General features: G+C 35.9%; 1 protein-coding gene across 1 annotated transcript; it reads left to right on the top strand.

The window, feature by feature from the left end:
- The first annotated feature begins 2,816 nt into the window (after positions 1–2,816).
- MMP16 (matrix metallopeptidase 16 (membrane-inserted)) lies at positions 2,817–95,146 on the top strand. The gene is made up of 9 exons (XM_009701887.1): positions 2,817–2,974; positions 10,918–11,040; positions 22,343–22,647; positions 45,081–45,242; positions 48,184–48,401; positions 74,315–74,453; positions 83,459–83,609; positions 87,957–88,072; positions 91,024–95,146. The coding sequence occupies exons 1-9, from the start codon at positions 2,871–2,873 to the stop codon at positions 91,356–91,358; spliced, it is 1,653 nt and encodes a 550-aa protein (XP_009700189.1). The 5' UTR covers positions 2,817–2,870; the 3' UTR covers positions 91,359–95,146.
- The last annotated feature ends 11,378 nt before the right edge of the window (positions 95,147–106,524 follow it).

Raw genomic sequence — 106,524 nt, 5'->3', positions numbered from 1 at the left:
GACATTGCCGGGTCATGCTGAGGTTCTTATCAGCCAGCACCAAGTCCTTCTCTTCAGGGCTGCTCTCAATCCATTCTCCACCCAGCCTGTATTTGTGCTTGGGATTTCCCCAACCCATGTGCAGGGCCTTGCACTTGGCCTTGTTGAACTTCATGAGATTCGCACAGGCCCACCTCTCAAGCCTGTCCAGGTCCCTCTGGCAGGCATCCCTGCCCTCCAGCGTGTCAACTGCACCACACCGCTCGGTGTCATCAGCAAACTTGCTGATGGTGCACTCAATCCCACTGTCCATGTCGCCAACAAAGATGTTAAACAGCGCCGGTCCCAAAACAGACCCCTGAGGTACGCCACTCATCATTGATCTTGACTTGGACATTGAGTCATTGACCACAACTCTTTGAGTGCAATCACCCAGCCAATTCCTTATTCACTGAGTGGTCCATCTGTCAAATCCATGTCTCTCCAATTTAGAGAGAAGGATGTGCTGCAGGACAGTGTCAAATGCTTTGCACAAATCCAGTTAGATGACATCAGTTGCCTTTCACTTATCCACCAGTACTGGATAACCCCATCATAGAAGGCCACCAAATTTGTCAGGCACAATTTGCCCTTAGTGAAGCCATGTTGGCTGTCACCAATCACCTCCTTATTTTCCACTGGCCCTTTCAAACACCGGCCCTTTCAAACCCTTCCCTTTGACCAGGAGGACTGATGAAAAACCACCTGCATTCCAGAGTCCCTTACTGCCCCACTCCCAGCGCTCTGTAATAAATCCTTCTTGATATTCCTCAGACTGCTTTTGACTGTCATTGGTGCCCACATGAAACAACAGCAGCAACAGATAATAGTCAGTGGACTGTATGAGGCTTGGTAATCTCTTGGTGATATCCTTGACAAAAAAAAATTGTTTATGGGATGACCCAAATCTAGCATGAACTTGGTGTTCACAAGTTCACCCTTGAAGCTGAAAAGTCAGAAGTATGTAAAGTTGGAAGTAGAGGCCAATCGTAGCAATTCATTTATACTGGAAGTAAGAGCGTCTTCCTATCTATTAAACAAAATTTTGTTCTAATTCTGAATGATTCCTGTATATAGAGATAGTGTGAAGGTGAAAAGGTTAGGCTGGGTTTTAATCCTGACTGTACTGTTGTGTGGAGCTTACAAACGTTGTTGAGATTGTGTCTGAACTGCACTATGGGAAGTTAAACCTGTTTAAATGAGAAATATCTGAACTCATAACCTCAAGATTTCTCCTATCTTTAGTGCCAGTTTGATCTTTTATTTACATTGAGGCAATATTCACCTATAATACACGTTCTATGTTAGTAAAGTGAACCATAGCAATAGATTCGTTCATTTTGAGGTTCTTCAGTGAGTCCATAGAAGAGGAGTGCACTGCCAACATGTTAACCTGCTACAGAACTGAATCACGTGGACTCTGCAAGCTAAACTTAAGGCTGAAAATTGCAGACTACACAGTTTGGTGTCAGGCTGTGTATAAACAGTGTGTACAAAGAGATAAAAAACCCGGAAGGGTTGTATGAGGCAGACAGAGCCCACAACACACTGTAAGGCGAGAGTGGGTGGGTAGCATTCATTAATGTAATGATTCAGAATCCGTGAACTGGGAAATGATACCCTTGAAAGAGATGGCTGAACGAATTTTTAAAATTTGTTTATCTGTTCATTTTTATTTTTTTTAAGAACAGAAGATCAGATTTATGGGGTCACATGTACTTTGTTACTAGGGAGAGTGAAGCCGCAGCAACACAATTTAACTGTGTCTTGTAGACTGGCAATACATGTACCTTTCACTCTATTGAGTAGTTCCAGTCCTTAGATGAGAAACTAAGACATTTTTAGAGATGTACCCATGCTCTCATTGCCTCAAAAGACTTGCACTGTGCTTTGTATAGGCAAGATTTTGAGAATGCTTAGAAACGTTAAGATAACCGCAGCTACTTGCTTATGAAATATTGCCTCAAGAGGACAGCATGTTTCAGAGGGTTTTTCCAGGTCTTCTTAAGATATTGGCTTTAATCCATAAAGCTTTCAGTTACTTGAACCATGCCTTCTCCCTCTCACTTCTACACAATTAAGAGCATAAACAGTTGGCATTAAATCCATCTTAATTTAAAAAGGAATATCCTCTTATCAGGGAGTTTCCTGTAAGTGGGGACAGACTCTACTGCTTTACTGTCTCCCGGTCACCTGCTTTGCCTATAAGTATGCGATTTTTATGTTCTCAGAAAGCTGAATGTCTCCCCACCCTCTCTTTCATGTTCTTTGAGAGATGATAACAATATAGTATAACTGTGTGAGAGCTATTGCGGATTTACTATTGTAGTTGCTGAATACTACCATGTACCCTGTTGACAGTCAATTATATGTCGCATATATTGTAGATTTTATATTTTATATCTGATTTAAAAATTTCTTGAAGTGCCTAGAGCCAGGGTTAGGTGCTTAAGTTCTAGCTTCAAATAAATGAATACATCAAATAAATAATTGAAGCAAGCATTTTCACATAATAAAGAGAGCTGGTTCCTGGGTAGAAAACGCTGTAAGTCTTAAAACAGCAAAATCTTTAATAAAGGAGATGAAATAGAAGGCCCAAAGAAGTTCTTCTCTGAAAAAAAACACACCACCAAAAAAAAAAACCCCACAAACAAAAAAACCCAAACAACAAAAACCAGACCCCAAACTAACAGGGTTTATGCTTGGTGAATTAGAAGTTTCATTATATATGGTACAAAACTGATTACTAGGGAGGATTTTATTTACCTTTAATTTCTATTTAATAGCCACTGCACTTGTCATTGCAGGTATGGTTACAAAAGTATGGCTACCTTCCACCAACTGACCCCCGAATGTCGGTGTTGCGCTCTGCAGAAACCATGCAATCAGCTATAGCTGCCATGCAGCAGTTCTATGGCATTAATATGACAGGAAAAGTGGACAGGAACACAATTGAGTAAGTAACCAGTACTGAACTGCTCTTGACTTTTCTGTTTCAAGCAGGGTAAAATAGAACTGGAAAGGTTTTATAACACATGAAGCAGGGTGACTGGGATATCCAAATAGTGTTGCAGCTTCAGATGGGGAGTTAAAATGTTTCCCTCTTTCCTTGCCTTCTTTTTTTATCTTCTGTATTTCATGGTAGCAGGTAGTCACCTGCCTAACTGCGGTCTGCCTTTGGGCATGTGATTGTAAGGAAAATGATTCAGGGTTGTCTAAAGAAAGGGCCGAAATGTTATCAATGTGGAAGTGTAGAAACTTACTGAAAATTGGCAAGAATTCATGAAATGTTTCACAGTGGAAAGAGTCTTTTCTTACTGGAAATCTTTAGTATAAATTTCCTTATCCTCAATGAAAAATATTCTAGCACACTCCACTGGCTCATTCATTTAATGGTTTCCAGTAACAAAAGGCCAGGTGTGGTCATTTTAGCATGCAGTACAATTGGATTAGTTTTGCATGCCGCTTGTAATTCTGAAGTTGTGTAAGGCCAGCAGTGTCCGATTTTACTGACAGACTGAATACCGAGAAACTTTGTGAAACAGAGCTATTAGAAGACACCTCCAAACAAGTATATACTATGCCAAATTTTTTAAATGTGCCAGGAAAATTTAAAAAAAAAAAAGACTATTAGTTCACAATTAAGAAAATGTATCTGGGATTAAGATTTCAAGTGCTTGTTGGACTCATTCCAGTTAAAATGCAATAAAGATTATCTTGTGATTTTAGAAAAAGTTACTTTGCTTGAAAAGCAAGCAATGCCAAAGTAGTACTGTCACTACATATCCAACATTTACTTTATTGAAATATGTTTCTACTACTTCTCTAAACTGCCTTTTAGTGGGGAAAAAAAAATCCTCCTTCATTTCCCGATTACCAGCCCCAACACGATGTGTCATCTTTCGTTACTCTTTTTTGCTAAAGTAGTTGTCATGAATGATTTTTCTATCATTTAGAGTTCAGGGAAGAGACTACCCAAAATGCTGGCAGGATTGGAAAAATCATTTTATTCCACTGGCACATGCATTATTGCATTGAAAAGCAATAAAGGAAAGCAGATTTTAGGGCTGCCCTAAGGGGAGGTGAGTTGATCACACATCCCTCAGTTTAGGAATTTAAAGGACCTTAGAACACGCAGTGCAATAGCAGTAAATGCCTTGTGAGAGAACCATACTCAAAAGTATGTTTATGATCCAATCTGCAGCGTGGAGAGACTAGACTCTTTTTACAGCTTCAGTGATTGATCCTTGAGGGGAGAGTGCTGCTATACCAGTCGCTAGTAGCCTTTTAAAGACACATTAGTGGCAGCTTTGTAAGAGGCAATATATTTCACTAAAAGGAAAATAGTCTGTTCACATTTGGCAGTACAGAGAAGATAGAAAGTAGTAACCTAAGGAAAAGCAGAGACCGTCTCTTAGAGTATCAGCTAGCGAGTTGGAAAAAACCAAACCAAAACAAAACTTTAATTGCAAAGGGAAGTGGCTTATGTTTGGTAAATTGGGCTTGTTGGCTAGCATGTCAGCAAGGTTGTTTCCACTACTTCTGCTATGTAAGAGACAAAGGAATCCATCTGTGCAGCAGTCCAAAACATTAATTTTACAATCTGGTGGATATTGAGTCTTCCAAATGTTTTGGATACATGATTTTCTTCAACACAGAAAGCTATATTAAAGCACGGCAAATCTTAGGTACATATAACTCATGCTGGATGAATTCTGCATTTACTTACACGTTTGGAGGTGCATTAACTTGAGTCAAGTTGGGAACAGAACTGATTCTTAAAGACTTGGCACATTTGCATTGGTGTTGAGTAAAAAACCAAGCTCATTAAAATAAACTGTGGCCTCAAGTTACCATCAATTAACACCACTGAATATTCTTGGGAGATATGACTACATAACAAAGGATAAATATTTTTTTTTCAATTGTTCATTTATGGTAGTATTTTGTAAATGTTTGAAATAATTTTCCCTTCCATATACACAGAAAGTATATTTACTCTCTTTTGACTGGAAATATGTGACGGTTTACCATTTGTTTCTCTGTGATGAATATGTTTTAATCATAGACAATGCTGGGATTACAAGATAAAGAGTACAGCAGGAACCTCATAAAAAGAATATATTCTCATCTTGTGCTTGAGGATTTGCCTGCTTCTCTAGCATGTCTTGAGAAGACAATAAGATGTGCCTCTTCATCTTCAGAAGGACAAACAATTAAGAGAAGTTATAGTAGTAACTTGACAGGAACCAACTTTGGGGATATTAACAGACAAATAATGTTCTGCAGCATCATCATCAAAAGTCTCCTGGGGGGATTTTGTTGCTCTGAGAAAAAGATAATCCCTCAATGCATATTTTGGTATGCATAAATATGAACAGTGTTCATCTTCCCCCTACCACACACCATTCAATTATTTTTGCTATATTTAATTTGTTTGCTGGGGATAAGGAAGAGTGAGTGGTAGGAAGAAACATCATTATAAAGCATAAAAATATGAGGGACATTTTGAATACAAGTATCATGACAATGGCAAACTGAATGAAAATACTGTCTGACATTTTCATGGGATGCCACAGTGTTTTCTGATTCATTTACATATTACCAAACACAGTCAATGATTCATTAAAAAGGAGACTTCTGATAATGGATCCAGTGTTGGCATTCTGGTCTTTCACATCCCTAAACCAAACATACTAAGGAGAAAAAGACTAGATGTTGTCTTTTCTTAAAACTGCTATACAAGTTATTTCCAAAACCTGTTTTGCCGTTTCAAGGGGTACATTACGAACGTCTTGGTATACAGATAGAATGGTTGTGCATAGGATGCTGACCAAATCTATGCAAGAGTAGCAAAACATTCATTTTATTTTAATGTCATCCTTTATAAATAAATGGCAAATGTGCTTATTTTAATGCTCAGATGAGCTTCTAACCAAGTTCAAGTTTCATAATTAAGATGTAATCATATTTATGTGTGATCTCAGCTGTTTATATATTAATTATCAGTCACAGAGTAAGAGTGAATGGTGAACTGTTGAAATTGACTCAGTGGTCTGTTTTATTAGTAAATGTTTTTGTAGAAAAGCTATACATAAGGTCTTGTACCCTCAGCAAACATTTAACGAGAAGCTTTACAAACAAATCGTCATCATTAACGGGGCTGAAATACAATATTTTACATCACTCTTTGACTGCTTCCTGTTACTTAAAGGGTTGTCAGTAAAGTCCTGTAATACCAGAGCACAGTAGGGAAGAGTAAGGATGTTTAGAAAACATGTCTATCTCTCCTCACAAGAAGTTTAAGGGTATGATTCAGTAGTTTTCTGAAATAAATGTCTATAGTTTTTCCAGTCACTAAATCAAGTTGCACTAAGTCAAGTTGGACTCTCCCTTTTATTTTCCTTTTTTGCTATAACTCTCCCAAATAAACCCCAAATCCCTACAATAACAACAAAATAATTATACCACCTAAGCAGCAGTTTTCATTAGGGATAAATGAGGGGGAGTGTTTAACCGAACGTAGGGTTTTTTAACGTTTTGATTCCGCGTTAGACCAAAACTTTTTCCTGAAGTCTTAAGAAAGTGAAGAGACAGAAAGAGATCCTTCCTCTTAACCCTCAAAAACCAAAATATTGTTAGGCAACTGGCTAGAGTTATGAGAAGTTCAATTTCAGCTTGCTCTTTGCTGGAAGAGCATTACAGTTTTGCTGCACTTTTTATTTTAATCTTTTCAGATTTTCTGCGAGTCTAAACTTTTAATTCTCTAGACTTATATAGCTCCTCAAGATTCAGACTAATGGGGCTAAGAGAGGAATTTGATGTGACATAGTCTACAGATAGAGTACCTTAATCACAAGTAAGCATCCTTATTGCATACTGATAAAATATTAATTTTGAGGGGCTGCTGTATAAAATATTTCTACAAGTTCAGAAAAAAAACAGATGAAAGAGAGGCAAAATGATTATCAGTATGCACCTTTCTAAAATTAAAAACAATTATTTCAAAAAAAATAAATTCTAACAAGCAATCAAGAACATGGGAGACGTTAATCATGTTATGTTAAAAGCAGCTATATATAGAAATGCTTTGTTTGACAATTCCTCCCCAAGATGGAAGACCATATTACACACTAAGTATCCCCAAATGTCATGAGCATTAATGATTACTACTGACAGAAGTCTTTCTCCTGCTCAGTGTGAGAACAATTACTGTTAAAAAAATATTTTTAACGTATTTTTTAAAAAAAGGAAAATTATGTGCCAGAAATTGTTAACATTTTACCTCATTTCTGTGCTAGAAAATATTGAACTCCAATAATAACCATGCAAAAATTTGTTTAAAATTCTGACTGCTAAACTTAGCTCAGCTGAGATCTAGGTGGTAGATTTGGTGATAGTTCAACTCCTCAGCTGCAAATTGCATCTTTCCTTAGATTTTACATGAAGATAATTTCCTGACCATTTGTGCAAAAGCTTCCATTTGATTTACATTGGGATTTATATTGTGTGTGAAGCACAGTCCCAGTCCTCACGGAAGACCAGTAAGAACATTACTGGGGCAGACAGCATGACAACATGAAATGTCTACTGCCCATCCAAACTGATAAGGATACAAGCATAATGTTCTTGATAGGTACATACCACTTCAAAATCAATGTAAGAGCAAAGTGTGACTGTTCGAATTTCATAATGTGTTGTTTTGGGCTTTGTTTTATTTTGCTAAAAATGGATTGTCAGTAGTTCTAGTAAGATAATATAATGTTGAATTTTGAATCCATGCTACCTACTGTTCTTGGCTTTTTATATTAAATCTTAAGTGTAACACATTTTATGCTAACATTTTTTTCTGTAAGAGTATGGAACCTTTGACATAACTTGAGAGATTTTTTTCAATAACAGCTTTAAAGATCAATTTTTAAATTCACAACTTGGAATATTTACACTTAACTGCCCCTGGCTTGCCAGTGAGCAAACCCTGTTATTAAAATGGATCTCCATCAGTTAAGCTAAATAATTTAAATTTTTTGGGGGTGGAGGTCTGATTCAATTGATTTAAAGTAATTGTCTTTGAAACAATACAACTCTAAGTGATATATTATGTATTTCATACAGGACCTTGGCTTTTTTGTACAGTATTTCTAGCAAAATATAGGAGTTATTTGTTTTTGCTTTACTCCTTACTTCTTTCTTTTGATGTAGTGATGTCACCTTAAGGTGAGAACACTGATCTTTTGTTATGTATATGTCTTTTTCTGCAATGTGTGTATGCAGTTTCAACAGCATAATTTAAAAATACTCTGTCATTAAAATACATGATAACTGAATGCTAATCTAACATGCACTCTGCAAAAGTATTACTGACAATGTGTCTAAAAGTTTTCTGAGGTCTGAGCCAATTTAGTCTCATTTTCTGAAGTGTAAATACGATACCATTTTCCTAAGAAGAATAGAACTGCCCTTTGCTCTGTAACTAAGATCTGCTTCTTTCCTTCATTTTCTTTTATTATTAGAGCAAGTTAAACTTTTCAGTAATATTTCATCCCAGAAATTGCTAAAGTCTGCTTTGTTGAATTGACACTTCTTTTAAAAAAAACAGATGAACCTGAAGTAAAGTTGCAAGGTGTTTCAGCAAATACTGGTGGGGTAAAGTTTTACAGATTTTTGCAGCATTGTCTTTGCAGACACTAGGGCAAGAAGGTTGCCTTCCTTGCAAATACAAATAATAGTCAGCTGTTTTATGTGCCATGCGTGCTTTGTAATTATTCTGACCAGAAATTAGAGCAAATCATTCTGTGTTTCTTATTTGAAACAGGTAACTATGAACTCAGTCTCTTCAGTTCAAGCAGTCAAATTCATAAGTTTAGGCTTCCCCACTTGCACTACTTGATGGATGTGTCACCCACCAAAGTTTTTTCAGGCACTTCTATGGTTTTTATCAGTGCTGGAGGGGTGCAGTGCCGTTTTGGTACTATCAGTAAAATTTTGTATTTTCCCACAGGCTGATGAGCTTAACTCCCACTTATGCATTTAAACAATAGTTTGCTATATATCCATAACTGCAGCATATAAGAAGTGCTATAAGTCTGGCTGTACTTTTAAACCTCTTCACACAGGTTTATGAAAATGAGTGGGGCTGATTTTGACTGGATTAGCCCATCTCTAAAAATTAATTCGGTGTGCAGTATGGTTTGTCTTGTATTAGGAGGTGTAAAACTTACAATGCACATCTCATTCCTTGAGTTGAAATCATTGAAAAATCAATGATTTCATTTTAGAAGGGTCTGTAGTGATAGGACAAGGGGTAATGGCTTTAAACTGGAAGAGGGGAGGTTTAGGTTAGATACTAGGAAGAAATTGTTCACGATGAGGGTGGTGAGGCAGTGTCACAGGTTGCCCAGAGAAGCTGTGGATGCCCCATCCCTGGAAGTGTTGAAGGCCAGGTTGGATGGGGCTTTGAGCAACCTGGTCTGGTGGAAGTTATCTCTTCCCTGGCAGGGGATTTGAAATCAGATGGTCTTTAAGGTCCCTTCCAACCCAAACCATTCTATGATTCTGTGGTTCTGTGATTCGTTAAACCGTGTATTTTTTTTATACACACACACACTACTCCTTTATACTGCAAATATTCCGTGTTTTCTTTTGGACAAAACAAGATGATTTTCTTCATTTTGCATACATTGAACTAAGAATATCTACTGAAAAAGATGAAAGATGGTTGGCTGGTTGTATTTTTTTGAGATTTTGTTACCTGCGCATGTTTTAAAAGCAGTCTATGTTCTGAGATGACACTTCAAATTACTTTTCTGTCATTCAGTCATAAATACATACAGCTGCTGTGTGTATATTTATTTATGAAACAATGCTTAAATGCCCATTTCATGGTCACAAATTCATTCATGTCAGTGTGAATATTGGGTATGACTACTCTTGAAATAAATACCGTCAGAAAACTATAGCTTTTGCTTCAGTAATTATTTGGCATGATAGAAGTAAAGTCAAATGAACTGGAACAGTAATAGAGGAGATTTGTCTTTTACATATGCAGTGAATGTCTTTAATCTTACTATCTTCCTGATGGTAAATTATCCTGCAGCTATTTACATCATATAAAATAATAATTTCTGTTGAGTTTTTTTCACTTTTACTCAAAATAAACAAACCCTTATACAATTGTGAAACGGTTCAATGATATTGCTGTTGAACTCATGCTTTTGAATTAGATATCATCCTAATTTTGACATATTTGGAATGCTGACAAATTTGAAGTTTTTGAACTATTGGAAAATATTGAAATATTGAAGGCCACTGTAAAAATCGAGCACTTCTGTGGAAAGCCTGGTGCTGCTGCAATGGTCATTTTTGTTTGTGATTTAGACCTTTTCAGCTTGATTTTGTGCAGAGAATTAAATACTCTTATGCAGAATTCTTGAGCTAAATATCTCCGCTAGGAGCTTACAGTTGCAATGAGCTACTCTTTGTGTGGAAAGAGAGTAAGATAGAAGTATGATAATAGTATCATAAAGTTAACAGTTTCAGTATCTTGAATTAAAAAAAATTCTGGCAGTTGAATGGGCTCTTTGATTAAAAGAACTCGAGGCTTGTTTAAATATCATAGCATAGCAGTTATGAAGTCCTTGTTCAGAGGTTGTAGCAAAAGAAAACTAGGAAAAATGACAGCAAAGAAATTAATTTCTGAATGTCACGGGATGCAGTGAAGTTCCACAAACTATACATCTGGTAACAAGATAGCTGTTTCTTTTGTTAGTCATTGTTGCATGCAGACACAAAATTGATAATACTGTAACTTTGAAAAGATGTTAAGGTTTTATTAGTTGGGTGCAGTGGTTATGATTTTTCTTTCAGGTTGCTTTAACTATGTGGTGCTGTTTCTTGCAGCTGGATGAAGAAACCTCGATGTGGTGTGCCTGACCAAACAAGGGGTAGCTCCAAATTTAACATTCGTCGGAAACGCTATGCGTTAACAGGACAGAAATGGCAACACAAACATATCACTTACAGGTACAAAAGATATTCATATAGATATATAAATGTCACTAGTAGTGCTGACTTTTAATTTAAACTAAATATAAATTTCTGACATATTTTTTAGTATTTTGAGAAGTTTTGGATTGGATCTGATTTGGATAACTGTCGGATAAGTGTGTATGTGCTACATAAGAACCAAATTATTTTCTTGGATTCAAATTGCATGCATTTAGTAACCGGTAAATTCTCTGAAGCTTTCAACATTGATTTAACACCCAATATGTCCTTAAACTTACCTTTCAACCCTCTTGGCAACTTCTTAGGGAATATTGCTCTGAAACTAGGAGCGCTGTAATGAAACTCAGATCTCTAATTTAGGTATGTAAAACAGGTTATTGAAATGAGTCAGTCTCTGCAAAATGTAGGTGCCTACAGGTCTGTTTTAAGTACAAATGAATTTGATTATAATTTGGTGAGTCACTGTCCCAGCCTTCTCCTGCCTACAGGATGATGGGCATAGAGGTATGTGTGGGGGTGTACATCTGCATAACCCTTTGTGTCTGCCGTGTAGTTTACACAGTATGTTGCCTACTGTCAAAACTGATCTTTGCAAGGGAAGTTAGATGCAAACTGTGTACTTGCTAGAGCTCTGTCAACCAAAGAAAGTGTCGTGTATATAATATAAAATCTGTAATTTGTCAGCAAACCAAGGACTCCACTACAGCCTGTTTGAAAATTTAGATGGCCTTGTTGGGATTCCTGTAATATCTAACAAGGGCAAGTTCTGAGGGATAAAATAGTTTTCAGATTCATTAACTGGTGCCATTATTCATGAACCCATATAAGTATTAAACTTTAAGTTTATAAGCTCTAATGGTCATATAGACTGTTCTTCATACCACAGTGAAGATACAGTTTTGTTAGTAACTCTGTGTCAATACTATGGCTTATATCTGAGTTGGAGAATTCTATTTTAAGACAGTACACAGCGATGTAACTTCAAGCAATAGAGAACTGACTGCCCTGAGATTAGTATGTTGCATTGGCTGGAGTCCTTATTATTAATGTAAATGTAATGCATAGTTAGTTAGAATAAGAATGCCCACCTACAGCACTTTACATTTATCTGCATTTTAAATTTAAATGTAGTGTGTGTGCACACATATGACAAGGCATGCATGGTCACCTGCAAATAAGTGTGTTTTTCTATCACTGTGATTTGTACAGAGTCTGATTCTTTATTTCATTACAGGATTTTTTCACAACAATGTAAATCCTACCACTTGTATATCTTCTGTACTATCACCCAAGGCATTAATCATAATAACAAATGAGGGTGCCCTGTATTAAACTATGTGGCAACTATCTAGTAATCTTTCTCACTTTGAAGAATTTATAGCAATTCTTTACCTCCTGCTTTCCCTTTTGTAAAATGTTAACTCTCTCACTTTGACAAGACCTCCAGTCAACCAGAGCTTTGAAGTGAATAAGCCTATAATATTTTTTGTGATGAATTATGGACCAAAGACATTTAAAGTAGAAAACCCAAATTTTATTAGAATAAAAAATACAATAGTAATCTTTCTGAATTAAAAAAATAACTCAAAGCAAATAAGGACAACAAAAACATAAATAAAATTCTGTACACGCTTCTCCTGACCTGCTTTGTTCCCAGCAATTCCCTGCTTACAGGCTTAATACCAGTCAACTGGATTTTAAGTTTTTTTGTTCCCTAAACTTTTGATCATATCTGTAGCATCACTTGTCTGTTCCATTTTTCTCAGTGCCACTTCTCAGTCTTTTTATAACCTTCAGGTTTCCAACTTCGTTCTGTGTCTTCCTGGCCAGTTGAACCTTGTAGTCTGGTGTGCCTGCTAAGCAAGCTTAGTAATTCCTCCAAACAAAGAGCGATTTCTCCCTCATTTCAGTGTCTGCTACCTCTTCCACTTTTCTGGAAACCAAAACCAAAACCCCACAAAAAACACCCTCAAAACCAAGCCTGCCGGCCTCCCCCCCCGAACAGAAACACAGAATAAACAATAAAAAAGATGCCATCCATCACAGTTATCATAGGACTGTACTCACCAGCTTTTCTGAACAGGAAGAGTAATAGCAAAAAAAAATATTTTGTGGACATACCCACTATGTTAAAAAAAGACCAACAGATGAGCAGACCTTAACAGGAGTTAATGGCTTTTCCTAAAATATTTGGTGATTTTTTTTGCCAAGGGTTTTGATTGGAGTAGAGTAGGCAAGCTTTTAAAAATTACTTCTTTGTTGCTTATTTCAAGAAAATATTTAGTACTGTAGATTTATAAACTCTTGATGGACTCTGTGAAATCTGCAGATGTGGAGTTCTTTTTTAAATGCATCAAATAGGTGCAATTCCAGTGCTGAGGGGAGCCCTTTGAAAAAGACCAACAGCTACATTTACCACTCTCTGTCTGGCTACTTGGTCTTACAGTATATGCTCAGAGGCTCTATTTAGATGAAATTATTATAACTTCAGGCAGAACATCAAGACATTATTAACAGAAAAATAGAATTAAAATCACATATAAATGAATTTAAAACTGTGTTTACTTATATTTTTCCTCTAGCATTTTCTATCTGTCACTTAATTTTTTCCCCAAGAATTGCTCCGGGAATCTGTTCAATTTAAATTAATTGACGTTTTTCAGAATATAATTCCTCTTAGATGTCCCAGTAATCATGACTAAGAGGATCAAAATGGATACACATTTGACTTACAATTTATTTTCCATATTTTCAATTTGTAATTTTTCAAGGTGAAACAGTTCTGCAAAATTTCAAGATGGAGCTTCAAAGAAATGACTTACTAGTATAATTTACTTTAATTATGTCCTTTTAGCCACATATTACATTTTCGTCTTAGGTGATAATTACTCCTAGAAAACAATGTGTGTGTGGACAGCATCAAAATGCAAATTTCCACTATTGGGAACATCAGCATGGAATGGGCATTTTGCTGCATTACTTATACTTTCTCTCCCTCAGGGAATGCAGCTTTCCACTCATTTGAACTGGTGAATAAGATGTTTGCTAAAATTCCTGTTTCTAATGAAGTTACACAGCAATATTACTTACTGTATGGTTTCTGCCTGGTATAGTTCATGCCAGTATACCTTGTAGACATTATTAGTACTTATGTTATATACTAATATGACTTTTACAAAGAGAGAAACAGAAAGTGATTATTTGAAATTTTTTGACCAGCCAGAGTATGGGAGTGATGGAAAACATCTAGAGTATATGAAAATTATAGCCCCATTACAGAACAGACTACGAAGATCTTAATGATATGGTCTTGATTCTTCCTTAGTGTTTTAGACCATATCGGGTTACACAACAATCTCTGATCATTATATAGAGTCATAGAAGAAATCTATTAAACCTATGAAGCGATTTTAAAAAATTTTTTAAATTTTTTTAAGGAGGTATTTACAAAGACACTTATGGTTCTTTCTCAAAAAACAATCGCCTTCTCTTTTGCTAGGGAAGTAAATCATCCAGTACTTTAAAGAAGGAGCAACAATGTGAATGAATAAAGCAACCAGCTTTGTGAAAATAGAACATGTTTATATGTACTTTTTGGACAGAGAATTAATGAATATAAAGTCCTCCTCATCAGAATTCTGGGCATACTATTCATAATTTTAACTCCAGCAGTCAGTCATTGGCCAATTGCTTAGAATATTCAGTCTGCAGAACACTTTTACAAATAAAATTTGAGAACACTCTCTAAAAAGCCAAGCTTTACCTTGAATTACAACCATTACTTAGAAATCATAACAATTTAAAATGAAACGATAATTTAAAAGCTTTTCTGCTTTATTTTGCTGTCTTGAGGAAAAAAAAAACAATTTGATTGTTCAACAATATGTAATAATTTAATTGATGGAGAAAACTTAACTGTAGATGGTCAGTAACTTCATCCAACTATAAATAATTTAATCTTTTTCTTGACTTCAGTGGACACTGGATCTAACACTGGGTTAGTGTCTTTTTTCTTTCCTAATAAGTTGGATTCATCCTGGATTTCAGCTCTCCAAAAAACAACAGATTTGGACATGTCTAACTTTATGCTGTCCAGATAAATGAATTAATGCTAGTGGGGAGCTTCAGTATGTGATGAAAAGTCCTATCTTGCCTGTTAACAATAGACTAAGTTATTTCTATGGTCTGAATGATCCACGTTCTGTGGAATATGGAAACAGAGTTTTTCTTGGATGTTTAAAAGCCACACTGAAGAGTAAGAGAATACTGGATTAAGAAAAACTTATAAAACTTTGTTGATTGAAAGTAGCAACAAGATTTTTTTTAATGTGAGTGTACTGCTAAAGAGGAATATTTAGAAAATATTTCCTAAATCAAGGAATTACATACCTTATTAATTATACTTGTCACAAAGTCAGTATATGTTGAATCTCCTTGGTTTTATTTTGCTAATGAATGAAAAAAAGGTCAGCTCTGTGTCCATATTGAAATGACAACACAAGCTTTGCATTGTGATGACATTCACAGTGCATTATTTTTGAATTATACTGTTTCAGCATCAAGACATGATCCTGTTGTCTTTCCATTAGAAATTAAAAGCAGAAATAAGGGGAAATTATTTTTTTTTTCACAGATGCTGAGAACCTCCTAACTTTAACAAATTTGTGATTAACTGAAATGTCTGAAAACTTTCCTTCAATAGGCTAGCAATATTCTGTGTATTATTTCAGTTGTACCTGACTAGTATATTTTGAAACATGCCAGAAGCATTTACAGGATTGAGCTGCACTTTGATATAGTTTTTTCCACATGTACATCTAAGGCATACAAGACCTTAAGGCAGTGGAAATACTTCACTATATGCTCTAGAATCCTGCCCTACCATTTTAAGTCAGTAACAAAGTTTGTTACTGTATCACAGAGCATACAGTAGTATAGAAAATGCACCCAGATTCATATTGAGAAGTGATACCCCCAGACGTAAAACATTCTGGGTGGCATGGTGAAGAAGTTTTCAGCGTTCTCTGATAACAGAGGTTTTCAAAATGACCTACCCATGAGTTCTTAGCATTCCTACTTACATGTTTTGCTGGAACTCTGATGATTTACAGCTGCAAATCTAGAAAAATAGTAATTTGTACTAGAGAGACTACTTGTTTTCTACAATAAAATTCTCATAACCTGTTAGACTACCTTAAGGACTAATGAGACAGGGATGCTATGATTTCTGACTAAGCATTAGCTTTTTGTAGTAAGCATGGATGCAGAATTAGATGCTAATTAAGGCTCTATTAAACATTCTTGTGTCATTGTAATGTCATCTCCTACCAGCTTTCAATCAGAAATACCATAAAAAATGCAATTCTAGTCAACCTGATGGTACACAGGAAAGTTGCTAGTATCTATCTACCTGTTATCTGCTAGTGCCATTATAGGCAATGTTTAAGAATGTGAATAAAATGGAATATTTCAGTTCCTGAGGGTTGATTTAAGCATATTTATCCCTCTGTTAAAGCTTAGTCCTTTCCCAAAAAAGGTAATGCTTGCCCTTTTCTTAAAGAACGATGTTAGCAGTATTGTATACCTTAGCATTTCTAACCTCTGAATGGAAGGAGGGAGGACACGTGAAATATACCTAACAAAAGCAGATTAAATTACACTGTGGTGATTCTAAAATTTATGCAATGAAAAAAGTCTGGATAACTGTAATTGTGAGAGAGGATTCCTATGTAACAATCAACTAAGCCAATTAGTTATGCTTTTCCACAGTGTAATTAACAAAAAATGCTCTTCGCTATATGTTTTTTTAGTGTCAATCTTTTTCATATAAAATTTGAATATTGTAGAATATCAGTTCTCATTTCTTTAATACTTACCTACTTCAGCAATCCTGAAATAATTAAATATGTGAATATCAATATACTACAATTGTAAATATTTATGTTGCATTTTATTAATTTTAAATTACTTAGTAGTAAATTAGGACATGGTATTACTTAGAGTATCTTTCTTATAAAAGCATTTATCTGTCAAGGGATTTGCTAATCTTGGTTTTATATCTTGGAAATCTCATCTTTGTCACTTTTCATCTCCTTTTAATGAATTATGGGGAAAATATTATCCACGAAACCGAAGAGGCAAGAGAATTAGAAATTTTTTCCAACATGGCAGCAGTAGGTTGGCTTTTAATGTGGTCAGAGAACAAGAAAATCAAAAGCAATCGTTCTGACTTGGGTTTAATCAGCTGAAGCAGGAGCTACCTGAGAAACATTCTTAGGTTACAGCTACAGAGTTAGCAAAGTGAGACTGGAAAAAAGTTGAAGCTAAGAAAACCCACATCAGTGAAAGATTAATGAAACAACTTGATAGAAAGTATCTCTAGAGAAATGACCGCACAAAATGAAGTATACCTTCAACCAGACGTAATCTATTAATTTCAAGAAAAGTAACAGTGGGATTAAAAAAAACCCAAACAACCAAAACCAAAGAAAAGCTTTGGTTCAGTTTAGGTTTGACCCTCAGCAACAGCAATGAGAAGGTAGTTTCAACAAGTTTTTCAGGATTAAACTATGTTTCAATTAATTTTATCTTAACTGTTTCATATCAAATACAGATCTATAATTGACCTACTTCAAACAGATTACTGACTGCATCTTTTTATCTACTCAGTTGAATTTCTTACTCTTTTATCTTCTGTGTCCTTTCTTTCTCTAGAATGGGGGTTCCAATTTGTGACTTTGCTCCAAGAAAATCTTGGAATGTTTGAGAGAAATGACATTGTAGAAATATTTTTCATTATTTATATTTAAATGATATATTTATGTTCTAAAAAAAATAAAAGATCATCTTGCATCATTATAATTATCTAATAATTCTAAAAGCACTTGTTGGTATCCAGTCTAATCAGCAGAACAGGGTAACAAGATATTGTTAATCTTGTACTCTGGATTTAATGCACAAATTAGCATAGAACCAATTCAAAAACAGTATTTACTATATGCAGTGGAGAATAGAAGTTTCAAAGTCTACAAGCCATGAAGAAGTCTGTCACTGAATTATTACAACTCTTGTGGAGGCCATTACTGCTAAGGTAAGCAGTAATAATAAGCTTTATGCATTTCAAGCTTTGTCTAGCCTTTGCTGAACTGCCTCTTGGGTCTAGCTTGGGTCAGAAGAGTTGATTTTATATACAGAATTATAGCAATTTATGTGAACAATGTAACGAGCGGTTCTAATGACAATTCAGGAAGGAAAAAAAGAAACAGTGAAATTTAATGGCAAATATGTGCTACTTAATGTTGTATTTAAATTTCAGAAGACTGATTTTACACACCCAAGTGAGGTATATCCTGAAAGCCTTGCAAGGCTACTAGAGCTGTGGCAGCCAAAAATGTGTCACTGAAACATCGTTAATTTTTTGGAGGATATTTTAGGGAAGGAAGGGGAGGGGAAGGAAAACCCAAAGCTTTTCTAAAATCAACAGGACTCAGGATTTCAGAATAACAGTCTCAAAAACAAGACTTTTCAGGCATCTGTAGAAATAGTAAATCAGTGTGAAAAGTGCATATCACTGATGAAATCTTACTCTTCTTGTGCCAGACATGGATTTAAAAGCCGTAATGCCTAAAGCAACTATCAAGGTGAAAACCATGTTTGCATCAAACAGCAATAATAACCACTAAATACAGTATTCAGTTGGTACATAGCTGTGGTTGTCTAAGAATAACAGCTTTCAAAATTCATACAAAGCATCACTCCGTTTCTTAGTTTGTAAAAAATGACATCGAAGTAAATGTTTCGACTTACAGAACATCTTTTGCTTACTAAAATACTTTTGCTTTGGAAGGAATTGGAAGCATGTTCTTCAGCCTCTTTATAAAGTTGCACTGATGATCTGGTCAAGGTCAGCATTGGATCTTTCTCTCTATTGAACATCTTTTCTGTGAAATTATCACTAAACTTGGAGGTTAGGAAAGCAATACTTAGGTAATACTGTTTTCTTATTGTGATGGCCTTTGTCTTGCTGTGCTGCCAGCTTGCTAGAGGAGTGATTCTGAGTTGGCATGTCCTCCACTTATTTTATTTGAGCTCCGTTATCAGGACATATTGAGTGTAAGATACTCAGTTCCTCTTTTTTCTGTTACCAGTGACAGTTACTGTTGTCTCCAAGATATAGAGCCGAATGTAATAGGAAAGGGTTCATATAAGACTTTATTTGCAGTGATATGTCTAAACTGAAGACTTTTAAGAGACGAGTCCTAGAATCTCTGGTAGTTGATACATTGTCTGTATGGTTTGATCTTCTTATTGTACTTCCCCTTTGGAGATTATATGATGAACACTATGAAAGAAATGCAAAATAACTTGGATTTCATATTGTCTATATTGATGAATTATTCTAGGAGATCCCAGCTAGACAATTTCAACTTTCATGTTACACAGTATTGGAATTTGCCCTTTTAGGATAGAACATGGCTTGTGTTAAACACGTTAAAATGGACAATAATTTTCTGGAAATACTCTTATATTGGAATAACTACTAATTTGTTTAATTCCTTTTAGAAGCTACATTTTTCACTATAATCTCACCCTCTCCAGAAGGTTGTTTTGGAAGCCAGAAATCTGTCTTGTTTTAATACAGAATGTATGCTTTGAAAAATTTTTCTTCTTGACAATGAATTGTGAGATGTCGGATGCTATTTCAAAAGTAATTCTATAGCTGAATCCCCTAGAAAATGTCTCGCATCATAGGTAATCACCACTAGTTAATGTGTGCGAAACTAGCACAATAGCTCAATTCTTCATTTGTAATCAATAACTAAAGATTCTGTGCACTGAAAAGGCAAGAAAGTGTAAAGTGATAAGGTTTAAAATGTGAGTCAAACACTTTTAGACCAAGTAATTAATCAATTTACCACCAATACAAAATTCCAATTTGTTTTTATCCAGTTTCTTTTGCTCTGTTTAAATAACCCCAAAGTGTGACTTTGACCCGTTACTAAGATTCCTAAACACAGAACAATGAAAAAATAATAAACTGTATCTTTCAGATGAACCTTTCCTACATCAAAATATCACTTTTGCTAGACAGATTCTGTTTTCTGTGAAAGCCTGTTGATTCATTTGCCTGTTGATTCATTGGCTTTGTAAGTGGTATTCTTAGCATAGCAACAGGTTAACTACTTTCAAGTTTTTGGTAGTGGCAGTGTAAGTGTGCCTTTGTGAGGTGTTTTGATTCAGTGGCACATGACACTCTGGGTGTAAAATACTATGTGTTCTCAAGGGGCACAGGCTAAGTAGTTTACAAATTTACTAACTAAAACATCTCAAAAAAGTAATTCACAAAGGAGGAAACTTTCAGAGAGGGCTTCTTCAGGCACTGATAGTTGGTCTGGTGCATCCAATATTTTTTTAATCACCTGAAAATCAACACAACACTGATCATAAAATTACTGATGGGTAATTAACTATGAAGAAAGGGCATCATACAAAGCAATTTGAATCACATGACATTTACATCGTATAGGCTAGGGCTATACCTACAGATCAGAGGACTTTTTCTCTCTGACAGCAAGATCCATACAACAGTACTTTGTAGTTCTGACAGTCAGTTTTAAAAGAACATTGCAAAATTGGAGTGAGTTCAGTAAAAATCACAGAAAATATTTAATAGACTGGAGAAATTGTCTTATCCTAAGAGATTTAAAGAGTTCAAACTTTTAATTTCAAAGAGACAACAAAAAGCTAGTAAATTTACAGTGCAGAAATATCTTTTAAATGTCTTTTTTTAAGGGGAAAAAATGTTCTTAAAGCTCACGTATGTGAAAGAGAAAGGCAGAACAAGAACCAATGTTACAAGCTAGACAAATAGAATAGGCACAAGTATGCAATGACTGGTTAAATCATCTTTGGAACAAAAGGTCAAGGGAAACAGTGGATTCTCTACAGTACCCTATCTTCTAATCTGTCTTGATATCTCTTTGGAACAAAAATACCGACTAAAAAGAAAGAATGCTTTGGTTAGACTAGCATTATTGGACTCAATACATGAATATTTTTGAGTGGAAGTCAAAATAGGTAATTTTATGTTTTCTACATGAACCTATAAACAAAATATTATATATTTGAAGTCAAATCTATAAAATTAGACTTGAAGGATTTATTTCCATTTATATAAACAATACCATATAATCGAGCATATTTAATGCACCAAACAAATCAATCATTCCAGGTTTATTCGGGAAAATATTTTTGTTCTCCATTAACACGCCATGCTATGAAACTTACATAAATCTTACATATACTCTGGAACTACGTAATTTCTGAAATTTGGCCTGGATATTCAGTCAAGCACATGTCAGATGAACAAAGAGCATCTGATTGCAACAGTTGCAGAACAGACACAAACCTAACAGACTTTTTGCTGGCCATATGAATCAAATGAAAATGATGGAGGAAATCAGATAGCTCTGAAATTGATTATTGCCGTTCTGTTCTTGAACCCAATAATAAAAATAAATAAAGATTTTTTAAAAAAGATGATTCCACTATAATTTACTAGTAACTGGCTCTGAACTCAACTGTAATTCTAATGGGTTTTTTTGCCTTTCTCTTGTATGTGTCATTTGAAAAAGTAGTGGAGATTGACATTTCTTTTTAAATATATATTTTTGAAATAACAAATAATTGTCATCTATAAAATGATTTCTCTGATGAATTCTACAGCTTTATGCAAGATTTATAGAAGTAATCAGATCGTAAATGGGTATCTTAGTCTGTACTGAAATAAAAAGGCTTTGTTTCTGATAAGGAATTATCTATCCAGCTACAAATGCAACAAGAACTGTTTTTAAGGCTTTGTGAATACTGGTTGGTGGTCACAGTATGGAGCTCTGCTATTGTTAATGGATTCACTAAGACCTTAAAAATTCAGTTTACTGGAAACATTATTCTTTTGATCAGAAATGACAAGCTCTTCTTTAGCTGTGATGGATTCTAATTGTGGTCCAGGAGGTAAACAGTCAGTGGTTGATTAATCTGGTTATCCCACTGTTAAGAATTTTTCATTTTAAATATTTTTAATCTTCTAAAACTAAGATTTTTGTACTGCTGAGAGTAACCTAGCTAACATATAATATGTTCAAGCATAAAGGGCTAAACAGTTTGTTTAAAAATACTCTTTTTAAAGGATATAATGCCAGACTAACATATTTTATTACAAACACAGTGTTTTTAATAATGAGGGAGAAATGGATATAAGCAGTGTCACTTACCACTGTCAAATTTAATCTATTTAATGTTTCTCTGTTTCTTTCAGCATAAAGAACGTCACTCCAAAAGTAGGTGATGCTGAAACTCGTAAAGCCATTCGCCGTGCCTTCGATGTGTGGCAGAATGTAACTCCTCTAACATTTGAAGAAGTTCCTTATATTGAATTAGAAAATGGCAAGAGAGATGTGGATATTACAATCATTTTTGCATCAGGTTTTCATGGAGACAGCTCTCCCTTTGATGGGGAGGGAGGATTTTTGGCTCATGCATATTTCCCTGGGCCAGGAATTGGAGGAGACACTCATTTTGACTCAGATGAGCCATGGACTTTGGGAAATCCTAATCATGATGGTAAGAGAAGATCTTGGTTTATACAAAATAAATAAATGGCATGAATTTTAATCTAACAAACAGAACTATTTCCATGCTTCCCTGCCCCTAAAGTCACATAGTTTTCTTTCCTAAGTTCACATTACTTTAGAAATATCTTCAGTTGATTGGTCTGTTGTTAGAATCTGAGGCAGAAAAGTTTCGGTCTAAATGTAAGTTACAGTATGAAAATGTGTTTCTCTTGAAAAACATTGAATTCTTGTTAGGAACCTTTGTGTTCATTCAAACATTGTACTGTTGAATGTTTACAGAAACTACTTTTATATTGCAATTTTTTGCCATATAGATCTTATTTAGGTTTAGGGAAAATGTGGAATGTTCTTTAGTAGTGGTATAAGAGAGGTTAAGAACAACTGAGACTACACACCAATACAGTGGATACCAATGGACCTAAAACCTAGTCTTCAGTTTTTCTTTATGGTGATACCGTGGCAGCAGTTAAAGTCAGCTCTTAAAGATGCCGTTCCAAGAACAGAGTTAGTGTTTCCCCATAACTTTTGGAATTGTTAATTCCAACAATAATTCCAACAATAATTCCAGTTTACCTAAGTTGTACATTCCCTGTAGTCAAATAAGTGACTGCATAGTGCAGTTGACATACCTAAAATTTACCAAATCAAGGTTAAAGATAATCTTTACAGTTACTTTTCACAGAACTATAATCTGGCCCTTGCTGAGCTCCAAGTTCATGTGACTAAATTACTGCCATTATCCTAATTTACTGCCATTAAACCTAATTTAAAGCTAGCCTTTCCATCTCTGCAGAACAGTATCGAAGAAGAGGTTTTGTGTAGACATATTCTGTGTTTGACACTTTGATGCTTTGACAGGTTTTGGTTCCAAGCATCCTGAGTTGTCCTAGTATATATCTGTAGGCCAGTTACACAGAGTTTGAGAGAGTCTCTTCAGCAAACAATGATGCACAAAATAGGATGCACAGATACACAAAGAGGATGTTTCTGGCATACAAAAGACAATAAAGGTGACAAGAAGTGCAGAACTGTTGTATTTCAATGATACTCTGAATTTGTGAATAATGAAAGGCTTTATCTAATTCCTTTCCTTTCCCTTTCTCACCTGAGATCTTCCAAGTAAAATTCAGAGCTTTTGATGTAGCAGTATTTGTAGCCTGGAGTTTCCAATGAAGCTTTAAGTTAATATTTCAGGAGTATAACTATGGTATTGTGACTGTTCTAATGGTGCAATACTTCTGCTGTGCCAGGGTCAGTGAAGCAAGAGCTGTGTGCTGCACTGTGAAAGCCTGTAGTAGCAGGATGGGTTCAAGAAGCTTGTTTCTTGTGGACCAAGCCCTTTTACTGAAGCAAAATCTGTGGTATTGCACTGCTCATACTTGCCCCCTTTACAAGTTTAGCTCAAAGAAACAAGTGGGAATCTTCTGTTTGTGCAGTTCAGGTACACAGTCAGTCACAGCATTGTGAGTCTAAATTAAAGTGTTTTTATGGGCCTCAGTGGGAGACCAACACTGCACGTAATGTTCTGTGGTTTTGGAGCTATTACTTGAAGCACTGAGGAAAATCTACAGGCATGTGCACACTGAAGTCAAGGTGCCAATTTAAAATGTGGTAACTCTTTTGGAGCAGTCCCACATATAGATACTTTTAGTTTGTATGAAACTGTACAAACTTCTGGCTATCTCCTTCTTCTTCAACTTAAATAATTTTCAGACTGCAAATGCCTTTATATGCCTTTTTTGTGGTTGAATTTTATAGAGTTGAGTTTTGTAGAGTTCAAAAGCTGTTTCTTATATTAATGAATTTTAAGATATTTTGAAGGAAAATAAATCAAGTGAAAGTAAAATGATATTATCACTAAAATATGCTTTTATGTATCTTAGAATATTGAACTTTTATAGTAAAAAGGGTTTGCTGTCTGTATCATGAAGGTTTAATAGGTATCACTGGAAATTTATTCTGCAAATTTAATAACTTATGTACTTTGGTGTGCTCATATATACTTCTTTGAGGGAAACATTCCTGTTAGAATGGAGTAGTCAAGGTAGAAAACTCAGAATATTTTATGAATGGAAAATTTGTGCAACATACATGACAATTAAATATCTTACCAACGCAAATTTTCTGCAGAATTTTGGCAACCTCTAGTTTCATTGTTGAGAAGGTATGAACCCTGGATCTTAGGTCATAGCTACTGTCAAAGTAAAGCCTTATGTCATTGTAACTCTAGAAATAGCAACGTATGTGCAGTTGATCTGTATATGCAGAGTACCTATTTGTCTGATTGGTGACTTCCAGTTATCAGATAGGCCAAGTTCTGCTGATGATCTTACTGCATTAGCTTATGTCTAGGAATCCTGAAGGAACGTCTAGATTTTTTTTAGTGAGTAGGAAAAATTTCCAAGTGGAAAAAGAAGAAAAGCATGCCATTTGAGATTGACAGGAAGAAAAGACTTACAGCTCTCTTAGACTCCCTATCATCTTGAGCTCAGCCTCAGAGCACTGAAAAGCAGAAGGTTGAAAAATATATTCATGATCTTAGCTATGAGTCATTTTTCCCAGGTGCGTGTCATTTTTTTTAAGGTTCATTGCTCCAGTAGTCCAATAGTCATCTTCATGTAGTGTTATTTAAAATCCAATAGAAGGGGGAAAAGATTTAGTGATCTTTTTTAAACTTTATTTTTAAATTAACTCTTGTCTTGAAGGGCTGATTTTCTCTGATTCCTATTCTATTATTGCACAGTGATTTGAAAACAACTTGGTTATTTAGCAGCAAAAATACAAATATAAGATCCTCTTGAAAAGTACTATCCTCATTCTCCACTTTGTACTGTTCTTCTAATGAAAATGATTTGCATGCTGTCTACCTCGGCAAAGACAAGTAACTTCTTGAATTATTTTCATCAACTGTTGTCCCTTTTAAAATAATTTTCATTCCAGATGAGGAATCATATACAAATTCACTATTCCGAGTACAGTTAATTCCTAATGTAATTTGTCTGGACTAGTTAATTGCAGTGTATTCATACTTTTGGTATGGGGTTTGGTTTTTGCCTTTTTTTTATCACGTTTGCTTGATTTTCTTGTGTTTTGCTTGGTTTTAATAATGTTCAAGACTAAAAGGACAGTTCTGATGACAGAAATACATCATCTTCACAGTGCGGTGCTGCTTTCCTTTGTTCTCCCATCAGTGCTATGTTTTTGTAGATCACAGACCTATCTTATCAATCATGTTCTGGAGAAGAGATTTGTGCTTTGACTCCTCCCTCATTCTGAAGACTGAATAAGGCTCTTGTAGGAGTGAAGACTGATGGGCTTGTCGCTCAGTAAAATACCTCTAGTCATATAATTTAACACTTGCAGGCTTTCTAAAATGATGTATTTCTTTGCTTTCATAATAGCCTGTAAGCAGAGTACACCTGGTACCTTTTACTTCAGCTAAGCTGTAGAGATCTTTTCTCTGAATTTCCTCCCATAGTGCTGCAGGTGGTGCCAGAAGAATTGGCAAAGAAAGAAAGACAAGAAACTTGCTATCACAGGGGAGCAGTGGAAACAAGGACAGAATTTCTTTTGCTAAGGAAGGAGGGATACACTAGGGGATAAAAAGTGTTTGGGTTTTTTTGCAAGGTAGGGAAATGGTAGTCTTCCAGTTCTTTGGACAAAGGATTTGTATGCATTGGACTGTAGCCTTTCTTCAGTCATAGAAGCATAGAATCATAGAATGTTTTGGGATGGAAGAGACCTTAAAGATCATCTAGTTCCACCCCCTGTGCCCTGGGCAGGGATACCTTCCACTAGACCAGGTTACTCAAAGCCGCATCCAACCTGGCCTCATCCAACTTCCAGAGATGGGGCATCCGCAGCTTCTCTGGGAAACCTATTCCAGTGCCTCACCACCCTCACAGTGAAAAATTTATTCCTTGTACCTAATTGAAATCTACCCTCTTCCAGTTTAAAGCCATTACCACTTGTCCTATCACTCCATGCCCTTGTAAAAGGTCCCTCCCCAGTTTTCTTGTAGGCCACCTTTAGGTACTGGAAGGCTACTCCTAAGGTCTCCCCGGAGCCTTCTCTTCTCCAGGCTGAACAGCCCCAACTCTCTCAGCCTGTACTCATAGCAGAGGTGTTCCAGCCCTCAGATCATCTTTGTGGCCTCCTCTGGGCTCACTCCAACAGGTCCATGTCCTTCTTGTGCTGAGGACCCCAGAGCTGAAGGCAGTACTGCTGGGGGGGTCTCACCAGAACAGAGCAGAGGGGCAGAATCCCCTCCCTTGACCTGCTGGTCACACTGCTTGTGATGCAGCCCAGGATATGTTTGGATTTCTGGACTGCAAGCGCACATTGCCAGGTCATGTTGAGCTTCTCGTCAACTAGCACCCCCAAGTCCTTCTCCTCAGGGCTGCTCTCAGCCAATTCTCCACCCAGCCTGTATTTGTGCTTGGAATTGCCCTGACCCATGTGCAGGACCCTGTGACACCACAAATGGGGATTCACAGTCAGCTTTCATCTTTCATGTTCCACTTGTTCTTTTAGGACCTCTACTTTACAAGTTGTTCTGTGGGAGTAGGTCTTTTCACCTACAGTAAACTCCATTTCCTTTACTGTCTGCCTAATCAGGCTTTAGTGTGAAATGAGAGCCTTAGGTTTGTAAGCTATTTGGGCCAGGATGGTTTCTTCATGCATCTTATGAAGTACCTTGTGCTTCTAGGCAGTCTCAGTTAAAACTCAGATTATTCTGGTAACACTTGGCAGCTATGGTAGAAGTAGAGGATGGAGGAAACAAACATTGAAGGTGAAACACTGTTGAGGAATAACAAATCAGAAAGAATAGGAATATCACAGGAAAACATTTCATGTTATGTATGCTTAGAGATGTAAAAAGAGAAAAGAATAAAGAGGAGTTCAAAATCAAATCATTTAAGTAACTATCTGAAAACCCAGCACTTATTAAGAAAAACTTTAAATCCTTATTTCTTCTAAACTTAAGTGCTGGAAAGAAAAAGAAGTGGAGACAAAAAAGGAAAGGAAGAAATCTTAATATACCAGTCATGAGGCTAGGGAGAGATTTCATTGTTCCCATGACTCCAGTCCATTTAGGTGATATATCTCACCTCATTTTTTGAATGAAAAATTTATGGACAATGAATAATGTATCTAAATCCAGAAAAGTACAATGACTTCTTGCTAAGAGTGGCAATATTTTGGAGATATTGTACTGTCAAAATCCTCAACAAAAATCTTTTTCAAAGTTTTTTTTCAATTGCAGTATTTCAAGTCACTGTGATGAAATTCAAAGTCACTGCCAGGGAGCGGCAGGGGTAGGACTGTCTCTGTAGTAAATTTTCTAGTAACTAGCAGAAAAAAACTATCCTATTCCCTGTCTCCCTGTACCAAAACTGAAAGTGGTGTTCTTATTAGCCTTAACAAGGCTCTCCCCCATATTATCTTCATCTGTCCATTATTAAATCAGCAGCATTGAGATTTTTTGATGCACTGCAATGTAATTAGAGGTTGAAGCATCAGATCCTAATAGAACAAGCAGTGTGCTAGATTTCCGGAAGATCTGCTTCATTATGAAGTCATTAAGCCTCAAAGCCCATAGTCTCCTCCTCCCCTATCCTCCCAAGTTACTGCAGCATGATGGGCCATACACATTCACAAGGTCTTATAGATAAGATGCTTTCCCTTTTATAAGACTGGCAATTATTTGTTTCTACTTATATTCTCCATATTTTGTTCTAACTTTGAGCAGCAGTCTTTCGAAAGCTGTTGATAATGTCTGCTCGGCATAAAAGTTTGCTATGGTAAAAAATGGAAGGTGTATTTTTACAATGACTCAATTAGGAATAGGACTTAGCTTGCAACTCAGCCTTGGTAATAGCATATAGTAATAAAACTATAAAAAATTTCAGTAGGCCAGTTTTCCTATGTGTACTTCAGGAAATGCAAAGTAAAAGTCAAAACATATTGTATGCAGTATTCACTAGATTTTGTTTCATTGCCTCATTTCTGTAACTGGCAGCTGCCTATGATCCCATAACAGAACTTTGAGAAAGAGAGGAGGCAACATTTGATCTAAGAGCTGCTGAATGCAGCCTACAGAGTGGGGACTGCTTCTGAAGTGATGAAATAGATATATGTCCCTAATTATAGGATCATTAGCTGCTGAATTTTGGAGGGCAAATGTTTTTTGTTTGGTTGTTTTTTTGTTTGTTTGGCTCGGGTTTTTTGAGGAATCCCTTGCAAAGCTTTGGAGAGGACAAGAACTATTCTCAGTTTAGTTTGTAGTTTTCTCAGTAATTTAAAAGCGGACTGTTTCAAAACCTAAATGAATCTCAGATCCTTCACCATTTCTGAAGTAAGACCCAAGAAAGGGACAGATGAAGAGCCTGAAAAGAGTCTTCTGAACAGTGACTTTAGAGAAAGCTGTCTCATCTTCAGAAATCTGTGTATCTTTACTAGTTCAGTTGTCAAACCCCAAGGGCGATTTCCTGGATCAAGTTTGTGTAACATTCTGATATTCCTTGGCAACCCCAACCCATCAAAGCCAGGTTCCTTAACCAGTGACTGTGCTCAGAAGTTTCATTTTGGCAGATAGTGGCAGGGAAAGAAAGAAAGGACCGTGATGAGTATTGCAGTTAATAGTCACTGCTACCTGCATGTTGAATGAAACACAGACTATTCCTATCAGTTGATAATAATGACTGAGATGTATCTGTTCTTCTTCCTCACTGTTGCCTTACATATTTTCCATCAATCTCTTTTCCCTGGATTTATTGCATGAAATATTATAAACATAATTCCTATTAAACATAAGAAAGCTCTCAAATGGAATCCTAAAAGTTATGGCAGAGGAAGCAGAAAGGAAGACATTCAGAGACGGGGCCATCATGGATGAAGATATATACACTGTGTTCTAATAGACAGCAAAATCCATTACTAATACATATCATTATATATTTTATGGCTTCTTAATTTATGTATCTCCTTTCTTCACCTGAGAGTGTATGAAAACATTTTTACTACCTGTCACAAGGTAAACATCTCTAACTTAAGGCATAAATTCTTGCCTGTGTTTCAAAAATTGCATTGGTTTATCAAAATTGATTTCACACTTATTTGGCTACATGCACTTAAGTTAGTTTAAACCTTCTTTAAAGCAGTTATTTTTTTCTGGGAAATTACTTAAACAGGCCTCTAAGCCTATTTAAGGGAGTGTTAAACCAGTTTGAATGGAGAGTGCACTACTTTTAACTAGATTAATTTAAGATTGACCTACTTACACAAGTGCAGCTTTTTAAAGCAGAACAAGATTTAGAAGTAGCTCTTGGGGAAAACAAGGATTTCTTGGGAGCTTAGATTTCAAGCACATTAGACATGATGCTTAATGTACCAATTACTGGCTAAAATCTGACCACAGAACTGTGTCTTCCAGTGGCAGAAAATATTTGGCAAAAACTAAGTTTAAGTTCTCCTTAGATAAACACAGTAGATCAGTAATAGTAGTTTGATACTCTGATCTTCATATTCATATCTGCAGGAGAAATAGAAATCCAAGTAAAATGCATGATTTTTTTACCTCTATAGCAAATCTATCAAGGCAGCTACTGTACCATACTGAAATTCTGCAGAAACCAGTTCTTTCGTCAAAGAATATACAGTAAATAATAGCAAGTGAAACTCCATTACAGAAGTAATAGATGTTCTTACTGTACAGTTACATTTGAATGTAAGGAGGATACTGCTGCAGAGTGCTCACATTCATGAGGAATGTTTGTAACTTGTCTATACATGAAACTGTCTTATTGGGAAAACAAAACCAAAACTTCAAGAATTCAGTAATTTTTTTGTTAAGTCTCCAGCAGTCAAAAAATTATTCAAGTTTTGCAGGGAATAAAAAGAAAAAACCAAACCTGTCACTTTGTACCATGCTGTTTGTAGATTGCCAACTAAAAGCGTCTTGAACCTGATGCAAATACAGTATCTAGTGTAATGTACTTGGACTCTAGTTAGTGCATGGATTCTGCTGTGGGCATTGTGTTGGCAGCCAAGAAAAATTTATGAAAATCCTGATCTCTGAACTGCATAGATCAACTTGTAGTAAATTTCTTTTGGCTGCCAGTGTGGTTGACACAGTGTGGGAGATATATGCTGCTGGAAATATGAACCAGTAGAGTTGTGAAAACTAAGTCTCCCAAGGGAGCTCTGTGTCTCCAACCATGCTCATGTCATATGCTACGGTTAGGTATAAAGCAAGCCGAGCATTTCAGATTAAAGGAAGTTCTGTACTACAATATTACCATGACTTTAATTTCATAAAGCATAGTGCTCTTACTTAATAGTTTATTTATTTTTAATAAGCTCTTCTCAATATCGAATTTGATCTGTAACCAAGCAGTGTGACCTTGCAGTTGTCACATGCTTGTTTTCTAGTTCTGTGCTAGGATAAATATGTAAAAGATTAATATATTCTTTGAATTTGTATTGTGTTATACTTGTGTATATACTTTTAAACACAGAATTGCCAGCATGGGTTCAGATCAAAGGTTATCATACAAAATACCCTATCTCCAGTTATGGCTATTAACAGATACCTAGGGAAGAGAATAAGAGCAAGGCAAACATATGGCAACAAAACCCTAGCATATTCCCTCTTAGCTTCCAGCAATCTGTGGCTCATTGAATTTCTGAGCCACAGGCCATATTTTTGTGTTTAATAGCCTTTGAGGGATTTCCTTTCATGAATTGGTGTAATCTCTTTTTGAACTCATGTAAGCATTTGGTATCCACAACATCCTCTGGCAATATGTTCTATAGTTTGAGCAGATGTGAAAAACTACCTCTTTTTTAGTTTTAAATTTGCCATTGATAAATTCACTTCAGGTAGACTGGTGCTCGTATTGTGAGGAAGTAATTTCCTAATTGTTTTATCTATGCCATTTGTAATTTTATGGACCTCTGTCGTGTCTTATTTCCAGCATAAAGAGACGTAGCCTGTTGAGTTACAGCTTCCATTTTAAACTGAACCTGTATGAGTGCAAAATGGGAGAACTAGCAGTGTTATAAAAGATGGCAAAACCCAACTATTACATTTATAACATTGCACAATGATGAAGATGCCAGGATAATATTTAAAAGAACTTTGCAAGTTGCAGACAAATAGAATAAGGGTGGATTCTTTTCATTTAACAGTTCCCTCTGAAATCAAATTTAATTCAGCAGTCAACTAACACAGATAATATTTTCTATTGCTAAACCTCAAGGCTTCCAGTATTTAAAAAACAAACCAGTCTTTCCCCATTAGTAAGTGCCTGTTGTGCTGATAGAACTTAAGAGGATAACCTGTCCTCAAACTTCCCAAACTTTCCACGGATTATACTTACTTGGTGTGCATATGCTCACCTGTTCCATACCCAATCACCTCAAGATCTTACATAAAACAATAACTCTGAAATATTCAGTGTCTGTTGCAAAAGATCCCTTTCAGTTATTGAAGAGATGGAAAATGATTAAAAAATAAATCATAAATGGCCCTGGCTGGCTTGTGAGGACTCAGTCTTTGGACATAGGGCTATACAGATAGGAGAAGAGGAGCTGTCTGCTAGACCCCCTTTACTGACTAGAAGCCAGATGACAGAAAATAGTAACTGTTGGCAAGGTCATGACCTCATTTTTATTGTTTTGGGGGAGTTTTTTTGCTTTCATGGAGCACCCTTTTGGCTTTGAGAAAAGCACTTCATTTACATGTCATTAAAAGGGAAATCTGTTAAACACTGGTAGCCAGCGAAAACAGTCTTGTGAATGAATCCAGCCCCATGTTCTAGACGTGTGTTTAGCTGGCTGTTTTTGATACATCCTGGGGGCTATCAGTGTGCAATATCATGCTCTCAGCTTCCTTCTTGGCCTAAAATTGCCAAGTGCACTATTATGCAAACTGAAAGAGAGGCTGAGAAATATGTCAAGAAGATAGATTTTGTATTATTCTTAATTAAAACAATGGAAATGTAGACTGTTACGCACATCTTACATTATGCTTTTTGTACCTATAGAAGCAAGGTGATATTTCCACTGTGGCTTAATTGCCAGACAGAAATGGTCATGATGCAGGTCACAAACCAAAAAAGGCAGTGTAACCTGAGCCACTAAATTGCATATTGCTTCCATCACGACATAGGTAAACATAGGTCATTGCAAGCCTATGTGGAGTACTTAGGGAAGTTGCAAACTCGGTTATCCATTCAAACTGCAACTGGAGATTATTTCCCACATACCAGGGCCAGTGCAACAAACTGCTTGCATTTGCCATCTGCCTCAGTTTGCAATCAGCCAGCCTATCTTAAACTGCTAATGAAAAGTGTTAAAATGAAGCTGGCTGACTTTGCATGGAAATAAATGAGGAAAGTTCACGTTGTTACATCAGCTTTACTGCCAAGGAAACATCTAGCTGAAAGGCAGACTGGATCCTTGCAGACAATTTTGGCAATGATTGCACCTACATTCACAGAAAAAGAACTGTTTGTTTGGATTTTTTTTCAGAGATGTCTTTGTCTCAAACAACTGTTCATAGAAGTTTATCTTCCCAAACTGGATTTGTTTGATCAGACACTCATGTTAGAATATTAAGAGTATTGAGCTAATATGGGGAAATCTAGTTGAAAAATGTTTGTTGAAATTATTATTAAGTTGAAACTAACAAAGTTGGTGCTTTTTTTGTTCTGGTTTTAGGGTTGTTTATTTTGTTTGTGTTTGGTTTTGGTTTTGGTTTTGGTTTTGTTTCTCCCGCAGTATGCTATAAAAGAGCATTGGGAGGGCTTTTTTGTTCAGGCAAACAGATGTATTTTGAATGAGTGCATACATAAAATGTGGGCCAGCCCCTTCATGATTATATTTATGAGCCCATAACCCTTCACACATTGTTACTGTGTGGGAATGCCAAGGGGGGAGGGTGGGGTGGGGGGGGAAGTAACACCTCACACACAACAAATAAATAAATCTAGCTCCTACCTTAACCTTTCCTCCTCTTAGAAAAAAGCTTAACAGATTTTGAGTCCTGAATCTGAGAAAACTTCACATAATTCTTGTACATGACAGAAAGTTATAGAGGAATTAAAAAAGCAAAGAATTTAGCATATTCCAGTGCTTTTTTTTTCTTATCCTCTATGCATCTTTTTGTAAGTGTTCTCCATCAGCTTACAAAAAGGCAATATTTCTTCAAAATGTATGATATAAAAATAATACTAGTAAAACTAATGCTAATAATAAAGAAACTACCTTAGGAGCTATGAGATTTCACAGCAGAGACTGAATTTCAGGTTCTTGAAAGATTACTTGCTATGGAGAGCTTGTGAAAATCCATACTCTCAAATGTGTAGGGTTAAAAAAAGGGAAAATCAACTTTATTATTGCAAGTAAGTTGAATCAGTTCACAACTAAAAAATCACCTAATGAATTAATGGCTTGAAAAATAATTTCAGTCTGATCTGCTAGCAGAAATAATTTAAGAAAGAGAAACTGTCTATGATCCTCAAACTGTCCCTTTAAACAGAAACTGGCATTTCTGTCATTTAGAGCAGGCATCAGACTTAGCACTCCAACTCTCATGTGATCCAGAGATCTTCAAGTCTCTGTTTATTGCTAGGATCACTTCATGGAGACTTTTTCACCACGACAGTAGCTTTAGGAAACATGACTTTTCCCAAAGATGTTCTATAGAATATTATTACTGCATTGTCCTCTCCTTTCCCCTACCTTTTCAGAGGCAAACGGAATCTGAAAAATCATGTTGCCAATTACTATAGATGTTGTCGTGGTTTTCTGAGAAAATGAGACAATAGTTTTACAATAATTATGTATTTATTTATCTATTAGGAAGAAATCTAATGGATTGTTGTTGCAAAAGTAGAAGACTAAGGTAGCCCTAAAATATAAGATAATAACTATATATGACTTTTTTACAAATAGTATATAGGACTAACTAATGAAAGATTTTCTACAATATCTGTTTTCTCAAGCCTAGAGAATAATTTGTGCTTTATCCTGAAAATTCTTCCCTTCAAAATGCTCAAACCATATGTTCTTGAGGCCAAAGTGTTTTTAATCTATATTTAGACTCCTTCCTAAGTGGCTTGGGTTTCAAAAAGTGCTGAGCAGCTAACACCAATATGTGGAAACATCTACAGCTAAAACATCAGGTTCGGAAAAAAGATGAAAATGGAAAAATCAAGAAGATCCAGCTAAATTAAAAGAAAAATATTGTTTTGTGCAAAATGTTTTGTTGTAGTGGACAGGTTTAAGTCTCTAGTTCAAGTCAATGATGAATGATTCCTGGTTTTGTACATATATCACTTAAGTTCATATCCTGTAATTTTGTAATTAATGTTTTGCCACTGACTTAAATGAAAAGACCTAAGTCAGAAGCCAGAAGACTTGAGGGGGTGTAATTAATCTGACCGTATGTTGATGTTTATATCTGAGTTAATCTCGTAGAGTCCTTTTAGAGTCAGGGGAGAGATATATTGCCTTCATGGGTAGGATTTGTCTCATCCTGAAGTAGGTGTCTTAAATAAACTAGATGGAACATGTCCTGAAATACCTGTTTCTCATCACTGGTTGTGAAAGATGCAGGTATACACATTTGTGTTACGGTTTTCTGTAGCTAGATGACTTCCACCAGTGATGTTGAATCATTTGCAATTTCAGATTAGAGGAGAACTAAAGTGATAAGTACTTCCAAATAAGAGCACCAGCTGGGGTTCAAAGAAATCTGTCTCAGCAGCAGAGAAGTCTGTTTTGGGAACGGTTCAGTATTACACTCAGAAAAGGTAGTTACTGGTGTAGGCTCTCCCCTGTCCCTCTCAGTATGGCAGGGCAAACACTCTCCTATTGGTCTAAATGTGGTAATTCACAAATGGCTTGCACCACTTACATTTTGAATTCATAGATGGTAATATGGTTTTGTGTAAACATGCCTTTAGTTTACTTTTTCTAAGAATCATACATAGCTCCTTCTTTAGGAGTTTAGGAACTCTTGTATCAGTGTAAGTATGAGGAAATGGGATTATCACTGAGTATTCAGGAAACTGAAGATACGGTAGTAACGTAGGATTAATGTTGGTAGCTGTACTCCAGATAGCAGTGCTAGCAGAAGCAGTAAAAATATTAGGGCCTGAGCTTCAGGAAGAGTTAGAAACTACAATATATACCAACAGTGAGTCCTTAGCTGTTTTGTGTTTTTAATGATCGTTTGTGTTACTGGCAGGGCTGGCCACGGTGGCTGGCAGAGGCAGAGAGGTGATGGTCTCAGACCTGCCTGGGTGTGGGATGTGGCAGGGCAGCTGTGGGAGGGAGCAGTGTGCCCCCCACGACTCTGCGCTCGGCTCCCCGCTTTCCAGTGGGAAGGTCTGGTCTGAGAGTCGTCAGACGTGGGAGCTCTGGCATTGTCCCTTCTCCCTGCCTGTGCCAACCGCTGTGCCCCCAGGCTGGGATCATGCTGAGCTCCTAACCTACAGAAGGGAAAGTGTGCCAGGATTGACCTCTGCCCTGACTATCGTTCCCATGTCCAAGCTCTCCTGCATTTTGGAAGAGGCAGCTAACTCCTGCCTTCATCTTCCTCTCTAAGCATCCTCTTGCATAAGCTTTCTTCTGCTGGGAAGCCCAGGAGGATGGCTTGGCTGCCTAACCATCTTGACCTGTCCAGTACCCTTTGCCCTGCCCTCTGCAATCTTTCATCCTGGAGACTGACCCCCCCAAGCAGATGCTGAGACACCTCCATGCCCACAAGTGCCTGGAGTCACTAGTGCCAAACTGACAGTATTCTCTGAGTGCTAGGGAGGCTAGCTAGAGTGAAACAAACCGCTATATGGATATACCCACTAACAGAGGCAAATTATCCAATAGATCACAGCATTTCATATGAGTAAATTTTGACAAAGTAAAACCAAAGTAGCAGATTTGTCTTTCTGCCACTTTCTCCATATATATGATCCCTGATTTGAAGTTGTCTTAATTTAGAATATGGTACACACTTGGATCGGGTCTCCCTTTGAAGTCTGCAGACTTCTTAGAAAACATATCTGCTTTTCAGATCAGAGAACTTCCAATGATTTTTTTTCTTCTCCTAATCACTTTGCCAATTAGGATTCAAGATTCCCACTTCTTTTATCACCAGTCCAAGGGAAAAAAAAACATAAACAGTTCAATCTTGACATATTTTTCTTAATAGGTATTAAACAAGCAAAATAACGGTGAAGGAAGAAGAACTGTTCGTATAAAATTCCCAAATACATATACAACACTATGTCACTTTCTCTTTAAAAGCTCTTGAAGTCATATGTACAAGTTAAGTAGATACAATGATAGAGTAAGAATAATAACCTGGTTTTGATGACTTTAATGTGAGTTAATTTAAAGGATAATATAATTACTCTCAGTAGTTTAACTGACACAGGGTAAAAATTTGTCTCCTAATAAATCCCACTGTTGTGGGAATTTCAGTGATCTGTAGGATCCTTTCAGATTTCTGCCCCATGGCAAGTTACATCTATGGTCAATATTGGCAGCGTGACTTTGACCTTCCTCCTAGTAATTACATGTATTTCTTTATAGTAGGACGCAAAGGACATTAGGGTAAATGAAGAAAAAAAAATCGCCCCTTCAAAACAAAAGCAGCCACAGCATTAACATGCCAGCATTTTAGCTGAGTGGCTTAGAGACAAAACCTACATTTGTTTTTGTCAAAGACAAGGATTTAATTTTAATATGGACTCATGCACAGTTAAGATCCTTTTATGTTTATTCTCACCCAGACTGGCACTTACTCGGGATTGGCAGAAAGATACCCAGTCCCTCACTTGAATGACCCTCAGGGACAGGACCGTGGAGCATAGCTGACAATTGTCTGCTACATGCTTTTTTCAGGCACATATCCAGATCTTCAATCCCAGCATGTGTTCATTCTCACAGCCTTCAGAAAGGAGTTTTAAATACTTCTCCAGCTTATTGTTCCCACAGCAACAACTAAAAACAGAAACAAGGAGACGATAGGAAAGACTATAAATAGATAAGGCTACTACAGTATTTGCAGCATTTGTAATTGTGTTAAGACTACTAGAAAAATAGCGTAAATATTATTTCGCAAACTGGTCATTTGTAATGTTACAAGATTGACCATTGTATTTTGAAACTTTTTTATTGGTGTGAGCTTGCTGAGAGAAATTAATTTATGAAGATCTTTTCTAGCAAGATGCAAAATTCCATTATAATTTTAATCTAAATTATTCAAAATAGTTATAATCTAAAGATGACCATGAAAACACCCAAAATAATTTTTTTCATTCTGTTAATTGATATGACTTTATTACTAATAGAATGAAAATACCATTTAAGAACAGCATAAAAATTCAGTAGTGGACCTGAGCAATGAAGAAGTTACCCCCAGGAGCTAGAGATTCAGCATAAATGTAGTTTTTCTTAGTTTGTTAGGTTCACTGTCACAGCAGGGTTTCCTCAAAGCATGAAATGAAGCCATGAGCATTGTATTTGTAGAAGGAACATATACCATCATATTTACACTGTTTTGGGAAGCAGCAAGCTCTCATGTCTTCTTTACCTCCCCTAGGATCATCTCCAGCTGCTTCACTTCTCACTCTTTGGAGAAGTTGGTATTGATTCACTAGTCAAAATAGTTTGCAAAATTTTTCAGTACTAGTGATTGAAACCCTAAGAAACAAAGTGGAAATATCCTTACAACCATGCTTTTTTAGAAAGAAAATTAAGAATACATTAAGTAATTAATTCCACCCATTTCAAGCGATTTACCAGAAAGTTATAGAATGTACTTGGTTAATAAATCTTAAGTAGTAAGGCAGAAATTCTTACCTCTTGCATGTCCTTGCCTTCTAAAGGACAGTCTGATCTGTGTTATAAAAGAATGTGGGCTCCTTTCAGATATGTTATTTATCAGGCTCCTGACTTCTTCTAAATTATGCCCACAGTATGCAGAAATAGTAGAATACTGCCAGGAAGGACATAGACACTTCTAAACTCACATGTCCTTATCATATCTCATCAACCATCACTTAGTCACTTGAAGACAGTCTTACCCTATAGGAATATCCCCTTGTCAAATTTCAAGCAAGCAAGTTTAATTTTCACACTAATCTATTGATCTTCTTGAAATAGAAGAGTTTTTAAAAAATGCACGCATGTGGGTGTAGGTATACTAAATTATACACAGAGTATATTAATACATACTTTGTATATAACGAACTGCCTGTACCTCCCCTTCAGTCTGCAAATATGTATTTATTGGTAAGTCAACTTGCAAGGATTTTAGTGTATATGTTAGTAGAAGTAATAATAGAGTGAAAGAAACATATTTTTATTTCATTCTCTTTTGTCACAATGGAAAAAAAGGCTAAATGTATAGATATGTCATTGAAAAATGATTGTTTAAAATACTCTAAGTTCGTACAGAAAACAGGAATACTATATATGATACGTTTTTATTTAAAACCACGGAAATTTAGTTTTACTCTTCATTTTTCAAAGCTACTACATCATCTCAGCTCCATCTTTTAGCAAAACTTTCTTTCCAAAATAACCACCAAGCTACCAAATTTCAGTGCCAATGGCAGAAGTTTGAGATAATGTCAAGCAACCATATATGATTTCTTAGACTGGAAAATATGCCACCTTTATTTGGGTAAGAGTATGCTTATGATTTATATTTAGGTCCATGTATACTCTCTGTATAGCATATATATGCATATATGGTGCTTATGTAAGTGCATACATAATGTATATGCTCAATTCCACTGCTCTGCAATAAGGTCAGAGAGAGGAAGAATCTTCTTTTCTCACCAGCTGTTGAAATATCACATTCAAAATTCTGTCCTGTCTGGAAAGAATAATAATAACAAAGATAAAAAACTTTTTCTTTTCTTTTTTTTTTTTTTTTTTTCTTTCTGTATACCATGTAGAGTAAGAATCTTACTCTAAAGTTTGCAGCATTTCAGCTGGTTGGGATTAGCAGAGTTGATTTGATGACTCAATGGTACAAATGAACAGAATAATGAAAATGCAAATTCCAGATACATTGGACACAAGTTCTTGGGTAGTGTATGTGTAATATTTTTTGCTGAACTGTAAGCTAGACTTTGAGGCACTGTTTTATTGATAATAGGGCTGTAATAGAAGTCTTTCTTGTACAGATTTACATTTCAGATTCATATGGATTTAATCTGAAATCATCTATCTGCATCACATGAAAAATGAAATAGAGTAATCTTTGGAAGAAACAATGTATGTCCATGTATAAAACATTTTTGAAGTTTTCCAGTTTCTTTGTCATTTAAAATTCAGTTTCTAGATTTTTTGGTTTTCTCTGGAAAGGAAAGTCTTCAAAATTGAGGTTACATGGCATTTAAATGACGAACAACTCTTGAGTTCACAATGTGTTGTAACAGTTACTGTCACATGCCAAGGAGAGGAACCAAGTGACATGCCCTGAGGTGTCATTTAGTGATGCATTAAAAAGATGGCTAAGTGATGAACCAAAGGCTTGCTAAGCCATTAAGGTATCACTTTTATAAATTTAGCTCACATTCCATTTAAAGCAGGAAATAATCTCTTCAGAACTACAGTTTCTTAATAGCTTGCTGTGGACAAACGTATAAGCTTTGTTTATCTGTAGACATGAAAAAGAGTGTATATATTAACTACAGGGAAAGGCTTCCCCATACACCCTGCTCCACAGTGCTGGCTGTTGAATATTTGATATATTAATACATATTTATATTCTGGAGTTTGGGCAGCGATTGTAGAGTCAGGTGGATTTCATGCCTAAAATAGTTTATAGCCTCAGAGAAAAGTGTCAGTATAAAAATATCATTTTGTCTTAGTTCTTTACACACAGTATCTTCTTTTTTTCCTTGTGAAATCAAACTTGAGGTAAAATAAGAAAAACAATCACAACCTTTTTGAGCTTGTATCTGTTCTATTCCAAATCTCCATGCTAATGGGGAGCACAAGAACAAAGATGTACAAGTTTTGGACTTGAGAAATATATTTTGCAATATTTCTCTACTACTCTATAGTTAAATAGAACAAGATGTAACTAAGACTATCACAGTGAATGTTCACCATGATATGTCCTGCAGTGGCAACTTTTAATTAAAAAAAGTCATCATAGTCATATGTAGTTTAACTCTGTTACTCATGACTTGAACAAGTTTTGCAATGGTGCTTCATTTTGCCAAGTGGTCTGAAATATATGTTTCTACTTGGGTAATGTATACTGAAATACAGAATTATTTGGGACTCTCTCCTTCAACGGTGGGGACTGAAAATGTTTAAAAAATTATATCCAATGTCAGTACTAAAAGCTAGCCTGAACTGGTATGAATGTTCTCTTGCATTTACAGTCCTTCACCTTACTCTGACCACTGGCCAAGGAACTGGGGTTGGCCTACTCTCCACCCTGCAGTTACAACTACACTTCTGTGCAGCCTGGAGAGAAAGTGTAAGCACTCAGGGTTATCCTTCTGCACTCTCAGTAGCTAGTTACAGTGACATTGAGATGCTCAAGGCAAGTCTTCTCCTGAAAGGAAAGGGGGATTGAGTAATTGTTGCCTTGTTGGAGAAATCTAATATGCAAAGGAAAAGGGATGGAAACTAAGACTGTAGTAAGTCCTACCTGTGCTGGTCTCAGACAACACATCTTGAACTCGTTTAAACCTCAGTTTCAACTGCACTAAGTTATTTGGGTCAGTTTAAATTCAGGGTACCCTGGAGACAATCATGACTCTTGATGGAAATTGTTATGAATAATGGGGCTATTTGACTACAAGTAGAAAATATGTTCCCTGTTAAATCACTGTCACCCCAGGCAAGAATATTATTCTCCAAGCTCTTTCCTGTGACCTTCTCCCTTCCCCTCTTATTCATTTTCTCCAAGGGCTGCTCTGTCTTCACCATATTTAATAGCTCCACTGATGGCTACGAGTTGCATTGCAGGAGATGGAAATCACTTTTCATAGTCCTTTTGCCTTTTGGATTTAGGCTTTGACTAAGTCCAGAGGGGTGGTCAGATGCTGAATTTTTTATTTTTTTTTTTTTTCACATAGTCACCCCTGTCCAAAAGACAAAGGAAGAAAGACATACTAAGAACCAACTACCCCCTGCATAATATCTGTTCTCTGACATAGTCCCACTGTCATTTAGAAGTAGCACTTTGGAAGTGCTCTACCATATGCTCGTTATCTGTAATCCCAGAAGGAAGATATGCCAGTAGATGACAGTGTGTTTTATTTATTTCACCGTTACTATGTAATTCACAGCCATTCAAAGTCAAGTTGAACAAAGTGTGGAAATTTCTGGAGATCTTTATCGGAACTCAGTGAAGACTGATAACCAAAGGATGTATTGATTCTTCATGCATTGCATAGCTACCACAGAGGGAAGCAGTAGACTCTTCCAAGACTATTTATTAACTGTGGGTTCTTGAAATTTTAGAAATTATAACAAGTTCAATTCCCAGATCTCCTACATCAAGCAGCAGAGGTTGAATACCATATGTAAAACACTCTTTGGTCAACTGATAATGGCCAGCCTAATAATAGTGGTAGTATCAAATGCTACTAATTTAAAACTATTTGAAAATAGTTCAGTAGATACTGCAGCCAACTTATTAGTACAATTATTAATATAGAACATAGACTGGTTAATATTCTTAATTATGATGTAGGGAGCACAGGTCTAGTAGGCAAATTTGCCTTTCACAAGGTCTGAAACGCGAAAGAAAGTTGCATCTTAAACATATGAGTTAATGCTAGACAAAGAAATATTTAATTCTAATAAACCTGGGTTAGAACTCTAACTTTCATAAAACACAGAAAAACACTGAAAAATAATGTGAGACATGTCACAGTGCAATAGTTATAATACATTAACATCTTCCTCCTGCATGTGTTTCCATCCTGAGCCTATTATTTTTTTAAATTGCACTAATTATTCCATTATGAATGCACAATGAAAGCCTTTACAGAGTTGCTCCGGTGCATCACTTCCAATGCTGAGGTTAGCTACAGAAGCTGTGGAGTATTCATATAAGATAATGTCAAGATCAGCTTTGACTGCATATAGAAGAGCAGATTCAGATATCAAAAGCATTTGTCACCGGGAGTCAAGCTTATCAAACCTGTTACAACAGCACATTGAGAATCTATGTTACTATAAAAAGAACTGCATCCAAGAAAAAAATATTGTCATGAAAATATTTCACCTGGAAACCACAGTTATAAATTAGAAGATAAACTCTTCTCATTTCTGTAAGCACATTATGTCACATTAATTTTTGAAAACCATGGTTTTTTCTGCACAGTTACACTGAATAAAAGAGCAAGAGCATTTAGTTTTCATATTTCCGGATTAAGAATCAGAAAGAAACGAAAAGACTCTGTCAACTAAATATATAGTTTTAGTTGTGACTGTTTACGTGCTTTCAGTCAAACATTTATTTTACAAACATCAGCATGGCTCCATACATTATGAAGACATCTACTGCCAAGTGTTTCCTCTTTCATATATACTTGGGAGAAAATATATTTCTTTGTGTCAACAAGAGGAAATACTTGAAAAGTCGAAATGCTGTCAACTATGTCCTCAAAGTTCTGTAACTATATGTAAATTTTTTTGCTAAATTCAAGTTTTGTATATTATTATTACTAATATTATAATAGTACTTAGAATTCCAGATCAAGTGCCAGCAGGGGAAAATAACTGCCCCCAAAGGACTTACAGAATGACAGTATAGGTTTGGTTGGAAGAGACCTCTGGGACCATTGAGTCCAACCTTTGCCCTAACACCACCATGTCAACTAGACCATGGCACCAAGTGCCACGTCCAGTTTTTTCTTAAACATGTCCAGGGATGGTGACCCCACCATCTCCCTGGGCAGCCCATTCCAATGCCTAACAACCCTTTCTGTGAAGAAATACCTCCTAATTTCTAGCCTGAACTTCCCCTGGCACAGTTTGAGACTGTGTCCTCTTGTCCTATCACTAGTTGCCTGGGAGAAGAGGCCGACCTCAACTTCTCTACAACCTCCTTTGAGATAGTTGTAGAGAGCACAGTTATAGAATATAGGGTAAGAGTTCATGTTGAGCATTTTCTTGTTCCACTATACAATTGTTAATTAGGCCACAGTATAGGCTTTTCATTATTTATACTGCTCTTTCAGCAAGAAACTACCTAGTTTAGGTGGCACCTGTCTCACTTGAGTCCAGTCACGTAAAAGTTAGGTGTTCAGCAAAAGCTGTTGATCTAGAATACTTCTTTTGTCAGTGGGACAGGAGCACACTTCCAGAGTATGATTCTGCCCATCCCTAGGTGGTAAAAATCAGCAATATCCTGGATGAGACCCTCTCCAAGTGACCGGAATTTTTCTCCCGATTTTTCCAAAGTCTCATTATATCACAGGTTGACTACAGACAGAATCTGTACAAAAGACTCATAGAAAGATATGCTGAACTAAGTCTTAGATGAATAAAAATAGATCAAATTAATACCATAGAGGTCCAACTCTAAAATTTTTATAGAAATAATCCCATTGCCTTTGATTTGTGTTTGCTTCAGAGAGTGCCATAATTCTACTGCCAAAAGTTCCAGTTGTGTGTAATACTCTATAATAAAAAAAAAAAGAAAATATTATTTTTAGAAAGTAATAACAGAAAAGTTAAATAAGTCTATAATACCAGTGTGTTGTGTTATTTCTTAGACCTACAAAAATAAAAAAGTTCTAATACCTAAGTAAGCAACTACACTTATAAGGGAATTACACAATGAAATAAATAAGGACATCCTATTTTGAGAAGGATGGCGCAACATCCATATTTTCCTCATTAGGATTTCAATTATGGTGGTTCAGAAATGGACAACATCTACAAATAATCAGCAGGGATCTGATTACAAGTGCTTGGATGACCTGTGGAGTTTGTCCTAAGTAGGTAGTCCTCAGTTTGTGAAGCTTGTCACGCACAGCAAAGAGGTTTTCCTTTTGGAATTATGTGTTGATGAAAGCATTTTTACTCAGGTTCACTGCAACATCAACTTCAAGTCAGAAATTGCACACAAGTCTAGGCATGAGATACGACACTTGAACCCTACACTAACCATCTGCGTCAGTTGAAAAAGATTGTGCTTATGATATCTGTAAGAGTATCATATATTATATCAATAATGGTTTCCTTGTTTAAAAGAAGGGAAAGCTGCCTTTGCTATCCTTATGATTCATTATCAAGCATTACCTTATAAAATTCAAATTCAGTGAAAATGTCTTTCAAGTGCAGAATCCTCCACTTGTGTTATTTCTGTTACTATGTTTATGGTTTCAAAGGTCTTTTTTCCTTTTCTTCTCTTGGCAGGAAATGATCTGTTTCTAGTTGCAGTGCATGAACTGGGACATGCTTTGGGTTTGGAGCACTCTAACGATCCCACTGCAATCATGGCTCCATTTTATCAGTATATGGAAACTGACAACTTCAAACTACCTAATGACGATTTACAGGGCATCCAGAAGATATATGGTATGTCATGCTTTAATTAAGCAACATAAGTTTTTCACTTTAGAATACATTTGAGGTCTTCCTGTTCGTACCACTTCTCCACAAGAGTTTGTTGCTGTCCACTCTGCCCGTTGTTATGCCAGAGGCCTTCTTGTGAGTAGGCCAAAGATTTTATTTAAGCTCTTTTACTTTGTTTCTCGCTGTTCACAACTTGCGTTCGTATTTGTACTCAGCTGGAATAGTAATTTTAAATGTTTTTAAAAGCCATAAAGCAAATATCTGCAAAAGCATCCCAAACTATAAAGATATTAAGAAATGCAGGCCTTTAACCATAACGAGCTTATTTCCACAGCAGTCCAGGCTCGTGTAACTGGATGAATTGGTTGTTTCTCAGTTTATCAGTTATAATACTAAACAGTTCCCTGCATGTACAAAATTTGTGGTCCCAGAAAAAGCCTTTCTTGTGATAAATACAGCAAATTGATCTCAAAAGAATGTTATTACCAGCCCAAGATTTTGAGCTACCTAGAGGAAAAATGACCCACTTCTTTAAAACCTGTTTATTTAGTATTTTTGAGGCCTGATATAAAAGACATACATGGTGTAAATAAATTTTACATGTATTGAATTCAATTTGATGAGGCAAGGTAACTGAAAATGTAAAAAAAAAGAAAAAAAGCCAAAACAATAACATTGTTCTGATTATAGACTGAATATAACACTAACTCCCGTATTCCTGTACCTTACATTTCCAAAGACACAGTTTTGGTTTCAAAGACTTTGATTCTGTTGATACCTGCTAAAAAGTCTGGTTTTTTTCTTAAAAATATATTTTATTTTTCTCTCCTACAGTGAAAAATCTGTGGTAACTGTTATGTTAATGCCGTGTACCCAGTATATATAATTTAGAATTGCCTTACTTAATATTCCCCAATTAATTCCATATTGGATTCAATTTTGTATTCACAATTATTGTCAGTTTAAATGTTTGTCAGGTTTATATTGAATATTATCAGGGCCATTCCTTGTTTATCTTTATTACTGGAAAGGACAACTATGATCATGTAAAATAACTGTACTGCTAACTAGAACTCTGCAGCCTCCATGGTGTTTTATACTAACAAGCTTTTTAAAATATATTAACAAGCACTGATATATATTTTCATAAAGCATAAATAGCAATTTCAAAATGATTGGATGATGAAGTTTTGTTTGGTTGTTTTTTTTCCTGTGTGATTAGCTGGAAGGAAGGTTGTTTCTCATGACCTCATAAGTTGGTAGTCTAGACTTAAGGGCTAGACAGGAATATTTTGCTGAAAACTAACTGCTAAACTCTAACAGCTGTGGGCTATACATTAGGAGAAATGTGTTACCCCTGGGAAGTAATATCTGACATCACCACCAAATGGCATATGAAAACTTTGATTTGGGGTTAAAAACTTTCCAATACGAGCTACTGCAAACTGATTCCTTTGCTCCCTTTAAAATCAAGAGGTAATCTGGAATCATATGCCTCAATAAAAATGTCACACCTATTAAAATAATTACTTTGGTCTGCAGTATTCCTTGAAACACCATTATTAACTGTAAATTATAAATGTCACAAGCCTTAAAATTGTGAATGAAATAAATGCCTTATTAAATTGTATCACAACCATTTGGTGAGTTTAATATTTCCTTATGTATTCTTTAAAAAGTATATTTTTTTTTTAAAGTATCAGAAATTCAATGCCTTTTATGCAGTTTTAGAGTTGTCTTACTCTTCAAAAGTCTTTCTGAAGCTGGTCATGCAAATTATATTTATTTTTTAAAGTCAAAATTGATGATGTATTTAAAAGATTTGGAGAGAGACCTAAGTAGAATGAGCAAAATTAAAGTGTTCATCTTGTTTCCAGAAATCTTACTGATCCAACTGAAATTTCTTTTTTTCTTTTGTGAATAGAAAATATAAGTAAATGTAGTAATATGTGTAGAAAGGGAAAGGCATTTTCAGTACACCCATTGCAAGTCATTCAGTACGCCATTAGGATTTGAACAGCATCTGTCTAGGATGGACTTTTGACTTTCAGGTAGAGAGATTATGAGTGGGATAGTTATTTCACCTGTCATCAAACTCTGTATATTATGACAGAAAATGTATTTGAAAGAAGAAAAATGTTTTAAAACTGCTGTACAGAGTTTTAGTTTTTCACTTTAGTTCTTTTAAACCCATTTATCCTCAGGACAATTCCTTTTATTACCAGATATCTAGCTTTATAAGACTAGCTGGAAAATAAAAATTAAAATAAGAAGTAACTAATTTCAGAATATTGAAGAAAACCTGTGAATTATATTTTTTGTTTATATGGATGCCTAGGATTTGAAGTCTGGTTTTAAGAGCTTCTATACATAGCAAGGGGCATTGGGGAAACCGGGGAATGTCCTGTCACTAATGCACATGATATTGCTTGGCCTACAGATTGGGTCAGTAGAAAATATCAGGTATGCTACATAAATGCTTATGTGAACTGATGAATGGAAGTTAAAAACATGGGTTGAAAATCCATTGATTGCTGATGATCTTATTAGGAATAGGTTTTTTATTTTCCTTTATTTTGTACAATAGACAATGATTCTGTTTTAACTGTTCTTACTCAGTTGGTAAAGTATGTGCTATGAATTACTTCTCATCTGAAATGATGGTGGACTGTGCATCCTTTGCAGGTTTTATTGGAACATTGTTCCAATATGGAAGGAAGATTCTGGATAGTGAAAAATAGTTGTTTTCTTCATTCGTGCCTTAGTTTTATGGTAGTCGTTCATTATACCCTTTAACAACATGGGAGAGGTATGTTAGGTCACTTTTTCCATTCCCCTTCCACTGTAGGATTTGCCCTGCTTACAGCAGGTTTTTGTTGTGTATTTTTTCTTTGAGTACCACTGGTGGGCACATAGATTACATGCTGCTGCTATATTTTTAAAGGTCCACCTGACAGGATCCCACCACCAACAAGACCTCTGCCAACAGTGCCCCCACATCGTTCAATCCCGCCAGCAGACCCACGGAAGAATGACAGGCAACCTAAACCTCCCCGGCCACCCACTGGTGACAAACCTTCTTATCCTGGAGCCAAGCCTAACATCTGTGATGGGAACTTCAACACTCTGGCTATTCTTCGCCGGGAAATGTTTGTTTTCAAGGTAGGAGGCTGTGAATTTTTCAATGTTACATCAAATGTCTACATGTCTCCTTTTTTTTTTTTTTTTTGAAGCAAACTCTCATTCATCATGAGTCCACTTTCCCAGCCTGCTCACAGTTAGAAACTTCAAGAAAGTAATTAAAAAATAAACATACACATGGCTTAAATGTCTAGCAGAGGACTGCTGTAATGTTCTATTTTGGGAAAATACTCATGTCAGCAGAAACTGTAATGCCTCAAAATGTAAGGGTAAATAAATGCTGCGTGTTATGGAGAGATAAAAAGTGTAAATCAATTCATGAATAATAGGAATGATTTAGTTGCTAATACAACCACATCCAGGCATACAGTAGATATTGTGGCTTCAATGCATTTTTTTTTCCTCTGGAGCTATAATTTTAACTTTGCAATTAGATCTGTCATTTACAAAGGAAATTTGTCATTGTGTTGTGGTTGCGTTGAAGCCACAATATCTAAGGTCTTTGCCACAAAAATCTTATTGCAAATGTGTCATTGTTTATTTCCATTCATCTTGCTCTGAGCTGAAAATGTGGTATATACAACAAATCAAAATAAACAAACTGAACTGAAAGGCAATCTTTTGATAGAAGGACTTTGCTAAGACTCATGGACATCAAAGCTGTCTTAGCAGGATGATCTGCAGCATGTTTTCCAGAAGGCAATGAATGTTGAAGAATAATTACAGAATCATTATTATTCAGTCTCTTAAATCTTAAACCAATTTGCTGACAGGTAGTGCTGTGTAAATGTTCCAGAAAAAAAGCAACAGGATAATCTATGATTTTAGACTACTGGTGTGTCAAATTTGCTTAAGTAATAGGAAGTGTGGGATCTTTGTTTTGTAAATATATGATATGATTCTTTTTAACTTCAACATTATAGGTAGAGAAGAAGGGCCTTTCACATGAGTAGATAATACTTTTCCCTTCAGCAGTAGTGTAAGTACAAGGGGCGTGCAATGAATTTGTCCCAAACCATGAAGCTCCCAGTTCAACGGTTTTTGTTATCCTTTCTGATAGGACCCATTTCTCCCCTATATGTTTTCTTTTTATGTAATCTATCACTCCAGATAAATCTTATTGCTACCCAGGCTTTCACTTTCTTTAACATACCTGAAAAAATATGTACAAATAGCTTTACATGAATGCATTCAAAATTATTGAGCTACCTCCACAACCCAATGGGCAGGAAATATTTTTCCCGTAATCAGCTAAGGATTTTGTCAGCCCTGGGGCTGTCGGCCCTTTCCATTTGAAGAGATGGTATACCTTCAAACACTGCGAGGTCCTGAACCATCAGTCTTTTTATGACTAAATCTCAAAGGTTAAGGAAGAATCTAATTTTCTAACTTGACATTAAACAGAAATTAAAATACCTACTTCAATCTCATGTCATCCACCTCAAGAGCAATAGAACATATTCTCATTTATTTTATACATAAATCGATAAATAGTGAAATGCTATCCCACTAATACAAAATTTCCTGTCTAACCAAGTCTAATTTCCTGGATAAATAGATTCACCACCATTGCTAATCGCTGTTACCTATTCTGATTGAAAACACAAATTAAGTTTTCTCCAAAAATGTTTACTACTTACTGCCTTAACACTGCGTATTTTTTATACATTTTGTATGCTTACTAGTGTGTAAACTACGTTTATGTTTCAAAATTAAAACTCCGTTCATGATGCACACTGTAATGAGGAAACACAGTAAAACTTTGTCAGAGAAAAATGACCAGTAACAGAGTGTTTACAGATTTCATGCTTAGAGTCTGACTCTCCAAAATGAATTTGCTGTAATCGTAAATGCAACATGTTGGGAAAGGAAGAAAGAGATGAATTTTGTCCATTAATTTCTTTAAGGGTCTCACAGTTCCTCTTTTCTCCTCAGGGTACCTGGGAGCACGGCAAGGCATGACTTGGGTTAGCATGCTAAGCAATGGACTTTACTTAAGTATACAAATTTGACATTGTAGTCTGAGAGTCTTTGAGTGTTTCACTACCTGTTTGAGATTTTTTTTTTTTGGGGGGGGGGGTTGGTGTATGGGGAGGAGTATGAAAGGAGCAGAAAAGGGGAGAAGGAATTAGAAAAGTCAGGGGTTGTTAGTAATTTTCAACTTACTTTGTAGAATCTCAGAGGGGCAGGTTATAAGGAAGAGCTCAGCATGTCAAACTGTAGCTGGAGCAGAGCAGGAATTAATTCTCAGAAGGTATAAACAGAAATAGGGACTGAATACAGGGAAAGCATCCAGCAATAGAGGAAGCCAAGTTGGAGATTCTGTGGTGTGACACAACAAAAAACCCAAACCTCTTTGCCCTTGCCCCTTAATGCTAGTAGAAAGTTAGAGTGGAAAGGTATGAGTGATAGGCTGAGAGCCAAGTAGAGAGAGGTGGAGGAGAAGAAAAAGGGATTGATGGCAGTACTGTACCAGGTGGAAACAGTTAAAGAAGAATTATGACCTTCATTAGAAGAATTATTGCTGGGCAGTTCCCAGAAGAGTTAAATTAATAAAGTTGGAAGCTAATAAAATTATATCCTTTTCTTTCTTTGTCTTTATCCACAGATCTGTAATGATTGTGTAGTGGCAGATTTTACTGCCTTCTGAATGGCATGTATACCATGTACCAATTTCAAATTGAAAATAGCCAGTTTTCTATTTCATGGTCAAGTCTCAAGCTCAGGAGCTCAATTTGTTTAAATAATCCCTGAAATTGCTTGGGAACTTAGCCACAGAGTTGAAGAATGTGAGCCCTTTTGAATAATTAAATTCTAATTTAAACATAAAACTGAAGCATGAAAGGTAACAGTTTGAGATACACTATGGATTTTCATAGTACATGACAAACAATATTAATTTCAAGAAGATCGTTTTCTCTTGGCTGTTGAGCTATTAGGTATACTTAAGAGTATCAGAATATTAGAAACAATTTCAATGTTCAGTCAAACTGATGAGCTTTGTCTGTGGTTTTAAGACCATCTGGCATTCTCGAATGGATATATCCAGAGTAAAACAGAACAAAAGTAAACTTAAAGGGAAAGTGGAATTTACACTTATCCATCCCTTTTTATTGTTTTGCTATCACTTCGGGAAAGTAACAGTCCTAGCAGGGCTTGATAAAAATTGTAGGGTTATAGAAATGAAATAAAGAGGAATTATTGTTGATCTAACACAAACAGTAAACATAAAAGTAAAGCAATCAACTTGTTAAAGATTCCCCAAAGATCACCAAATAAAATTAGAATTTTGTACGTCAATTGTTTTGGTAGAAATTATTGGATTTTAAGGAAAATAAAATTATTTTTTATCAAATATACATGGATTACTGACATATAAATGCATTGTCCCAAAAGGACTTCTTCCTGAATTCTTTAAATTAGATGCCTTTAAAGTGCCTGTATTAGCCGTAAGACTTGGGGAGACAGTATGCTATAGAAGAAAAGTATTAGTTAAAATCAATGTATTGTAGCTATTGCTTTCAGTTGTCATCAACTGATACTTTAAAGTGTATGAAGTTTGTCTTAATTGAATGCAGTTTTTTAATTACTGCTATTATTTAATACATGCTTGAACTGACATAAGCAACCATCAGGACAGAAGAATTTCTACGACAAAATTCATGAGTGCCAAGTTCTTATCTTGAGATTCCAGTTAACTTCTGTATTTATGCTGAATGCAATTAGTTTTTGGCTGTCACTCTCATTTCCAATCTTTTCTCCAGCAGTTTAGTTAGAACTCCCCTGGGACATAGAAAATGGCTGAAAATGGAGAAAAACAAATTGGTCTTCCTTTTATGGAAAAGCTGTGCAGAGTGGCATGACACTGTCTGCCTTTAATGGAAAAACCTCTCAGCCATTGTATATAGCAACGTGTGGTATCTGACAATGCTGTCTTCTCCTTAAAATCTCCTGACAGTAGTACCTTCAGGGCTACTGTGTCATGAAAAGGAACCCCATTGCCTAAGGTCACCAGAAAAGATCCATTAGTGAAGAAGCTTACAGCGTATATTTCCACTTTCTTCCTGTGTTCTGTGCAATTCACACTGCTTTTCCAGTCTTCTGTAGCAAAACAGTCTTGAAGATAACCCAGGATGTCCTATCAATAAACGTACTTATGTTAACACCTTCTGAATCTTTTACATAGGTAAAAAAATGTTTGAAGGAGCCAATGGTTGCAGAGAATGTATTATCTCTCAAAGGATGCAGATCAAGTAGTGCTCGTTGCTTATTCTGTTATTTTTGAGGCGCGTATAGCTTGTGTTTGACTCTCTGTGCTGATTGTTCCTTGGCAACAAAATTAGCTCTAGCTCTGCTTCAAAAATCCGTGTTACAGCTCTTAATATCCTTTTTCTTTATGTCCTTTTTAGTTTCATGGATTTTAACAAAATCCTTCTTTTTTTTTTAACAGGTTACATCTAGAAAAGTAAGCACTAAATGTGCAGAACTTGTTGTGCATAATCAGCAAGTTAAAGGGACAAGTCACTACTCTTTGTTTATGTGACACAGGCTTTTGCTTTACAGAACATCTTATAGAGGTTGCACTGGTCCTTTCTTTGTTTAATGCTAAATCCTTAAGAAACAAATGAATGGACTCTGTAGAATCTACAATGGTTTTCGTATTCATGTTGGAAAAGTTAATTCAGTCCTTGAAGAACAGCATTTTTAACCACTGTTGTACACTAGAGTGTTTGTTGAAAAGAGAAAGAAGCTTGTCCATCAGACAAATAGCATTTACAGCTCAGAGAAATGTCTTCTGAAATGTTAATATTACAGATGGTAAAATATGGAACCAATTTTAGGAAAGCCTTAACAGGCTGTGTTTTACTATTTTATAGTAATTTCTCCACAACTTGCAGAAATTTGTTTTCTGACTCTTCATCTGCTAAGAACCATTGTAAAAATGTTTATGACGTGCCAGACAAGCCAAGCCAATTAGGCTGTCATTACCCCTTGGCATTAGTTTAGACTACAGTTGCTTTCATACTTAACTGTATAGATGCCGTTTAATATCCCTTTCAGAACTGTGTATTTATATAGAGTATGCTGTTAAATACAAAAGGAAAAAAAATACAGTTTCTTGATATGTGGTAAACACATGAGGAATTTTTAAAGCATTTTAGCATTGCCTATTTAATCGTAACTGGTAGATCTAACAAAAAATCTGTGAGCGGAGAGAAAACACTAATAATAAAAAGTAGAGACAAAGAAACAGCTACAGTATGATACCTGACTCCACTGTACTTGAAAGCAGACATTTTTTCAAAGCTCTCCTGGTCTGTTTGTGTAGCTGCTTTTTGTTGCATGATGCTGTGGATGTCTGGGCTGTCAGTTGCAGCCTAGGAAAGTTCAGCAGAGGATGCTAGGGAAGTAAACACTTTGGGATTCGAGAAAACATTTAACATCTCAGCTGTAAAAGTCTGGGAACAGGAGGTCAGAAGTAGCTAAGTCTGCAGAGAGTGGGCTCCTTTCCCCCTAGTTTTTATACCATTATGTGAGGAAGAACAATCTGGTGGAATTTGCCATTTTTGAACACCAGGGAGGAGGGCTGCTTTAATTCAGGTAATAGGAGTAATTCTGGTTATATGTTAAAAAAGAAGAAGAAAAGCAACAAAAACTTGGTGGGGACTTCAGTGTATCACAGTAGACCAAGCTGATTGGAAATGTACAGGGTGGATGTTTTGTGGCACAAAACCAAATTGTAGAATGTCACAAAGGAAAAAATCAGTGACATGCTGGAATACCAAGAAGTCATAGCTTGTATATTTTTGATAAATGGATACTTTCACTAACAGATGTAAAAATCTTTTCCAAATGTTACCTAAACCTTTCAATGTGCTTCTAAGCTAGGGAAGGGTTTTAGCTAACACTTTTCACAGGTTTAAAATGGAAAGCACAGTCTGTTCATCACTGTATGGAAAATAGGTGGTATAATCCAGCTGCAGAGGAGTTTAGAGAAGAATGTAATCATCTAGGTAATAATTGTACCAGAATAGTTCAGTTAAAAATCTTTCTACCATCTCACCTTTTAAAAAATTGTCTTGGACTTTATTACATAGTTTTATGTCCATTAGAAAGATGGCAATCCAGTCATAGCTATACTCACTATCTAGCATCTACTAACCTACAGGTATATTTGTACACATACAAATATTATGTGTAGAAAGTTCTAAAAAATCATAACTCTATTATTAGGGCTTTATTTACAAAAGCATCAGTGTAATGGACATACATGTTATTGAAACTTGAAAGCAACTTGAACTGATTAACAATCTGTACTATCTGGGTAATAAAATTCCTATTATTCATGTACTAGCCCATTAAAAAGTATGACCTTAGCAGGATACGTGACTCAGTATTGCAGGACTTTAGATTTGTCAGAAGAAAGAGTACTATTTTTTTCCAAAAGGCTATGTTTTCATTGGCAAACAATGTGGTGCAAAAGGATTTGATCAGTAGCAGAGCAGATGGTACTGAGCTCCTCTCATGTCCATCATATGTGCTTTGCTTTTAATTAGATACAGTCTGTCCTCTGAGGCCAAACAGTTCCACTATACATGTGGTTCAGATTTTTCTGAAGGGCAGCTATCCCTTAGACACTGGCGTCTTTGACTGTGGACCCCTTGAGAGTGTACCATACAAGCATTTCATCTAATGCAAGTGGTGTTACCATCTTGTTAACATGCAGTTGCTCACGCCATCTTGACCCAAATAAACCCTCACATGCAAAACACACATTATTTCTCTTCATACCATTTTTTTTGCATGACACGATGGTATCTGTTGCTTACCTCCGTACTGTGAGTTTGGATGATGTGCATTGCAATACAGTCCAGGGAGAAGAGGTGGATTTAACAGCTGTGCCGAGACATCACCTTGACTTTACAGACAAATATCCTCCTGAATTTTATTTTCCCTGAGAGAAAAACAAGGCAGAATGCCTTTTTAAATTCAAATTAAACATAAGGAAAAACTTTTAAATTGTAAACGTTACAGATTAAACGCTGGAACAGGTTGTCCAGAGAGGTTGTGGAGTCTCCATCTTTGGAGATACTCAAAAGCTGACTGGACATAGACCTGGTCAACTGGCTGTAGCTGATTCTGCTTTGAGCAAGGGAGAGGGTTGGATCTCCAGAGCTGCCTTCCAACATCAACCCTTCTGCGTAGCAATTGAAATATAGAGCACTAAAAAGGCATAGCCTCCCAAAATGTTTCCATGTTACCTGTTTTCCCCACTTTCCTCCAAAGGAGGGTTTGAGTATTTCTTCATACTCCTCCGAAACGTCCAGAGATCCCTTCCAACCTCAGCCATTCTGTGATTCTGTGAATCCACTGAAATTTGACTATTTCACCCACTCATTTCCCAGCAGCATTTGTTTCATCATTTCTTTTGGGATGTGGCCTTCACAGGCAATAGCTAGTGAGATTTGATCAGCAGATTGTTTTATGACTTCTGTATTCGGCTCAGAAGAGAACAGGCAGAGGAGATTGGGATGTGGGGACTGCAGGGCAGGGAATGTCCACCCATTCCAGCTGTGTAAGACAGATCCTTTGCTGTCTCCTTGCCCTGTCTCAGCTTTCAGGGGAAATCAGCCTCCTTTCTAGGGTCAGGCTCTGGGCTGAAACACTTTATTCAAAGACTGACCCAGTCCTGTCTCTGTGGGACTCTCACCCACAAGGTGCACTCCCTACCCCAGAGAGTCCTCACAGATTAAAAAGAGGTACTTCAAACTCTTCAAGAGTTTTCACAATGGGGTGGACAGGCTAAGTTTAACAGAAATACTCAACTACTTGTGTGAACCCATGTACAAATGTGGTGGTATGATCTGAGACAATGTAAAGGTTTGGATAGTTAAATGTGAATCTTAACAAATTCTTATTTCTGATAAATACTGAAAAATATGAGACTAAGTATTTGTAAATCATAGACCAAAATTCCAAGAATTAGTCATTCGTTAGAAACTTCTTTCTTTCTTTGTTTGTTTTTGAATAGAGTGGAATTGGTGAAATCTGAAGATCTCTGTTACACTCTTTATGCAAAAAGATAGCGTCAAATCTTTATATATTCTTAGGAGAGTACTTGTAATAATACTAAATAAAAAATGGAATTATGACTTTTTCTTGATGCCCAAAAAATAATCCACAAGATCCTCCAACAAATGATAGCACGCTTATATGGTGTTACTTGTGTATTTAGAATTGCTATTTTTCTTAGTCATTGAATATAACTGTTCTTTTTTAGTCCCCATATGTCAAGAGGTTGTTCTGAAATCTAGTTGACCATTAACTTAACTGTGCTTTTGATCAGAACGAGTTTTACATACTATCAGATGCAAGAAATACAGAACAAATATAGTTCTGCATAGCATTATTAAATAAGTGAAAGACATTAAAAATACAGATAAATAAATGCAGGTGGAAAGACTTTGATCTGGCAGATCTCCTTCTTGTGAATAATTCAAGCCTAGGCAGAGAATCTGAGTGGGGAAAATATATGCACAGAGGCCCTCAGTGGGCATAATCACTTGAGTAATGACTAACAATGTGAATTAAATTTAAAAGATCAAATTCTGATTTTTTTTCCTTCACAGCTAGAATATTTGCTTGCTACAGTCAGGGAGTCCTGTGACTCTATTATTTTTTCACTTATTATTTTACTAAAACAAAAATGACTAACAAAAAGGTTTAACTGAATACTAAGGTACAGAAGGTATTTAATTTTGTAGAAATTGCCTGTTTTCAGAGACTCAGTGTTTGAGTGAACTGATTAAAAATATTTCATTGGCGAGAGAATAGAAAAAAGCATTATTGACAAAAAATAATTGCAAAAACTCACAGCAAGGAATAACCTAAAATTACATGGAGGCATATCTTCAGTTTTGTACCACCAGCAGGTGTTATCTTGTAATATTAACAGTACGTTTTAATTGGGGCTACATCCTAATGGAACCAATGGGAGTAATTGCAGAAACACTTCAAGCAGAAGGCTTAATTAAAATTTCTTGTTGTAGAAATTGTGGCCTTTCAAGTAATTTAGGTAAACATTTTGGGAAACAATTGAAATGGCTTGTAATGTAAGCTTTGTCAAGCAGTGGTATTGATCTGTCTTGGAAATATTTGCTTAATCTTGATTTACAGCTTAAGCTTTATATTCCAGAAGTATTTGTGTATTTCTAATTTCTTTTTTTCTTTTTTTTTTTCCCTTTCTAGAGGTTGAGGATCCACAATGCAGAAGTTTAGCAGGTGTTCAGATAAAAAGAAACTAATCTCATTTGTTCCTCTGAATTAGTAATTTCCTGTATAAAACACTGCACTACTAAACAGTTGAGGTCTTAAATAACTTAGAACAGCATCCATGTTTATTTTTTTCAACAAACCAGTGGAACATTATTCACATTATTGAAAATCTACTGAAAAATATCAAAAAAGTATATTAGATATTCACTTAAATCCTGTATTTTCTTCTTTTTTATAAGCTATAGCTTGAATATTTGTTTAAGTGTTGCCTTCCTTGTCTACTGGGTGAAACTTGGCCCAATTGAAAGTAATGGGAAAAAAATCCATTGACTGTAACAGAATCAAGATTTCACTTGGAATTAAGTACCTTTGACATCTATTTTGTGTAGTATGTATTGGGTAAAATAACACAAGAAACAGCAGATTAGCTCACAGTACAAAGCCTATGAAAACAAGAACCATTTTCCTATACAAAATCAAATTTGATTATACTACTTGTCCAGTCTGTAAATCAAAATGAAACAGGGATAATTTTAGTTAATGATTTGACATATCTGTCCGGTGAGAATATCTTCACTGAGGAGAATAGACTGTAAGAGGTGAAAGGTTATAGTTGATAATGACAGAGTTCAAGCCTTTCCCATTCTCCCTAACAATTCACCAGTGTTTCTCCTCAATTTTATCATGGTGGAACCTTTGCTGATGTTTTGGAGTGATGTCTGACCAGCCCTTTATAACACATTTACTGCTTCAAATTGTACATTCCCAGCTTATCTGTAATCAGATGTCATTGACTGGGAGTGACAGAGACAGTGAGCAAAGACAATCAAATATCTACCATTTTTGTATTTGTGTTGTCATGACTGATGTCACTGTTGGCTGCTCTTTGCTGGTTGTGCTACTCTTACTGGCCTGTTTTTCTCTTTGACCGTTGCTGTCAACCTCAAAGCTGAGTCGCTCCAAGAATATTGCTGTTCACTCACTGATTACAGTGGGAACTTCTACAGTCTTTTTCTAATCCTGCCACTTCCATGGGAGAGAAGATTTACTTAGCCTTGCTCCCCACGAGTTAAAGCTAGACTTGGTACCCAGATTTTTTTATTGTTTGTTGTCAGCACAGTTTCAAGCATTAAACTGAGATCAAACAGCATATGTTAACATCTTAGCTTGCAGCAACTTGAATCCAAAACAGCACCCATACACTCATTTACAGAGTTTCTTATGTCATGCCTTCCGCTATTTTCATATGTTATCAGCTTATCAGAGCTTATTGCTTAATTCATACCCTAAACAATAGGAAAGATTGAGTTACAGCAAGATATATGCAACTTATGTTGTGTATTTTTAAAATCTGGATTTGGTTATGCCCTGGTCTACACATCTTGCGCTTTGCAAGTGAGTTGTGTGGACTTTTGTAAGCCATCTGATGATTTGCAAACAGCCTCTTGTTAGCCCATTACCTAAGTGTTTAGTTAGCTAGTTCATTAGTTTTAATCTGTCTCAGAATACTTGTCTGCTCAATTGCACAATTACAATAGCTAGATTTTGGGGCAAAAGATTGGGACATTTTGGCCTTCAGAGTATTGCATTAGTTGACTTCCATGACCACTGAGGATAATACAGGAACAAAAAAGGAAGCTTAACAGAAATGTGTACTTATTTGCATTTAGAAATGTTGGCTTGTATAAAATTACATGCATTCTTACATTGTTTACCAGTGTCTGGCTCCTTTTGCAAAGAAACCACAGCTCTGACCTAAATAACTGCATCTTTTCTACTTTGTGATTTCAGAAATCTTACATTTAGGTATACCAGCCCATGCAGTTTTGAAGACTGACGCACGTCTTTTCACATCTAGTTGTTGTAGGTATGCATATGTGGACAGAGGTGGTATGGCCTTGAAATGAGTAGGGTCTGTCCTCTTCCATTTCCTCTACACAGTGTGTGTAAAAGGAGTGGGATATGCCCTTGAGAGCCCCAGCCTGGTTAGAGCAGCTTCAGTCTCTTGGTTATGCGTGGACTATCCTAAACTACTGCAACCAGGAGGAAATACTTAAATTACTCACTGTTTCTTGCTCCCACCTGTGGTTCTCATATGCCTCATCAGGGCACTACACCTTCTTTTGGACTCTTCAGAGAATCCGTGCAACGTGCAGTACAGGGAAGCAGGGAGACTGGGTAAGTGGCAGGATGAGCACATACTGCATCCACACTTAGCGTCACATGGAATCGCATCTGTGTTGCAAAATCATGAAATTTGACTTCAGTGATTATGAGGCTTCAAAGGAGCAACATGATTATTTTAGGTCTTCAGAGAGGTAACAAATGTGAGAGTTACCGACACAGCTGTTTTCATGCGTTACACTTGCGTATGTGTGTATGACATGTACATTGTGGTTTCCATCAGCTCATGCTGTGTCCTCACCCCCTGACATCCGTCTTTCTTTACAACTTGTAATGTTGCTGTTCTATTAGGAGCATTTTGCCCAATTTTAATTTATTCTTTAAATGTTTCTTTCCTCTTTCTTGTGAATGCTTTCCTATTATTAGTCATAGGATCCCATGGAAGGGACCTTCAAAGATCATCTAGTTCACCCCCCCTGCCATAGGCAGGGACGTTCATGTACATATGGAGAGAAACACAGAAGTGTATGAATTTATGAGTACGACAAGTACGAAAAGACAGATGATAAGTTGATAAGTCCTGTAAATATTAACATAAATATATCACAATTCATTCCAGAGTGGAAAGATCACTGCATAAAGGAAATGAAAACTGTATTACATCTAGCAAAAATATTTGGAGTACCGATTTCTGTGTTCCTACAATATCAAGAATAGATTTTTGATAGTTGGTTTTGGCTGATCTTGGTGGATGTAGTTTGTTACTCTCTCATCTTCTAAAGCTTTTGGCCAACAAGAGTGAATGATAATGTATCTCATTTTATTTCCACAGTGAAAAGAGACTTAGAAGCTTCCTCTAGCTGGAAATTATGCTAAATAATGTCTTAGACATGCCATAGTTCACAAGACACAGGCTTATTCTTATAGGTGAACATTTATTTTTTACTGAGTGAATGCTTCTCTGCTCTATTTGGAGTTTTCTAATCTTCTTGGTTTGCCAGTGGTATCTAACCGGGTTAAAGAAACCAGAAACAAGTATTTATGGCTTTGACTGAATCATAATTTCTCCGTTTGACTGCTTTCAGTGTTTTCCCTGCCTGTATCGAGAAATTTTGATGAAGCAGGTCATACTTTCTTTTGGATTGTCAGTAACTTTTGGTTATCTAGGCTGGTAGCCTCCATTCCATGCTGATTTAATCCCTATGTGTTAGGGGTAAAAATAAGGAAAAAGTTTGCTCTCCTCTGGCCTTTTTGATTTTCAGGGATTGCCCAAGTCATTACAGAGAGCCTGATGACTCAGATATATTTGTAGTAGTTGTTAAAATAGTCTGTTCACCCCTCAGGCAGATGGTGAAGCATCATATTACAACTGATAAAGTGATAAGGGCAGACAAGTAGAGAAAAAACAATTATTCTGATTTCATTAGAACCACTGGTCTGTTTTGCTTGAACAAAGATCAGTCTGTTCTGGACTATTTTCACATATTTGTATGTCTGTTCCTTACAAATGTGGAGTCGACAATTTCAGACTGAAGAGAAATAGATGGAGTATAATTCTGATGATTGGGAAAAGTTACAGAAAAAATTGTAGGCACACAAAAGCAAATATTCCTTATCCTCTTCTCATGGCCCAAGACGGATAGCAAAAATAAATTACAGACAACTGTGGAAAAAAAATCCTTGAATTTTCTATAGGATCCTAGGTGGTATACTTGGTCTTCTCCAGGAAGGAGATTTCTGTTCTAAGGGTTGTGCTATTGTTGGTAAGGCAATGTAGCATAGTGCTAGGGAATACTGTGCAGCTGAGAAAAGAATCTTGAAAATACTTTTATGCTAATACGCTATCTATTTCTAGGGAATTGAACATATTTTCAAATTCTCTTGACAATTTTATTAAAGGGACAATGGTAGTCCAATGTTCTTGATATTATTTTTTTTTAATGAAATGGTAAAAGAGGCTGTAAAAGGATGGAAGAAAAGTAGAGAGTATGACATATAATATCAACAATGACTTAGGGAATGAAGGAAATTGTAAAATTAGTATTACTGAGCTTTCAAATAGAATAGAGGCTCACATGTTTGTCAGATTTAAACTAGCAAACTGTCATAGAAAAGTATTGGTTATTTAGTTTCCCACAGAGCACATCAAGAGGGGAATGCGTTAGTGTAAAAGAAGTATCAAGAAGCAGGTATTGGTAAATAGAAAAGGAGATTTAACATTATGTTCATTATATATCTCGTGATATTTCCAAGAACCGTGATCATGTATTGACAAACCCTGTATAAATGCAGGCATCTCAGGAAGCCAATCTTCTTTCCAACTCAGTTTTACACTATTATTTGTAAAGAAACAAGGATAGCTAGTGCAAAGCAGACATCTTCACCTCGTATTGTTATGCAACTACTTATTAAATGTTTTCACCCCTTTTCATTGTGTAGCCCCTACTATATACCTGCCTGTTTTCAAAGATAGATTTATCAAGAATTCCTTGTTTGAATTATATTATATACAGGTGCGTGTATTAATGAAAACATACTTTTTCCATTTGAATCATCATTGTTAGAATATTTGCAGTCTAAATATAACATATACCTCAGCAGAACACTTTTTTCTCAATGCCAGGAGAAATTTTTTTCAGTTTTAATAATGAAAATTAGTAATTTTTTTGTAATAAAAAATGCCCAATTTTCTTATCTTTCCATGACGCAGAACACACCGTTGCTCTATGATCTCATGGAATTCTGACTTTTATGTCAACTCCTTACGGGTACACACAACAGAACTGGGTTCAAGAAAATTTACAGATGGTTTTGTAGGCAATCACTGCAAAAGTGCAATCACTACTGGGGAAATAAACAGTCAACTGCTCTGTAAAGGCCTAATGTTCATCCCTTGGATGAAGGGTTTTGTGCAGTACTTCATGTGCATGTGTTCTTACCTACAGAGCATTAGAGGGAATGTGAGCATTCCAGAGACTCCTGGCTGTAAGCCTAGATTTGATGTCTGTAGAGGTCTTTATTGTACCTCTTTTATAGCTGTCTGTCTGTTTCTTCATATTGGATCATCATCATGTGACAATTATATAGTCAGTCATTTTAGTTATTTGGACAAAATCAGAATGAATCAAAATGCTGAATGTGGTTAGGAATACAGAAATCCACCAAAAGGGACATACTTATTTTTCTTTTTTATTTTTTTAGTTGAATTACCAGTTGGCAAAGATAAAGCATTGATGACATAACTCTCATACCTGAGCTGTTAGCATTAATATGTTCTGGGATACATCAGAAAAGCAATAGCAGTGCACAATATCATCTCCAGCTGCACCATAGTGCAAGGTTTGTAGCTGTCAGAGTTGTAATCCAAATAGATACCCTGGACAAGTTCTGAGGTGGCAGATTTTCCAGGAAGTGCCAAGTGCTCTTGGAACTGTATGATAGTGGCATAGTATGTGGTAATCTTTGACATAAAGCCCAGATCAAACCATGATGTTGTTAGGGGTCTCTGAGATTGCTGAGTTTCATGTATGATATAAGATCTAGTGTCATCCAACTGCCAGTGATAACCAAAGATTCCGTAGCATATTTAAAAAGTATTCTGCATAACATCTTTTCCTTGAACTGAAAGTATTCTATAGATACTTAGACGTTTTGATTGCTTCAGAGTAGTTTTCAAAAGTTAATGTATACAAAGAAAAGAAATGGATAAATGCCATTGCTACTGTCCACACAGGAAAAATAGAGAGGACAGATGGATATGCATCAAAAATTTTATAAAAAGCTTACATACAATTTGATAATGAAGAAATTACAAAATACATATTAGAATAAGACTGAAAGAATTAAAAGAAAATATATAATGAAAGCATCATTTACTAATGAGAACAGACCTGTAACAAAATGAGGATACAATATTTCAAAATTAATGTTAACCAAATGTACATCAAAGTGTTCTTAAATTAATTGCTTCCATAGAACGCCAAATACTAATAGCAACCGTAAGAGATGTTTATTTTAGAATGAATTTCTTCATATGCAGGAATTTAGATTTGTTAGTTTGAAATGTAGAGAAGATACTTTTTTAAAAACTGTTTTCATCTGCACTGGAAAGGGCAACAGCAATCATATGCCCTTTGCAGTACAGAAGAAAGTAGTTAGTTGGTTAGTTAATTACTGCAGTTAGTTATTGCATTCAGCTGAGCAGAGACAGGAAAGGGCCACGATTTAAATCAAGACATGTGTTCCAAAAGAGAACTATAGCCATGGTTGTGGATGCCTCTGCAAGTAGGCTACGTTCACTACATTCATTTATAGAGGTCATTTCTTTGGCAGTTCTCTCTGCATTATACCAAGCCTGTTTCCTTAAAAAAAAAAATAAATTAAAAAAATATGAATTACCTCTTTGGGCATTTTTTAAAGCCTAAGATCTATTTTTAAGAACTGTTTTTCTTTGTGTGTGTGTGTATGTGTTATGCGTTCAATATTCAAGGAAACACACAGAGTATTTGGATATACTAATAGTCAACCAAATAGATGTCCAAAACCATTTCTGCACAGCAAATGACCAAACTGCATGAGATACTTGGCTGAATATTTTGTTATATTTTGTTTAGGAAGAGGCAATGTAAGTTCACAGTATTGTGCACTTTTTTCATATTTGCCTTGTAATATGCAAGATATTTAACAAAATTTCAACATACAATACTCACAATAAACTTCATGGTTATATTCTTAAAATATTAATAGTTTTCTATTCCTTTTATGTTGATGATTTTAGACAAAATAACACTTCTTTGAAATAGTTGAACAATGAATGTTGTCTTTCAAATGAGAAAAATACAGCACAAAAGAATGATTTGCAGAATCAAGTCTAAATATGAATGGCTGTTTTTCAAAGCTTGTTGAAGAACCGCCGAATTCTTGCATAGCCTGTAGTCAGGCATTCAATATTAGTCTCTGTGTATTGGAAATAAAATCAGAAATTCCTCAGATCTACTGAACATGGAAGTGTTTTGAATATTAAAAACCTCTGAGTGGGGAGCAATGCTTTTGCCCTTTCTTAAATCCGTCACCACAGAGGCAGTGGCAGCTCGGCTCAGGGCCTCAGCTCTGCCCTGTGGTGGGTCCACTGGAACAGGTTGTGTCTGGCACAGGGCAGCCCTGGCCTCCCCTCACAAGGCTGCCCTCCAGCACCCCCCTGCCAGCATCTGGGCACCGACACCCAGTACAAATGGCCAAAATATGCACTAGAGAAAGAGTGAAAGAAGGAAGCTTACAGAGAAAAGAGGAAATTCAAAGATAAAATAAAGGAGGAAAAACTCTGCATCTTAGACCTACCACTGTGCAGCACTGGAAGTGGGAAAACTGGGATGCAGCTGGTAGTACTTTACTGAAATTACTACAAAAAGTCAGGAGAGGTTTCACGTGGATTACCAGTGTTTTGGCTATCCAACCATACTTTAGAATTTGATGTTGAACGTAAAGGAGGTATTTTTGCTCCATCTTCAGTCATATTCCTCTTGTTATATCCTATCATCCTGGTGGTGTATAAACTGGAATCAGACTTCGGATGAGCACGAGTGCGCACTACAGTTTTCTTCTATAGTGTCCATGAAGGAGGTCTATACAGCAGTTTATCAATGAGGGGAAAAAAAAGAGGTTTCTCTTGTGAAGAGAGTCAGAGAGTATATGGAGTGCCATAGCCCTTTGACTCCTTTGGAAAAAGAAATGTTATTTTTCATGTTTTCCCTTACTGTAGGTTTTCTTAAAGCATAGGTATAGATTTCAACATCAGCAGTGAAAAACAATTTTGCATGTATCTCAAATGAGCAAAAGAGGCTATCCAGGTCAATAGTTAGGATTCAGAATTTGAAGCTAAGAAGGTAGATTTTAACATAAACAGAGCCAATTTTGACCTCAAATAAATTACTTGACATTAATTTACTTTGTCAGTAACACAGAAAAACAGATAAGAACAAATACTAGAAAAAAATAGAAGCCACTCCTTAGCAAAGATTTCCTAGATAAAATCACTAGATAAGTTTTCTGCTTGAAAATGTGTTTACACCGATGACACCAATGAACTTTTCATGTCAGTGGCTTAACTGAAGACGAACACTTTAAAGCAGGCTCAGTGTAGTGCTCCCCATAAGCAACAAATGGGTCAGTTCACTTGCTCCTACTCTGAGTTAAAACAGTTAATTCTTTTGCTCATGGTGTTGGTTAGCATTAACATATTGTTAAGAAAAGGAATAAGATCATAACAAACAATGGCTTTAATTTGTCTGGGAAGTGATTCAATGTCTGATTAGATGCCAATAATAAATGGCAATTAACAGTGGTTAATAAATTACTTCAAGGAAGTACATTCCTTGTTTGGGAATGTAAGGAAGCAACAGAGCTAGCAGCAACATTTGGTGATGTTTTTGCATCCCTTTGTTTTGAATCCAGTGAGTTGGTCTCATCTCCAGAGAGGAGATGATCAGGAGGTTCAGGATCTCAACATAGAAGATGCTGAGGCTTTCCTGAGTAGTGTTGAATGGTCTGACTTCTCACAGTGGTTCTCAGACCACATTTTTACTTTATCACAACTGTGCTGTTGTCTCAAACACATTAGGAAAGATTAATTGTTTCTAGAGGTTCAAATAAGTCATCTTAAATGCATTATACATTCATCTGTTAATGAAGGGATAACAGTCCTTTATAGTCTTAAAGGAGCTTTATTTGTTCTTAATGTGAATCAGCTTAATAATAAGCTGAGCTAAAGTATTCTCTGTGTGTTTGGAATAGCCTATTTAGTTAATTGTTTCCTAAAATGAGCTAGAATGGTAGCATCCATTTAATATCTGATTCCAGTCTCACTAGAGACAATTGTTTTCTACTGTGGAATTAAGTAGGAACTGAAGCAGGGCTAATTATAAGTTTCCTTGCAAATTCTATATTGAAAAAAAAAAAAATTAAAACAGAAAAGAAAAATAATTTCAGCAATCATTCTCACAGCTGAATTGTGCTAATATTTTCTCTGCATTTGATTCCCTCCTTTTTTCTGCTCCATGAAAATTATTTCACAGAAAGGTGCTCAAAAGCATTTTATTATTTTTTCCTATTCTGTGCAGTAGTGTCCTTTGACTTAAATTCTATAAATTCCAAATTTGAAATGTTGAAAATGGATGTTATTAAAGAAATAGTGGAATTCTCCAAATGAGTAGGACCAGAGCCTTTAATCCCACATGCTACAGGCCCAGTATTACCATCATTGAGATCCCCTGGTGAAATTTACATGAAAAAATAGAGTAGATGTGGAAGAGTGCCTTTTGAGATTAGGTCAAGATTTTTAAAAGGATATTGGTGATTGATTTTGTCTTTAGATACAATAAATATACTTTGCATTTCCCAAATTCTGGAATTTTCTTAATAATCCCATAAAGGTGTGTGGTAGAGGAAATTCATTCTCTTCTGGATCACAGTCTTGAAATATAATCTCTGCAGGTTCTGTCCTCTGCTAAGTTTCTTTGTATGTGACTGGAACTCTTCGTTCTCTTTAGTATATTATTTACCACTGGCTTTTTTTTCACAATACTCAGATCGGAAAAAAATTAGAAGGATACGCATTTGTCTGAATGTTTCAGTTTCCTGCTTTGCATAGCTGCTGGGTATGTTTAATCTTCCATTGACAAAGGCTTGCTTTTGCACATGATCAGAGGTAGCTTATAGGAGAAGACATGACCCAGTGTGAAACCTTGATGTGTTTTGTCAATAATATTAAGCTACAGTATTAATTGGAATTCAGTATCTGATAAACATTGATTTAGGGCAGAAGTATTATGTTTATTTGCCATTTTGTTTGGAAATTAAATAGACCAAGCAGTGATCCTGTGGAATCTAGCCACAGTAGTGATTCTAGCAGCTGTAGATACTAAATTTTTCAGTTTTGCATCTCATTCCATCTTTTGGTGGTGGAATACCCTTAACAGCACTATATATATACTTCAACTTCAAGTCAGAGTCTCAGTATTGACTGAAAGAAATTCACACAGAGATACATGCTGTACAATGTGAGGTTATTTCACAAATTACTGGGAGTTTAACACACCTTTTTATAATTACGAAGTATTATCATTTACAGTTGTGATTTGTCCTTATTTTTCACCTATCCCATTGTCTGCCTTAAATATTTTCCTGCCTCATGTACCTATGGTGGGTTTTAAGATCATTGTAAAAGCAGCATAAAAGCTGATTTCTGCTAAAGTCGGTTTAGTCTTCATCTCCAAGTAGTTACAAAAGTTATCACTAGGAAGGTTTCAAATTTTTTCATCTTTCTAGCTCTTTGTAGATTTTTTAGAATGTCTATCACATTGGGCAGTCTTTCTGTTTAGTGGGTATCATGTGGACCTCTGAGTCAGAGTGTCACATGTCATTACAGAGTTGCAGATAGAGTTCATTAGGTAGAAAAGAAAGGGCAGAGCGCTAGAGATTTTGTAGCAAATTCATGTTTGATTGTTGGCAATGGTTGTTGGTCCAGAGGCTCAGGAGAAAATGAGGTGCTGAGAGAAGAAAGCTCCATTAATTTTGCACTAAAACCTCCATCAGTTTGTGTGTTATAGATCAATTGAAGTATCTGGAGATTAGTTTTAATTCTCCTGTCCATCCACTGTGTCTCTTAAGGAACCTGAAAGATGTTTAAGGTGAGAATAAATACCAAAATTGAAATTGGTTTATTCATAAGGGTGCGGATTTAAATGTTCATTTGAAAAAAAAATGGGATGGCAGCAATGCTTATCAGCATCAAAGAGAAAAAAATAAAAGGAAAGTTACAAACTTTTTGGTTTAGAAACTTTGCTAAAAGAGTTCGTAGAGTCAAACATGAAGAACAATTTAACACATTCATCACTAAAAAGCTAAAATCGGTTTATTGTAAGATTAGGAGAAGACTGTAACTAACAATAAAGTATGAAAATTATACATTAGCCAAATTTTTTTACTCTAATACACTCCTCCATTCAACATTCTCCAAATTGTTAATGAGGAAGTGCTTTTATGAGGAAGATATTTGCTATGATCATACACAACGTACTATATTTTAGTCCTTTCATCTAATCATTGAGTTATATATGCACAGAAAGAAAAATTACCTAGAGCATTTACTGACAGTGCACAATGATTTATGTAAAACCTCCATTCAGTCTGATTTCTCTAAAAAGCTTTTAATCTTTTTTTTCTCAGAAGTATCCCATCTTCTAAATAAAACAAATTTCATAACACTTGAGTGACTGCTCCTGCTTCCGTATCCTATTAATACTCTTTATCCATAATAATGTTTCTGAAACAGCTTACAGTGTCTCCTTACTGAATGCTAGTTTTCTGATTTTTAGATATATTGCTCACTTTTCAATTCAATTTTGATTCTTTCTTGTTTCAGTTCTGCTTTTTGAATTGGGAATAATTGTCCAAGTTTAATTTACTTCCTATGTCTATAGTCATAATATTTAATGATCCATTATTATGCAGGATTCCAGCTGCACAGGAGTGATCCATATATTTGGAGCTATTGGGTAACTAGAGATGCTTACAAAAAGACACTTACTAGCTGGCAAGGAAAGGCACTAAAAGCTATACATTCAATGCATGTGTTTGTCGGGCTTGGAATTGGAGTGCATGTGACAAGTCATGTGTTCAACCTGTCTGCAAGAGTTAATGTGTTTTGGGGAAATAAAATAATTAAAAGTATATTTACCCAGTATAGTGGGAAAGACAAACAGTTTTTCAGTACACAATATTTCTCAAAAAAGAGAAAATTGTGTTTATTCAGTATAACCAAATACACTGAGATGTGTTTTGTCAGAGGAACTGTTTCAAGCTATTTACTTCAAGTGGGAAAGAGCTTTCCTAGAGTGAATACACTTTCTCTTGGACTATGCTTCTTTTGAATTTCAATAGTAGCTGAACTGTGCTGAAAACACATTTTCAGTAACTGTACCTGTTTATCAAAATGCAGATGATAAAATTGCTGGCAAATATACCTTTGTTTAAGATAAATTAAGTACATTTAGTTGTATGTGCTGAAATGATCCATTCTTTCTATAAGCAGAGCCTGTCCCGTCTGATACCTCAGAAAAATCCTTGGCATACTTTACAGCCACATGCTAGAGTTTCTTCACTTGAGTTCCACAGTTTGAACTCTGGCAGTCTAAAACTATTGAGTCCAGTATGTTCATAGGAAAGTGAACCAGGAAAATTAAATTTACATAAAGAAATTATTCTGTCAACCTCTGCCAACACCTACCTTGCCCAATCTTATAAATGATCCAAACTTCCAGTTCTGCTTTCAGACATTTGCAGATATTTGCTGATTCTTGTCGATCTGGCTATCTTTAAAAATACATCTATTGGCAAATCATGTGCCTGCTTCTGTCTGTCTAAATAAGACCATAAAAATGCTAAAATTATACATTTCCAAAATTTTAGTTCTGTGGAAACCTGTAGGATCCTTACTGATGAGCAACACCCGATTGTTCATGATTATTGCAATGGCATGTAAATCTACTGAAAATAGAGCAGGAAACTAAGGAGTCTACAAGATTCCATCAGCAGAAGAGAGAGCATGGTATGTTATGTTCACAATTATGCTTCAGAATGGGATATTTAGACATTAAAGGCAATAGCAGAGGAAGATCTTATTTCAAGCCACAGATCCTTTATCCTTAATATTGGCCAGATGTGTTACAGTATAGAAAGGTTTCCTGAAAACAAACAGAAGCATTTATTCTACAAGGTGGTTTTAATATGAAACGACAAAGATCTTGGATTAGATCTTGCAGTCTAAGTGCTACTATTCTTGGTGATAAAGAGAAAGAAATAAGGGGAGCAGAGGCTGAACACCAGTGAGCAACTGTGACTGTCGCTGATTGCTTATGGCTTTTCACACTGTGGGTTAATTTGTGGGTTAAATTGTCATACACATTTCTGCAGATAGCTGTGGATGCTTTAAGTTTGCATGTGTTTAGGAAGGAGTCCAAGGGAGTAAAAGTCCATCTAATGCTATTAATCACAAAATTATCGCCTTTGGTTCGGGAGGTCCCTGAACCACAAGTGATGGGTGACTGGGAGAGTGTGTCAGAGAGGTGTCATTGCATGTTCCCTTTGGTTTTATTGTCATGAATAGAATAGAATAGAATAGAAGTAGTGCAGTTGGAAGGGACCTACAACGATCATCTAGTCCAATTGCCTAACCACTTCAGGGCTGAAGTCTTACCTGTTCGTTTGCTAATGTCTCCGCTAGAGATAGGATTCAAGCCTTAGATGAACCCTGATCTGGCCCTGTGTGGTCATCCTTATGATTTTATGTTCCTTGCATTATGATGGGTTGAACCCAGGAGACAAAAAGTAGAGACTAGATGGGATTTATCTCACTTGCATTTAGATGCCCACTTTGTACTTTGCAGACATTTAAACAGGTTTCTAGACTCCCTTTGTAATCAGTGTAGAGAAGTAAACAAGTAAGTGAAGCTTACCTTAGAATGTTTCTATGAAGGACCTTTATTGTGCCAGGTTTGGTGATTCATTTCTAAACAGAGTTTTGCATTGTACACACATAAATCTGGTCAAATCGATTCTACTTATGTAACTTGCTGAACACTAATCTAGTAGTGTTAGTACAGAAGTAGTAGTCTCATTTCCTTGTAGAATTTGGGAAGTAACAGGGTACATATTAAAAAAACAGAAAAGATCTTCATGATACTATTTTAGAGATGTTTCCCCTTGGAAACTGTACTACCAGTCAGCAGTGCAGTACTGCCCAAACTAAAATGACTGCTTACTACACATCTATCTTAACACTTGAAAGTTTGCAAACTATTGAATATATCCATGCACAAATTATTGAATATAGCCATAACTATTTAAAGTTTGGGGGGAGTAGGGGGCTGGTTGGTTTTTTTGGTTGTTTTTTTGTTTTGTTTTTTTAAAAAAAATCAATGGAATTGATTGAATGTTTAACAATGTAGTTTAAGTCTGATCAAAAGAAAATTATTCCTGTCATTAGAACTACAGAAATCCTTCTCTTGTAACACATTAACATGATTTGCAAGATCTGCTCTGGTATGCTAGCTGAAAGTTGAGATTCATTCTAGTCAATCGAGAATGTTATAAGCTTTGTCTATAGCACTGATGTTCAGACTTTCCGGAGTATGCGCATTGTATTGGGAAATTCCGGAAAGCCTGAACATTTCATTTACAGCCTTTGTTCAATGAAGTGATTATGTGTGTACTTCTGTCCTTTTGCATTCAGCTAAGTAGTCAGCCTTTGTTCAGCTTTAAGTATCTCACTTATTTTGTACCCACAACTTGATCAATATCTGAGTGAGTGGACATTTTATGAGAACTGGATATGTTCTTTCCTGCAACTCAACATTGTTTTCTAGGATGTGCTTTTTGCAACCAAATTCAGACAAATAAAAAGGGTTATCTCTATCTTGGAGTAAAAAAAGACAAGATTTGAATATTCCATTATACTGATGATAGTAACAGATACCACACAGACTGCAGTTTTAAATCACTGCAGCTTGCTACTTGTTTGTCCTTTTTTTAAACTTCAATAACTGATCTCTGAGATACTGCCTGGCTTTGAGATTTTTATAGAAATTTGGGGAGGACAAAAAAAAACTGTTCACCCTGTTGAGACTTGTTATTACATCATTCCTCCCTAAGTCAGTCCTAGGTTGGTGATGCCTAAAAAATCTGACCTGAAAATCCATTTCAAGCCTTTATTACTGTTTCAATGAAAAAGTGCTTCCAAATCTCTGCTTTGAGGATGTTACCCCTACTTTTAATTTTTCAAAGCCCTCTTGTCTTATCTACATACTATAACAAAAAATAACAGAAGCTGACATTATCTGTTCCAGCATTCAGAACATGTTCTTCAGTTAGGCCTTCTTAAATGCTTGAATCTCTAAGTTGTATTCCCCCATTTTTGCCAGTTCTCTTACTGGAATTTAGTCAGTTAATCCTAAAAAATTGCTTTACTGACCCTCCTTCAATGTCATAATACATCTTACAGTAAAAAAATAATGAAAATTGAAAATAGGAATCTAATCAGATGAGAATAGTGCAACTGTGTTACACTAGCAATGAAATAGCTAGACATGAAAAAATGTGAGGGATTTTAGTAGAGTATTATTTCCAGACAATCGCAACATTTCAACACAATATTTTTCAGGTTGTGTAAACTGTTTGAACTTTTTTTAATACTAAAGTTCTCAGAAACCTGGGACTTAAAACAACTCTTTCAATATTACTCATTTATGCACATGATTAAGATATGTTTTTGTGTATATATTGAGCTGTTTTGTATTTGTATGGCTAATACTTTTTGTGGAGATTTATAAATTGTTGAGTCATTGGAAAGATAAACAATTAAAGACAGCTGTGATCTCAGATTTGGAAAGATGATGAATACAGTTCATCCTATGCCTGCTCCTGCAAAGTATTAATCTCTCTAAGCTGTGCCCGTTCCCATAAGAGCACAGATCTCTTTTGCTTGGCACGTTGACCTATACAGAAAGAAGGCTGAACTGCCATGTTAAACTATGACAGATATCTGACAGAACAGCACTTTCTTTATCATTTAAGACAGTTTGTTTTATATAATAATGCTGTATAAATGTGCAAATGTCTGTAAAAAGTTAAATACTTCCTGAACCCATCCGTCATCTGTAAATATTGGATGAACTGGAACTGTTGTTACACGAGCTGAAGAAGTACGATGACGACATCAACACCCACCTAATGTGTCATATAATAATTTCTCAACTTGAACATTCCTCATTCCTCAACAATGCAACTTCCATATGACTCTCATTTAAAGCAATAGCATGTCTCACAGGGAGAAGCCATTTTAAATGGCAAGAAGCTAAGAGAGATTTTCCAGGACACTGGATTTAGCACCTATAACTGGCTGTAATATTAAACTTTGTGTTTAATATCACACAGAAAGACTGCAGATCTTCACTACAGTAAAGTTGTCATCAAACTATAGTTCTTATCCGACTGATGTAGTAATGTTACAGCTGTATCTATCAACCTTTCACTGTCAGCAGCCAGTGCAAAACAATGGCTCACAGAATTAGTTGATTTTCAAAGCCTGTCTGTAGCTCCGTTATATTAGGCTTACACATATGCATACGGTTTGGTCTAAAAGCACTTGTAGTCAGTCCACAAATTTTAGGTTGAGCCCCTTATAGGAATGATGTTGAGAAAATTACATCATCTCATACGGCACGCTGTATGTTCTGCCAAAGGCTATCTACACCAAACACACAGTTCACATGGCTAGCTTATTCCCACCTCAGGGAACAACTAGTTCTGACATGTTTGTAATGTGTGGATGTGACACGAATGCAAACACAAATATGGTTATGCAAACAGCGAAAGGTCATGCTCTAAAAATGCAAGGATAGGCTGTTCAGTATTTTCAAGACAGCAACTGAACACATATAAATGCCTCAAAGCATAGTAAGAGACATGTATTTGGTTTCCAGGATCAGTGGTTTTGGCGAGTCAGAAACAACAGGGTGATGGACGGATACCCCATGCAGATTACCTACTTCTGGAGGGGACTGCCTCCCAGCATTGATGCAGTTTATGAAAACAGTGAGGGGAATTTTGTCTTCTTTAAAGGTAAGAAAAGAAGAAAAGTAAGATTTTATGTAATACTTTCAGCTGTGATGTTTTCTTGGAACATATCTTGCTTATTTTTACAAATGATTTGTAAATCATGTTGCAAATTGGTAGCTAAATGAAGAGTATATGAGTTATGTTTTTTGGCAACTACAGCTTTAATTTATGATTACCTTTCAGAGTATCAGATCATTTATTCTTAGATATTCAGTAAAAATTTGGAAGTGTAAATAAGAGACATAGCAATGCAGTGATCTACTGTGAAATCCTTTTTGAAAAATGTGGATTAGGCAGCAAGAATGAACACAGTTCCATTTTTTTTTTTCTGGTTCTCTTTGTTCTTCTTCCTTTTTACAAATGGAATTTGCATATCTTTAAATGGCATCTGTACTACATATATCTCACTGTATTGCACTGTACTTATTTCATCTGAGAACTGTGATGTTAGGAGTTTCAGGTGGGAAAAATAAATATCTTTTTCATAGGTGTGTATGTGTTTTTAAAGAAGCATAAACTCCAGAAAATATGTTGTATGGATTGAATTGTTGCTAATCATTCTTTTTAAAGTTTTACTCCAGGCATCAGCTGTTCTTCCAAATTTAAGTTCTTAAACATGCATCTAATTTAGATTTACTGAGAAAATTATCCTATATGTTAAATAAATATCCATTTAGCAATAAAAGAGAGAAAACCATGTAAAGTATGTTTTATAAAAGAATAATTTGGGAGAAGAAAGAAGAAACTGAATAGATATGTGAAAAATTATTCAGCTATTTAGTATTGTGGGTGATTAACTTGTTAACTCATTGCAAAAAAGTAAAAATTTTTTTCAAAGTTGTTATATCAAAAAAGAATTCATTTTTACAAGTAGAATCATTAACAGAATGACAGAAATAAAATTTCATTCACTATGGAAACATTATCATCTTGGGAATACTAAATGGAAAATGTTTAATAACATGCAGAAACATTGCATAGCAGTACAATGAAGGTGAAGTTTATGTTTTACTAACAGGGAAATTGTATCTGTGAATTGCAAGGAAAATTACATTCCATATAGTACATTTTCTATTTACATGACTTCAATACAGCATATGCTTTTACTTCTGTTGCCGCAAAATAAACTTCATGTCATAAACTCTGGAAAGTTGATAAGATCGGGAATCATGATCAAGGTATCTCCAAATTTCCACCCTCTGCTTGATTTTTGGGTCCATGAGACATGCGAGGATAGAGACATTATTCTGTAGATATTCCTTTGCTCATCACTGCTACCCAGAGCAAAGGAGCTATCCCGTGCATTCCAGACCTCTACCTTGATAATGCTGGGAATCATTACCTGAGCTTCAGGCAGAAATGATCAAGCTTAGTCTTTTACCTACTTTCTTTTCCTTCCCAGTGACCTCAAAATATGTTTTATCATTGTATAACTCTTCATTCAATGCTGACTGACTTCTGTTAGGTCTTAAAGGAATGGGTTGATTCAGTAGTCTGTAGGTTACAGATAGCAAAAAACAGAAGGAGGAGAGGAACTTCTTTATTTTCTATCTAGTAAATTAAATAATCAGGATTAATTAAAGCAAGCGGAAGCATCAGGATTGTGCTCTTAGAAGTTGGAATTTTGTGTTCTTTTTCTTCCTCATCATCTCCAACTTATGCTGTCTGATTTCAGACCAGCTAGTTTGGTGCTTTCTAGCCGATACCATATGATACTTGGATTTTCTGTTGCAGGTATATTTCCACCTGCTTTCTTTTCAAAGTTCCTTGAATTATTTTTCCAGTGGCATTTGTATTGTCCCTTTGTTTGCCAAGGTCAAAAGTCCCCGTATTTCCTCGTGCAGTTTTTCTGAATTTTTGCTTCTCTGCCACTTCCTTTTCATAACTTCCAATATCTACCTGATGGTGTTTGTCTGTCAGTGTAATTCCTGTTTTATCACTGCCACAAAATCAATAGGTTCTGCTGAGTCTTTTGTTTGTGTGTCCTCGAAAATTCCTGTTAACCAAGGGTCTCAGCTGCCTTGTGGAACACAATTGCACATGTCTATACAAATAGACTGTAGGTAACAATAATTGTCTCATTTCTTCCATTCCCTCGCAAAATTTCTTCCTGGGAAATGAGTATATGTCTTCCTCCCAAAGGTGCTAGAAATAGACAAGTTGATTGTTGCTAAGAAGATGAGCAAATCGAACAAGTTATCCATGTAGTGTGCTTTGCCAACCTAAAACTGGTCAAACCAAGTAAGTTCTAGAAGGAACTTTAAATCTGAAGTCTGGCATACAGATGGGTTCACAAAGCACATACCTAAGCCAACATTTATATCCATTATTCAAAGAAAAAAATAGAAAAGATGGAGTGAGTGCCATCAGAGAGTTTGGACTGGGATAATGTCTCTGTGCTCTCCTCTCAGAAAACATTTTCCAGATCATTTCATTTTAAGACTGGTCAGTTCTTCATGGCAGAAAAGTGTGCTATTTGAGTGAAGATAGCATTTACTTGAAGATTTTTAAATAAAGTCTTCAAAACTTCTTCTCAAGGTATCAGTAACATCTGATGTCCTGTAAGGTATAGAGTCTTGAATCTCTGCTGTGTGCTGGAGAAACAGGTCAGTGTGTAAATATCTTCCTTTCAGAACAGCCACTGCTTCTTCTGCAGATGCTCGAAGGAAGGTTCCAGGCACACTTTCTGTCTCCATTGCTCTCTTTTCACTCATTTTGGAGGCTTTTTTACTAATGTGAAACAGGGCCTCCTGTGACTGGTTGTTTTTTCACTCCTGCTTTCATACTAATGGAACAGTATCTCTACTCTCTGAGGAAGGTGAAGAAAGGAGTAAGGCAGTTTACTCATCTGCGATTGATAGTGAGGAATTGCCACTTTGCTTCTCCTTAAATGCCTACACTGTCATAAGTTCAGGATAAACAATATCTGTTAGGCCAGTGACATTTTTTAGATGCACTTAGAATAGACCTTGTGAACCATCCTGGACTGAAATACTCTGTTTATCTCTCTAGAAATCCATCAATGTCATTTATTTTCAATAATCTATACTCTATTTTATTTGTTTCAATCCTTGTCTTTCAGGATGGCAAACATCAAATTTGAAACAGTTGATTTAGGTTATAAAACAGATTTAGACCTTTTTTCTTTTTATTAGCATTAGGTTTTTCCTCCCTTTGTGTATACAGTTGGATTCATGATACTAGTAGACTTCTTTACAGTAGTAGAAATATAGATTAGTAAAGGTATAAAAGTAGTTAAAAACTTTCTTTTAAAGTGGGAACTATGTTGTAAAATATGAGACATATGCAAATTATATCAGATGGCAGCTCAGGATGGAACATTTATTTATGAATCTTTGAAATATCTTTATATCTTCTGTGTTTGCTATGAGAAATGTAGTTATTCTTAACTTGTGCTAATAAAATCTATCAGTATATTTATACCTATTTGACATTACTCTCCTGAGAATACTTGAGGAGCCTGTGAGATCATGCATAATGTGTTAGATGTCTATAAAAAATCAAGCTGAATCAAGTTCAAGACTATTGTATCTTCTTTAGTTTTGAAATTTCATTGGCTTTGTTTTTTTTTAAAATTTTGGCATTTTAACTTTTATTTATTTATTTTTTAATTAATATTTGTTTACACAAGGAAAAACAATTGTAAAAGATCAGTAGCGTACTTGTAGTGCAAAGTCATGCTTGCTCATTTCTGGTGGCTTAAGACACTTGGTCTGCCTCCTTGTGCCTCATAATGCTCATAAAGTATATAGCAATCATCTGGTGGATGGTTGCTTATAAAAAACAGATGTTTACATTCTTGTTATTATTCACTGCTAGTGTCCATGCTGAATGATAATAAGATGGCACCAGAATGATTTTTTTTTTTTTTTAATGAGGAAATGTGAATTGTAAAATTTATTCTGTGTACCTGTGGGAATTTATATGGTGCTAAAAATGAAATTGTCAAGCCATCTGCACTGTTGAACGTTATGATAAACCAAATGTAGCAACAGAAAGGCTGCTGTAAAACTCATACTACCAGTGCCACCATCATAACTTTCAACTGCACTTATCCGACTGCTTGACAGTTTTATTTTGAAAAATAGATTTACTATAGTGTTAGATTATGGAGCAGAGAAATGACAGAAACTTAATGTGGGAAATAGAGAATGAGAAAAAAGGAAGCATGAATAATAATTTGGAGATAATAGTATGAAGACACTTGATCCTGGCTTGAAAGACCAAAAACTCTTCAGAATTAGATATTAAAATTTTAACTGGTTTCAATTGAATATAATTCCTACAAGTTTTGAGAATTTGTCTCATCACTGTAACACAGTGATTATATGCTATATCCCACAGAGGTCTTGCACTGCACACGTATCATAATTGGACCTAATGTGAACAAAAAATGGTTGCTGTCAACCCAGGAGCACAACCGTTCATCATTCTGGTTCTATAAAAGAACAACTACAGTTGCTAAAACTGCACAATTGTTTGCAGTAGTCAGAATATCTGGAGTTAAATATTCAGTATTTGAAGCGAAGCATAGCAATACAGATACCCTTTATTTCCAGCAATTTTTTTAGAATGTCAAAGACAGATGTTGAGACACTTCAAATAATTGCAGTCACAGTTCATCCTTCTCAGTTTCTACAGTGATGATATTTAACAAAGCATTATTGCAAAAAGTAAGACATTTTGACTTTTTTATCACTTACTTCATTCTCAGCTTGTGACCTTACCATTCTGCTTGTTATTATATTAGATCTTACGTTAGGGAATAAAAGCAGAAAGATGAAACATTCTGAAAGTTGGCCAAACTTCATGAAACGTGGTGCTTTATTCTCTGTGAGAATAACAAACCCACCAATCAGACCTTAAAAAAACAACTTTGTAAAATAAATACAGTGGTGATTTCTGCCAAGGGCAAACGTTAGGACTCTGACCAAGACTTAGTTATCTATAAGAAGGATCAAACTCTTCAATTCTAGTTTGGTTGTGTATTCTTTATTTCCACTATAATCACAATTAATGAAGTGTATTGGCTATTCACTAGTGGAAGTGGAATATGAGCTAAATAGAAGTATACTGACTTATGCGTTCTTTTTTAATACATTTTAAGATACGTAAATATAAGTTAGAAATAAAAGGAGCTAGTTCTTATCACAGGCATCTTTTGCACTGATTTTCAGCTTTAACTCCTTCTAATATTTGATTCTGAGTTTGGAAGCTTCTCATTTTTTCTGACTTTTTGGAAATCATCTGATCAACAGCCACCCACTTTCCTGCAGCTGAGGTACAGAAGCTAAACAGAGAAAAAACCCAAAACAACAAAACCAAGAACAAACCACCTAAAAACTCCTGAAACAAAGAAAGAAAAAAAAAAACCCAAAGTGAAAACTGTCAGCCAGATGGAACATTTGGATTTCTTATATACAGTCCTTCCCATTAACAATCAACACAGTTGTAGCAGACTAAACATGCCATCCAAAGCAAATGTTAAATACGAGTCCCTCTAGTTAGAATCAATAGAAGTCTTACCCACATATGTTTGAGATCTCAATGCCCTACTGTCTCCATAAAATACAGTTAAATTTACCTTTTCTCTATTTACCCAGAAAGAATTTGCTTCTTAGTAAGGACTTATGTGAAAAAGAATGTAGTTTCTTAAGTCTTGTGTTCTCACATCTACACTTTCCTTCTGCTTCAGTATATCTGAATATGCCACAAAATACCTGACTTAGTGGTGCTGTCACTTATAATGGTGTACGCTCAACCCTTGTTTATTATGGTATGACCCGATCTTGTTAATAGCTGAATTTGACTTGTTGGATGCAGCTGATAATGATCTATTCCTAACAATTGCTGTTACTCTTATTCCTTGTGAGGCACAGAGAAAGGTAACGGCATTACATACATCACAGCATATGCTTCTCAATGCTGTGCAACAGCTGTCATTTTGAATGATCTTCTGAAACAGAAATGAGCTGGCTGAGTATCATTCACTGGATGCCATCTGTTGTTCACACCATAAGTACCAACTAGTAAGGTCCAAAACGCATGAGTTCTCTTATCGTTGCATTTGAAACTGCCGTTACCATCTGAAGCTTTCTGTGTCCGGTCATGTGAATTGGCAAAAGGATAAACCACATGGGAGGAGGGACAGTGAATGACTGAAGATGCTCATTTCTGTCATGATCAAACCCTGTAAGTTAATGTTGTGAGGAATCTCAGTAAAGGTAAACTTCAAGTTAGCGCAGACCTTAATCCCAGGTCAACACAGACCTCAGCTTTCCATGAGTGTTCTTCATAGATCTCTGTGTCTCTTTTATTTTCAGTACTTCAGATGGCTCCGTACATACTCATTCTTTGAACCCTTTCTTCCTTCAACTGTCAGGGGGGAGAAGATGGATATGTTGAGCAAACTGCAGTGTCTGTACTTGGAAGCAGGTGACAAACAGCTGTAAAGAAGTTGATAAAAAATTTGCTCTGAAAACCCAGCATGGGAAGGACTGAAACTATATCCCCTCTCGCAATTAAAACTGATAAAATAGAAACGTGCTTTAAATCACCACAGTACAAACAGGGAGATTAAAAACCCCATCCCTTTAAACAAACAGTTAATACCACTGAAGGATAGATAAAATATCATAGAACTATGGAATCATGGAATGGTTTGGTTGGAAGGGACCTTAAAGACCATCTGCTTCCAATACCCCTGCCATGGGCAGGGACGCCTTCCACCAGACCAGGTTGCTCAAAGCCCCATCCAACCTGGCCTTCAACACTTCCAGGGATGGGGCATCCACAGCTTCTCTGGGCAACCTGTTCCAGTGCCTCACTATCCTCACCGTGAAAAATTTCTTCCTAGTATCTCTTCCAGTTTAAAGCCATTGACCCTTGTCCTATTACTACAAGCCCTTTTAAAAAGTCCCTCTCCAGCTTGCTTGTAGACCCCTTTTAGGTACTGGAAGACTGCTATAAAATATAAAAACCAACTGCAAAACAGCTCTCTGGATTTTCACTCTTGGTGACTCTGGCATACACCTTATCCTAGATCTTTGGTGTATTATTACATTTCCTTGTAAAATATTTATATAACACAGTGCCTTAACCTCCTAAGTCTGTGTAACAGCCTGCCTAGCCTTACAGGTAAGTGCAATGGCTAATATGAACAACCATGATTTTATCTCTTAGAATCTCTTTCCAAATGTGTTTGAGCAAAAAATATTTTCAAACTTTTCCTCTTATATTTTAAATATCATCATTATAAATAATAATGGATAGATAAAAGTGAAGGCCAATTCAATATATATGTTCATGAATCTTCTCTAGACCTTTCTGTGGTATGTCAGAAGGGTCTACGTAATCTCAAAGAGTATCTTCTCCTTCAATGTTATTACTTCTAAAAATAGCAATGCTTTTTGGAAACGCAGATGAAGGTAGTGTTCTGAAGAGAAAATAAACACATGGTTCGTGCACAATGGAGTCTATAGTCTAGCTCAGAAAGAGGGTCCCTGTGGCCTAGATGACATAATGCAAAGAGAAGACAGGCCTCAAAACAAGCTCCTCAGATAAGTACTAGAATGCAAATTATGCTCTCAAATTATGCTCCCTTTTCCATATTTCTAGGGGGCGTATGAAGGTCTTTGTGCCCTTTTTTCAGCCAAAGCTGTCTGTGTTTGAACGAGAAGTCTCTACTGAAAAGACACAAATGAGAAGTGTATTTTGAAGAAGAATTAGAAGAAAGCAAAAATGTAAAAAGGAGAAGATACTTGCGAGAATAGGACAGGAGGCACAGTATGTTGACAAGACACTAGTAAAGAGTTTGGAGGACAACATAATTTTGGGGCAAAGCGTTAGACTAGAGGCTTAATATGAGATTATAAACCGGGAGAGATAATCATGGAAGTGTTCAGTGAGCAAGAAGAAATTGGCTAGGAAGCTAGAGCAAACTGAAACTGGGAAAGCGGAGTTGTAGGCTGATGAGGTAAGCTATTCAGTTACAAGGGAGAGCACAGCATCCTCTCCAAAAACAGGTACAGGAGGGGCTGTACTACAAAACGGTGGTGCAACTGCTGCTTCTGTAGACATGCATACCCCTATATTGCAATACATTTAGCTAGTAACTGCTGCAGTAGGGGTTCAGCCACTGAGCATTGCTGTCCGGGAGGCACTAGGCTATTATTCGTATTTAAGGCAGTTTAGGTAACCTGAGGTTTGTGTAGACACTGTGCTAACACCAGCTAGGGTTGTACATCTACCTTGCGTTATCAGCATGTAATAAGTCAGTTGGGTGGTTTGGAATGATTCGTCACCCACAACCAAAGGTTAACTCTTACTGCCACTGGTACTAAAGGCAACCCCCCGTTAATTTCATAAACACAAGGTTTTCACCTGTGGGACTTCAGAACCTCAGCTTGCAGTCTTTAGGCCACACTAAAGAAAATATGATTTAAAAAAATATTTTGAATTCTGTGGTCATTTCAGAAATAATCTGTACAACTTTCATAAATTTAATTTGTTGAGGAGAAGGAGAGTACAGAGTAATAAAAGTATATGGTCTCTATGAAGATAGGAATTTATATTTTTTATTTATTTATATGTTTTCTTACCTAATTTTGTCTTAAAATTCACTCTTCTTTTCTCATGAAATGTAAAACTGTTATGTAGTATTGCTGTAAATGTATTACAGTATCAACCACAGAGCCTCTTGAGATGACTTCACTTTCATTCTGGGTTGGATCCCTATATAGTTGATGTCAAAATATTCTGTGGGCATATTGAATGAAAGGTCCTTTATAAGTGCGAAGTATCTGTAAGGCATACTTAGTTTTGCATTATCTGCAGTGATAGAATGTTTTGTATTTCATTGTGTTTGGCAGAACCACTGTAGCCCTTCAGGAGTCTTTCTTATTTCTTAGGAGTGTATTAATATTAATACCAAGAATACTGAAGACTAACACACATATATGTATGTGTATATATATGCTTTTGTACAGGTAACAAGTTCTGGGTTTTCAAGGACACTACGCTCCAGCCAGGTTATCCTCATGATTTGATAACACTTGGAAGCGGAATTCCTTCCCATGGCATTGACTCAGCAATTTGGTGGGAAGATGTTGGGAAAACCTACTTCTTCAAAGGAGATAGGTTGGTATAGGAATTCTGCAAGGAAGCAATTTGGTGGATATCAGCTAAGCATGTTAATCTTTTCTTCTATTTCTCAAAAGAAGTCAAACCACTTAAACAGTTCATTTTCTGTGGATGAAATTAACTCCTCCTGCATAGAAGGCCATACTGTTTTCACATTTCTTATAACCTAAATTATATTTGTGTGACTGTACTGAAATGAGCATATGTATATCCAGTGGAAAAGTTATGTTTTAGAAGTCAACAGGCAAGTCACAGCTGTGGCAAATTTAAACTTAAATATTCAAAGTAATGTAGTTATTTTCACTCTTACCTGCTCCTTTATATCCACATTTCTAAACCCTAGCACATAAACAGGCAAGGCATGATCCAGAGCTTTTTAAGGTCAATGAAAATTACTTATCTGCTACTATTTAAAAATTAAGTAAGAAAGGGAAATGACAGCTAAACCAGGAAACTAAAGAACAATTTGAGCAATTCCTTAGGAATTATTTTCAAATAAATCTTATAATTCCCTTTGGAAGGGACACTTATTTTTTTGATTAACAAAGAACAGGAAAAAAATTGTAAAACCCGAGTTATTTTCCTGTCCTGAAAGAGACTTGTACTAGTCACTTAGTGTCTCTGTGTCTTCATTTCCCTGTCTGTAAAAATAAAGGAAATTATATTTGTCTGCTTTATAGAGATGTCAAGAGAACTCATTAATTTTTGATACTCTGCAAGTTATCTGAATAATGGATTTTACAGGTTTTCAGGATGTTACTATGTTAGTTGATTGATATATCGCTGTGCAAATTCTGAGTTCTCAGAAACAAATTATTCTTTATTAACAATTGTAATGTTTGTATTAGTATTATTAAAAATATGACTGCTTTTGTTACTGCATGGTACTTAGGATTCTGAGACACTAATAGTATTCATGGATCACTTAAGAAATTAATTTAATGCACATCATAGAAAATGTTTAGCACACTACAGTTGATCATTTTTAGCAGTGCTGTAAAATTGCACTACAGATTGCCACAACTATTTTTATTGTTAAAGTTTGGGGTTTTTTCTTTTTTGTTTTTTTAAATTTCTCCAACACTCATGATGAGGAAAGTAGATAACTAAGTAAAATTTTTGTAGTGTTTGAAAACTATGTATCATTTCAAGCAATCAATTTCCACAATGAAGAAGAAAGCTACCTAAATAATTTGCTTCCCATGGTTGAGTAGATTTTTTTTAAAATGTACGTTCATTTTCAGGTAATAATTTTCCACCTCCACAGTCCTGGAAAAGTAGGTAGAATAGGAATCTTATGTGACCTGTAATTCCTTTTGGCTTTGTTCAGCAGTGTCCTTTTATATTTCCTTGCACAATAGTCAAGACTTTCCTGAAACCCTAGTGGTAATAACAGAATACAAAAAGAACTATCAGGGAAAACATCTGTTGACGGAGAAGTTGCTACTTAGAGCTAACAAGCACAATAAAACTCAGCAGGATATATATGCAATACAGTATGTAAGAAGAAGATCAAACAACACGAGCTTGCAGAGATAATTGAACTATTATAGGATATTGACCACCAGTGGGAATAAACCCATGTACCACTAAGCTTCACAATGTGTATTGTTCATATCACAATTTTTTCTTAATGTAAAGTTAGAGTTGAATTCTCTTGCTGATTTTAGTAGTATGTATAAGTCCACTATAGGAGTGGATCCTTTCCTGAGGAAGGTATAAAATAAATGTAGCTTCTTGGTGGCAGGAGGTAGAAATTAAAGGGAACAAAAAAGTTATGCCAGTGTCAAAATAACAAAGTATACTCCTCCTTATGTAACTCAAGGACCTGTATACTTGTTTTGTTTTGACAGTCGTCAGTAGTTAAGGAGTTCCAGGGCAGATTCTAGACAAAGTTAGGTGTCCCAGAACAGTAGTATAGATAAAAAAGTTAGAGCAACAGAATACAAAGCATCAAATATTGGCTATATAAAAAAAAAAACAAACCAAAAAAACCCAAAACCAAAACCAAACCAGTTAAGAAGATTTAAAATTCCAAATAGTGAGTAGTATTGTAATACTCATATGTCTAAAGCAGCTCATGTGTGGATTATTATTTGAAGTGGTCCACTTAAACAATAAAGATAATTCTTCCAAATAATTATATGAAAGCTAAAGTGGGGACAAAAGATGACTACAGCAAAAATTTTGCCCTCTCTCATTCCTCTCCTACCAGAATTGAGTAGTGTAGGGCAGGATGATAACAAGTTTGCTGCACTTCTTGACCCATGGCCTTGTTTATGATCCTGTCTGGTGTGACTCTTTTTTGTACTTTAGAGTTTAAATATTTTTTTCTTCATAAAACGTAGTCATCCAATAGCTCAGAATGTTGTTAACTAAATAGGATTAGATACAGGAAAGAATATTTTTTAGCAAATATTTTCCAAATTCCTTTTTTCTAAAGCCCCAATGCGCACTTTTGTTTATTTTCCTTCTGTTACTTTGTCTATCTTTGAGATACAGTAACACAATTTATATAGTTTGTGAAGCTCAAATCATCACTGGGGAGTCTGCTTGTGAACATTTGTCATGCCAAGGAGAACCAGGACTAGGCTTTTCCTTACCCTGTAGACATGCTCATTATTCCAGCACAGATTGCCAAGATAGTATCATAATCAGTCCTTCCCTCAGAGGATTTCTCATCAATGCTTTAAAAACAACAGTTTTGGGACTTTCGAGTGTGCACTGGGTGTGTCCTCAAAGACTTGGTTTTTTAATGACAACATATATTTTTGAAAGTCCTATGGGACTGTCTATTTCCATCACGCAGCCTGGTGGAAAAATGCAGATGTTAGTGAAAGAAGGAGCTCAGAAAGGTGAAAAGGTTGGAAGAGAAAAAAGGAAAATGAGTGGAAGTATACAGGAAGAAAATAGGGTTCTGGGAAAGAGGGATAGAGGAACAGGTAAGATAGTTGATAAAAAAATGCAAAGTAAGGATGAAGAAAAGTAGAATCAAAAGATGAGGAAGAAATGGTTGCAGTACTATTGATTTCAGAGCTTTGTTTACTACTTCTACATGTTGTTTCTTTCTCCGTGTAAACTCTGAAAGATGTTACATTTCAAAATAAAGAGCATTGCTGTGTTGGCTGGTTACTGATCCATATGTGACTAGATTAAGAAATCAGGCTATGAAAATAATTTATACATAGGAAAGAAAGAATAAATACAAATGTTTTTTAATGTAACTTGCCAACTCTTAACTCTTGAAATAAGCAATATGAAATATGGCACTTGAAATATGCCACCTTTTAGTTTACTTGAAAGTTCAAAGCCAGAGAAATGCCCTACAGGGAGAAATACAGAGGAGTTTAGACCATTTTGTTTTTAAAAAAGATTAAGATGTGAATTGATTAGAGTGTCTAAGTACCTTTGCAGGGACAAAATATCATCCACTTAAGGACTCTTTAATGTATCAGGAACAATCATAACAAGAAGTTCTAAAAGCTGAAGTCAAATGAATTCAAATTAGAAAAAAGGTCAAGTTTTTAGCAGTGACCAGATTATCAAAGAAAGTGATATATTCTCAGACTCTTGAAGTCCTGAAATGGTGAGTGGCTGCCTTGTTATGTAATTTTTCACATGAATAAAACTGATTCGGGAAAAAGAAGAATTCTTCAAGAAAACTATGCTCTAAATTAGTGGAGCCAATCAAAATATGAAATGACCCACTCAAATGTTTTATCAGGATACACAGAGATACCAGAGAGACAGTATGTTAATTCTTAGAACCAGCTTGTTATAAGATATGCATAGCAATTTAGCCAGCTGCATAAGGACAAAGAAATTATCAACATTATCTGTAAGTATAAATAAAATCACAAGTGTAAATACTTCTTACATGTTCAGGTTGCCTAGAAGTTGCATGCTGATTTTTTTTTAATTGGAGAAGTGTTGGCTTGCAGAAGACACAAAAGCAGGTTGAATTTTGTATAACTCTGAATCTACTGTCATTTTCATTATTAAAATCTTATCTAAAACATTAATGTACCTTTTTTGCATATGTTGCTTCTTTCTGTTTCACTGTGCAGAAGTCCTAGGCATCAGAATTGCTCTGATTATAAGTTAGACGCCTGCTGATTTAGTTGTCAAGTGTAAAAATCTTTTATCTTCTGCTTACGTGAAACAGTTGTCCAGTCAGGAAATAGATTTCTTTGTAATCTAGTGGTATGTTCAAAGAGAAGAAGTCAAGTATTTCCATTTGTGGCTAATGAATGTAGCAAATGTTAGAAGGACAAAATATGTAGTTACTCATCTACTATCTTATAAATGCCTTTTTTTTTTTTTTGTCCTTTAAAAAAATTTCAGGTACTGGAGGTACAGTGAAGAAATGAGATCCATGGACCCTGGTTATCCCAAACCAATCACAATTTGGAAAGGTATCCCAGAATCTCCTCAGGGAGCCTTTGTCCACAAAGAAAATGGTATGCAAACACACTCCTGTTTTAATGATTTGCGACACCCTTTATGTAAGAGAGTAGTAGAGGGATGACTGACTATTCAGCTTAAGTAGAGAAGGAATTCTTGATTTATGAACAGAATATTTCCTGCTATAGAACTTGCTGTTGTAAAAATGGCTGTTTGTTTGCATGTACCATTTAACACAACAGAGAAAAATCTTTCAAATGTAGTATCATAAACTTTAATTTCTATTCGTTTTTTTTCTTTTGTCTTAATTCACTTTATTATTTTTGTTCTCTGCTGAATTATAGTACCTCTTAAAACAAGCTTCCTAAACACGGTATATCTCTATTTGAATTGTCAATGTGTTGGCTGTTTAAACAGCTTAGAAGGTATTGCTTTCATTCTAAACAACTAGAAAAGGGAAGCAAAATCTTTATCTAAGCAGAAATAACCCTAGGAATCTATGTAAATGAAAGATGTCATAAGCCATGATGCAGAAATGGAGATCACAGGGATATTAGTATGAAGTGCTGTTACCTGTGTCAAGATGCATCATCACATACAGGAATCTAGAATCTCAGCTGGCCGCACCTCCAAATGAATGAGAGCAGCCAAAATCTCCTCCATCTTATGAGAATTCAGTGTTACCCAGGGGCTGCTGGCAGGCTGCCGACAGAGCCCTCAGTTGCACAGAGATTAGATCCCTTTGACGGGGATAAAATTATGCATTTGTCATCACTTATCATTGTTGGAGAATTGTTGTATGGCATTTATGATTTATTTATTGGTAGGTTCTGAGTTTACTCTGTTTGCCTTACAGACAGCACATGTATATATTGGCATATTATTTTTATTTACTTTTAATAAGCAGATGAAAAGATTTCTTTCCTTGTGTAAACCCTTCCAGTCTCCTATTTCAACCTCTAACTTGATTAAGTAATTTACTATGGAAATGTTTGGGGTTTTTTTCAGAAATATGTTTAATTGCTTCCTTGCTTTGTCTCTGTTTTATCCAGAAGCAGAAACCTTCTCTGCATTGTGGCCTTTTGGCTAGACTGGATTTTTATATGTTGTTTTCCTTTGTTTTCTTTTGTTTTTAACTGGAAAGTAGGTCAGTCAAGATGATATTCGGCACACATCACACTCAATAACTAACTGTAAATACACATGTATGTGGAAATGGGCACAAACGTTATGTATGCACAGACAAACAATGGATATAAACTCTGCTTTCTTCCCTTCATTGCTTTTTAAGCATATTTTTAAAGATTTACATCCAAGGGGAATTTAACATATATATTTGTGTATGTTTGTAAGTATGTAGGGATTTGGATTTTTTTTCTTACCTTGATTGCATTCCCCATTATAAGTTTTCTGTGCTGAGCTCAGGTATATGTGTCTCCCATTAGAAATGAGAGTTATCTTACTGTAACACTCAGACTAGTGAGTTTAAAAGTAGTGCAGAGGCAGAGCACTCATTCCTAAGGCAGGAAAGACTCTTGGTTACGTCAAAGCCACTTCTCTTTTTTACCCCACTGGCTTTGATGATCGTCTGTCTGACTCTGAATGAAGAAGATGGTAAAATGTGACATGAGATCGTGGAGGAGGGGAAGGGAAAGAAAGAAGGCATTCTTGGGCTTCTCAGAAAGCCTAAAAGGGCCCCAGGGCAGAAAGAGGGACTGAAAATGACACCGTCAAGTTCCCAAGAAGACCACGAAGATGTTTTCCCTGAAATCAAGAAAACAGACATCTTAAGAAACAGTTCACAACTCCACTGTTGTTTGTATGAGGAGAGAAAGAAACAAATGCAGATGCAAAAAAGAAGTACCACAGCTTAGTTGGAAAGGAGTTGATTACCTTTTCCCTGAAACTGTTTTCCTTTCTTTGGGCAGAAGTAGAGTTGATAAGTTTTACTACAGCTTCGTAAGGGAACATCTGAAAGCATGTCTTCCAGTTAATCCATTTCATTTAAAAAAATACTTCTTTCTTTCCCTTTTCTTTCTGTTGTGTAAACCATGCAAATGAAAACCTGCAAGAAGTCTGATCATAAAGGGGTTTCCTTCACTGTCCATAAAAATTTGGGGTAATCTTGCAGTAAGAGGCTTGGGAAAGATGAGAGAAAACAATTTCCTACTCTGGTCAGCATGCTGACTCAGTATCCTAGAAGCTTGGTAAGGTACAGGTAACTCTTTGAAACTCCCCGTGCTACTTATACTGTGATTTGGTTTCTAACGCTGTGGCAGAAACTCTTAGGAGGAGGTGAAGAAGAAATTTCCTTTCTGTTGCTCCATGGAATCTGAGATCACACAAATTTCTCCAGATTGGAGAAATCTTTCTTTCTGCCTTGAGAGCAGCATAGAAAATCTCACCTTCCATCTAGAAATTCTGCTGAAGTGGATGGTGGGACAATTTTTAGAGAGAAGAAAGAGAAAAAGTAGTCTACTTTATTAGCCCATAGAGCTTTTTTTTTTGCCTTGTGCTTACTAGCAGTCCTAATTTGAGTTTCTATTTGCCACGTTAATGACTGATAAGTCCTTCCATGCTGTGTGGGTCAGGCATCGCGCTCAGTAGTCTCAGCGACTAGCACCTGGAAAATTGTAAGGAGCAGCTCCCAAAGCAGGCTCAATGAATTAAGCAGGTTAGCTGAAATCACTTTCAACAGTTGTGTGAAGTTACTTGTTCTACCATGAGATGTAGTAAAACTACTCAGTCTCTTAGAACTACCCTTCTCTGCTGATAGCTTGCATCCTTCATTACTTTTGTCCTGGTTCCTGCCTCAGCAAAATGACAGAAAAGTTTAAACTACTGCCAGCGTTTTCTACTGGAAAATATGCTCTGATTGAAGAATTTTTACTGGTTCTGTAGAGGTAGTAGTTTCGGTAGTTTCTAATACCAGTAGTTTTAGTCATGGTGTGTTGATAACATGATTTGATCTGATATGACCATGAATAATCGCAGTTTTCTTCCTCAGGCTTCACATATTTCTACAAAGGAAAAGAGTACTGGAAATTCAATAACCAGATGCTCAGGGTGGAACCTGGCTATCCTAGATCCATCCTAAAGGATTTTATGGGTTGTGATGGACCAACAGATCGAGATAAAGACCGACACAGCCCTCAAGATGACGTTGACATTGTCATCAAACTGGACAACACAGCCAGCACTGTGAAAGCCATAGCCATCGTCATTCCCTGCATCCTGGCCTTGTGCCTCCTTGTCTTGGTTTACACTGTGTTCCAGTTCAAAAGGAAAGGAACACCCCGCCACATACTGTACTGCAAACGCTCTATGCAAGAGTGGGTGTGATGTAGGGTTTTGGTTTTTTCTTTCCCTCCCAGGAGTTTGTGGTAACTTGAGATTCAACACAAGAGCTGTTATGCAGTTTCCTAGCTAGGAGCAGGCATCTGTCAGTCTGAAACAAAGCTGATCTTTAAAACCCAGGGGGTTGCCTGTCCTGCGCATGAATGGCGATTCGCTCAGCTGGGAAGCTTCCATGATACACAGTATCTGCTGTTTCTTCAGTCCTTTGTCTTTCTTTGTCATTCAATTCTAGGCCTTTCCTCTGCACGCTCAATACCCTATAAACTATCAGGATTAACTAACAAAGAGGAAAAAAAATAATCTCCAATGTTTCTACATTTTTCCCTTAAGGCCTGTTCCCCTTTGAAAAATTTTTTGCTGAAAGTAAATTTTTTTAGAAAAACACAACAACCCACAACGGAACTTTCAGGAAAGTGAGAAGACCCAAAACAGCTTTGTCTCCAAAGAGGATTGCTTTCTGTCTGCTACGGATAAAGTCCTATACTCCTACTTCCAGTTTTGTCAGGTGGGAGACTCGGATGACACGCAGGACTTCAGACTGTTCGGACAGCCATTTTCCAACAAACAAGGGGCCAAAATATCTGCAATATAGTAACAGCCTTAATAATACATTCATTTTGTGTTTTTTACAGCTGCTCTGGGCTATGTCCTCAATGTTTTAAACTCATTTATATTCATTACTATATTCAAGCAGAACCTTTTTATTGGTTTGTTTGATTTTTGGTTGGTTTTCCTGCATAATCTTTCCCAAGCTGTACCAAGCCAACTGCCCCAGGCCTTTCATAGGTCTGTCAGGAGCACTCATTCCAAAGCATGGTAAAAAGCAGTGTGTCTCTGAAGTGGATTTCAATGAACTAAAGGAACAGTCATGCTATAGAGAACCTTGATGCCGGTATTACATTGGTGGTGTAACCCTTTGAGAACTATTGCATCCGTTTTCAGAGTCTGGTGGATGTTAATCTTGGTTGTCATTAAATTATAGGTTTGTGTTTGGGTAATACAGGTTTTAAAAGAAAATCAGTTTTTCAAAACAGATTTCCTGTGACTGCAAGTGAGTGTTTTTAATTATTTGCATTATTGATAGAAAAGCATTTGTAACATAAATACAAAACAAAATATATTTACCAGCTATATTCTGGTTAAAGGAACCAAATCTATTTTAATAACTTCTACCACTTACCAAGAATTTTTCTGAACTGGCAACAGTTTTATAGCTTAGCCTCTTATCTTAAGCATCTTGAATTTCTCTTTTAAACTATGTTGCATGATAATTCAGTTTGCCTCTGCAGAGGTAGAGTTACAGTTTCAAAGGAAAGCTAAAACGATGACTCTGATATTGCATGAGTATCCTCTGGTGTGTTACCCCTTTGCATGTTCACCATAGTTCTCAAAGGGTTAGTAAAATCTCTGGCCTTCAGCCAAACAGGATATCACTGACAGAGCCAAGGCACCACCAAAGCATTTTGTCACTCCATGTAATTTGTGCTAACAGCAGTATTGTCATTTTCATGTGACCTGCAGAGCAGGTTGGTATCAATATTTTTTTCCTAGAGAAAAGTCAGCAACTGACAGACCTCTTTATTGATTTTAGGAGCTGCTTCTTGCAGTGATAGGCTTTACAGTCACTGGGCTGTGAACTTATTAAAGATGGTCAGAATGATGCACCCCAAAAGTCAGACACCTGGTTTTTTATGAAAGCCAGGATTTGAGGGGAGTAGCTTTTGCAACAATGAACAGCTTGCCTTGAACTTGATTATTGACCTGTTGACTGTCATTACCAAGTTAAACATTGTCTTCTGTGAACAGCTTCACTGTCTGAATTTCCTTAAAATGTACTGTCCTATGTCTTTGATCTTTGACCTTTAACTTGCAAACTGGCACAAACTGAAGGGAATCTGGTGTTGCAAATGAACTAAGATGAGTTTTATTTCTTAAAAGGCCTGATACACATTATCCAAAATTTGAGAAAAAAGCATTTCAGTGTTTTCATAGAAAAGAACTGACATAAACTGAAATATTTATGATAGATCTGTAGAAGGGTATTTTGCTATGTATACATGCACACTCTAAAAATGAACTACAGTAGAAGTTAATTTTGTATTTAACTTGAATACAATTTTCAGTTTAAAATTATCATTTCTACAAATAGCTAGTTATTAATGAAAAGGTTATAGGAAAGTATTAAAATACTTGAAATGGCCAATATTGGCTTTTACATAAAATGAGACTTTTATATTACATTCAACCAATTTCTTACTGGTTTCTTAATCCACATAACTGGATCACTTTTTAGAGAGTGTAGGTATATATACATATATATTATGGTTATTATTATTTTGGTAATGGATAGCTTGACTGCCTTGAATTTATATTTATATTGAGCATAGCATGAAAAATAGTATGCCTTTTTGTTCGATTACATGATTTTATATTGATTTGAGGACTTATTTTATGAACATATGTGGCATGCTATAAAGCATTGCAAACTTATTTCTTAGAGCGTAAACAGATACACATATGTATGTCTAACAAAAATGAAGATTAGAAAAAGATATAGTTTTACAACAAATATGCAATGCAGATGGCATTTTGGAGATGTTTTGTAGAGGTACTGCATAATGTAGGTTAGAAGTGCACCAGTATCAGCCCATAGCATTATTTAGTAAATCCAATTCAGCTGTTGCTGAAAGTATAGATTAATTGACGGTTAAGTAACATAGGATATTTACTGCACATCAGCTCATTCGGTCAATTCGGAATTCTATGCCTGCTTGTCATATATATTAAAATGTGTGTGTGTGTTTGTATACTTATAAATGCGCACAAACACACACACACGCATATTTTAATCCATGGAGAGATTTTTATTGTCATCAAACTACTATAACTTATGTTCTGCTACAGACAGAATAAAATGATTCATGTTGTTGTTCCAATTTTGTCCCTTGGATAGTTGGTGGAAAATACTAACAGCACTACTACTTATTCTGCATTTGATTTTCCTCTACAATGGGAGAAATTATTTTATATTATCTTTAAGTCAGAACAGCATCTCATCTGGTTTTTTATTCAGTTGAAAATTTCACTTCAATTTTGAAATATCTTTCATGGCAGCTTTAAGATTTTGTGCAACTGTTTCCCTGACAGTAATGAAGTGCTGAGCATGTTGACTGTTGTTCTTTGATAAGGTAACAAAAATGTTTGTACTTGGAGAATTTAACTTTATTTATGCAGGAAGGTAAGTATGATAAGTCTAGTGCTTGGTATATGGTACATCATAGATACATGAATACATGATAAGTTGATTGTTTAATCTATTTTTGTTTACTTAAAAATGCATATATGTTATGTACAGAGAGAGGGAGAAAAAATAATATTATATTGGCATGTTTATGTCATGCAGAGCAAGATTGTGTCAGCATTTCTATTGTATACTCCTATTTTCAGTAGGTTATAACACAGTCATAAAGGTTTGCTTTAAGTAAAAACTGTAGGAGAAATTGTGTTCATTGTAATTCCCAAATACACACCAGGTAGTTTCAAATTATAGAAGTTCAGAGTAAATTAGTGATGTTGCCTGATCTAGTTTTGAACTCAAATAAGTAAAAGTTCTAAGACAATGTTATTTTTTGGAGAGTTGTTTTTCTACCAGGTCCTATATTTATGAGAATTTCAAAACAATTTGAAAATATTTTCAATTCTGCAATCTGGGTTCCTGCTCATGTGCCGTAACTTTTTTCATAAAGTTTTTAATAAACATTTCCATATTGCTATTGTCATGATCTGTACTGTGGAACAATACAAAACTGAATATGCATTGTGTCAATCAGTTACAGTCTATCAAGCTGAGTATACAGGGTCGTGTATCTTCAGAGTACTATGGTCTGTATGATGCAGGAGGCCAGAGTAGATGATGGCAACATTTCCTCTGGTCTTTTAATGTATAAACCTAGGAAAAGGTTATTGACTGTAGACAAAAATTAATTTTTATCAAAAAATACATTTTAAAAAATATGTAACTGTATATTTACTGGATAGGCTGGGAAGGAGAGACTCAAATGGCTCCAAAGGAGCCCTTTCAAGTCTCCTGAATAAATGTAATACATATTTTATATCTTCCAAGGAACTTTTGTTCTTTTTCTTCTTTCAGTGGGGCAAAGGGAGGGGATAATTAAAGAAAAAGAATTTTTTGAGACTAATTTTATGAATGAAAATAACAGAAGCTAATAGATTCAAACGTAAGAGGCAGACTTACACTTTTTCTGAAAAGTGTACTTCACCTCCCCAGTTTGGTCAAGACTCCCGTGCCATTAGCACTGCGGATTAAGAACAGAGTGTAAGGCTTAATTTTTGAATTTTCAACTTTTATTTTGGGTCTTACTTCACAGTCTTAATGTCAGTTAAATGTAGATTCTGGTACCAAATTATATAGAATCAAATTCTAGCTTGTTGGTTAGTAAAAAGTGTGTAGAATAGAAAGTAGATCTGCCTATAAGCAATGGAAGCATTACATTCCTATTCTAGTTTTTTGCATTTGAACCATCGCTAGGGCAAACCTTAAAAAAAAACACATAGCAAACTGAACAGTGAATGTTCCAGACACTGCATTTTTAAGAAAGTAGAAATGCAAACTACCACACCATTAGCAGCCTAAATTGGAGACAGCACAAGATGACTGGGCTGAGGAGCAAGGAGATGACTGCAGGAGCTTGCTCTCTCCTGTCTCTGGTATCTTCTCACAACATGGCGTTAAGTTTTATCACCAGTTGCAGAGGTGGAGGAAGCTGTGCACCGTGGCAGTAGGAGATGTGAAGAGGCCATTACAGAACAATAGCTCCCTGTCGCCTTTTGTTGTTGTCAAGACTGTCCTTGGACAGCTCTATTTCCAGAGGCGTAAATAGATGACTGCAGGCCTATGAGCCATAAGGAAAATCATTATTATCAGTGGAGGGAACAAATGTCACTGGCCACTTAGGTGTTCAGCTATGCTGTAAATCAAATAATATTGTGTGGGAGCTGAGGAACAGATAACCTGTTATTGAATACAATGGTCTAGCTGTGACTGATACACCAGCTCTGTAAAGTTAGGTGTACTTCCTTAGCTCACACTACACAGACTGCAGACAGAGTGGTTCACATAAGATAAGACCATTTAAACATATGTCAGTTACAAAATCAGGTGTAAATGAACTATATACTCGTAAAATTAATCTCTAATTTATGCATGTAAACCAATGAATTGTCTGCCAATGGTCTCATGAAAAAATGTAATGTGTGAGTCAAATTTGTCTAACCCATTCTTGTGACTTGCCATCTGAGATGTCAGAGGCTGATAAAGACATTGTCATCAGTGCTATTGATGCTGAAAATGTCTGGTAAGCATCAAAAGCATACCATCATTTGTTGCAGATTAGGTCCATTTGATGCTTGATCTAATGTAGCCTCTAATGTTAGGCAGCATAGATTCTGTATGATGTGGCATTATTTGATGTATGTATGTAACTAGTAAAGCCCAGTAATAATCAGAAGATCATATTTTGAAGGATCATCAGTATGTGACCACAGCAAGCATCTGTTCCTAAAACCAAAATATATTTCAAAGCAGCATGTAGACAGCATTAAACACATGCATCATAAACAAGTCTTGTTTCCTGGTATACATAAGCTTTAGCATATCATCTACAAATTATATCCAGTTTATTAACATTTGCAGATGCAACTGCCCATTATGTCTTTGAGATATGACAGTCCATGAGAGGTGTAGATAAAGTATGTTTGCCCTGTGGAGACAGCCTTAAGTACTGCTCTGGTCTGCCCACAGTATAGATGAAATAAATTTCAGAGGCAGAGAAGACATAAATGAAAAAATGCTAATGTAAACCAGCATGCTAAAGACAATTTTCTACACTTGGATGTGCATGGAGCATAGTGCTACTTGTTGTCACAGTAAAACTACATAAACAATAATCATTACACACATCAGCTATTTATAATCGCACGAAGCTTTCCAGTCACACAGCTCAGTTTCTTCTGCTTCTGTAGAATGGCATTGTCCACAGATGATAATTATAATAGCCACCACATAAACCAAAGCTTTCTGTTTAGTTAATAGTAATTTCTACCCTATGAAATTGCATCACATCCTTTTTATAACCTTAATCTCCTTGACAAGCTATCAGCATATCTTAATTCATCGCCTTTCATGCCCATTATTTTTTTCGCTGTTGCAGTAAAATATATACTGAACATTCTCTCCATCGTGCCATCTGGCACTAACACGTGGAATAATCACTTTCATTCTGTGCCATGCACGTGTCCTGGATCATCCATTTGCCCATCCATCATTCTGGGAACTGGTTTTCTGGGAAGTGGGATTAGTAACAGAAGTTTGGCATAAAATAACTTCCTAAAGTACCTGGTTAGCTCTTAACAATATGACAATGGAGTTTGAAGAGTTTTTAGTGAAGTATTGTGTTACTTACCCACCGGCAACAGAACAGTGTAACTCTGCCAATCAGTGCATGCCCAGATGGGTTCTCCACTTGCAAAGAGTAATGTGTTAAGTCAGAAAACAATGTTTCTAATCCATATTTCCATCCTGATTTGCTGGCATAGTTTAACACTCCGTCTACACACAGATTCATAGCTTACATGGCTGTGAATAAAATCATCTGCCTTGTGGGAGCTGAGAGAGCTTAGGGTCAGCAGGCAATCAGTGCTAACTCATTTATAAGATGTGAACAAATTTTGGTTCCTTTACTATCATTTTACAACCTCAAAGAAAAGGTAGGTTTTTGCATAATGAAAATGATGGTTTATAACACTCTTTGTCAGTGTTCACAATTACATGATAATATATATAGCTCAAAAAGTACTATTGTATAACTGATGCATTCCAGTTGAAATGCACAGAGCCATATTTAGGCATACGATGGATCTAAACAGAGATGAACATACTGTGTATGCTGTGCTTGGCTGTTACCACAAGATTGCCAGTGCTCTCATACTGATCATCTTTATATCTTACGGGAGCACCATGTTTAAGTCAACTCCAAGCAGTTTGTCGTCTTGGATATAAGTAGAGTTATTAAGTTAGGAAAAGGTACATGTGATGACATGTATTCAGAAGACATCATTGGCAACCCAGAGCACTGTTTTAAAAGATCATGACAACTACAATTCATACCTGCAAGGCATAGCTGTGTTTACATCATTGTGTTTTACCTCATATGATAAAGTGCTATGAACTCTGGCTATGCATCACGAGGTAGATGAAAACTATTAAAAAAATCTTTCAAGATAACCATTGTCAATATTCACATAGTTCACAGAAATACCTGAGATTGTTATACCCAAGAAAATTTAATCTTGAATAGGAATCCAGAATTGAGGGAATGTATGATGGTGCAAATAATCTGTTTGCAGCTCTTACTCTATGTAATGCATTTGGTAAAACACTGTTAACTAAGTATATGCCTCACATCCATCTATACTGTGTTTCCAAAACCATGCAGACACCTCTTGTCTATTCATGCACAGTACTGTCTTACTGTGTCTGTCTGAAAACCATTTTATAGGACAGATCAAGGATTATGATCCTCCCTTCTCATCATCCAAGATACACAGGTCATCATCTGCTATCAATACACATTCCTTTGAAGGTGGTAGTCCTTGGATCACAGTGATGATGAATAGAGATTTAAACGAACACACTATTGAAATCTTTCTCAGAGGAAACTTCAATTAGTCATGAACTTTCTTTCCACAACTTCTAGGATCCACAGGAAAGCCAACTAGGTCTTTTGGTCAGACTGCAGACAGACACAGAAAAAGCAGGATAAGCGTATTTCTGGTTTTTATTTCTAGACAAATATAAGAAAAGGAATGAAAAGAAAAAATTTTGGTTCATAATTGCAAGTACAAACCAATCTGTCCGGGAAGAAGCCAAGGACCACTGAAACCCCTAAAATTGCATGTAACTGCTACGTAATCAACAATAAAAGAGAAGAGAGATTATCGGGAAGTTGGTGATAGCTTTAAAAGTATTGGTCTCCAACAACAAGGATACCTATTAGGCTGTAGAAAGTCCACTGAATTCTGTGTTTGGTGTCATAACCCACCAGAGAGCAGTCAGTCAGAAGACTCCTCAGTGTAGTTACTCTAAACCTGACTACAAATATATAGAGTGCATTATTTATCTGCTGCAATCAAAAAATCTTTGAGATTTAGTTAAACATCAACCTGAATCTATGTGCAAAAACTTGTCATAGTGAAATGTTCTTATGTTTGTTTTCAGAAATTAGATCCAAAAAGTTATCTATCATTTGAAGAGCTCCACTGGATGAAATACTGAAGGACAAAGAAGCCTTTACCTCTGTTAGTCTATGTTACAGCCATGTATCTTTATCTCCATGATATCTCAGTCCTGAAGTGTTTGATACAATAGAAATACTTTTATGACCTTTGGATGGATCATCTATTGTTATTTCTTTATGTAAATTGATAAATACAATCAAACTTCTGATTCCCCTCCACCCTCTTTTTACACTGTGCCCTGACATGTCTCCTGGACTAATTAAAGCAATATTTAATTTTATATACTCTTGATAGACAAATGAGAAATTATCTGTTCATCATACAGAGAAAAGAAGAAATTACAATTTTGTTGTCTATCTCATTTAATCACACACAACATTTTACAGTCTGTCACTAGGAAATACAGCTTTTTGTATCTATGGTGAAGAGGTAGTACCTTCTCAAAAACTCCTGTGAACATTTGAGGAACTTGATGTATATCTTTCACTAAATTTTGTTCATTGTCCAGTTCCCCAACATTGAGCTCCAAGTTGCTCACTTCAGATTATCGAAGTCTGCCATCCATTAACACTGCCATGCTTTTAATTCTTTTATGAAAATGATGTGGTACAGCCAGCACTGACCATCATGGTCTCCTTAGTTGCATCTTGTGGCTACTTGCCTGGTCACATATACAATGGTTTAACAGCAGAGACCTATCATTTTTGATGCCAGCCATTGCATACTGTTTACACGCGTGGTTTATGCCATCTCTGAGAGGTGAGCAGTCTAGAAAGCTACATTTCAAAAATGTTTATATTATTTCCAGTGGTTCCAGTTCTCACCTTTAACATTTTCTCTTTCTCCTTTGCATTCTGATGCCTATAATCTGCATCATGGATATTCAGACAATAATTATATGGCTGAACTCCTTCCTCTGCCACAAGTCAGTTCATACACATACATCAACTGCCATTACATTAGTACTGTAGCATAATATGTTAGCACTGTTGCATGCCGGAATGCTTTGCTATTATGCATTGTTTTCTGATTGATCCTAGTTTTTAGGTATCATAAATAACATATTTATGAAGAGCTTTCTCTGACATCTGCTACTGTAGTCTGGGAATCAGATTCATTGCATGGTTCAGTCACAGCTTGCAGAGAAAGATGCAGGTGTTTGACTTCTGTCAATTTATTGTATGTGATAAGTGTTCCTATATGATCAGAAGCTGTTTGAGGGAGGTGATGTCTGCTCCTTGCCAGTTCTGTGGTTAGTATTATTAGCAGTTAAAGCATGTACAGCTGGTTTTGTCAGTGTGTAGTCAGAGTTTGGTATTGATATGTATGTACGAGAAGGGTACATTGTTTTCCATGCTTCATACATATTCTTGTTTCTCTTACTTTCTGATTAACATGCACCTTGCTTTCTCTCCAAGCATTGTACTCTTGTATCTACCAGAACCTTATTTCTTCCTTAGTTCTGCTTGTTGGGTGTTATTTTAGCAGCTGATTCCATTTTCCATCTTGTTGCCATTCCTTCCTCCTTGTAATTCCCTGTAATTCCAGCAGAAATTGTTCTGGTTCAAGTATATTAGCTAGAAGCTACTACAATTGTGACTCTTCCCAAACTGTGATTTGCTTGTTTATCCTCCATCTATGAGAAAAAGGAAATCAAACTTTCATGCAGACACAATGATTTTGGTGCGGTTGATAAGATATCTCTGAAAGTGGTTTTATGCATAATATGACCATAAAACTCACACATTGTTAAACATCAACTTTTTTCAAGCTCTATTTCTTGAACCACCCAACAATTGTTCATTTAATTTACAAAGCCTGACAAGTAAGTCAGAATATCGATGTGATAATTTTCCTGTGTGATACAAATTTACGATTTTTACTCCCTTTTCTCTGCGTAGCCCCATATGCATTTCATGCCCATGTTTGGCTCATTAGGATGTGTGTTAGTAACAAAATAACTGGAGCACTTATTTGCTTTCTGGAACTAAATTTCATTTTATTATTGTTATTTTATTTTATTTTATTGGCTCACACAGCATTCTATACAGTAACCTTTTTATAACTGACATATGTTATTCCTTCAGGTAGCTTCTACTGACAAACACAAAGCTTGTTTGTGTGCAAATGCAAGGCTGACTAAATGGTGCTAAAGTGTATTATGACTGTCAGATATAATCAGGCAAAATTTTGTGGTGCTTAGACTGATTTTTTTCATTGATTTTATCGATCAATGCATTGAACAGTGTTTTATTATACACAAGTTGTCTTTTATTAGTGAATCAAGACCTCATAGTGCATTGTTAAACAAAATGGGTTAATTAATCTATGTAACAGCTCACCAAGCTATTATCTCTTTAACTCCTTATAATGTTGTGTCATTAAAGGTCAAGGGGTCATGATAATAATCTCATTGCTGTAGACCATTAACATGACTGAACATTTTCAACAAAGTACTTATGTTTACAATGCTGTAACCCTTTGACTGCTGCAGCAACCTTTAACCACAGAAAGTCACACGCTAGAATCATCATTATGATTCTTGCCATGGCAATCAAAGAGTTAAGGGCTGTGCAGTGATTTGTTTTATATTTATTAATTTATATTTATTTTTTGTTTTCATTTGAGAAGGGGGGAATTGGGGTGGGGCAGTTCTTGTCTGCTGTAAGTGTCTTAACCAAGGGAAGGGTTAAAATGGCTTTTTATACTATTGCATCTTATGTACTTACCATCGTTTCATTGTGTTGTAATTAAAAAAAATCTGTCAATAAATAAGAGAACAGAAAAAAAGTTTCATAAAGGCATTGTGGTTTAATTGATATATATTACTGTAAGATTTATAGCCACTGTTCTTTGGATACTGTGTAACATTACAGCCAACTTTAGCCTCAGAAGAGGAATGCCTAATAGATATGATGATGTATAGAGATATTATGGATATATCTGGGTATGAGCAGGGTGAAAGAAACATTAGTTAATTTTCCTAATCAAAATAGAGTAGGAAAAACTAATTTGTATGGAAAAGAGATGGACTGTGTGACAGTGGACGTACTTCTGTAATGTCTGAATGGCCACTCATAAAAGATTAGTGTCACAGCCACAACAGACATTATGAACAGGTGGCTGAATTTCCTCCTTTATTGTGTGTAAGAAAAAACACGAAAAGTATAATGTAAAGAAAAGGTGGATCTAATGATTCAGACTAGAAAATAGCTGAAGAATTAAAACCTAAAAATATGTAGTTTGCTTGAAATATTGAATCACAACAGAAGATCACAGGACTAAGATGCAAAGGAGAGTTTCGTGAAACTTTGGCCATCCAGCGCAGCTTTGCAAAAATCTATGTTCCTCCCATGTCAACAAATGTAATTCTTCTTAGGCTACAGAGGATTAAAGGTTTCCTACATCCATGCATATGTTCGAAAGTGCATGTAGCTCATCATTTAAAAAAAAAAAAAAAAAAAAAAAAAAAAAGAAAAAAAGAAAGAAAAGAAGCGGAAATTCCATTATTCAGCTGATTAAAGGAAGAAAGGAAGAGAACTGAATATAATAGATGCTATGGAAGTCACTGATTGCAGTTCTCACACACAAGAGAGGAAAAGGCCCCTGGCTGGACTTTGTCTGTAGGTGACTGACAAGAAAAACACCAGTTCTGAGTTGGAAGGGTTTGGGGAATGTTTTAAATATCTTAGCATCTTAAGTTGATGCAAGTATGTTGTTTCCAAAGGATATGAATTAAAACAACACCCAAATTGATCCATTTCTTCTTAATACCATTCACTTCATAGGTAAAGATGCTGCTACAGGCAGAAAAATTGCTAGTAAACATCTAGCAATCACAGTTAACATATGAGAAATTTGGTGCGATAACTGAAGCTTTTTCAGACCTATTTTCACATAATTATGTGGCAGATAATTAGTTTTTTGTTTTAATGTTTGGGCCCAAATTCAAGATTTAGCTTCCAGGAATTATTCTTCTCCAAAAATCTTTCCAATCAAGAAATACAATCAATACTAGGTTAACAAATTAGACAAAACTGATTATGAATAACAAATATTCTTAATCACTGCTTGCCAATCACTTTCATGCTACTTGTTTGAATTGCTAAAAACAGTGAATAAAATCAACTAAACACCTGGACATCAATAATCAGCAACAGAATTAGAACCTATGAATATATTATATCTGATTTTCTTCAGTTCTAGACAGCATACAATGGCATGGAACATGCTCATTTTCCACTCAAAATAATCTAAGGATAAAAGCAACTAGCATTTTATACGTCACCTACTAAGCCAACTGTGAAAACTCTGGGCACTTACTATGAGTTGTGAGGATTGCACTTTAATGAACATTATTCAGTCCTAAAGCCTACAATACAAGTGAGTCAAACTGCCTTTTCTGCAAGTATATTGGCAATGTACTGCTGCTGGTGGTGAAAATGACTCTGTATGGGTAAAGAGATTTTCACCACAAGATTTGCAAAGTTTGGGTGCACATTTGACCTGTGCTTCACTAGTAGAAAAAGCTAGATCCTGGCCAATGCCTAACCAATGTTCACCTGAGTCACTTTCAACCCAAAAGGAGATGTATCACAATCCTCTGCACAAACATTCAGAATGCAAAGGAACTTTTCCAAGACTTAACAAAACCGTATTCTCTTACTTCAGCATATGTCACATTAAATGCAACATATAGACATTTTCACTGAAGTGCCTCTTTCCCCCATGAAATTATTATTTTTTTTTTCTAACCTGAAATATTCAAGTTATAATTTAGGAGAACCAGAGTGGGTAAGCTGTAAAAATAAACCAGCATCAAAGAAAACAACAACAAAAAAGTGTATGAAAAGCCAATATTTTTTGAAGATGTTTTTATACTAGTATATAATTTCTGGAAAGTTTCCAAGCTGAAATAAGTATCATTGCTACTACACTGTTCAATATATTGACGTGAAGTTTGGTTTGCAACTCATTCATCCCTTCACAAGTCACTGCAAGAAATGACTCCTAAAGAGCATGCTTAATTTCCCAGATGTTTGTGTGAAATTACTGTCATTAATCACCATATTGATTATCTTTCTTTGCTTTTCCAGGACTCTTCTATTTAAAATGTTACCCTGAAGTGACATGTAGAGGCATCCTTGTTATCCATGACTTGTTCACTTGCTGTCTAATTGCTAGATAAAAGATTCATTGTGCAGTGCTTTTGTGTTGTGATTGATAGATAATTTTTTATTTGATTTTCAGCATCAGTCAAACATTCTCACCATGACAAATGACAAGTGTCACTCCATTCCTCTTGTTTCTATACCGGGAAGTTTTTACTCTGTCACACTGGCCAGCTTCCCAGTGCATGTCTTTTCTCATACTTCGATTAAAGTAATAGATTCAGGTTGAAAAGATCCTGAAGAATTTTTCTATTCATGTTGTTCTTTTTTAAGGAAATAGTCTATTATCTGTGAAGGACTAGTTTTACAAAGAAGATACGGAGTATGTGAGTACCGTCACAGTGTCGAATAGCTTCATTCCCAAATCTCTTCCAGGTCCTGATTCCCTCGCAGTCCACACTGGGTGTGCATTTTAGATTTTCTTTTGGAGTGCACTAGCTAGGTCTTTTAGAGATAAAACCTGTGTTTTCTTTTGGGAGGCAGTTATTTCAGGAGTCACTCCGACATACTGGATAAGATGGCATCATCCCTTCTATATGATTCCAGCAGGTGTAACACTTTCAGGCATAAGGCACATTCTGAAAATACCTCTAAAAGAAAAGGAACCTCACAGTTCATGAGAAGCTCAATTCAGTTAGAAGAGCAATGAGTTTGTACCTCTTGTTTGGGTGTAATTGACAGCCAGTCGGGCACTGTTTAGACTGAGAACAGTAGCAACCTTAGAGGTAAAGAAAATTTAGACCTTCTTCAAGGTCAACCTAGTCTATCAGAAAATCAAATTGGGATATAGGAACTTAAATGCCCCTTAGAAGTCTAGCATAGGGCATAATTGCCAACTTGTAGCTCCTAACCTGTGCCTAAAGTAAGCACATTAGGGCTCTACCTGACTATAGTAGATTTGTACCCTAGCTGGTGGCCTTCGGAAGTTGGTTCTTCTCTTCATCAAACAGACAGCTAAATTTGAGAGTTAATGTAAAACTCTTTCTCTTCATGAGACATGTAAGTTAAATGAATTGTATCCCTTTCACCCCTCAGACGGGTGAACAGAGATGAAGATGATAGAAAAATATGCTGGTAAAAGCAACACAGAGATCCCACACAATTAAAAGAAATGAGGTATGTCAGGATTGTCAGGAATCACAATACAAAGAGAAAAAAAAAAAAGGAAAATGGAAAGGAAGCTCAACACATGCTTCTCTGTATCTAAATGTCTGATGTACTTGCACACCCAACTATCCTACAGCTGTGTACTTTCACTGGACAGTGCCCATGCAGCAGCCAAACTTGTCTCCCATTTACAAGCGTCAGGCAGAGACACACTGTTTCCAGGGGTACCACCGTGGTGGGTTGACCCTGGCTGGATGCCCAGTGCCCACCTAAGCCCCTCTATCATTTTTTTTCAGGACAGGTGAGAGAAAATACAATGAAAGGTTTGTGGGTCGAGATAACATCAGCGAGATCACTCACCAGTTACCGTCAAAGGCAAAACAGACTCAACATGCGGAAATTACTTTAATTTATTACCAACCAAATCAGAGTAGAATAATGAGAAATAAAAACAGATGTTAAAAACACCTTCCCCCAACTCCTCTCTTCTTCCAAGGATTAACTTTACTCCTGATTTTCTCTACCTCGTCCCCACCAGTGGCACAGGGGGACAGGGA

This window comes from Cariama cristata, unplaced genomic scaffold (assembly GCF_000690535.1).
Source record: "Cariama cristata isolate BGI_N322 unplaced genomic scaffold, ASM69053v1 scaffold636, whole genome shotgun sequence".
In the NCBI taxonomy this organism is placed as follows: domain Eukaryota; kingdom Metazoa; phylum Chordata; class Aves; order Cariamiformes; family Cariamidae; genus Cariama; species Cariama cristata.
This window is presented reverse-complemented; position numbering and strand designations above follow the sequence as displayed.

Coding starts and splice junctions, on each gene's coding strand:
- MMP16 (XM_009701887.1), top strand. CDS start 2,871: ATGTCGGTGTTGCGCTCTGCAGAAACCATGCAATCAGCTATAGCTGCC. Junction 2,975..10,917: donor GTGGACAGGAACACAATTGA/GTAAGTAACCAG, acceptor TGTTTCTTGCAG/CTGGATGAAGAAACCTCGAT. Junction 22,648..45,080: donor GGGAAATCCTAATCATGATG/GTAAGAGAAGAT, acceptor TTCTCTTGGCAG/GAAATGATCTGTTTCTAGTT.